Source organism: Schistocerca cancellata, chromosome 4, assembly GCF_023864275.1.
Source record: "Schistocerca cancellata isolate TAMUIC-IGC-003103 chromosome 4, iqSchCanc2.1, whole genome shotgun sequence".
NCBI classification, from domain to species: domain Eukaryota; kingdom Metazoa; phylum Arthropoda; class Insecta; order Orthoptera; family Acrididae; genus Schistocerca; species Schistocerca cancellata.
Window position 1 is genome coordinate 85,728,143 of NC_064629.1, and position 144,179 is coordinate 85,872,321.

The following is a 144,179-nucleotide window of genomic DNA, read 5'->3' on the forward strand; positions in this document are numbered from 1 at the left end:
TTCTGTGTTTCATCGTTGATTTGAAGGTCCAAGGGATACAGTAAACCTGCAATGGTGCATCGCAATCTAATACTGCTGTCCCAGGAAAAGCTCAAAACACGAAGTACTAGAAGAGTTACTCCTCTTGTATATAAGTCGACATTTTGCCTTTTGTATTCATGATCGCTGCAATTTCTGTGTTTCATCGTTGATTTGAAGGTCCAAGGGATACAGTAAACCTGCAATGGTGCATCGGAATCTAATACTGCTGTCCCAGGAACGGCTCAAAGCACGAACTATTAGAAGAGTTACATTTCTTGTAAATAAGTCGACATTTTGCCTTTTGTATTCAATATCGATGCAATTTCTGTGTTACATCGTTGATTTGAAGGTCCAAGGTATAAAGTAAACCTGCAATGGTGCATCGGAATCTAATACTGTTGTCCCAGGAAAGGCTCAATGCACGAACTATTAGAAGAGTTACTCCTCTTGTAAATAAGTCGACAATTTGCCTTTTTTATTCAATATCGATGCAATTTCTGTGTTTCATCGTTGATTTGACGGTCCAAGGGATACAGTAAACCTGCAGTGGTGCATCGGAATCTAATACTGCTGTCCCAGGAAAGGCTCAAAGCACGAACTATTAAAAGAGTTACGATTCTTGTAAATAAGTCGACATTTTGCCATTTGTATTCAATATCGATGCAATATCTGTGTTTCATCGTTGATTTGAAGGTCCAAGGGATACAGTAAACCTGCAATGGTGCATCGCAATCTAATACTGCTGTCCCAGGAAACGCTTAAAGCACGAACTATTAGAAGAGTTACTCCTCTTGTAAATAAGTCGACATTTAGCCTTTTGTATTCAATATCGATGCAATTACTGTGTTTCATCGTTGATTTGAAGGTCCAAGGGATACAGTAAACCTGCAATGGTGCATCGGAATCTAATACTGCTGTACCAGGAAAGGCTCAAAGCACGAACTATTAGAAGAGTTACTCCTCTTATAAATACGTCGACATTTTCCCTTTTGTATTCAATATTGATGCAATTTCTGTGTTTCATCGTTGATTGGAAGGTCCAAGGGATACAGTAAACCTGCAATGGTGCATCGGAATCTAATACTGCTGTCCCAGAAAGGCTCAAAGCACGAACTATTAGAAGAATTACTCCTCTTGTAAATAAATAGACATTTTGCCTTTTGTATTCAATATCGATGCAATTTCAGTGTTTCATAGTTGTTTTCAAGGTCCAAGGGATACAGTAAACGTGCAATGGTGCATCGGAATCTAATACTGCTGTCCCAGGAAAGGCTCAAAGCGCGAACTATTAGAAGAGTTACTCCTCTTATAAATAAGTCAACATTTTGCATTTTGTATTCAAGATCGATGCAATTTCTATGTTTCATCGTTGATTTGAAGGTACAAGGGATACAGTAAACCTGCAAAGGTGCATCGGAATCTAATACTACTGTCCCAGGAAAGGCTCAAAGCACGAACTATTAGAAGAGTTACTCCTCTTATAAATACGTCGACATTTTGCCTTTTGTATTCAATATCGATGCAATTTCTGTGTTTCATCGTTGATTTGATTGTCCAAGGGATACAGTAAACCTGCAATGGTGCATCGGAATCTAATACTGCTGTCCCAGAAAGGCTCAAAGCACGAACTATTAGAAGTGTTACTCCTCTTGTAAATAGGTCGACATTTTGCCTTTTGTATTCAATATCGATGCAATTTCTGTGTTTCATCGTTGATTTGAAGGTCCAAGGGATACAGTAAACCTGCAATGGTGCATCGCAATCTAATACTGCTGTCCCAGGAAAAGCTCAAACCACGAAGTACTAGAAGAGTTACTCCTCTTGTATATAAGTCGACATTTTGCCTTTTGTATTCAATGTCGATGCAATTTCTGTGTTTCATCGTTGATTTGAAGGTCCAAGGGATACAGTAAACCTGCAATGGTGCATCGGAATCTAATACTGCTGTCACAGAAAGGCTCAAAGCACGAATTATTAGAAGAGTTACTCCTCTTAGAAATAAGTCGACATTTTGCACTTTGTATTCAATATCGATGCAATTTCTGTGTTTCATCGTTGATTTGAAGGTCCAAGGGATACAGTAAACCTGCAATGGTGCATCGGAATCTAATACTGCTGTCCCAGGAAAGACTCAAAGCACGAACTATTAGAAGAGTTACATCTCTTGTAAATAAGTCGACATTTTGCCTTTTGTACTCAATATCGATGCAATTTCTGTGTTTCATCGTTGATTTGAAGGTCCAAGGGATACAGTAAACCTGCAATGGTGCATCGGAATCTAATACTGCTGTCACAGAAAGGCTCAAAGCACGAATTATTAGAAGAGTTACTCCTCTTAGAAATAAGTCGACATTTTGCACTTTGTATTCAATATCGATGCAATTTCTGTGTTTCATCGTTGATTTGAAGGTCCAAGGGATACAGTAAACCTGCAATGGTGCATCGGAATCTAATACTGCTGTCCCAGGAAAAGCTCAAAGCACGAAGTGCTAGAAGAGTTACTCCTCTAGTATATAAGTCGACACTTTGCCTTTTGTATTCAATATCGATGCAATTTCTGTGTTTCATCGTTGATTTGAAGGTCCAAGGGATACAGTAAACCTGCAATAGTGCATCGGAGTCTAATACTGCTGTCCCAGGATAGGCTAAAAACCCAAACTATTAGAAGAGTTACTTCTCTTGTAAATAAGTCGAAATTTTGCCTTTTGTATTCAATATCGATGCAATTTCTGTGTTTCATCGTTGATTTGAAGGTCCAAGGGATACAGTAAACCTGCAATGGTGCATCGGAATCTAATACTGCTGTCCCGGGAAAGGCTCATAGCACGAACTATTAGAAGAGTTAGTCCTCTTGTAAATAAGTCGACATTTTGCCTTTTGTATTCAATATCAATGCAATTTCTGTGTTTCATCGTTGATTTGAAGGTCCAAGGTATAAAGTAAACCTGCAATGGTGCATCGGAATCTAATACTGTTGTCCCAGGAAAGGCTCAATGCACGAACTATTAGAAGAGTTTCTCCTCTTGTAAATAAGTCGACAATTTGCCTTTTTTATTCAATATCGATGCAATTTCTGTGTTTCATCGTTGATTTGACGGTCCAAGGGATACAGTAAACCTGCAGTGGTGCATCGGAATCTAATACTGCTGTCCCAGGAAAGGCTCAAAGCACGAACTATTAAAAGAGTTACGATTCTTGTAAATAAGTCGACATTTTGCCTTTTGTATTCAATATCGATGCAATTTCTGTGTTTCATCGTTGATTTGAACGTCCAAGGGATACAGTAAACCTGCAATGGTGCATCGCAATCTAATACTGCTGTCCCAGGAAACGCTTAAAGCACGAACTATTAGAAGAGTTACTCCTCTTGTAAATAAGTCGACATTTAGCCTTTTGTATTCAATATCGATGCAATTTCTGTGTTTCATCGTTGATTTGAAGGTCCAAGGGATACAGTAAACCTGCAATGGTGCATCGGAATCTAATACTGCTGTCCCAGGAAACGCTTAAACACGAAAAATTAGAAGAGTTACTCCTCTTGTAAATAAGTCGACACTTAGCCTTTTGTATTCAATATCGATGCAATATCTGTGTTTCATCGTTGATTTGAAGGTCCAAGGGATACAGTAAACCTGCAATGGTGCATCACAATCTAATACTGCTGTCCCAGGAAAGGCTAAATCACGAACTATTAGAAGAATTACTCCTCTTGTAAATAAATCGACATTTTGCCTTTTGTATTCAATATCGATGCAATTTCAGTGTTAAATAGTTGTTTTAAAGGTCCAAGGGATACAGTAAACGTGCAATGGTGCATCGGAATCTAATACTGCTGTCCCAGGAAAGGCTCAAAGCACCAACTATTAGAAGAGTTACTCCTCTTATAAAGAAGTCAACATTTTGCATTTTGTATCCAAGATCGATGCAATTTCTATGTTTCATCGTTGATTTGAAGGTACAAGGGATACAGTAAACCTGCAATGGTGCATCGGAATCTAATACTGCTGTACCAGGAAAGGCGCAAAGCACGAACTATTAGAAGAGTTACTCCTCTTATAAATACGTCGACATTTTCCCTTTTGTATTCAATATTGATGCAATTTCTGTGTTTCATCGTTGATTGGAAGGTCCAAGGGATACAGTAAACCTGCAATGGTGCATCGGAATCTAATACTGCTGTCCCAGAAAGGCTCAAAGCACGAACTATTAGAAGAGTTACTCCTCTTGTAAATAGGTCGACATTTTGCCTTTTGTATTCAATATCGATGCAATTTCTGTGTTTCATCGTTGATTTGAAGGTCCAAGGGATACAGTAAACCTGCAATGGTGCATCGCAATCTAATACTGCTGTCCCAGGAAAAGCTCAAAACACGAAGTACTAGAAGAGTTACTCCTCTTGTATATAAGTCGACATTTTGCCTTTTGTATTCATGATCGCTGCAATTTCTGTGTTTCATCGTTGATTTGAAGGTCCAAGGGATACAGTAAACCTGCAATGGTGCATCGGAATCTAATACTGCTGTCCCAGGAACGGCTCAAAGCACGAACTATTAGAAGAGTTACATTTCTTGTAAATAAGTCGACATTTTGCCTTTTGTATTCAATATCGATGCAATTTCTGTGTTACATCGTTGATTTGAAGGTCCAAGGTATAAAGTAAACCTGCAATGGTGCATCGGAATCTAATACTGTTGTCCCAGGAAAGGCTCAATGCACGAACTATTAGAAGAGTTACTCCTCTTGTAAATAAGTCGACAATTTGCCTTTTTTATTCAATATCGATGCAATTTCTGTGTTTCATCGTTGATTTGACGGTCCAAGGGATACAGTAAACCTGCAGTGGTGCATCGGAATCTAATACTGCTGTCCCAGGAAAGGCTCAAAGCACGAACTATTAAAAGAGTTACGATTCTTGTAAATAAGCCGACATTTTGCCATTTGTATTCAATATCGATGCAATATCTGTGTTTCATCGTTGATTTGAAGGTCCAAGGGATACAGTAAACCTGCAATGGTGCATCGCAATCTAATACTGCTGTCCCAGGAAACGCTTAAAGCACGAACTATTAGAAGAGTTACTCCTCTTGTAAATAAGTCGACATTTAGCCTTTTGTATTCAATATCGATGCAATTTCTGTGTTTCATCGTTGATTTGAAGGTCCAAGGGATACAGTAAACCTGCAATGGTGCATCGGAATCTAATACTGCTGTCCCAGGAAACGCTTAAACACGAAAAATTAGAAGAGTTACTCCTCTTGTAAATAAGTCGACACTTAGCCTTTTGTATTCAATATCGATGCAATATCTGTGTTTCATCGTTGATTTGAAGGTCCAAGGGATACAGTAAACCTGCAATGGTGCATCGGAATCTAATACTGCTGTCCCAGAAAGGCTCAAAGCACGAACTATTAGAAGAATTACTCCTCTTGTAAATAAATAGACATTTTGCCTTTTGTATTCAATATCGATGCAATTTCAGTGTTTCATAGTTGTTTTCAAGGTCCAAGGGATACAGTAAACGTGCAATGGTGCATCGGAATCTAATACTGCTGTCCCAGGAAAGGCTCAAAGCGCGAACTATTAGAAGAGTTACTCCTCTTATAAATAAGTCAACATTTTGCATTTTGTATTCAAGATCGATGCAATTTCTATGTTTCATCGTTGATTTGAAGGTACAAGGGATACAGTAAACCTGCAAAGGTGCATCGGAATCTAATACTACTGTCCCAGGAAAGGCTCAAAGCACGAACTATTAGAAGAGTTACTCCTCTTATAAATACGTCGACATTTTGCCTTTTGTATTCAATATCGATGCAATTTCTGTGTTTCATCGTTGATTGGAAGGTCCAAGGGATATAGTAAACCTGCAATGGTGCATCGCAATCTAATACTGCTGTCCCAGGAAAAGCTCAAAGCACGAAGAGCTAGAAGAGTTACTCCTCTTGAATATAAGTCGACATTTTGCGTTTTGTATTCAATATCAATGCAATTTCTGTGTTTCATCGTTGATTTGAAGGGCCAAGGGATACAGTATACCTGCAATGGTGCATCGGAATCTAATACTGCTGTCCCAGAAAGGCTCAAAGCACGAACTATTAGAAGAGTTACTCCTCTTGTAAATAAATAGACATTTTGCCTTTTGTATTGAATATTGACGCAATTTCTGTGTTTCATCATTGATTGGAAGGTCCAAGGGATACAGTAAACCTGCAATAGTGCATCGGAGTCTAATACTGGTGTCCCAGGATAGGCTCAAAGCCCAAACTATTAGAAGAGTTACTCCTCTTGTAAATAAGTCGACATTTTGCCTTTTGTATTCATGATCGCTGCAATTTCTGTGTTTCATCGTTGATTTGAAGGTACAAGGGATACAGTAAACCTGCAATGGTGCATCGGAATCTAATACTGCTGTCCCAGGAAAGGCTCAAAGCACGAACTATTAGAAGTGTTACTCCTCTTGTAAATAAGTCGACATTTTGCGTTTTGTATTCAATATCGATGCAATTTCTATGTTTCATCGTTGATTTGAAGGTCCAAGGGATACAGTAAACCTGCAGTGGTGCATCGGAATCTAATACTGCTGTCCCAGGAAAGGCTCAAAGTAGGAACTGTTAGAAAAGTTACTCCTCTTATAAATACGACGACATTTTGCCTTTTGTATTCAATATCGATGCAATTTCCGTGTTTCATCGTTGATTTGAAGGTCCAAGGGATACAGGAAGCCTGCAAAGGTGCATCGGAATCTATTACTGCTGTCCCAGGAAAGGCTCAAAGCACGAACTATTAGAAGAGTTACTCCTCTTGTAAATAAGACGACATTTTGCCTTTTGTATTCAATATCGATGCAATTTCAGTGTTTCATAGTTGTTTTAAAGGTCCAAGGGATACAATAAACGTGCAATGGTGCATCGGAATCTAATACTGCTGTCCCAGGAAAGGCTCAAAGCACGAACTATTAGAAGAGTTACTCCTCTTATAAATTAGTCAACATTTTTCATTTTGTATTCAAGATCGATGCAATTTCTATGTATCATCGTTGATTTGAAGGTAGAAGGGATACAGTAAACCTGCAATGGTGCATCGGAATCTAATACTGCTGTACCAGGAAAGGCTCAAAGCACGAACTATTAGAAGAGTTACTCCTCTTATAAATACGTCGACATTTTCCCTTTTGTATTCAATATTGATGCAATTTCTGTGTTTCATCGTTGATTGGAAGGTCCAAGGGATACAGTAAACCTGCAATGGTGCATCGTAATCTAATACTGCTGTCCCAGAAAGGCTCAAAGCACGAACTATTAGAAGAGTTACTCCTCTTGTAAATAGGTCGACATTTTGCATTTTGTATTCAATATCGATGCAATTTCTGTGTTTCATCGTTGATTTGAAGGTCCAAGGGATACAGTAAACCTGCAATGGTGCATCGCAACCTAATACTGCTGTCCCAGGAAAAGCTCAAAGCACGAAGTACTAGAAGAGTTACTCCTCTTGTATATAAGTCGACATTTTGCCTTTTGTATTCAATATCGATGCAATTTCTGTGTTTCATCGTTGATTTGAAGGTCCAAGGGATACAGTAAACCTGCAATGGTGCATCGGAATCTAATACTGCTGTCCCAGGAACGGCTCAAAGCACGAACTATTAGAAGAGTTACATTTCTTGTAAATAAGTCGACATTTTGCCTTTGGTATTCAATATCGATGCAATTTCTGTGTTACATCGTTGATTTGAAGGTCCAAGGGATACAGTAAACCTGCAATGGTGCATCGGAATCTAATACTGCTGTCCCAGAAAGGTTCAAAGCACGAACTATTAGAAGAGTTACTCCTCTTAGTAATAAGTCGACATTATGCCTTTTGTATGCAATATCGATGCAATTTCTGTGTTTCATCGTTGATTTTAACGTCCAAGGGATACAGTAAACCTGCAATGGTGCAACGGAATCTAATACTGCTGTCCCAGGATAGGCTCAAAGCCCAAACTATTAGAAGAGTTATTCTTCTTGTAAATAAGATGACATTTTGCCTTTTGTATTAAATATCGATGCAATTTCTGTGTTTCATCGTTGATTTGAAGGTCCAAGGGATACAGTAAACCTGCAATGGTGCATCGGAATCTAATACTGCTGTCCCAGGAAAGGCTAAATCACGAACTATTAGAAGAATTACTCCTCTTGTAAATAAGTCGACATTTTGCCTTTTGTATTCAATATCGATGCAATTTCAGTGTTTCATAGTTGTTTTAAAGGTCCAAGGGATACAATTAACGTGCAATGGTGCATCGGAATCTAATACTGCTGTCCCAGGAAAGGCTCAAAGCACGAACTATTAGAAGAGTTACTCCTCTTATAAATAAGTCAACATTTTGCATTTTGTATTCAAGATCGATGCAATTTCTATGTTTCATCGTTGATTTGAAGGTACAAGGGATACAGTAAACCTGCAATGGTGCATCGGAATCTAATACTGCTGTACCAGGAAAGGCTCAAAGCACGAACTATTAGAAGAGTTACTCCTCTTATAAATACGTCGACATTTTGCCTTTTGTATTCAATATCGATGCAATTTCTGTGTTTCATCGTTGATTTGATTGTCCAAGGGATACAGTAAACCTGCAATGGTGCATCGGAATCTAATACTGCTGTCCCAGAAAGGCTCAAAGCACGAACTATTAGAAGTGTTACTCGTCTTGTAAATAGGTCGACATTTTGCCTTTTGTATTCAATATCGATGCAATTTCTGTGTTTCATCGTTGATTTGAAGGTCCAAGGGATACAGTAAACCTGCAATGGTGCATCGCAATCTAATACTGCTGTCCCAGGAAAAGCTCAAACCACGAAGTACTAGAAGAGTTACTCCTCTTGTATATAAGTCGACATTTTGCCTTTTGTATTCAATGTCGATGCAATTTCTGTGTTTCATCGTTGATTTGAAGGTCCAAGGGATACAGTAAACCTGCAATGGTGCATCGGAATCTAATACTGCTGTCCCAGGAAAGACTCAAAGCACGAACTATTAGAAGAGTTACATCTCTTGTAAATAAGTCGATATTTTGCCTTTTGTACTCAATATCGATGCAATTTCTGTGTTTCATCGTTGATTTGAAGGTCCAAGGGATACAGTAAACCTGCAATGGTGCATCGGAATCTAATACTGCTGTCACAGAAAGGCTCAAAGCACGAATTATTAGAAGAGTTACTCCTCTTAGAAATAAGTCGACATTTTGCATTTTGTATTCAATATCGATGCAATTTCTGTGTTTCATCGTTGATTTGAAGGTCCAAGGGATACAGTAAACCTGCAATGGTGCATCGGAATCTAATACTGCTGTCCCAGGAAAAGCTCAAAGCACGAAGTGCTAGAAGAGTTACTCCTCTTGTATATAAGTCGACACTTTGCCTTTTGTATTCAATATCGATGCAATTTCTGTGTTTCATCGTTGATTTGAAGGTCCAAGGGATACAGTAAACCTGCAATAGTGCATCGGAGTCTAATACTGCTGTCCCAGGATAGGCTAAAAACCCAAACTATTAGAAGAGTTACTTCTCTTGTAAATAAGTCGAAATTTTGCGTTTTGTATTCAATATCGATGCAATTTCTGTGTTTCATCGTTGATTTGAAGGTCCAAGGGATACAGTAAACCTGCAATGGTGCATCGGAATCTAATACTGCTGTCCCGGGAAAGGCTCATAGCACGAACTATTAGAAGAATTACTCCTCTTGTAAATAAGTCGACATTTTGCCTTTTGTATTCAATATCGATGCAATTTCAGTGTTTCATAGTTGTTTTAAAGGTCCAAGGGATACAATAAACGTGCAATGGTGCATCGGAATCTAATACTGCTGTCCCAGGAAAGGCTCAAAGCACGAACTATTAGAAGAGTTACTCCTCTTATAAATAAGTCAACATTTTGCATTTTGTATTCAAGATCGATGCAATTTCTATGTTTCATCGTTGATTTGAAGGTACAAGGGATACAGTAAACCTGCAATGGTGCATCGGAATCTAATACTGCTGTACCAGGAAAGGCTCAAAGCACGAACTATTAGAAGAGTTACTCCTCTTATAAATACGTCGACATTTTGCCTTTTGTATTCAATATCGATGCAATTTCTGTGTTTCATCGTTGATTTGAAGGTCCAAGGGATACAGTAAACCTGCAATGGTGCATCGGAATCTAATACTGCTGTCCCAGAAAGGCTCAAAGCACGAACTATTAGAAGTGTTACTCCTCTTGTAAATAGGTCGACATTTTGCCTTTTGTATTCAATATCGATGCAATTTCTGTGTTTCATCGTTGATTTGAAGGTCCAAGGGATACAGTAAACCTGCAATGGTGCATCGGAATCTAATACTGCTGTCCCAGAAAGGCTCAAAGCACGAACTATTAGAAGTGTTACTCCTCTTGTAAATAGGTCGACATTTTGCCTTTTGTATTCAATATCGATGCAATTTCTGTGTTTCATCGTTGATTTGAAGGTCCAAGGGATACAGTAAACCTGCAATGGTGCATCGGAATCTAATACTGCTGTCCCAGGAAAGACTCAAAGCACGAACTATTAGAAGAGTTACATCTCTTGTAAATAAGTCGACATTTTGCCTTTTGTACTCAATATCGATGCAATTTCTGTGTTTCATCGTTGATTTGAAGGTCCAAGGGATACAGTAAACCTGCAATGGTGCATCGGAATCTAATACTGCTGTCCCAGGAAAGACTCAAAGCACGAACTATTAGAAGAGTTACATCTCTTGTAAATAAGTCGACATTTTGCCTTTTGTACTCAATATCGATGCAATTTCTGTGTTTCATCGTTGATTTGAAGGTCCAAGGGATACAGTAAACCTGCAATGGTGCATCGGAATCTAATACTGCTGTCACAGAAAGGCTCAAAGCACGAATTATTAGAAGAGTTACTCCTCTTAGAAATAAGTCGACATTTTGCATTTTGTATTCAATATCGATGCAATTTCTGTGTTTCATCGTTGATTTGAAGGTCCAAGGGATATAGTAAACCTGCAATGGTGCATCGGAATCTAATACTGCTGTCCCAGGAAAAGCTCAAAGCACGAAGTGCTAGAAGAGTTACTCCTCTTGTATATAAGTCGACACCTTGCCTTTTGTATTCAATATCAATGCAATTTCTGTGTTTCATCGTTGATTTGAAGGTCCAAGGGATACAGTAAACCTGCAATAGTGCATCGGAGTCTAATACGGCTGTCCCAGGATAGGCTAAAAACCCAAACTATTAGAAGAGTTACTTCTCTTGTAAATAAGTCGAAATTTTGCGTTTTGTATTCAATATCGATGCAATTTCTGTGTTTCATCGTTGATTTGAAGGTCCAAGGGATACAGTAAACCTGCAATGGTGCATCGGAATCTAATACTGCTGTCCCGGGAAAGGCTCATAGCACGAACTATTAGAAGAGTTAGTCCTCTTGTAAATAAGTCGACATTTTGCCTTTTGTATTCAATATCAATGCAATTTCTGTGTTTCATCGTTGATTTGAAGGTCCAAGGTATAAAGTAAACCTGCAATGGTGCATCGGAATCTAATACTGTTGTCCCAGGAAAGGCTCAATGCACGAACTATTAGAAGAGTTACTCCTCTTGTAAATAAGTCGACAATTTGCCTTTTTTATTCAATATCGATGCAATGTCAGTGTTTCATCGTTGATTTGACGGTCCAAGGGATACAGTAAACCTGCAGTGGTGCATCGGAATCTAATACTGCTGTCCCAGGAAAGGCTCAAAGCACGAACTATTAAAAGAGTTACGATTCTTGTAAATAAGTCGACATTTTGCCTTTTGTATTCAATATCGATGCAATTTCTGTGTTCCATCGTTGATTTGAAGGTCCAAGGGATACAGTAAACCTGCAATGGTGCATCGCAATCTAATACTGCTGTCCCAGGAAACGCTTAAAGCACGAACTATTAGAAGAGTTACTCCTCTTGTAAATAAGTCGACATTTAGCCTTTTGTATTCAATATCGATGCAATTTCTGTGTTTCATCGTTGATTTGAAGGTCCAAGGGATACAGTAAACCTGCAATGGTGCATCGGAATCTAATACTGCTGTCCCAGGAAACGCTTAAACACGAAAAATTACAAGAGTTACTCCTCTTGTAAATAAGTCGACACTTAGCCCTTTGTATTCAATATCGATGCAATATCTGTGTTTCATCGTTGATTTGAAGGTCCAAGGGATACAGTAAACCTGCAATGGTGCATCACAATCTAATACTGCTGTCCCAGGAAAGGCTAAATCACGAACTATTAGAAGAATTACTCCTCTTGTAAATAAATCGACATTTTGCCTTTTGTATTCAATATCGATGCAATTTCAGTGTTAAATAGTTGTTTTAAAGGTCCAAGGGATACAGTAAACGTGCAATGGTGCATCGGAATCTAATACTGCTGTCCCAGGAAAGGCTCAAAGCACCAACTATTGGAAGAGTTACTCCTCTTGTAAATAGGTCGACATTTTGCCTTTTGTATTCAATATCGATGCAATTTCTGTGTTTCATCGTTGATTTGAAGGTCCAAGGGATACAGTAAACCTGCAATGGTGCATCGCAATCTAATACTGCTGTCCCAGGAAAAGCTCAAACCACGAAGTACTAGAAGAGTTACTCCTCTTGTATATAAGTCGACATTTTGCCTTTTGTATTCAATGTCGATGCAATTTCTGTGTTTCATCGTTGATTTGAAGGTCCAAGGGATACAGTAAACCTGCAATGGTGCATCGGAATCTAATACTGCTGTCCCAGGAAAGACTCAAAGCACGAACTATTAGAAGAGTTACATCTCTTGTAAATAAGTCGACATTTTGCCTTTTGTACTCAATATCGATGCAATTTCTGTGTTTCATCGTTGATTTGAAGGTCCAAGGGATACAGTAAACCTGCAATGGTGCATCGGAATCTAATACTGCTGTCACAGAAAGGCTCAAAGCACGAATTATTAGAAGAGTTACTCCTCTTAGAAATAAGTCGACATTTTGCATTTTGTATTCAATATCGATGCAATTTCTGTGTTTCATCGTTGATTTGAAGGTCCAAGGGATACAGTAAACCTGCAATGGTGCATCGGAATCTAATACTGCTGTCCCAGGAAAAGCTCAAAGCACGAAGTGCTAGAAGAGTTACTCCTCTTGTATATAAGTCGACACTTTGCCTTTTGTATTCAATATCGATGCAATTTCTGTGTTTCATTGTTGATTTGAAGGTCCAAGGGATACAGTAAACCTGCAATAGTGCATCGGAGTCTAATACGGCTGTCCCAGGATAGGCTAAAAACCCAAACTATTAGAAGAGTTACTTCTCTTGTAAATAAGTCGAAATTTTGAGTTTTGTATTCAATATCGATGCAATTTCTGTGTTTCATCGTTGATTTGAAGGTCCAAGGGATACAGTAAACCTGCAATGGTGCATCGGAATCTAATACTGCTGTCCCGGGAAAGGCTCATAGCACGAACTATTAGAAGAGTTAGTCCTCTTGTAAATAAGTCGACATTTTGCCTTTTGTATTCAATATCAATGCAATTTCTGTGTTTCATCGTTGATTTGAAGGTCCAAGGTATAAAGTAAACCTGCAATGGTGCATCGGAATCTAATACTGTTGTCCCAGGAAAGGCTCAATGCACGAACTATTAGAAGAGTTACTCCTCTTGTAAATAAGTCGACAATTTGCCTTTTTTATTCAATATCGATGCAATTTCAGTGTTTCATCGTTGATTTGACGGTCCAAGGGATACAGTAAACCTGCAGTGGTGCATCGGAATCTAATACTGCTGTCCCAGGATAGGCTCAAAGCACGAACTATTAAAAGAGTTACGATTCTTGTAAATAAGTCGACATTTTGCCTTTTGTATTCAATATCGATGCAATTTCTGTGTTCCATCGTTGATTTGAAGGTCCAAGGGATACAGTAAACCTGCAATGGTGCATCGCAATCTAATACTGCTGTCCCAGGAAACGCTTAAAGCACGAACTATTAGAAGAGTTACTCCTCTTGTAAATAAGTCGACATTTAGCCTTTTGTATTCAATATCGATGCAATTTCTGTGTTTCATCGTTGATTTGAAGGTCCAAGGGATACAGTAAACCTGCAATGGTGCATCGGAATCTAATACTGCTGTCCCAGGAAACGCTTAAACACGAAAAATTACAAGAGTTACTCCTCTTGTAAATAAGTCGACACTTAGCCTTTTGTATTCAATATCGATGCAATATCTGTGTTTCATCGTTGATTTGAAGGTCCAAGGGATACAGTAAACCTGCAATGGTGCATCACAATCTAATACTGCTGTCCCAGGAAAGGCTAAATCACGAACTATTAGAAGAATTACTCCTCTTGTAAATAAATCGACATTTTGCCTTTTGTATTCAATATCGATGCAATTTCAGTGTTAAATAGTTGTTTTAAAGGTCCAAGGGATACAGTAAACGTGCAATGGTGCATCGGAATCTAATACTGCTGTCCCAGGAAAGGCTCAAAGCACCAACTATTGGAAGAGTTACTCCTCTTGTAAATAGGTCGACATTTTGCCTTTTGTATTCAATATCGATGCAATTTCTGTGTTTCATCGTTGATTTGAAGGTCCAAGGGATACAGTAAACCTGCAATGGTGCATCGCAATCTAATACTGCTGTCCCAGGAAAAGCTCAAAACACGAAGTACTAGAAGAGTTACTCCTCTTGTATATAAGTCGACATTTTGCCTTTTGTATTCATGATCGCTGCAATTTCTGTGTTTCATCGTTGATTTGAAGGTCCAAGGGATACAGTAAACCTGCAATGGTGCATCGGAATCTAATACTGCTGTCCCAGGAACGGCTCAAACACGAACTATTAGGAGAGTTACATTTCTTGTAAATAAGTCGACATTTTGCCTTTTGTATTCAATATCGATGCAATTTCTGTGTTACATCGTTGATTTGAAGGTCCAAGGTATAAAGTAAACCTGCAATGGTGCATCGGAATCTAATACTGTTGTCCCAGGAAAGGCTCAATGCACGAACTATTAGAAGAGTAACTCCTCTTGTAAATAAGTCGACAATTTGCCTTTTTTATTCAATATCGATGCAATTTCTGTGTTTCATCGTTGATTTGACGGTCCAAGGGATACAGTAAACCTGCAGTGGTGCATCGGAATCTAATACTGCTGTCCCAGGAAAGGCTCAAAGCACGAACTATTAAAAGAGTTACGATTCTTGTAAATAAGTCGTCATTTTGCCATTTGTATTCAATATCGATGCAATTTCTGTGTTTCATCGTTGATTTGAAGGTCCAAGGGATACAGTAAACCTGCAATGGTGCATCGCAATCTAATACTGCTGTCCCAGGAAACGCTTAAAGCACGAACTATTAGAAGAGTTACTCCTCTTGTAAATAAGTCGACATTTAGCCTTTTGTATTCAATATCGATGCAATTTCTGTGTTTCATCGTTGATTGGAAGGTCCAAGGGATACAGTAAACCTGCAATGGTGCATCGGAATCTAATACTGCTGTCCCAGAAAGGCTCAAAGCACGAACTATTAGAAGAGTTACTCCTCTTGTAAATAGGTCGACATTTTGCCTTTTGTATTCAATATCGATGCAATTTCTGTGTTTCATCGTTGATTTGAAGGTCCAAGGGATACAGTAAACCTGCAATGGTGCATCGCAATCTAATACTGCTGTCCCAGGAAAAGCTCAAAACACGAAGTACTATAAGAGTTACTCCTCTTGTATATAAGTCGACATTTTGCCTTTTGTATTCAATATCGATGCAATTTCTGTGTTTCATCGTTGATTTGAAGGTCCAAGGGATACAGTAAACCTGCAATGGTGCATCGGAATCTAATACTGCTGTTCCAGGAACGGCTCAAAGCACGAACTATTAGAAGAGTTACATTTCTTGTAAATAAGTCGACATTTTGCCTTTTGTATTCAATATCGATGCAATTTCTGTGTTACATCGTTGATTTGAAGGTCCAAGGGATACAGTAAACCTGCAATGGTGCATCGGAATCTAATACTGCTGTCCCAGAAAGGTTCAAAGCACGAACTATTAGAAGAGTTACTCCTCTTAGAAATAAGTCGACATTTTGCCTTTTGTATTCAATATCGATGCAATTTCTGTGTTTCATCGTTGATTTGAAGGTCCAAGGGATACAGTAAACCTGCAATGGTGCAACGGAATCTAATACTGCTGTCCCAGGATAGGCTCAAAGCCCAAACTATTAGAAGAGTTACTCTTCTTGTAAATAAGATGACATTTTGCCTTTTGTATTAAATATCGATGCAATTTCTGTGTTTCATCGTTGATTTGAAGGTCCAAGGGATACAGTAAACCTGCAATGGTGCATCGGAATCTAATACTGCTGTCCCAGGAAAGGCTAAATCACGAACTATTAGAAGAATTACTCCTCTTGTAAATAAGTCGACATTTTGCCTTTTGTATTCAATATCGATGCAATTTCAGTGTTTCATAGTTGTTTTAAAGGTCCAAGGGATACAATAAACGTGCAATGGTGCATCGGAATCTAATACTGCTGTCCCAGGAAAGTCTCAAAGCACGAACAATTAGAAGAGTTACTCCTCTTATAAATAAGTCAACATTTTGCATTTTGTATTCAAGATCAATGCAATTTCTATGTTTCATCGTTGATTTGAAGGTACAAGGGATACAGTAAACCTGCAATGGTGCATCGGAATCTAATACTGCTGTACCAGGAAAGGCTCAAAGCACGAACTATTAGAAGAGTTACTCCTCTTATAAATACGTTGACATTTTGCCTTTTGTATTCAATATCGATGCAATTTCTGTGTTTCAACGTTGATTTGAAGGTCCAAGGGATACAGTAAACCTGCAATGGTGCATCGGAATCTAATACTGCTGTCCCAGAAAGGCTCAAAGCACGAACTATTAGAAGTGTTACTCCTCTTGCAAATAGGTCGACATTTTGCCTTTTGTATTCAATATCGATGCAATTTCTGTGATTCATCGTTGATTTGAAGGTCCAAGGGATACAGTAAACATGCAATGGTGCATCGGAATCTAATACTGCTGTCCCAGGAAAGGCTAAATCACGAACTATTAGAAGAATTACTCCTCTTGTAAATAAGTCGACATTTTGCCTTTTGTATTCAATATCGATGCAATTTCAGTGTTTCATAGTTGTTTTAAAGGTCCAAGGGATACAATAAACGTGCAATGGTGCATCGGAATCTAATACTGCTGTCCCAGGAAAGTCTCAAAGCACGAACTATTAGAAGAGTTACTCCTCTTATAAATAAGTCAACACTTTGCATTTTGTATTCAAGATCGATGCAATTTCTATGTTTCATCGTTGATTTGAAGGTACAAGGGATACAGTAAACCTGCAATGGTGCATCGGAATCTAATACTGCTGTACCAGGAAAGGCTCAAAGCACGAACTATTAGAAGAGTTACTCCTCTTATAAATACGTCGACATTTTGCCTTTTGTATTCAATATCGATGCAATTTCTGTGTTTCATCGTTGATTTGAAGGTCCAAGGGATACAGTAAACCTGCAATGGTGCATCGGAATCTAATACTGCTGTCCCAGAAAGGCTCAAAGCACGAACTATTAGAAGTGTTACTCCTCTTGTAAATAGGTCGACATTTTGCCTTTTGTATTCAATATCGATGCAATTTCTGTGTTTCATCGTTGATTTGAAGGTCCAAGGGATACAGTAAACCTGCAATGGTGCATCGCAATCTAATACTGCTGTCCCAGGAAAAGCTCAAAGCACGAAGTACTAGAAGAGTTACTCCTCTTGTATATAAGTCGACATTTTGCCTTTTGTATTCAATATCGATGCAATTTCTGTGTTTCATCGTTGATTTGAAGGTCCAAGGGATACAGTAAACCTGCAATGGTGCATCGGAATCTAATACTGCTGTCCCAGGAAAGACTCAAAGCACGAACTATTAGAAGAGTTACATCTCTTGTAAATAAGTCGACATTTTGCATTTTGTACTCAATATCGATGCAATTTATGTGTTTCATCGTTTATTTGAAGGTCCAAGGGATACAGTAAACCTGCAATGGTGCATCGGAATCTAATACTGCTGTCCCAGAAAGGCTCAAAGCACGAACTATTAGAAGAGTTACTCCTCTTAGAAATAAGTCGACATTTCGCATTTTGTATTCAATATCGATGCAATTTCTGTGTTTCATCGTTGATTTGAAGGTCCAAGGGATACAGTAAACCTGCAATGGTGCAACGGAACCTAATACTGCTGTCCCAGGATAGGCTCAAAGCCCAAACTATTAGAAGAGTTACTCCTCTTGTAAATAAGATGACATTTTGCCTTTTGTATTAAATATCGATGCAATTTCTGTGTTTCATCGTTGATTTGAAGGTCCAAGGGATACAGTAAACCTGCAATGGTGCAACGTAATCTAATACTGCTGTCCCAGGACACGCTAAAAGCAGGAACTATTAGAAGAGTTACTCCTCTTGTAAATAAGTTGACATTTTGCATTTTGTATTCAATATCGATGCAGTTTCAGTGTTTCATAGTTGTTTTGAAGGTCCAAGGGATACAGTAAACCTGCAATGGTGCATCGGAATCTAATAGTGCTGTCCCAGGAAAGGCTCAAAGCACGAACTATTAGAAGAGTTACTCCTCTTTTATATAAGTCGATATTTTGCCTTTTGTATTCAATATCGATGCAATTTCTGTGTTTCATCGTTGATATGAAGGTCCAAGGGATTCAGTAAACCTGCAATGGTGCATCGGAATCTAATACTGCTGTCCCAGGAAAGGCTCAAAGCACGAACTATTAGAACAGTTACTCCTCTTGTAAATAAGTCGACATTTTGCCTTTTGTATTCATTATCGATGCAATTTCTGTGTTTCATCGTCGATTTGAAGGTCCAAGGGATACAGTAAACCTGCAATGGTGCATCGGAATCTACTACTGCAGTCCCAGGAAAGGCCCAAAGCACGAACTATTAGAAGAGTTACTCCTCTTGTAAATAAGTCGACATTTTGCCTTTTGTATTCAATATCGATGCAATTTCTGTGCTTCATCGTTGATTTGAAGGTCCAAGGGATACAGTAAACCTGCAATGGTGCATCGGAATCTAAAACTGCTGTCCCAGGAAAAGCTCAAAGCACGAAGTGCTAGAAGAGTTACTCCTCTTGTATATAAGTCGACATTTTGCCTTTTGTATTCAATATCGATGCAATTTCTGTGTTTCATCGTTGATTTGAAGGTCCAAGGGATACAGTATACCTGCAATGGTGCATCGGAATCTAATACTGCTGTCCCAGAAAGGCTCAAAGCACGAACTATTAGAAGAGTTACTCCTCTTGTAAATAAATAGACATTTTGAATTTTGTATTCAATATCGACGCAATTTCTGTGTTTCATCGTTGATTTGAAGGTCCAAGGGATACAGTAAACCTGCAATAGTGCATCGGAGTCTAATACTGCTGTCCCAGGATAGGCTAAAAACCCAAACTATTAGAAGAGTTACTCCTCTTGTAAATAAGTCGAAATTTTGCCTTTTGTATTCAATATCGATGCAATTTCTGTGTTTCATCGTTGATTTGAAGGTCCAAGGGATACAGTAAGCCTGCAATGGTGCATCGGAATCTAATACTGCTGTCCCGGGAAAGGCTCAAAGCACGAACTATTAGAAGAGTTAGTCCTCTTGTAAATAAGTCGACATTTTGCCTTTTGTATTCAATATCAATGCAATTTCTGTGTTTCATCGTTGATTTGAAGGTCCAAGGTATAAAGTAAACCTGCAATGGTGCATCGGAATCTAATACTGTTGTCCCAGGAAAGGCTCAATGCACGAACTATTAGAAGAGTTACTCCTCTTGTAAATAAGTCGACAATTTGCGTTTTTTATTCATTATCGATGCAATTTCTGTGTTTCATCGTTGATTTGACGGTCCAAGGGATACAGTAAACCTGCAGTGGTGCATCGGAATCTAATACTGCTGTCCCAGGAAAGGCTCAAAGCACGAACTATTAAAAGAGTTACGCCTCTTGTAAATAAGTCGACATTTTGCCTTTTGTATTCAATATCGATGCAATTTCTGTGTTTCATCGTTGATTTGAAGGTCCAAGGGATACAGTAAACCTGCAATGGTGCATCGCAATCTAATACTGCTGTCCCAGGAAACGCTTAAAGCACGAACTATTAGAAGAGTTACTCCTCTTGTAAATAAGTCGACATTTAGCCTTTTGTATTCAATATCGATGCAATTTCTGTGTTTCATCGTTGATTTGAAGGTCCAAGGGATACAGTAAACCTGCAATGGTGCATCGGAATCTAATACTGCTGTCCCAGGAAACGCTTAAACACGAGAAATTAGAAGAGTTACTCCTCTTGTAAATAAGTCGACACTTAGCCTTTTGTATTCAATATCGATGCAATATCTGTGTTTCATCGTTGATTTGAAGGTCCAAGGGATACAGGAAACCTGCAATGGTGCATCGCAATCTAATACTGCTGTCCCAGGAAAGGCTAAATCACGAACTATTAGAAGAATTACTCCTCTTGGAAATAAATCGACATTTTGCCTTTTGTATTCAATATCGATGCAATTTCAGTGTTACATAGTTGTTTTATAGGTCCAAGGGATACAGTAAACGTGCAATGGTGCATCGGAATCTAATACTGCTGTCCCAGGAAAGGCTCAAAGCACCAACTATTAGAGGAGTTACTCCTCTTATAAAGAAGTCAACATTTTGCATTTTGTATCCAAGATCGATGCAATTTCTATGTTTCATCGCTGATTTGAAGGTACAAGGGATACAGTAAACCTGCAATGGTGCATCGGAATCTAATACTGCTGTCCCAGGAAAGGCTCAAAGCACGAACTATTAGAAGAATTACATCTCTTGTAAATAAGTCGACATTTTGCCTTTTGTATTCAATATCGATGCAATTTCTGTGTTTCATCGTTGATTTGAAGGTCCAAGGGATACAGTAAACCTGCAATGGTGCATCGGAATCTAATACTGCTGTCCCAGGAAAGGCTCAAAGTAGGAACTGTTAGAAAAGTTACTCCTCTTATAAATACGACGACATTTTGCCTTTTGTATTCAATATCGATGCAATTTCTGTGTTTCATCGTTGATTTGAAGGTCCAAGGGAAACAGGAAGCCTGCAATGGTGCATCGGAATCTATTACTGCTGTCCCAGGAAAGGCTCAAAGCACGAACTATTAGAAGAGTTACTGCTCTTGTAAATAAGTCGACATTTTGCCTTTTGTATTCAATATCGATGCAATTTCTGTGTTTCATCGTTGATTTGAAGGTCCAAGGGATACAGTAAACCTGCAATGGTGCATCGGAATCTAATACTGCTGTACCAGGAAAAGCTAAAAGCACGAAGTGCTAGAAGAGTTACTCCTCTTGTATATAAGTCGACATTTTGCCTTTTGTTTTCAATATCGATGCAATTTCTGTTTTTCATCGTTGATTTGAAGGTCCAAGGGATACAGTAAACCTGCAGTGGTGCATCGGAATCTAATACTGCTGTCCCAGGAAACGCTTAAAACACGAACTATCAGAAGAGTTACTGCTCTTGTAAATAAGTCGACATTTTGCCTTTTGTATTCAATATCGATGCAATTTCTATGTTTCATCGTTGATTTGAAGGTACAAGGGATACAGTAAACCTGCAATGGTGCATCGGAATCTAATACTACTGTCCCAGGAAAGGCTCAAAGCACGAACTATTAGAAGAGTTACTCCTCTTGTAAATAAATAGACATTTTGCCTTTTGTATTCAATATCGACGCAATTTCTGTGTTTCATCGTTGATTTGAAGGTCCAAGGGATACAGTAAACCTGCAATGGTGCATCGGAATCTAATACTGCTGTCCCGGGAAAGGCTCAAAGCACGAACTATTAGAACAGTTACTCCTCTTGTAAATAAGTCGACATTTTGGCTTTTGTTTTCAATATCGATGCAATTTCTGTGTTTCATCGTTGATATGAAGGTCCAAGGGATACAGTAAACCTGCAATGGTACATCGCAATCTAATACTGCTGTCCCAGGAAAGGCTAAATCACGAACTATTAGAAGAATTACTCCTCTTGTAAATAAGTCGACATTTTGCCTTTTGTATTCAATATCGATGCAATTTCAGTGTTTCATAGTTGTTTTAAAGGTCTAAGGGATACAGTAAACGTGCAATGGTGCATCGGAATCTAATACTGCTGTCCCAGGAACGGCTCAAAGCACGAACTATTAGAAGAGTTACTCCTCTTATAAATAAGTCAACATTTTGCATTTTGTATTCAAGATCGATGCAATTTCTATGTTTCATCTTTGATTTGAAGGTACAAGGGATACAGTAAACCTGCAATGGTGCATCGGAATCTAATACTACTGTCCCAGGAAAGGCTCAAAGCACGAACTATTAGAAGAGTTACTCTTCTTATAAATAAGTCGACATTTTGCCTTTTGTATTCATGATCGATGCAATTTCTGTGTTTCATCGTTGATTTGAAAATACAAGGGATACAGTAAACCTGCAATGGTGCATCGGAATCTAATACTGCTAACCCAGGAAAGGCTCAAAGCACGAACTATTAAAAGAGTTACGCCTCTTGTAAATAAGTCGACATTTTGCCTTTTGTATTCAATATCGATGCAATTTCTGTGTTTCATCGTTGATTTGAAGGTCCAAGGGATACAGTAAACCTGCAATGGTGCATCGGAATCTAATACTGCTGTCCCAGGAAACGCTTAAAACACGAACTATTAGAAGAGTTACTCCTCTTGTAAATAAGTCGACATTTAGCCTTTTGTATTCAATATCGATGCAATTTCTGTGTTTCATCGTTGATATGAAGGTCCAAGGGATACAGTAAACCTGCAATGGTGCATCGCAATCTAATACTGCTGTCCCAGGAAAGGCTAAATCACGAACTATTAGAAGAATTACTCCTCTTGTAAATAAGTCGACATTTTGCCTTTTGTATTCAATATCGATGCAATTTCAGTGTTTCATAGTTGTTTTAAAGGTCCAAGGGATACAGTAAACGTGCAATGGTGAATCGGAATCTAATACTGCTGTCCCAGGAACGGCTCAAAGCACGAACTATTAGAAGAGTTACTCCTCTTATAAATAAGTCAACATTTTGCATTTTGTATTCAAGATCGATGCATTTTCTATGTTTCATCGTTGATTTGAAGGTACAAGGGATACAGTAAACCTGCAATGGTGCATCGGAATCTAATACTACTGTCCCAGGAAAGGCTCAAAGCACGAACTATTAGAAGAGTTACTCCTCTTGTAAATAAATAGACATTTTGCCTTTTGTATTCAATGTCGATGCAATTTCTGTGTTTCAACGTTGATTTGAAGGTCCAAGGGATACAGTAAACCTGCAATGGTTCATCGCAATCTAATACTGCTGTCCCAGGAAAAGCTCAAAGCACGAAGTGCTAGAAGAGTTACTCCTCTTGTATATAAGTCGACATTTTGCCTTTTGTATTCAATATCGATGCAATTTCTGTGTTTCACCGTTGATTTGAAGGTCCAAGGGATACAGTATACCTGCAATGGTGCATCCGAATCTAATACTGCTGTCCCAGGAAAGGCTCAAAGCACGAAATATTAGAAGAGTTACTCCTCTTGTAAATAAGTTGGCATTTTGCCTTTTGAATTCAATATCGATGCAATTTCTACGTTTCATCGTTGATTTGAAGGTCCAAGGGATACAGTAAACCTGCAATGGTGCATCGTAATCTAATACTGCTGTCCCAGGACACGCTAAAACAGGAACTATTAGAAGAGTTACTCCTCTTGTAAATAAGTCGACATTTTGCCTTTTGTGTACAATATCGATGCAATTTCTGTGTTTCATCGTTGATTTGAAGGTCCAAGGGATACAGTAAACCTGCAATGGTGCATCGGAATCTAATACTGCTGTCCCGGGAAAGGCTCAAAGCACGAACTATTAGAAGAGTTACTCCTCTTGTAAATAAGTCAACATTATGCCTTTTGTTTGCAATATCGATGCAATTTCTGTGTTTCATCGTTGATTTGAAGGTCCAACGGATACAGTAAACCTGCAATGGAGCATCGGAATCTAATACTGCTGTCCCAGGAAAGGCTCAAAGCACGAACTATTAGAAGAGTTACTCCTCTTGTAAATAAGTCAATATTTTGCCTTTTCTATTCAATATCGATGCAATTTCTGTGTTTCATCGTTGATTTGACGGTCCAAGGGATACAGTAAACCTGCAATGGTGCATCGGAATCTAATACTGCTGTCCCAGGAAAGGCTCAAAGCACGAACTATTAGAAGAGTTACTCCTCTTATAAATAAGTCGACATTTTGCCTTTTGTATTCATGATCGATGCAATTTCTGTGTTTCATCGTTGATTTGAAGGTACAAGGGATACAGTAAACCTGCAATGGTGCATCGGAATCTAATACTGCTGTCCCAGGAAAGGCTCAAAGCACGAACTATTAGAAGAGTTACTCCTCTTGTAAATAAGTCGACATTTTGCCTTTTCTATTCAATATCGCTGCAATTTCTGTGTTACATCGTTAATTTGAAAGTCCAAGGGATACAGTAAACCTGCAATGGTGCATCGGAATCTAATTCTGCTGTCCCAGGAATGGCTCAAAGCACGAACTATTAGAAGAGTTACTCCTCTTGTAAATAAGTCGACATTTTGCCTGTTGTATTCAATATCGATGCAATTTCTATGTTTCAACGTTGATTTGAAGGTCCAAGCGATACAGTAAACCTGCAGTGGTGCATCGGAATCTAATACTGCTGTCCCAGGAAAGGCTCAAAGCACGAACTATTAAAAGAGTTACGCCTCTTGTAAATAAGTCGACATTTTGCCTTTTGTATTCATAATCGATGCAATTTCTGTGTTTCATCGTTGTTATGAAGGTCCAAGGGATACAGTAAACCTGCAATGGTGCATCGCAATCTAATACTGCTGTCCCAGGAAAGGCTAAATCACGAACTATTAGAAGAATGACTCCTCTTGTAAAAAAGTCGACATTTTGCCTTTTGTATTCAATATCGATGCAATTTCAGTGTTTCATAGTTGTTTTAAAGGTCCAAGGGATACAGTAAACGTGCAATGGTGCATCGGAATCTAATACTGCTGTCCCAGGAAAGGCTCAAAGCACGAACTATTAGAAGAGTTACCCCTCTTATAAATAAGTCAACATTTTGCATTTTGTATTCAAGATCGATGCAATTTCTATGTTTCATCGTTGATTTGAAGGTACAAGGGATACAGTAAACCTGCAATGGTGCATCTGAATCTAATACTGCTGTCCCAGGAAAGGCTCAAAGCACGAACTATTAGAAGAGTTACTCCTCTTATAAATACGTCGACATTTTGCCTTTTGTATTCAAAATCGATGCAATTTCTTTGTTTCATCGTTGATTTGAAGGTCCAAGGGATACAGTAATTCTGCAATGGTGCATCGGAATCTAATACTGCTGTCCCAGAAATGCTCAAAGCACGAACTATTAGAAGAGTTACTCCTCTTGTAAATAGGTCGACATTTTGCCTTTTGTATTCAATATCGATGCAATTTCTGTGTTTCATCGTTGATTTGAAGGTCCAAGGGATACAGTAAACCTGCAATGGTGCATCGCAATCTAATACTGCTGTCCCAGGAAAAGCTCAAAGCACGAAGTACTAGAAGAGTTACTCCTCTTGTATATAAGTCGACATTTTGCCTTTTGTATTCAATATCGATGCAATTTCTGTGTTTCATCGTTGATTTGAAGGTCCAAGGGATACAGTAAACCTGCAATGGTGCATCGGAATCTAATACTGCTGTCCCAGGAAAGGCTCAAAGCACGAACTATTAGAAGAGTTACATCTCTTGTAAATAAGTCGACATTTTGCCTTTTGTATTCAATATCGATGCAATTTCTGTGTTTCATCGTTGATTTGAAGGTCCAAGGGATACAGTAAACCTGCCATGGTGCATCGGAATCTAATACTGCTGTCCCAGTAAGGCTCAAAGCACGAACTATTAGAAGAGTTACTCCTCTTAGAAATAAGTCGACATTTTGCCTTTTGTATTCAATATCGATGCAATTTCTGTGTTTCATCGTTGATTTGAAGGTCCAAGGAATTTAGTAAACCTGCAATGGTGCAACGGAATCTAATACTGCTGTCCCAGGTTAGGCTCAAAGCCCAAACTATTAGAAGAGTTACTCCTCTTGTAAATAGGATGACATTTTGCATTTTGTATTCAATATCGATGCAATTTCTGTGTTTCATCGCTGATTTGAAGGTCCAAGGGATACAGTAAACCTGCAATGGTGCATCGGAATCTAATACTGCTGTCCCAGGATAGGCTCAAATCCCAAACTATTAGAAGAGTTACACCTCTTGTAAATAAGTCGACATTTTGCCTTTTGTATTCAATATCGATGCAATTTCTATTTTTCATCGTTGATTTGAAGGTCCAAGGGATACAGTAAACCTGCAATGGTGCATCGTAATCTAATACTGCTGTCCCAGGACACGCTAAAAGCAGGAACTATTAGAAGAGTTACTCCTCTTGTAAATAAGTCGACATTTTGCATTTTGTATTCAATATCTATGCAGTTTCAGTGTTTCATAGTTGTTTTGAAGGTCCAACGGATACAGTAAACCTGCAATGGTGCATCGGAATCTAATAGTGCTGTCCCAGGAAAGGCTCAAAGCACGAACTATTAGAAGAGTTACTCCTCTTATAAATAAGTCGACATTTTGCCTTTTGTACTCATGATCGATACAATTTCTGTGTTTCATCGTTGATTTGAAGGTACAAGGGATACAGTAAACCTGCAATGGTGCATCGGAAACTAATACTACTGTCCCAGGAAAGGCTCAATGCACGAACTATTAGAAGAGTTACTCCTCTTGTAAATAAGTCGACATTTTGCCTTTTCTATTCAATGTCGATGCAATTTCTGTGTTACACCGTTGATTTGAAGGTCCAAGGGATACAGTAAACCTGCAATGGTGCATCGGAAACTAATACTGCTGTCCCAGGAAAGGCTCAATGCACGAACTATTAGAAGAGTTACTCCTCTTGTAAATAAGTCGACATTTTGCCTTTTCTATTCAATATCGACGCAATTTCTGTGTTACATCGTTGATTTGAAGGTCCAAGGGATACAGTAAACCTGCAATAGTGCATCGGAGTCTAATACTGCTGTCCCAGGATAGGCTAAAAACCCAAACTATTAGAAGAGTTACTCCTCTTGTAAATAAGTCGAAATTTTGCCTTTTGTATTCAATATCGATGCAATTTCTGTGTTTCATCGTTGATTTGAAGGTCCAAGGGATACAGTAAACCTGCAATGGTGCATCGGAATCTAATACTGCTGTCCCGGGTAAGGCTCAAAGCACGAACTATTAGAAGAGTTAGTCCTCTTGTAAATAAGTCGACATTTTGCCTTTTGTATTCAATATCAATGCAATTTCTGTGTTTCATCGTTGATTTGAAGGTCCAAGGAATAAAGTAAACCTGCAATGGTGCATCGGAATCTAATACTGTTGTCCCAGGAAAGGCTCAATGCACGAACTATTAGAAGAGTTACTCCTCTTGTAAATAAGTCGACAATTTGCCTTTTTTATTCAATATCGATGCAATTTCTGTGTTTCATCGTTGATTTGACGGTCCAAGGGATACAGTAAACCTGCAGTGGTGCATCGGAATCTAATACTGCTGTCCCAGGAAAGGCTCAAAGCACGAACTATTAAAAGAGTTACGCCTCTTGTAAATAAGTCGACATTTTGCCTTTTGTATTCAATATCGATGCAATTTCTGTGTTTCATCGTTGATTTGAAGGTCCAAGGGATACAGTAAACCTGCAATGGTGCATCGCAATCTAATACTGCTGTCCCAGGAAACGCTTAAAGCACGAACTATTAGAAGAGTTACTCCTCTTCTAAATAAGTCGACATATTGCCTTTTGTATTCAATATCGATGCAATTTCTGTGTTTCATCGTTGATTTGAAGGTCCAAGGGATACAGTAAACCTGCAATGGTGCATCGGAATCTAATACTGCTGTCCCAGGAAACGCTTAAACACGAAAAATTAGAAGAGTTACTCCTCTTGTAAATAAGTCGACAATTAGCCTTTTGTATTCAATATCGATGCAATATCTGTGTTTCATCGTTGATTTGAAGGTCCAAGGGATACAGTAAACCTGCAATGGTGCATCGCAATCTAATACTGCTGTCCCAGGAAAGGCTAAATCACGAACTATTAGAAGAATTACTTCTCTTGTAAATAAGTCGACATTTTGCCTTTTGTATTCAATATCGATGCAATTTCTATGTTTCATCGTTGATTTGAAGGTCCAAGGGATACAGTAAACCTGCAATGGTGCATCGGAATTTAATACTGCTGTCCCAGGAAAGGCTCAAAGCACGAACTATTAGAAGAGTTACTCCCCTTGTAAATAAGTCGACATTTTGCCTTTTGTATTCAATATCGATGCAATTTCTGTGTTTCATCGTTGATTTGAAGGTCCAAGGGAAACAGGAAGCCTGCAATGGTGCATCGGAATCTATTACTGCTGTCCCAGGAAAGGCTCAAAGCACGAACTATTAGAAGAGTTACTGCTCTTGTAAATAAGTCGACATTTTGCCTTTTGTATTCAATATCGATGCAATTTCTGTGTTTCATCGTTGATTTGAAGGTCCAAGGGATACAGTAAACCTGCAATGGTGCATCGGAATCTAATACTGCTGTACCAGGAAAAGCTAAAAGCACGAAGTGCTAGAAGAGTTACTCCTCTTGTATATAAGTCGACATTTTGCCTTTTGTTTTCAATATCGATGCAATTTCTGTGTTTCATCGTTGATTTGAAGGTCCAAGGGATACAGTAAACCTGCAGTGGTGCATCGGAATCTAATACTGCTGTCCCAGGAAAGGCTAAAAGCACGAACTATTAGAAGAGTTACTCCTCTTGTAAATAAGTCGACATTTTGCCTTTTGTATTCAATATCGATGCAATTTCTGTGTTTCATCGTTGATTTGACGGTCCAAGGGATACAGTAAACCTGCAATGGTGCATCGGAATCTAATACTGCTGTCCCAGGAAACGCTTAAAACACGAACTATCAGAAGAGTTACTCCTCTTGTAAATAAGTCGACATTTAGCTTTTTGTATTCAATATCGATGCAATTTCTGTGTTTCATCGTTGATATGAAGGTCCAAGGGATACAGTAAACCTGCAATGGTGCATCGCAATCTAATACTGCTGTCCCAGGAAAGGCTAAATCACGAACTATTAGAAGAATTACTCCTCTTGTAAATAAGTCGACATTTTGCATTTTGTATTCAATATCGATGCAATTTCAGTGTTTCATCGTTGTTTTAAAGGTCCAAGGGATACAGTAAACGTGCAATGGTGCATCGGAATCTAATACTGCTGTCCCAGGAACGGCTCAAAGCACGAACTATTAGAAGAGTTACTCCTCTTATAAATAAGTCAACATTTTGCATTTTGTATTCAAGATCGATGCAATTTCTATGTTTCATCGTTGATTTGAAGGTACAAGGGATACAGTAAACCTGCAATGGTGCATCGGAATCTAATACTACTGTCCCAGGAAAGGATCAAAGCACGAACTATTAGAAGAGTTACTCCTCTTGTAAATAAATAGACATTTTGCCTTTTGTATTCAATGTCGATGCAATTTCTGTGTTTCAACGTTGATTTGAAGGTCCAAGGGATACAGTAAACCTGCAATGGTGCATCGCAATCTAATACTGCTGTCCCAGGAAAAGCTCAAAGCACGAAGTGCTAGAAGAGTTACTCCTCTTGTATATAAGTCGACATTTTGCCTTTTGTATTCAATATCGATGCAATTTCTGTGTTTCATCGTTGATTTGAACGTCCAAGGGATACAGTATACCTGCAATGGTGCATCCGAATCTAATACTGCTGTCCCAGAAAGGCTCAAAGCACGAACTATTAGAAGAGATACTCCTCTTGTAAATAAATAGACATTTTGCCTTTTGTATTCAATATCGACGCAATTTCTGTGTTTCATCGTTGATTTGAAGGTCCAAGGGATACAGTAAACCTGCAATAGTGCATCGTAGTCTAATACTGCTGTCCCAGGATAGGCTCAAAGCCCAAACTATTAGAAGAGTTACTCCTCTTGTAAATAAGTCGAAATTTTGCCTTTTGTATTCAATATCGATGCGATTTCTGAGTTTCATCGTTGATTTGAAGGTCCAAGGGATACAGTAAACCTGCAATGGTGCATCGGAATCTAATACTGCTGTCCCGGGAAAGGCTCAAAGCACGAACTATTAGAAGAGTTACTCCTCTTGTAAATAAGTCGACATTTTGCCTTTTGTTTTCAATATCGATGCAATTTCTGTGTTTCATCGTTGATTTGAAGGTCCAAGGGATACAGTAAACCTGCAATGGAGCATCGGAATCTAATACTGCTGTCCCAGGAAAGGCTCAAAGCACGAACTATTAGAAGAGTTACTCCTCTTGTAAATAAGTCGACATTTTGCCTTTTCTATTCAAAATCGATGCAATTTCTGTGTTTCATCGTTGATTTGACGGTCCAAGGGATACAGTAAACCTGCAATGGTGCATCGGAATCTAATACTGCTGTCCCAGGAAAGGCTCAAAGCACGAACTATTAGAAGAGTTACTCCTCTTATAAATAAGTCGACATTTTGCCTTTTGTATTCATGATCGATGCAATTTCTGTGTTTCATCGTTGATTTGAAGGTACAAGGGATACAGTAAACCTGCAATGGTGCATCGGAATCTAATACTGCTGTCCCAGGAAAGGCTCAAAGCACGAACTATTAGAAGAGTTACTCCTCTTGTAAATTAGTCGACATTTTGCCTTTTCTATTCAATATCGCTGCAATTTCTGTGTTACATCGTTGATTTGAAGGTCCAAGGGATACAGTAAACCTGCAATGGTGCATCGGAATCTAATTCTGCTGTCCCAGGAATGGCTCAAAGCACGAACTATTAGAAGAGTTACTCCTCTTGTAAATAAGTCGACATTTTGCCTGTTGTATTCAATATCGATGCAATTTCTATGTTTCATCGTTGATTTGAAGGTCCAAGCGATACAGTAAACCTGCAGTGGTGCATCGAAATCTAATACTGCTGTCCCAGGAAAGGCTCAAAGCACGAACTATTAAAAGAGTTACGCCTCTTGTAAATAAGTCGACATTTTGCCTTTTGTATTCAATATCGATGCAATTTCTGTGTTTCATCGTTGATTTGAAGGTCCAAGGGATACAGTAAACCTGCAATGGTGCATCGGCATCTAATACTGCTGTCCCAGGAAACGCTTAAAGCACGAACTATTAGAAGAGTTACTCCTCTTGTAAATAAGACGACGTTTTGCCCTTTGTATTCAATATCGATGCAATTTCTGTGTTTCATCGATGATATGAAGGTCCAAGGGATACAGTAAACCTGCAATGGTGCATCGCAATCTAATACTGCTGTCCCAGGAAAGGCTAAATCACGAACTATTATAAGAATTACTCCTCTTGTAAAAAAGTCGACATTTTGCCTTTTGTATTCAATATCGATGCAATTTCAGTGTTTCATAGTTGTTATAAAGGTCCAAGGGATACAGTAAACGTGCAATAGTGCATCGGAGTCTAATACTGCTGTCCCAGGATAGGCTAAAACCCAAACTAATAGAAGAGTTACTCCTCTTGTAAATAAGTCGAAATTTTGCCTTTTGTATTCAATATCGATGCAATTTCTGTGTTTCATCGTTGATTTGAAGGTCCAAGGGATACAGTATACCTGCAATGGTGCATCGGAATCTAATACTGCTGTCCCGGGAAAGGCTCAAAGCACGAACTATTAGAAGAGTTAGTCCTCTTGTAAATAAGTCGACATTTTGCCTTTTGTATTCAATATCAATGCAATTTCTGTGTTTCATCGTTGATTTGAAGGTCCAAGGTATAAAGTAAACCTGCAATGGTGCATCGGAATCTAATACTGTTGTCCCAGGAAAGGCTCAATGCACGAACTATTAGAAGAGTTACTCCTCTTGTAAATAAGTCGACAGTTTGCCTTTTTGATTCAATATCGATGCAATTTCTGTGTTTCATCGTTGATTTGAAGGTCCAAGGGATACAGTAAACCTTCAATGGTGCATCGGAATCTAATACTGCTGTCCCAGGAAAGGCTCAAAGCACGAACTATTAGAAGAGTTACTCCTCTTGTAAATAAGTCGACATTTTGCCTTTTGTATTCAATATCGACGCAATATCTGTGTTTCATCGTTGATTTGAAGGTCCAAGGGATACAGTAATCCTGCAATGGTGCATCGGAATCTAATACTGCTGTCCCAGGAAAGGCTCAAAGCACGAACTATTAGAAGAGTTACTCCTCTTGTAAATAAGTCGACATTTTGCCTTTTCTATTCAATATCGATGCAATTTCTGTGTTACATCGTTGATTTGAAGGTCCAAGGGATACAGTAAACCTGCAATGGTGCATCGGAATCTAAAACTGCTGTCCCAGGAAAGGCTCAAAGCACGAACTATTAGAAGAGTTACTCCTCTTGTAAATAAGTCGACATTTTGCCTTTTGTATTCAATATCGATGCAATTTCTATGTTTCATCGTTGATTTGAAGGTCCAAGGGATACAGTAAACCTGCAATGGTGCATCGGAATCTAATACTGCTGTCCCAGGAAAGACTCAAAGCACGAACTATTAGAAGAGTTACTCCTCTTGTAAATAAGTCAGCATTTTGCATTTTGTATTCAATATCGATGCAATTTCTACGTTTCATCGTTGATTTGAAGGTCCAAGGGATACAGTAAACCTGCAATGGTGCATCGTAATCTAATACTGCTGTCCCAGGACACGCTAAAAGCAGGAACTATTAGAAGAGTTACTCCTCTTGTAAATAAGTCGACATTTTGCCTTTTGTATTCAATATCGATGCAATTTCTGTGTTTCATCGTTGATTTGACGGTCCAAGGGATACAGTAAAGCTGCAATGGTGCATCGGAATCTAATACTGCTATCCCAGGAAAGGCTCAAAGCACGAACTATTAGAAGAGTTACTCTTCTTATAAATAAGTCGACATTTTGCCTTTTGTATTCATGATCGATGCAATTTCTGTGTTTCATCGTTGATTTGAAGATACAAGGGATACAGTAAACCTGCAATGGTGCATCGGAATCTAATACTGCTAACCCAGGAAAGGCTCAAAGCACGAACTATTAAAAGAGTTACGCCTCTTGTAAATAAGTCGACATTTTGCCTTTTGTATTCAATATCGATGCAATTTCTGTGTTTCATCGTTGATTTGAAGGTCCAAGGGATACAGTAAACCTGCAATGGTGCATCGGAATCTAATACTGCTGTCCCAGGAAACGCTTAAAACACGAACTATTAGAAGAGTTACTCCTCTTGTAAATAAGTCGACATTTAGCCTTTTGTATTCAATATCGATGCAATTTCTGTGTTTCATCGTTGATTTGAAGGTCCAAGGGATACAGTAAAGCTGCAATGGTGCATCCGAATCTAATACTGCTGTCCCAGGAAAGGCTCAAAGCACGAAATATTAGAAGAGTTACTCCTCTTGTAAATAAGTTGGCATTTTGCCTTTTGTATTCAATATCGATGCAATTTCTACGTTTCATCGTTGATTTGAAGGTCCAAGGGATACAGTAAACCTGCAATGGTGCATCGTAATCTAATACTGCTGTCCCAGGACACGCTAAAAGAGGAACTATTAGAAGAGTTACTCCTCTTGTAAATAAGTCGACATTTTGCCTTTTGTGTACAATATCGATGCAATTTCTGTGTTTCATCGTTGATTTGAAGGTCCAAGGGATACAGTAAACCTGCAATGGTGCATCGGAATCTAATACTGCTGTCCCGGGAAAGCCTCAAAGCACGAACTATTAGAAGAGTTACTCCTCTTGTAAATAAGTCGACATTATGCCTTTTGTTTGCAATATCGATGCAATTTCTGTGTTTCATCGTTGATTTGAAGGTCCAACGGATACAGTAAACCTGCAATGGAGCATCGGAATCTAATACTGCTGTCCCAGGAAAGGCTCTAAGCACGAACTATTAGAAGAGTTACTCCTCTTGTAAATAAGTCGACATTTTGCCTTTTCTATTCAATATCGATGCAATTTCTGTGTTTCATCGTTGATTTGACGGTCCAAGGGATACAGTAAACCTGCAATGGTGCATCGGAATCTAATACTGCTGTCCCAGGAAAGGCTCAAAGCACGAACTATTAGAAGAGTTACTCCTCTTATAAATAAGTCGACATTTTGCCTTTTGTATTCATGATCGATGCAATTTCTGTGTTTCATCGTTGATTTGAAGGTACAAGGGATACAGTAAACCTGCAATGGTGCATCGGAATCTAATACTGCTGTCCCAGGAAAGGCTCAAAGCACGAACTATTAGAAGAGTTACTCCTCTTGTAAATAAGTCGACATTTTGCCGTTTCTATTCAATATCGCTGCAATTTCTGTGTTACATCGTTAATTTGAAGGTCCAAGGGATACAGTAAACCTGCAATGGTGCATCGGAATCTAATTCTGCTGTCCCAGGAATGGCTCAAAGCACGAACTATTAGAAGAGTTACTCCTCTTGTAAATAAGTCGACATTTTGCCTGTTGTATTCAATATCGATGCAATTTCTATGTTTCAACGTTGATTTGAAGGTCCAAGCGATACAGTAAACCTGCAGTGGTGCATCGGAATCTAATACTGCTGTCCCAGGAAAGGCTCAAAGCACGAACTATTAAAAGAGTTACGCCTCTTGTAAATAAGTCGACATTTTGCCTTTTGTATTCAATATCGATGCAATTACTGTGTTTCATCGTTGTTATGAAGGTCCAAGGGATACAGTAAACCTGCAATGGTGCATCGCAATCTAATACTGCTGTCCCAGGAAAGGCTAAATCACGAACTATTAGAAGAATGACTCCTCTTGTAAAAAAAGTCGACATTTTGCCTTTTGTATTCAATATCGATGCAATTTCAGTGTTTCATAGTTGTTTTAAAGGTCCAAGGGATACAGTAAACGTGCAATGGTGCATCGGAATCTAATACTGCTGTCCCAGGAAAGGCTCAAAGCACGAACCATTAGAAGAGTTACCCCTCTTATAAATAAGTCAACATTTTGCATTTTGTATTCAAGATCGATGCAATTTCTATGTTTCATCGTTGATTTGAAGGTACAAGGGATACAGTAAACCTGCAATGGTGCATCTGAATCTAATACTGCTGTCCCAGGAAAGGCTCAAAGCAGGAACTATTAGAAGATTTACTCCTCTTATAAATACGTCGACATTTTGCCCTTTGTATTCAATATCGATGCAATTTCTTTGTTTCATCGTTGATTTGAAGGTCCAAGGGATACAGTAAACCTGCAATGGTGCATCGCAATCTAATACTGCTGTCCCAGGAAAGGCTCAAAGCACGAAGTACTAGAAGAGTTACTCCTCTTGTATATAAGTCGACATTTTGCCTTTTGTATTCAATATCGATGCAATTTCTGTGTTTCATCGTTGATTTGAAGGTCCAAGGGATACAGTAAACCTGCAATGGTGCATCGGAATCTAATACTGCTGTCCCAGGATAGGCTCAATCCCAAACTATTAGAAGAGTTACTCCTCTTGTAAATAAGTCGACATTTTGCCTTTTGTATTCAATATCGATGCAATTTCTATTTTTCATCGTTGATTTGAAGGTCCAAGGGATACAGTAAACCTGCAATGGTGCATCGTAATCTAATACTGCTGTCCCAGGACACGCTAAAAGCAGGAACTATTAGAAGAGTTACTCCTCTTGTAAATAAGTCGACATTTTGCATTTTGTATTCAATATCTATGCAGTTTCAGTGTTTCATAGTTGTTTTGAAGGTCCAACGGATACAGTAAACCTGCAATGGTGCATCGGAATCTAATAGTGCTGTCCCAGGAAAGGCTCAAAGCACGAACTATTAGAAGAGTTACTCCTCTTATAAATAAGTCGACATTTTGCCTTTTGTATTCATGATCGATACAATTTCTGTGTTTCATCGTTGATTTGAAGGTACAAGGGATACAGTAAACCTGCAATGGTGCATCGGAAACTAATACTGCTGTCCCAGGAAAGGCTCAATGCACGAACTATTAGAAGAGTTACTCCTCTTGTAAATAAGTCGACATTTTGCCTATTCTATTCAATGTCGATGCAATTTCTGTGTTACATCGTTGATTTGAAGGTCCAAGGGATACAGTAAACCTGCAATGGTGCATCGGAATCTAATACTGCTGTCCCAGGAAACGCTTAAACACGAAAAATTAGAAGAGTTACTCCTCTTGTAAATAAGTCGACAATTAGCCTTTTGTATTCAATATCGATGCAATATCTGTGTTTCATCGTTGATTTGAAGGTCCAAGGGATACAGTAAACCTGCAATGGTGCATCGCAATCTAATACTGCTGTCCCAGGAAAGGCTAAATCACGAACTATTAGAAGAATTACTTCTCTTGTAAATAAGTCGACATTTTGCCTTTTGTATTCAATATCGATGCAATTTCTATGTTTCATCGTTGATTTGAAGGTCCAAGGGATACAGTAAACCTGCAATGGTGCATCGGAATTTAATACTGCTGTCCCAGGAAAGGCTCAAAGCACGAACTATTAGAAGAGTTACTCCCCTTGTAAATAAGTCGACATTTTGCCTTTTGTATTCAATATCGATGCAATTTCTGTGTTTCATCGTTGATTTGAAGGTCCAAGGGAAACAGGAAGCCTGCAATGGTGCATCGGAATCTATTACTGCTGTCCCAGGAAAGGCTCAAAGCACGAACTATTAGAAGAGTTACTGCTCTTGTAAATAAGTCGACATTTTGCCTTTTGTATTCAATATCGATGCAATTTCTGTGTTTCATCGTTGATTTGAAGGTCCAAGGGATACAGTAAACCTGCAATGGTGCATCGGAATCTAATACTGCTGTACCAGGAAAAGCTAAAAGCACGAAGTGCTAGAAGAGTTACTCCTCTTGTATATAAGTCGACATTTTGCCTTTTGTTTTCAATATCGATGCAATTTCTGTGTTTCATCGTTGATTTGAAGGTCCAAGGGATACAGTAAACCTGCAGTGGTGCATCGGAATCTAATACTGCTGTCCCAGGAAAGGCTAAAAGCACGAACTATTAGAAGAGTTACTCCTCTTGTAAATAAGTCGACATTTTGCCTTTTGTATTCAATATCGATGCAATTTCTGTGTTTCATCGTTGATTTGACGGTCCAAGGGATACAGTAAACCTGCAATGGTGCATCGGAATCTAATACTGCTGTCCCAGGAAACGCTTAAAACACGAACTATCAGAAGAGTTACTCCTCTTGTAAATAAGTCGACATTTAGCTTTTTGTATTCAATATCGATGCAATTTCTGTGTTTCATCGTTGATATGAAGGTCCAAGGGATACAGTAAACCTGCAATGGTGCATCGCAATCTAATACTGCTGTCCCAGGAAAGGCTAAATCACGAACTATTAGAAGAATTACTCCTCTTGTAAATAAGTCGACATTTTGCCTTTTGTATTCAATATCGATGCAATTTCAGTGTTTCATAGTTGTTTTAAAGGTCCAAGGGATACAGTAAACGTGCAATGGTGCATCGGAATCTAATACTGCTGTCCCAGGAACGGCTCAAAGCACGAACTATTAGAAGAGTTACTCCTCTTATAAATAAGTCAACATTTTGCATTTTGTATTCAAGATCGATGCAATTTCTATGTTTCATCGTTGATTTGAAGGTACAAGGGATACAGTAAACCTGCAATGGTGCATCGGAATCTAATACTACTGTCCCAGGAAAGGATCAAAGCACGAACTATTAGAAGAGTTACTCCTCTTGTAAATAAATAGACATTTTGCCTTTTGTATTCAATGTCGATGCAATTTCTGTGTTTCAACGTTGATTTGAAGGTCCAAGGGATACAGTAAACCTGCAATGGTGCATCGCAATCTAATACTGCTGTCCCAGGAAAAGCTCAAAGCACGAAGTGCTAGAAGAGTTACTCCTCTTGTATATAAGTCGACATTTTGCCTTTTGTATTCAATATCGATGCAATTTCTGTGTTTCATCGTTGATTTGAACGTCCAAGGGATACAGTATACCTGCAATGGTGCATCCGAATCTAATACTGCTGTCCCAGAAAGGCTCAAAGCACGAACTATTAGAAGAGATACTCCTCTTGTAAATAAATAGACATTTTGCCTTTTGTATTCAATATCGACGCAATTTCTGTGTTTCATCGTTGATTTGAAGGTACAAGGGATACAGTAAACCTGCAATGGTGCATCGGAATCTAATACTGCTGTCCCAGGAAAGGCTCAAAGCACGAACTATTAGAAGAGTTACTCCTCTTGTAAATTAGTCGACATTTTGCCTTTTCTATTCAATATCGCTGCAATTTCTGTGTTACATCGTTGATTTGAAGGTCCAAGGGATACAGTAAACCTGCAATGGTGCATCGGAATCTAATTCTGCTGTCCCAGGAATGGCTCAAAGCACGAACTATTAGAAGAGTTACTCCTCTTGTAAATAAGTCGACATTTTGCCTGTTGTATTCAATATCGATGCAATTTCTATGTTTCATCGTTGATTTGAAGGTCCAAGCGATACAGTAAACCTGCAGTGGTGCATCGAAATCTAATACTGCTGTCCCAGGAAAGGCTCAAAGCACGAACTATTAAAAGAGTTACGCCTCTTGTAAATAAGTCGACATTTTGCCTTTTGTATTCAATATCGATGCAATTTCTGTGTTTCATCGTTGATTTGAAGGTCCAAGGGATACAGTAAACCTGCAATGGTGCATCGGAATCTAATACTGCTGTCCCAGGAAACGCTTAAAGCACGAACTATTAGAAGAGTTACTCCTCTTGTAAATAAGACGACGTTTTGCCTTTTGTATTCAATATCGATGCAATTTCTGTGTTTCATCGTTGATATGAAGGTCCAAGGGATACAGTAAACCTGCAATGGTGCATCGCAATCTAATACTGCTGTCCCAGGAAAGGCTAAATCACGAACTATTATAAGAATTACTCCTCTTGTAAAAAAGTCGACATTTTGCCTTTTGTATTCAATATCGATGCAATTTCAGTGTTTCATAGTTGTTATAAAGGTCCAAGGGATACAGTAAACGTGCAATAGTGCATCGGAGTCTAATACTGCTGTCCCAGGATAGGCTAAAACCCAAACTATTAGAAGAGTTACTCCTCTTGTAAATAAGTCGAAATTTTGCCTTTTGTATTCAATATCGATGCAATTTCTGTGTTTCATCGTTGATTTGAAGGTCCAAGGGATACAGTATACCTGCAATGGTGCATCGGAATCTAATACTGCTGTCCCGGGAAAGGCTCTAAGCACGAACTATTAGAAGAGTTAGTCCTCTTGTAAATAAGTCGACATTTTGCCTTTTGTATTCAATATCAATGCAATTTCTGTGTTTCATCGTTGATTTGAAGGTCCAAGGTATAAAGTAAACCTGCAATGGTGCATCGGAATCTAATACTGTTGTCCCAGGAAAGGCTCAATGCACGAACTATTAGAAGAGTTACTCCTCTTGTAAATAAGTCGACAATTTGCCTTTTTGATTCAATATCGATGCAATTTCTGTGTTTCATCGTTGATTTGAAGGTCCAAGGGATACAGTAAACCTTCAATGGTGCATCGGAATCTAATACTGCTGTCCCAGGAAAGGCTCAAAGCACGAACTATTAGAAGAGTTACTCCTCTTGTAAATAAGTCGACATTTTGCCTTTTGTATTCAATATCGACGCAATATCTGTGTTTCATCGTTGATTTGAAGGTCCAAGGGATACAGTAATCCTGCAATGGTGCATCGGAATCTAATACTGCTGTCCCAGGAAAGGCTCAAAGCACGAACTATTAGAAGAGTTACTCCTCTTGTAAATAAGTCGACATTTTGCCTTTTCTGTTCAATATCGATGCAATTTCTGTGTTACATCGTTGATTTGAAGGTCCAAGGGATACAGTAAACCTGCAATGGTGCATCGGAATCTAAAACTGCTGTCCCAGGAAAGGCTCAAAGCACGAACTATTAGAAGAGTTACTCCTCTTGTAAATAAGTCGACATTTTGCCTTTTGTATTCAATATCGATGCAATTTCTATGTTTCATCGTTGATTTGAAGGTCCAAGGGATACAGTAAACCTGCAATGGTGCATCGGAATCTAATACTGCTGTCCCAGGAAAGACTCAAAGCACGAACTATTAGAAGAGTTACTCCTCTTGTAAATAAGTCAGCATTTTGCCTTTTGTATTCAATATCGATGCAATTTCTACGTTTCATCGTTGATTTGAAGGTCCAAGGGATACAGTAAACCTGCAATGGTGCATCGTAATCTAATACTGCTGTCCCAGGACACGCTAAAAGCAGGAACTATTAGAAGAGTTACTCCTCTTGTAAATAAGTCGACATTTTGCCTTTTGTTTTCAATATCGATGCAATTTCTGTGTTTCATCGTTGATTTGAAGGTCCAAGGGATACAGTAAACCTGCAGTGGTGCATCGGAATCTAATACTGCTGTCCCAGGAAAGGCTAAAAGCACGAACTATTAGAAGAGTTACTCCTCTTGTAAATAAGTCGACATTTTGCCTTTTGTATTCAATATCGATGCAATTTCTGTGTTTCATCGTTGATTTGACGGTCCAAGGGATACAGTAAAGCTGCAATGGTGCATCGGAATCTAATACTGCTATCCCAGGAAAGGCTCAAAGCACGAACTATTAGAAGAGTTACTCTTCTTATAAATAAGTCGACATTTTGCCTTTTGTATTCATGATCGATGCAATTTCTGTGTTTCATCGTTGATTTGAAGATACAAGGGATACAGTAAACCTGCAATGGTGCATCGGAATCTAATACTGCTAACCCAGGAAAGGCTCAAAGCACGAACTATTAAAAGAGTTACGCCTCTTGTAAATAAGTCGACATTTTGCCTTTTGTATTCAATATCGATGCAATTTCTGTGTTTCATCGTTGATTTGAAGGTCCAAGGGATACAGTAAACCTGCAATGGTGCATCGGAATCTAATACTGCTGTCCCAGGAAACGCTTAAAACACGAACTATTAGAAGAGTTACTCCTCTTGTAAATAAGTCGACATTTAGCCTTTTGTATTCAATATCGATGCAATTTCTGTGTTTCATCGTTGATTTGAAGGTCCAAGGGATACAGTAAAGCTGCAATGGTGCATCCGAATCTAATACTGCTGTCCCAGGAAAGGCTCAAAGCACGAAATATTAGAAGAGTTACTCCTCTTGTAAATAAGTTGGCATTTTGCCTTTTGTATTCAATATCGATGCAATTTCTACGTTTCATCGTTGATTTGAAGGTCCAAGGGATACAGTAAACCTGCAATGGTGCATCGTAATCTAATACTGCTGTCCCAGGACACGCTAAAAGAGGAACTATTAGAAGAGTTACTCCTCTTGTAAATAAGTCGACATTTTGCCTTTTGTGTACAATATCGATGCAATTTCTGTGTTTCATCGTTGATTTGAAGGTCCAAGGGATACAGTAAACCTGCAATGGTGCATCGAAATCTAATACTGCTGTCCCGGGAAAGCCTCAAAGCACGAACTATTAGAAGAGTTACTCCTCTTGTAAATAAGTCGACATTATGCCTTTTGTTTGCAATATCGATGCAATTTCTGTGTTTCATCGTTGATTTGAAGGTCCAACGGATACAGTAAACTTGCAATGGAGCATCGGAATCTAATACTGCTGTTCCAGGAAAGGCTCTAAGCACGAACTATTAGAAGAGTTACTCCTCTTGTAAATAAGTCGACATTTTGCCTTTTCTATTCAATATCGATGCAATTTCTGTGTTTCATCGTTGATTTGACGGTCCAAGGGATACAGTAAACCTGCAATGGTGCATCGGAATCTAATACTGCTGTCCCAGGAAAGGCTCAAAGCACGAACTATTAGAAGAGTTACTCCTCTTATAAATAAGTCGACATTTTGCCTTTTGTATTCATGATCGATGCAATTTCTGTGTTTCATCGTTGATTTGAAGGTACAAGGGATACAGTAAACCTGCAATGGTGCATCGGAATCTAATACTGCTGTCCCAGGAAAGGCTCAAAGCACGAACTATTAGAAGAGTTACTCCTCTTGTAAATAAGTCGACATTTTGCCGTTTCTATTCAATATCGCTGCAATTTCTGTGTTACATCGTTAATTTGAAGGTCCAAGGGATACAGTAAACCTGCAATGGTGCATCGGAATCTAATTCTGCTGTCCCAGGAATGGCTCAAAGCACGAACTATTAGAAGAGTTACTCCTCTTGTAAATAAGTCGACATTTTGCCTGTTGTATTCAATATCGATGCAATTTCTATGTTTCAACGTTGATTTGAAGGTCCAAGCGATACAGTAAACCTGCAGTGGTGCATCGGAATCTAATACTGCTGTCCCAGGAAAGGCTCAAAGCACGAACTATTAAAAGAGTTACGCCTCTTGTAAATAAGTCGACATTTTGCCTTTTGTATTCAATATCGATGCAATTACTGTGTTTCATCGTTGTTATGAAGGTCCAAGGGATACAGTAAACCTGCAATGGTGCATCGCAATCTAATACTGCTGTCCCAGGAAAAGCTCAAAGCACGAAGTGCTAGAAGAGTTACTCCTCTTGTATATAAGTCGACATTTTGCCTTTTGTATTCAATATCGATGCAATTTCTGTGTTTCATCGTTGATTTGAACGTCCAAGGGATACAGTATACCTGCAATGGTGCATCCGAATCTAATACTGCTGTCCCAGAAAGGCTCAAAGCACGAACTATTAGAAGAGATACTCCTCTTGTAAATAAATAGACATTTTGCCTTTTGTATTCAATATCGACGCAATTTCTGTGTTTCATCGTTGATTTGAAGGTCCAAGGGATACAGTAAACCTGCAATAGTGCATCGTAGTCTAATACTGCTGTCCCAGGATAGGCTCAAAGCCCAAACTATTAGAAGAGTTACTCCTCTTGTAAATAAGTCGAAATTTTGCCTTTTGTATTCAATATCGATGCGATTTCTGAGTTTCATCGTTGATTTGAAGGTCCAAGGGATACAGTAAACCTGCAATGGTGCATCGGAATCTAATACTGCTGTCCCGGGAAAGGCTCAAAGCACGAACTATTAGAAGAGTTACTCCTCTTGTAAATAAGTCGACATTTTGCCTTTTGTTTTCAATATCGATGCAATTTCTGTGTTTCATCGTTGATTTGAAGGTCCAAGGGATACAGTAAACCTGCAATGGAGCATCGGAATCTAATACTGCTGTCCCAGGAAAGGCTCAAAGCACGAACTATTAGAAGAGTTACTCCTCTTGTAAATAAGTCGACATTTTGCCTTTTCTATTCAAAATCGATGCAATTTCTGTGTTTCATCGTTGATTTGACGGTCCAAGGGATACAGTAAACCTGCAATGGTGCATCGGAATCTAATACTGCTGTCCCAGGAAAGGCTCAAAGCACGAACTATTAGAAGAGTTACTCCTCTTATAAATAAGTCGACATTTTGCCTTTTGTATTCATGATCGATGCAATTTCTGTGTTTCATCGTTGATTTGAAGGTACAAGGGATACAGTAAACCTGCAATGGTGCATCGGAATCTAATACTGCTGTCCCAGGAAAGGCTCAAAGCACGAACTATTAGAAGAGTTACTCCTTTTGTAAATTAGTCGACATTTTGCCTTTTCTATTCAATATCGCTGCAATTTCTGTGTTACATCGTTGATTTGAAGGTCCAAGGGATACAGTAAACCTGCAATGGTGCATCGGAATCTAATTCTGCTGTCCCAGGAATGGCTCAAAGCACGAACTATTAGAAGAGTTACTCCTCTTGTAAATAAGTCGACATTTTGCCTGTTGTATTCAATATCGATGCAATTTCTATGTTTCATCGTTGATTTGAAGGTCCAAGCGATACAGTAAACCTGCAGTGGTGCATCGAAATCTAATACTGCTGTCCCAGGAAAGGCTCAAAGCACGAACTATTAAAAGAGTTACGCCTCTTGTAAATAAGTCGACATTTTGCCTTTTGTATTCAATATCGATGCAATTTCTGTGTTTCATCGTTGATTTGAAGGTCCAAGGGATACAGTAAACCTGCAATGGTGCATCGGAATCTAATACTGCTGTCCCAGGAAACGCTTAAAGCACGAACTATTAGAAGAGTTACTCCTCTTGTAAATAAGACGACGTTTTGCCTTTTGTATTCAATATCGATGCAATTTCTGTGTTTCATCGTTGATATGAAGGTCCAAGGGATACAGTAAACCTGCAATGGTGCATCGCAATCTAATACTGCTGTCCCAGGAAAGGCTAAATCACGAACTATTATAAGAATTACTCCTCTTGTAAAAAAGTCGACATTTTGCCTTTTGTATTCAATATCGATGCAATTTCAGTGTTTCATAGTTGTTATAAAGGTCCAAGGGATACAGTAAACGTGCAATAGTGCATCGGAGTCTAATACTGCTGTCCCAGGATAGGCTAAAACCCAAACTATTAGAAGAGTTACTCCTCTTGTAAATAAGTCGAAATTTTGCCTTTTTTATTCAATATCGATGCAATTTCTGTGTTTCATCGTTGATTTGAAGGTCCAAGGGATACAGTATACCTGCAATGGTGCATCGGAATCTAATACTGCTGTCCCGGGAAAGGCTCTAAGCACGAACTATTAGAAGAGTTAGTCCTCTTGTAAATAAGTCGACATTTTGCCTTTTGTATTCAATATCAATGCAATTTCTGTGTTTCATCGTTGATTTGAAGGTCCAAGGTATAAAGTAAACCTGCAATGGTGCATCGGAATCTAATACTGTTGTCCCAGGAAAGGCTCAATGCACGAACTATTAGAAGAGTTACTCCTCTTGTAAATAAGTCGACAATTTGCCTTTTTGATTCAATATCGATGCAATTTCTGTGTTTCATCGTTGATTTGAAGGTCCAAGGGATACAGTAAACCTTCAATGGTGCATCGGAATCTAATACTGCTGTCCCAGGAAAGGCTCAAAGCACGAACTATTAGAAGAGTTACTCCTCTTGTAAATAAGTCGACATTTTGCCTTTTGTATTCAATATCGACGCAATATCTGTGTTTCATCGTTGATTTGAAGGTCCAAGGGATACAGTAATCCTGCAATGGTGCATCGGAATCTAATACTGCTGTCCCAGGAAAGGCTCAAAGCACGAACTATTAGAAGAGTTACTCCTCTTGTAAATAAGTCGACATTTTGCCTTTTCTATTCAATATCGATGCAATTTCTGTGTTACATCGTTGATTTGAAGGTCCAAGGGATACAGTAAACCTGCAATGGTGCATCGGAATCTAAAACTGCTGTCCCAGGAAAGGCTCAAAGCACGAACTATTAGAAGAGTTACTCCTCTTGTAAATAAGTCGACATTTTGCCTTTTGTATTCAATATCGATGCAATTTCTATGTTTCATCGTTGATTTGAAGGTCCAAGGGATACAGTAAACCTGCAATGGTGCATCGGAATCTAATACTGCTGTCCCAGGAAAGACTCAAAGCACGAACTATTAGAAGAGTTACTCCTCTTGTAAATAAGTCAGCATTTTGCCTTTTGTATTCAATATCGATGCAATTTCTACGTTTCATCGTTGATTTGAAGGTCCAAGGGATACAGTAAACCTGCAATGGTGCATCGTAATCTAATACTGCTGTCCCAGGACACGCTAAAAGCAGGAACTATTAGAAGAGTTACTCCTCTTGTAAATAAGTCGACATTTTGCCTTTCGTTTTCAATATCGATGCAATTTCTGTGTTTCATCGTTGATTTGAAGGTCCAAGGGATACAGTAAACCTGCAGTGGTGCATCGGAATCTAATACTGCTGTCCCAGGAAAGGCTAAAAGCACGAACTATTAGAAGAGTTACTCCTCTTGTAAATAAGTCGACATTTTGCCTTTTGTATTCAATATCGATGCAATTTCTGTGTTTCATCGTTGATTTGACGGTCCAAGGGATACAGTAAAGCTGCAATGGTGCATCGGAATCTAATACTGCTATCCCAGGAAAGGCTCAAAGCACGAACTATTAGAAGAGTTACTCTTCTTATAAATAAGTCGACATTTTGCCTTTTGTATTCATGATCGATGCAATTTCTGTGTTTCATCGTTGATTTGAAGATACAAGGGATACAGTAAACCTGCAATGGTGCATCGGAATCTAATACTGCTAACCCAGGAAAGGCTCAAAGCACGAACTATTAAAAGAGTTACGCCTCTTGTAAATAAGTCGACATTTTGCCTTTTGTATTCAATATCGATGCAATTTCTGTGTTTCATCGTTGATTTGAAGGTCCAAGGGATACAGTAAACCTGCAATGGTGCATCGGAATCTAATACTGCTGTCCCAGGAAACGCTTAAAACACGAACTATTAGAAGAGTTACTCCTCTTGTAAATAAGTCGACATTTAGCCTTTTGTATTCAATATCGATGCAATTTCTGTGTTTCATCGTTGATTTGAAGGTCCAAGGGATACAGTAAAGCTGCAATGGTGCATCCGAATCTAATACTGCTGTCCCAGGAAAGGCTCAAAGCACGAAATATTAGAAGAGTTACTCCTCTTGTAAAAAAGTTGGCATTTTGCCTTTTGTATTCAATATCGATGCAATTTCTACGTTTCATCGTTGATTTGAAGGTCCAAGGGATACAGTAAACCTGCAATGGTGCATCGTAATCTAATACTGCTGTCCCAGGACACGCTAAAAGAGGAACTATTAGAAGAGTTACTCCTCTTGTAAATAAGTCGACATTTTGCCTTTTGTGTACAATATCGATGCAATTTCTGTGTTTCATCGTTGATTTGAAGGTCCAAGGGATACAGTAAACCTGCAATGGTGCATCGAAATCTAATACTGCTGTCCCGGGAAAGCCTCAAAGCACGAACTATTAGAAGAGTTACTCCTCTTGTAAATAAGTCGACATTATGCCTTTTGTTTGCAATATCGATGCAATTTCTGTGTTTCATCGTTGATTTGAAGGTCCAACGGATACAGTAAACTTGCAATGGAGCATCGGAATCTAATACTGCTGTTCCAGGAAAGGCTCTAAGCACGAACTATTAGAAGAGTTACTCCTCTTGTAAATAAGTCGACATTTTGCCTTTTCTATTCAATATCGATGCAATTTCTGTGTTTCATCGTTGATTTGACGGTCCAAGGGATACAGTAAACCTGCAATGGTGCATCGGAATCTAATACTGCTGTCCCAGGAAAGGCTCAAAGCACGAACTATTAGAAGAGTTACTCCTCTTATAAATAAGTCGACATTTTGCCTTTTGTATTCATGATCGATGCAATTTCTGTGTTTCATCGTTGATTTGAAGGTACAAGGGATACAGTAAACCTGCAATGGTGCATCGGAATCTAATACTGCTGTCCCAGGAAAGGCTCAAAGCACGAACTATTAGAAGAGTTACTCCTCTTGTAAATAAGTCGACATTTTGCCGTTTCTATTCAATATCGCTGCAATTTCTGTGTTACATCGTTAATTTGAAGGTCCAAGGGATACAGTAAACCTGCAATGGTGCATCGGAATCTAATTCTGCTGTCCCAGGAATGGCTCAAAGCACGAACTATTAGAAGAGTTACTCCTCTTGTAAATAAGTCGACATTTTGCCTGTTGTATTCAATATCGATGCAATTTCTATGTTTCAACGTTGATTTGAAGGTCCAAGCGATACAGTAAACCTGCAGTGGTGCATCGGAATCTAATACTGCTGTCCCAGGAAAGGCTCAAAGCACGAACTATTAAAAGAGTTACGCCTCTTGTAAATAAGTCGACATTTTGCCTTTTGTATTCAATATCGATGCAATTACTGTGTTTCATCGTTGTTATGAAGGTCCAAGGGATACAGTAAACCTGCAATGGTGCATCGCAATCTAATACTGCTGTCCCAGGAAAAGCTCAAAGCACGAAGTGCTAGAAGAGTTACTCCTCTTGTATATAAGTCGACATTTTGCCTTTTGTATTCAATATCGATGCAATTTCTGTGTTTCATCGTTGATTTGAACGTCCAAGGGATACAGTATACCTGCAATGGTGCATCCGAATCTAATACTGCTGTCCCAGAAAGGCTCAAAGCACGAACTATTAGAAGAGATACTCCTCTTGTAAATAAATAGACATTTTGCCTTTTGTATTCAATATCGACGCAATTTCTGTGTTTCATCGTTGATTTGAAGGTCCAAGGGATACAGTAAACCTGCAATAGTGCATCGTAGTCTAATACTGCTGTCCCAGGATAGGCTCAAAGCCCAAACTATTAGAAGAGTTACTCCTCTTGTAAATAAGTCGAAATTTTGCCTTTTGTATTCAATATCGATGCGATTTCTGAGTTTCATCGTTGATTTGAAGGTCCAAGGGATACAGTAAACCTGCAATGGTGCATCGGAATCTAATACTGCTGTCCCGGGAAAGGCTCAAAGCACGAACTATTAGAAGAGTTACTCCTCTTGTAAATAAGTCGACATTTTGCCTTTTGTTTTCAATATCGATGCAATTTCTGTGTTTCATCGTTGATTTGAAGGTCCAAGGGATACAGTAAACCTGCAATGGTGCATCGGAATCTAATACTGCTGTCCCAGGAAACGCTTAAAGCACGAACTATTAGAAGAGTTACTCCTCTTGTAAATAAGACGACGTTTTGCCTTTTGTATTCAATATCGATGCAATTTCTGTGTTTCATCGTTGATATGAAGGTCCAAGGGATACAGTAAACCTGCAATGGTGCATCGCAATCTAATACTGCTGTCCCAGGAAAGGCTAAATCACGAACTATTATAAGAATTACTCCTCTTGTAAAAAAGTCGACATTTTGCCTTTTGTATTCAATATCGATGCAATTTCAGTGTTTCATAGTTGTTATAAAGGTCCAAGGGATACAGTAAACGTGCAATAGTGCATCGGAGTCTAATACTGCTGTCCCAGGATAGGCTAAAACCCAAACTATTAGAAGAGTTACTCCTCTTGTAAATAAGTCGAAATTTTGCCTTTTTTATTCAATATCGATGCAATTTCTGTGTTTCATCGTTGATTTGAAGGTCCAAGGGATACAGTATACCTGCAATGGTGCATCGGAATCTAATACTGCTGTCCCGGGAAAGGCTCTAAGCACGAACTATTAGAAGAGTTAGTCCTCTTGTAAATAAGTCGACATTTTGCCTTTTGTATTCAATATCAATGCAATTTCTGTGTTTCATCGTTGATTTGAAGGTCCAAGGTATAAAGTAAACCTGCAATGGTGCATCGGAATCTAATACTGTTGTCCCAGGAAAGGCTCAATGCACGAACTATTAGAAGAGTTACTCCTCTTGTAAATAAGTCGACAATTTGCCTTTTTGATTCAATATCGATGCAATTTCTGTGTTTCATCGTTGATTTGAAGGTCCAAGGGATACAGTAAACCTTCAATGGTGCATCGGAATCTAATACTGCTGTCCCAGGAAAGGCTCAAAGCACGAACTATTAGAAGAGTTACTCCTCTTGTAAATAAGTCGACATTTTGCCTTTTGTATTCAATATCGACGCAATATCTGTGTTTCATCGTTGATTTGAAGGTCCAAGGGATACAGTAATCCTGCAATGGTGCATCGGAATCTAATACTGCTGTCCCAGGAAAGGCTCAAAGCACGAACTATTAGAAGAGTTACTCCTCTTGTAAATAAGTCGACATTTTGCCTTTTCTATTCAATATCGATGCAATTTCTGTGTTACATCGTTGATTTGAAGGTCCAAGGGATACAGTAAACCTGCAATGGTGCATCGGAATCTAAAACTGCTGTCCCAGGAAAGGCTCAAAGCACGAACTATTAGAAGAGTTACTCCTCTTGTAAATAAGTCGACATTTTGCCTTTTGTATTCAATATCGATGCAATTTCTATGTTTCATCGTTGATTTGAAGGTCCAAGGGATACAGTAAACCTGCAATGGTGCATCGGAATCTAATACTGCTGTCCCAGGAAAGACTCAAAGCACGAACTATTAGAAGAGTTACTCCTCTTGTAAATAAGTCAGCATTTTGCCTTTTGTATTCAATATCGATGCAATTTCTACGTTTCATCGTTGATTTGAAGGTCCAAGGGATACAGTAAACCTGCAATGGTGCATCGTAATCTAATACTGCTGTCCCAGGACACGCTAAAAGCAGGAACTATTAGAAGAGTTACTCCTCTTGTAAATAAGTCGACATTTTGCCTTTTGTTTTCAATATCGATGCAATTTCTGTGTTTCATCGTTGATTTGAAGGTCCAAGGGATACAGTAAACCTGCAGTGGTGCATCGGAATCTAATACTGCTGTCCCAGGAAAGGCTAAAAGCACGAACTATTAGAAGAGTTACTCCTCTTATAAATAAGTCGACATTTTGCCTTTTGTATTCAATATCGATGCAATTTCTGTGTTTCATCGTTGATTTGACGGTCCAAGGGATACAGTAAAGCTGCAATGGTGCATCGGAATCTAATACTGCTATCCCAGGAAAGGCTCAAAGCACGAACTATTAGAAGAGTTACTCTTCTTATAAATAAGTCGACATTTTGCCTTTTGTATTCATGATCGATGCAATTTCTGTGTTTCATCGTTGATTTGAAGATACAAGGGATACAGTAAACCTGCAATGGTGCATCGGAATCTAATACTGCTAACCCAGGAAAGGCTCAAAGCACGAACTATTAAAAGAGTTACGCCTCTTGTAAATAAGTCGACATTTTGCCTTTTGTATTCAATATCGATGCAATTTCTGTGTTTCATCGTTGATTTGAAGGTCCAAGGGATACAGTAAACCTGCAATGGTGCATCGGAATCTAATACTGCTGTCCCAGGAAACGCTTAAAACACGAACTATTAGAAGAGTTACTCCTCTTGTAAATAAGTCGACATTTAGCATTTTGTATTCAATATCGATGCAATTTCTGTGTTTCATCGTTGATTTGAAGGTCCAAGGGATACAGTAAAGCTGCAATGGTGCATCCGAATCTAATACTGCTGTCCCAGGAAAGGCTCAAAGCACGAAATATTAGAAGAGTTACTCCTCTTGTAAATAAGTTGGCATTTTGCCTTTTGTATTCAATATCGATGCAATTTCTACGTTTCATCGTTGATTTGAAGGTCCAAGGGATACAGTAAACCTGCAATGGTGCATCGTAATCTAATACTGCTGTCCCAGGACACGCTAAAAGAGGAACTATTAGAAGAGTTACTCCTCTTGTAAATAAGTCGACATTTTGCCTTTTGTGTACAATATCGATGCAATTTCTGTGTTTCATCGTTGATTTGAAGGTCCAAGGGATACAGTAAACCTGCAATGGTGCATCGGAATCTAATACTGCTGTCCCGGGAAAGCCTCAAAGCACGAACTATTAGAAGAGTTACTCCTCTTGTAAATAAGTCGACATTATGCCTTTTGTTTGCAATATCGATGCAATTTCTGTGTTTCATCGTTGATTTGAAGGTCCAACGGATACAGTAAACTTGCAATGGAGCATCGGAATCTAATACTGCTGTCCCAGGAAAGGCTCTAAGCACGAACTATTAGAAGAGTTACTCCTCTTGTAAATAAGTCGACATTTTGCCTTTTCTATTCAATATCGATGCAATTTCTGTGTTTCATCGTTGATTTGACGGTCCAAGGGATACAGTAAACCTGCAATGGTGCATCGGAATCTAATACTGCTGTCCCAGGAAAGGCTCAAAGCACGAACTATTAGAAGAGTTACTCCTCTTATAAATAAGTCGACATTTTGCCTTTTGTATTCATGATCGATGCAATTTCTGTGTTTCATCGTTGATTTGAAGGTACAAGGGATACAGTAAACCTGCAATGGTGCATCGGAATCTAATACTGCTGTCCCAGGAAAGGCTCAAAGCACGAACTATTAGAAGAGTTACTCCTCTTGTAAATAAGTCGACATTTTGCCGTTTCTATTCAATATCGCTGCAATTTCTGTGTTACATCGTTAATTTGAAGGTCCAAGGGATACAGTAAACCTGCAATGGTGCATCGGAATCTAATTCTGCTGTCCCAGGAATGGCTCAAAGCACGAACTATTAGAAGAGTTACTCCTCTTGTAAATAAGTCGACATTTTGCCTGTTGTATTCAATATCGATGCAATTTCTATGTTTCAACGTTGATTTGAAGGTCCAAGCGATACAGTAAACCTGCAGTGGTGCATCGGAATCTAATACTGCTGTCCCAGGAAAGGCTCAAAGCACGAACTATTAAAAGAGTTACGCCTCTTGTAAATAAGTCGACATTTTGCCTTTTGTATTCAATATCGATGCAATTACGGTGTTTCATCGTTGTTATGAAGGTCCAAGGGATACAGTAAACCTGCAATGGTGCATCGCAATCTAATACTGCTGTCCCAGGAAAGGCTAAATCACGAACTATTAGAAGAATGACTCCTCTTGTAAAAAAAGTCGACATTTTGCCTTTTGTATTCAATATCGATGCAATTTCAGTGTTTCATAGTTGTTTTAAAGGTCCAAGGGATACAGTAAACGTGCAATGGTGCATCGGAATCTAATACTGCTGTCCCAGGAAAGGCTCAAAGCACGAACTATTAGAGGAGTTACCCCTCTTATAAATAAGTCAACATTTTGCATTTTGTATTCAAGATCGATGCAATTTCTATGTTTCATCGTTGATTTGAAGGTACAAGGGATACAGTAAACCTGCAATGGTGCATCTGAATCTAATACTGCTGTCCCAGGAAAGGCTCAAAGCAGGAACTATTAGAAGAGTTACTCCTCTTATAAATACGTCGACATTTTGCCTTTTGTATTCAATATCGATGCAATTTCTTTGTTTCATCGTTGATTTGAAGGTCCAAGGGATACAGTAAACCTGCAATGGTGCATCGCAATCTAATACTGCTGTCCCAGGAAAGGCTCAAAGCACGAAGTACTAGAAGAGTTACTCCTCTTGTATATAAGTCGACATTTTGCCTTTTGTATTCAATATCGATGCAATTTCTGTGTTTCATCGTTGATTTGAAGGTCCAAGGGATACAGTAAACCTGCAATGGTGCATCGGAATCTAATACTGCTGTCCCAGGATAGGCTCAATCCCAAACTATTAGAAGAGTTACTCCTCTTGTAAATAAGTCGACATTTTGCCTTTTGTATTCAATATCGATGCAATTTCTATTTTTCATCGTTGATTTGAAGGTCCAAGGGATACAGTAAACCTGCAATGGTGCATCGTAATCTAATACTGCTGTCCCAGGACACGCTAAAAGCAGGAACTATTAGAAGAGTTACTCCTCTTGTAAATAAGTCGACATTTTGCATTTTGTATTCAATATCTATGCAGTTTCAGTGTTTCATAGTTGTTTTGAAGGTCCAACGGATACAGTAAACCTGCAATGGTGCATCGGAATCTAATAGTGCTGTCCCAGGAAAGGCTCAAAGCACGAACTATTAGAAGAGTTACTCCTCTTATAAATAAGTCGACATTTTGCCTTTTGTATTCATGATCGATACAATTTCTGTGTTTCATCGTTGATTTGAAGGTACAAGGGATACAGTAAACCTGCAATGGTGCATCGGAAACTAATACTGCTGTCCCAGGAAAGGCTCAATGCACGAACTATTAGAAGAGTTACTCCTCTTGTAAATAAGTCGACATTTTGCCTATTCTATTCAATGTCGATGCAATTTCTGTGTTACATCGTTGATTTGAAGGTCCAAGGGATACAGTAAACCTGCAATGGTGCATCGGAATCTAATACTGCTGTCCCAGGAAAGGCTCAAAGCACGAAATATTAGAAGAGTTACTCCTCTTAGAAATAAGTCGACATTTTGCCTTTTGTATTCAATATCGATGCAATTTCTGTGTTTCATCGTTGATTTGAAGGTCCAAGGAATACAGTAAACCTGCAATGGTGCAACGGAATCTAATACTGCTGTCCCAGGATAGGCTAAAAGCCCAAACTATTAGAAGAGTTACTCCTCTTGTAAATAGGATGACATTTTGCATTTTGTATTCAATATCGATGCAATTTCTGTGTTTCATCGTTGATTTGAAGGTCCAAGGGATACAGTAATCCTGCAATGGTGCATCGGAATCTAATACTGCTGTCCCAGGATAGGCTCAAATCCCAAACTATTAGAAGAGTTACTCCTCTTGTAAATAAGTCGACATTTTGCCTTTTGTATTCAATATCGATGCAATTTCTATTTTTCATCGTTGATTTGAAGGTCCAAGGGATACAGTAAACCTGCAATGGTGCATCGTAATCTAATACTGCTGTCCCAGGACACGCTAAAAGCAGGAACTATTAGAAGAGTTACTCCTCTTGTAAATAAGTCGACATTTTGCATTTTGTATTCAATATCTATGCAGTTTCAGTGTTTCATAGTTGTTTTGAAGGTCCAACGGATACAGTAAACCTGCAATGGTGCATCGGAATCTAATAGTGCTGTCCCAGGAAAGGCTCAAAGCACGAACTATTAGAAGAGTTACTCCTCTTATAAATAAGTCGACATTTTGCCTTTTGTATTCATGATCGATACAATTTCTGTGTTTCATCGTTGATTTGAAGGTACAAGGGATACAGTAAACCTGCAATGGTGCATCGGAAACTAATACTGCTGTCCCAGGAAAGGCTCAATGCACGAACTATTAGAAGAGTTACTCCTCTTGTAAATAAGTCGACATTTTGCCTTTTCTATTCAATGTCGATGCAATTTCTGTGTTACATCGTTGATTTGAAGGTCCAAGGGATACAGTAAACCTGCAATGGTGCATCGGAATCGAATACTGCTGTCCCAGGAAAGGCTCAAAGCACGAAATATTAGAAGAGTTACTCCTCTTGTAAATAAGTTGGCATTTTGCGTTTTGTATTCAATATCGATGCAATTTCTACGTTTCATCGTTGATTCGAAGGTCCAAGGGATACAGTAAACATGCAATGGTGCATCGTAATCTAATACTGCTGTCCCAGGACACGCTAAAACAGGAACTATTAGAAGAGTTACTCCTCTTGTAAATAAGTCGACATTTTGCCTTTTGTGTACAATATCGATGCAATTTCTGTGTTTCATCGTTGATTTGAAGGTCCAAGGAATACAGTAATCCTGCAATGGTGCATCGGAATCTAATACTGCTGTCCCAGGAAAGGCTCAAAGTACGAACTATTAGAAGAGTTACGCCTCTTGTAAATAAGTCGACATTTTGCCTTTTCTATTCAATATCGATGCAATTTCTGTGTTACATCGTTGATTTGAAGGTCCAAGGGATACAGTAAACCTGCAATGGTGCATCGGAATCTAATACTGCTGTCCCAGGAAAGGCTCAAAGTACGAACTATTAGAAGATTTACGCCTCTTATAAATAAGTCGACATTTTGCCTTTTGTATTCATGATCGATGCAATTTCTGTGTTTCATCGTTGATTTGAAGGTACAAGGGATACAGTAAACCTGCAATGGTGCATCGGAATCTAATACTGCTGTCCCAGGAAAGGCTCAAAGCACGAACTATTAGAAGAGTTACTCCTCTTGTAAATAAGTCGACATTTTGCCTTTTGTATTCAATATCGATGCAATTTCTGTGTTACATCGTTGATTTGAAGGTCCAAGGGATACAGTACACCTGCAATGGTGCATCGGAATGTAATACTGCTGTCCCAGGAAAGGCTCAAACACGAACTATTAGAAGAGTTACTCCTCTTGTAAATAAGTCGACATTATGCCTTTTGTTTGCAATATCGATGCAATTTCTGTGTTTCATCGTTGATTTGAAGGTCCAACGGATACAGTAAACCTGCAATGGAGCATCGGAATCTAATACTGCTGTCCCAGGAAAGGCTCAAAGCACGAACTATTAGAAGAGTTACTCCTCTTGTAAATAAGTCGACATTTTGCCTTTTCTATTCAATATCGATGCAATTTCTGTGTTTCATCGTTGATTTGACGGTCCAAGGGATACAGTAAACCTGCAATGGTGCATCGGAATCTAATACTGCTGTCCCAGGAAAGGCTCAAAGCACGAACTATTAGAAGAGTTACTCCTCATATAAATAAGTCGACATTTTGCCTTTTGTATTCATGATCGATGCAATTTCTGTGTTTCATCGTTGATTTGAAGGTACAAGGGATACAGTAAACCTGCAATGGTGCATCGGAATCTAATACTGCTGTCCCAGGAAAGGCTCAAAGCACGAACTATTAGAAGAGTTACTCCTCTTGTAAATAAGTCGACATTTTGCCGTTTCTATTCAATATCGCTGCAATTTCTGTGTTACATCGTTAATTTGAAGGTCCAAGGGATACAGTAAACCTGCAATGGTGCATCGGAATCTAATTCTGCTGTCCCAGGAATGGCTCAAAGCACGAACTATTAGAAGAGTTACTCCTCTTGTAAATAAGTCGACATTTTGCCTGTTGTATTCAATATCGATGCAATTTCTATGTTTCAACGTTGATTTGAAGGTCCAAGCGATACAGTAAACCTGCAGTGGTGCATCGGAATCTAATACTGCTGTCCCAGGAAAGGCTCAAAGCACGAACTATTAAAAGAGTTACGCCTCTTGTAAATAAGTCGACATTTTGCCTTTTGTATTCAATATCGATGCAATTTCTGTGTTTCATCGTTGTTATGAAGGTCCAAGGGATACAGTAAACCTGCAATGGTGCATCGCAATCTAATACTGCTGTCCCAGGAAAGGCTAAATCACGAACTATTAGAAGAATGACTCCTCTTGTAAAAAAAGTCGACATTTTGCCTTTTGCATTCAATATCAATGCAATTTCAGTGTTTCATAGTTGTTTTAAAGGTCCAAGGGATACAGTAAACGTGCAATGGTGCATCGGAATCTAATACTGCTGTCCCAGGAAAGGCTCAAAGCACGAACTATTAGATGAGTTACCCCTCTTATAAATAAGTCAACATTTTGCATTTTGTATTCAAGATCGATGCAATTTCTATGTTTCATCGTTGATTTGAAGGTACAAGGGATACAGTAAACCTGCAATGGTGCATCTGAATCTAATACTGCTGTCCCAGGAAAGGCTCAAAGCACGAACTATTAGAAGAGTTACTCCTCTTATAAATACGTCGACATTTTGCCTTTTGTATTCAATATCGATGCAATTTCTTTGTTTCATCGTTGATTTGAAGGTCCAAGGGATACAGTAATTCTGCAATGGTGCATCGGAATCTAATACTGCTGTCCCAGAAAGGCTCAAAGCACGAACTATTAGAAGAGTTACTCCTCTTGTAAATAGGTCGACATTTTGCCTTTTGTATTCAATATCGATGCAATTTCTGTGTTTCATCGTTGATTTGAAGGTCCAAGGGATACAGTAAACCTGCAATGGTGCATCGCAATCTAATACTGCTGTCCCAGGAAAAGCTCAAAGCACGAAGTACTAGAAGAGTTACTCCTCTTGTATATAAGTCGACATTTTGCCTTTTGTATTCAATATCGATGCAATTTCTGTGTTTCATCGTTGATTTGAAGGTCCAAGGGATACAGTAAACCTGCAATGGTGCATCGGAATCTAATACTGCTGTCCCAGGATAGGCTCAATCCCAAACTATTAGAAGAGTTACTCCTCTTGTAAATAAGTCGACATTTTGCCTTTTGTATTCAATATCGATGCAATTTCTATTTTTCATCGTTGATTTGAAGGTCCAAGGGATACAGTAAACCTGCAATGGTGCATCGTAATCTAATACTGCTGTCCCAGGACACGCTAAAAGGCGGAACTATTAGAAGAGTTACTCCTCTTGTAAATAAGTCGACATTTTGCATTTTGTATTCAATATCTATGCAGTTTCAGTGTTTCATAGTTGGTTTGAAGGTCCAACGGATACAGTAAACCTGCAATGGTGCATCGGAATCTAATAGTGCTGTCCCAGGAAAGGCTCAAAGCACGAACTATTAGAAGAGTTACTCCTCTTATAAATAAGTCGACATTTTGCCTTTTGTATTCATGATCGATACAATTTCTGTGTTTCATCGTTGATTTGAAGGTACAAGGGATACAGTAAACCTGCAATGGTGCTTCGGAAACTAATACTGCTGTCCCAGGAAAGGCTCAATGCACGAACTATTAGAAGAGTTACTCCTCTTGTAAATAAGTCGACATTTTGCCTATTCTATTCAATGTCGATGCAATTTCTGTGTTACATCGTTGATTTGAAGGTCCAAGGGATACAGTAAACTTGCAATGGTGCATCGGAATCTAATACTGCTGTCCCAGGAAAGGCTCAAAGCACGAAATATTAGAAGAGTTACTCCTCTTAGAAATAAGTCGACATTTTGCCTTTTGTATTCAATATCGATGCAATTTCTGTGTTTCATCGTTGATTTGAAGGTCCAAGGAATACAGTAAACCTGCAATGGTGCAACGGAATCTAATACTGCTGTCCCAGGATAGGCTAAAAGCCCAAACTATTAGAAGAGTTACTCCTCTTGTAAATAGGATGACATTTTGCATTTTGTATTCAATATCGATGCAATTTCTGTGTTTCATCGTTGATTTGAAGGTCCAAGGGATACAGTAAACCTGCAATGGTGCATCGTAATCTAATACTGCTGTCCCAGGACACGCTAAAAGCGGAACTATTAGAAGAGTTACTCCTCTTGTAAATAAGTCGACATTTTGCATTTTGTATTCAATATCTATGCAGTTTCAGTGTTTCATAGTTGTTTTGAAGGTCCAACGGATACAGTAAACCTGCAATGGTGCATCGGAATCTAATAGTGCTGTCCCAGGAAAGGCTCAAAGCACGAACTATTAGAAGAGTTACTCCTCTTATAAATAAGTCGACATTTTGCCTTTTGTATTCATGATCGATACAATTTCTGTGTTTCATCGTTGATTTGAAGGTACAAGGGATACAGTAAACCTGCAATGGTGCATCGGAAACTAATACTGCTGTCCCAGGAAAGGCTCAATGCACGAACTATTAGAAGAGTTACTCCTCTTGTAAATAAGTCGACATTTTGCCTTTTCTATTCAATGTCGATGCAATTTCTGTGTTACATCGTTGATTTGAAGGTCCAAGGGATACAGTAAACCTGCAATGGTGCATCGGAATCTAATACTGCTGTCCCAGGAAAGGCTCAAAGCACGAAATATTAGAAGAGTTACTCCTCTTGTAAATAAGTTGGCATTTTGCGTTTTGTATTCAATATCGATGCAATTTCTACGTTTCATCGTTGATTCGAAGGTCCAAGGGATACAGTAAACCTGCAATGGTGCATCGTAATCTAATACTGCTGTCCCAGGACACGCTAAAACAGGAACTATTAGAAGAGTTACTCCTCTCGTAAATAAGTCGACATTTTGCCTTTTGTGTACAATATCGATGCAATTTCTGTGTTTCATCGTTGATTTGAAGGTCCAAGGAATACAGTAATCCTGCAATGGTGCATCGGAATCTAATACTGCTGTCCCAGGAAAGGCTCAAAGTACGAACTATTAGAAGAGTTACGCCTCTTGTAAATAAGTCGACATTTTGCCTTTTCTATTCAATATCGATGCAATTTCTGTGTTACATCGTTGATTTGAAGGTCCAAGGGATACAGTAAACCTGCAATGGTGCATCGGAATCTAATACTGCTGTCCCAGGAAAGGCTCAAAGTACGAACTATTAGAAGATTTACGCCTCTTATAAATAAGTCGACATTTTGCATTTTGTATTCATGATCGATGCAATTTCTGTGTTTCATCGTTGATTTGAAGGTACAAGGGATACAGTAAACCTGCAATGGTGCATCGGAATCTAATACTGCTGTCCCAGGAAAGGCTCAAAGCACGAACTATTAGAAGAGTTACTCCTCTTGTAAATAAGTCGACATTTTGCCTTTTGTATTCAATATCGATGCAATTTCTGTGCTACATCGTTGATTTGAAGGTCCAAGGGATACAGTACACCTGCAATGGTGCATCGGAATGTAATACTGCTGTCCCAGGAAAGGCTCAAACACGAACTATTAGAAGAGTTACTCCTCTTGTAAATAAGTCGACATTTTGCCTGTTGTATTCAATATCGATGCAATTTCTGTGTTTCATCGTTGATTTGAAGGTCCAAGGCATACAGTAAACCTGCAATGGTGCATCGGAATCTAATACTGCTGTCCCAGGAAACGCTTAAATCACGAACTATTAGAAGAATTATTCCTCTTGTAAATAAGTCGACATTTAGCATTTTGTATTCAATATCGATGCAATTTCTGTGTTTCATCGTTGATTTGAAGGTACAAGGGATACAGTAAACCTGCAATGGTGCATCGGAATCTAATACTGCTGTCCCAGGAAACGCTTAAAGCACGAACTATTAGAAGAGTTACTCCTCTTGTAAAAAAGACGACATTTTGCCTTTTGTATTCAATATCGATGCAATTTCTGTGTTTCATCGTTGTTATGAAGGTCCAAGGGATACAGTAAACCTGCAATGGTGCATCGCAATCTAATCCTGCTGTCCCAGGAAAGGCTAAATCACGAACTATTAGAAGAATTACTCCTCTTGTAAAAAAGTCGACATTTTGCCTTTTGTATTCAATATCGATGCAATTTCAGTGTTTCATAGTTGTTTTAAAAGTCCAAGGGATACAGTAAACGTGCAATGGTGCATCGGAATCTAATACTGCTATCCCAGGAAAGGCTCAAAGCACGAACTATTAGAAGAGTTACCCCACTTATAAATAAGTCAACATTTTGCATTTTGTATTCAAGATCGATGCAGTTTCTATGTTTCATCGTTGATTTGAAGGTACAAGGGATACAGTAAACCTGCAATGGTGCATCGGAATCTAATACTGCTGTCCCAGGAAAGGCTCAAAGCACGAACTATTAGAAGAGTTACTCCTCTTATAAATACGTCGACATTTTGCCTTTTGTATTCAATATCGATGCAATTTCTTTGTTTCATCGTTGATTTGAAGGTCCAAGGGATACAGTAATTCTGCAATGGTGCATCGGAATCTAATACTGCTGTCCCAGAAAGGCTCAAAGCACGAACTATTAGAAGAGTTACTCCTCTTGTAAATAGGTCGACATTTTGCCTTTTGTATTCAATATCGATGCAATTTCTGTGTTTCATCGTTGATTTGAAGGTCCAAGGGATACAGTAAACCTGCAATGGTGCATCGCAATCTAATACTGCTGTCCCAGGAAAAGCTCAAAGCACGAAGTACTAGAAAAGTTACTCCTCTTGTATATAAGTCGACATTTTGCCTTTTGTATTCAATATCGATGCAATTTCTGTGTTTCATCGTTGATTTGAAGGTCCAAGGGATACAGTAAACTTGCAATGGTGCATCGGAATCTAATACTGCTGTCCCAGGAAAGGCTCAAAGCACGAACTATTAGAAGAGTTACATCTCTTGTAAATAAGTCGACATTTTGCCTTTTGTATTCAATATCGATGCAATTTCTGTGTTTCATCGTTGATTTGAAGGTCCAAGGGATACAGTAAACCTGCCATGGTGCATCGGAATCTAATACTGCTGTCCCAGAAAGGCTCAAAGCACGAACTATTAGAAGAGTTACTCCTCTTAGAAATAAGTCGACATTTTGCCTTTTGTATTCAATATCGATGCAATTTCTGTGTTTCATCGTTGATTTGAAGGTCCAAGGAATACAGTAAACCTGCAATGGTGCAACTGAATCTAATACTGCTGTCCCAGGATAGGCTCAAAGCCCAAACTATTAGAAGAGTTACTCCTCTTGTAAATAGGATGACATTTTGCATTTTGTATTCAATATCGATGCAAGTTCTGTGTTTCATCGTTGATTTGAAGGTCCAAGGGATACAGTAAACCTGCAATGGTGCATCGGAATCTAATACTGCTGTCCCAGGATAGGCTCAAATCCCAAACTATTAGAAGAGTTACTCCTCTTGTAAATAAGTCGACATTTTGCCTTTTGTATTCAATATCGATGCAATTTCTATTTTTCATCGTTGATTTGAAGGTCCAAGGGATACAGTAAACCTACAATGGTGCATCGTAATCTAATACTGCTGTCCCAGGACACGCTAAAAGCAGGACCTATTAGAAGAGTTACTCCTCTTGTAAATAAGTCGACATTTTGCATTTTGTATTAAATATCTATGCAGTTTCAATGTTTCATAGTTGTATTGAAGGTCCAACGGATACAGTAAACCTGCAATGGTGCATCGGAATCTGATAGTGCTGTCCCAGGAAAGGCTCAAAGCACGAACTATTAGAAGAGTTACTCCTCTTATAAATATGTCGACATTTTGCCTTTTGTATTCATGATCGACGCAATTTCTGTGCTTCATCGTTGATTTGAAGGTACAAGGGATACAGTAAACCTGCAATGGTGCATCGGAATCTAATACTGCTCTCCCAGGAAAGGCTCAAAGTACGAACTATTAGAAGATTTACGCCTCTTATAAATAAGTCGACATTTTGCCTTTTGTATTCATGATCGATGCAATTTCTGTGTTTCATCGTTGATTTGAAGGTACAAGGGATACAGTAAACCTGCAATGGTGCACCGGAATCTAATACTGCTGTCCCAGGAAAGGCTCAAAGCACGAACTATTAGAAGAGTTACTCCTGTTGTAAATAAGTCGACATTTTGCCTTTTGTATTCAATATGGATGCAATTTCTGTGTTACATCGTTGATTTGAAGGTCCAAGGGATACAGTAAACCTGCAATGGTGCATCGGAATCTAATACTGCTGTCCCTGGAAAGGCTCAAACACGAACTATTAGAAGAGTTACTCCTCTTGTAAAAAAGTCGACATTTTGCCTGTTGTATTCAATATCGATGCAATTTCTATGTTTCATCGTTGATTTGCAGGTCCAAGGGATACAGTAAACCTGCAGTGGTGCACCGGAATCTAATACTGCTGTCCCAGGAAAGGCTCAAAGCACGAACTATTAAAAGAGTTACGCCTCTTGTAAATAAGTCGACATTTTGCCTTTTGTATTCAATATCGATGCAATTTCTGTGTTTCATCGTTGATTTGAAGGTCCAAGGGATACAGTAAACCTGCAATGGTGCATCGGAATCTAATACTGCTGTCCCAGGAAACGCTTAAAGCACGAACTATTAGAAGAATTATTCCTCTTGTAAATAAGTCGACATTTAGCCTTTTGTATTCAATATCGATGCAATTTCTGTGTTTCATCGTTGATATGAAGGTCCAAGGGATACAGTAAACCTGCAATGGTGCATCGCAATGTAATACTGCTGTCTCAGGAAAGGCTAAATCACGAACTATTAGAAGAATTACTCCTCTTGTAAATAAATAGACATTTTGCGTTTTGTATTCAATATCGATGCAATTTCAGTGTTTCATAGTTGTTTTCAAGGTCCAAGGGATACAGTAAACGTGCAATGGTGCATCGGAATCTAATACTGCTGTCCCAGGAAAGGCTCAAAGCACGAACTATTAGAAGAGTTACTCCTCTTATAAATAAGTCAACATTTTGCATTTTGTATTCAAGATCGATGCAATTTCTATGTTTCATCGTTGATTTGAAGGTACAAGGGATACAGTAAACCTGCAATGGTGCATCGGAATCTAATACTACTGTCCCAGGAAAGGCTCAAAGCACGAATTATTAGAAGAGTTACTCCTCTTATAAATACGTCGATATTTTGCCTTTTGTATTCAATATCGATGCAATTTCTGTGTTTCATCGTTGATTTGAAGGTCCAAGGGATACAGTAAACCTGCAATGGTGCATCGGAATCTAATACTGCTGACCCAGAAAGGCTCAAAGCACGAACTATTAGAAGAGGTACTCCTCTTGTAAATAGGTCGACATTTTGCCTTTTGTATTCAATATCGATGCAATATCTGTGTTTCATCGTTGATTTGAAGGTCCAAGGGATACAGTAAACCTGCAATGGTGCATCGGAATCTAATACTGCTGTCCCAGGAAAGGCTCAAAGCACGAACTATTAGAAGAGTTACTCCTCTTGTAAATAAGTCGACATTTTGCCTTTTGTATTCAATATCGATGAAATATCTGTGTTACATCGTTGATTTGAAGGTCCAAGGGATACAGTACACCTGCAATGGTGCATCGGAATCTAATACTGCTGTCCCAGGAAAGGCTCAAACACGAACTATTAGAAGAGTTACTCCCCTTGTAAATAAGTCGACATTTTGCCTGTTGTATTCAATATCGATGCAATTTCTATGTTTCATCGTTGATTTGAAGGTCCAAGGGATACAGTAAACCTGCAGTGGTGCATCGGAATCTAATACTGCTGTCCCAGGAAAGGCTCAAAGCACGAACTATTAAAAGAGTTACGCCTCTTGTAAATAAGTCGACATTTTGCCTTTTGTATTCAATATCGATGCAATTTCTGTGTTTCATCGTTGATTTGAAGGTCCAAGGGATACAGTAAACCTGCAAATGTGCATCGGAATCTAATACTGCTGTCCCAGGAAACGCTTAAAGCACGAACTATTAGAAGAGTTATTCCTCTTGTAAATAAGTCGACATTTAGCCTTTTGTATTCAATATCGATGCAATTTCTGTGTTTCATCGTTGATATGAAGGTCCAAGGGATACAGTAAACCTGAAATGGTGCATCGCAATCTAATACTGCTGTCTCAGGAAAGGCTAAATCACGAACTATTAGAAGAATTACTCCTCTTGTAAATAAATAGACATTTTGCCTTTTGTATTCAATATCGATGCAATTTCAGTGTTTCATAGTTGTTTTCAAGGTCCAAGGGATACAGTAAACGTGCAATGGTGCATCGGAATCTAATACTGCTGTCCCAGGAAAGGCTCAAAGCACGAACTATTAGAAGAGTTACTCCTCTTATAAATAAGTCAACATTTTGCATTTTGTATTCAAGATCGATGCGATTTCTATGTTTCATCGTTGATTTGAAGGTACAAGGGATACAGTAAACCTGCAATGGTGCATCGGAATCTAATACTACTGTCCCAGGAAAGGCTCAAAGCACGAACTATTAGAAGAGTTACTCCTCTTATAAATACGTCGACATTTTGCCTTTTGTATTCAATATCGATGCAATTTCTGTGTTTCATCGTTGATTTGAAGGTCCAAGGGATACAGTAAACCTGCAATGGTGCATCGGAATCTAATACTGCTGTCCCAGAAAGGCTCAAAGCACGAACTATTAGAAGAGTTACTCCTCTTGTAAATAAGTCGACATTTTGCCTTTTGTATTCAATATCGATGCAATTTCTGTGTTTCATCGTTGATTTGAAGGTCCAAGGGATACAGTAAACCTGCAATGGTGCATCGCAATCTATTACTGCTGTCCCAGGAAAAGCTCAAAGCACGAAGAGCTAGAAGAGTTACTCCTCTTGAATATAAGTCGACATTTTGCCTTTTGTATTCAATATCGATGCAATTTCTGTGTTTCATCGTTGATTTGAAGGTCAAAGGGATACAGTATACCTGCAATGGTGCATCGGAATCTAATACTGCTGTCCCAGAAAGGCTCAAAGCACGAACTATTAGAAGAGTTACTCCTCTTGTAAATAAATAGACATTTTGCCTTTTGTATTGAATATCGACGCAATTTCTGTGTTTCATCGTTGATTTGAAGGTCCAAGGGATACAGTAAACCTGCAATAGTGCATCGGAGTCTAATACTGGTGTCCCAGGATAGGCTCAAAGCCCAAACTATTAGAAGAGTTACTCCTCTTGTAAATAAGTCGAAATTTTGCCTTTTGTATTCAATATCGATGCAATTTCTGTGTTTCATCGTTGATTTGAAGGTCAAAGGGATACAGTAAACCTGCAATGGTGCATCGGAATCTAATACTGCTGTCCCAGGAAAGGCTCAAAGCACGAAATATTAGAAGAGTTACTCCTCTTGTAAATAAGTTGGCATTTTGCGTTTTGTATTCAATATCGATGCAATTTCTACGTTTCATCGTTGATTCGAAGGTCCAAGGGATACAGTAAACCTGCAATGGTGCATCGTAATCTAATACTGCTGTCCCAGGACACGCTAAAACAGGAACTATTAGAAGAGTTACTCCTCTTGTAAATAAGTCGACATTTTGCCTTTTGTGTACAATATCGATGCAATTTCTGTGTTTCATCGTTGATTTGAAGGTCCAAGGAATACAGTAATCCTGCAATGGTGCATCGGAATCTAATACTGCTGTCCCAGGAAAGGCTCAAAGTACGAACTATTAGAAGAGTTACGCCTCTTGTAAATAAGTCGACATTTTGCCTTTTCTATTCAATATCGATGCAATTTCTGTGTTACATCGTTGATTTGAAGGTCCAAGGGATACAGTAAACCTGCAATGGTGCATCGGAATCTAATACTGCTGTCCCAGGAAAGGCTCAAAGTACGAACTATTAGAAGATTTACGCCTCTTATAAATAAGTCGACATTTTGCCTTTTGTATTCATGATCGATGCAATTTCTGTGTTTCATCGTTGATTTGAAGGTACAAGGGATACAGTAAACCTGCAATGGTGCATCGGAATCTAATACTGCTGTCCCAGGAAAGGCTCAAAGCACGAACTATTAGAAGAGTTACTCCTCTTGTAAATAAGTCGACATTTTGCCTTTTGTATTCAATATCGATGCAATTTCTGTGTTACATCGTTGATTTGAAGGTCCAAGGGATACAGTACACCTGCAATGGTGCATCGGAATGTAATACTGCTGTCCCAGGAAAGGCTCAAACACGAACTATTAGAAGAGTTACTCCTCTTGTAAATAAGTCGACATTATGCCTTTTGTTTGCAATATCGATGCAATTTCTGTGTTTCATCGTTGATTTGAAGGTCCAACGGATACAGTAAACCTGCAATGGAGCATCGGAATCTAATACTGCTGTCCCAGGAAAGGCTCAAAACACGAACTATTAGAAGAGTTACTCCTGTTGTAAATAAGTCGACATTTTGCCTTTTCTATTCAATATCGATGCAATTTCTGTGTTTCATCGTTGATTTGACGGTCCAAGGGATACAGTAAACCTGCAATGGTGCATCGGAATCTAATACTGCTGTCCCAGGAAAGGCTCAAAGCACGAACTATTAGAAGAGTTACTCCTCTTATAAATAAGTCGACATTTTGCCTTTTGTATTCATGATCGATGCAATTTCTGTGTTTCATCGTTGATTTGAAGGTACAAGGGATACAGTAAACCTGCAATGGTGCATCGGAATCTAATACTGCTGTCCCAGGAAAGGCTCAAAGCACGAACTATTAGAAGAGTTACTCCTCTTGTAAATAAGTCGACATTTTGCCGTTTCTATTCAATATCGCTGCAATTTCTGTGTTACATCGTTAATTTGAAGGTCCAAGGGATACAGTAAACCTGCAATGGTGCATCGGAATCTAATTCTGCTGTCCCAGGAATGGCTCAAAGCACGAACTATTAGAAGAGTTACTCCTCTTGTAAATAAGTCGACATTTTGCCTGTTGTATTCAATATCGATGCAATTTCTATGTTTCAACGTTGATTTGAAGGTCCAAGCGATACAGTAAACCTGCAGTGGTGCATCGGAATCTAATACTGCTGTCCCAGGAAAGGCTCAAAGCACGAACTATTAAAAGAGTTACGCCTCTTGTAAATAAGTCGACATTTTGCCTTTTGTATTCAATATCGATGCAATTTCTGTGTTTCATCGTTGTTATGAAGGTCCAAGGGATACAGTAAACCTGCAATGGTGCATCGCAATCTAATACTGCTGTCCCAGGAAAGGCTAAATCACGAACTATTAGAAGAATGACTCCTCTTGTAAAAAAAGTCGACATTTTGCCTTTTGTATTCAATATCGATGCAATTTCAGTGTTTCATAGTTGTTTTAAAGGTCCAAGGGATACAGTAAACGTGCAATGGTGCATCGGAATCTAATACTGCTGTCCCAGGAAAGGCTCAAAGCACGAACTATTAGAAGAGTTACCCCTCTTATAAATAAGTCAACATTTTGCATTTTGTATTCAAGATCGATGCAATTTCTATGTTTCATCGTTGATTTGAAGGTACAAGGGATACAGTAAACCTGCAATGGTGCATCTGAATCTAATACTGCTGTCCCAGGAAAGGCTCAAAGCACGAACTATTAGAAGAGTTACTCCTCTTATAAATACGTCGACATTTTGCCTTTTGTATTCAATATCGATGCAATTTCTTTGTTTCATCGTTGATTTGAAGGTCCAAGGGATACAGTAATTCTGCAATGGTGCATCGGAATCTAATACTGCTGTCCCAGAAAGGCTCAAAGCACGAACTATTAGAAGAGTTACTCCTCTTGTAAATAGGTCGACATTTTGCCTTTTGTATTCAATATCGATGCAATTTCTGTGTTTCATCGTTGATTTGAAGGTCCAAGGGATACAGTAAACCTGCAATGGTGCATCGCAATCTAATACTGCTGTCCCAGGAAAAGCTCAAAGCACGAAGTACTAGAAGAGTTACTCCTCTTGTATATAAGTCGACATTTTGCCTTTTGTATTCAATATCGATGCAATTTCTGTGTTTCATCGTTGATTTGAAGGTCCAAGGGATACAGTAAACCTGCAATGGTGCATCGGAATCTAATACTGCTGTCCCAGGATAGGCTCAATCCCAAACTATTAGAAGAGTTACTCCTCTTGTAAATAAGTCGACATTTTGCCTTTTGTATTCAATATCGATGCAATTTCTATTTTTCATCGTTGATTTGAAGGTCCAAGGGATACAGTAAACCTGCAATGGTGCATCGTAATCTAATACTGCTGTCCCTGGACACGCTAAAAGCAGGAACTATTAGAAGAGTTACTCCTCTTGTAAATAAGTCGACATTTTGCATTTTGTATTCAATATCTATGCAGTTTCAGTGTTTCATAGTTGTTTTGAAGGTCCAACGGATACAGTAAACCTGCAATGGTGCATCGGAATCTAATAGTGCTGTCCCAGGAAAGGCTCAAAGCACGAACTATTAGAAGAGTTACTCCTCTTATAAATAAGTCGACATTTTGCCTTTTGTATTCATGATCGACACAATTTCTGTGTTTCATCGTTGATTTGAAGGTACAAGGGATACAGTAAACCTGCAATGGTGCATCGGAAACTAATACTGCTGTCCCAGGAAAGGCTCAATGCACGAACTATTAGAAGAGTTACTCCTCTTGTAAATAAGTCGACATTTTGCCTATTCTATTCAATGTCGATGCAATTTCTGTGTTACATCGTTGATTTGAAGGTCCAAGGGATACAGTAAACTTGCAATGGTGCATCGGAATCTAATACTGCTGTCCCAGGAAAGGCTCAAAGCACGAAATATTAGAAGAGTTACTCCTCTTAGAAATAAGTCGACATTTTGCCTTTTGTATTCAATATCGATGCAATTTCTGTGTTTCATCGTTGATTTGAAGGTCCAAGGAATACAGTAAACCTGCAATGGTGCAACGGAATCTAATACTGCTGTCCCAGGATAGGCTAAAAGCCCAAACTATTAGAAGAGTTACTCCTCTTGTAAATAGGATGACATTTTGCATTTTGTATTCAATATCGATGCAATTTCTGTGTTTCATCGTTGATTTGAAGGTCCAAGGGATACAGTAATCCTGCAATGGTGCATCGGAATCTAATACTGCTGTCCCAGGATAGGCTCAAATCCCAAACTATTAGAAGAGTTACTCCTCTTGTAAATAAGTCGACATTTTGCCTTTTGTATTCAATATCGATGCAATTTCTATTTTTCATCGTTGATTTGAAGGTCCAAGGGATACAGTAAACCTGCAATGGTGCATCGTAATCTAATACTGCTGTCCCAGGACACGCTAAAAGCAGGAACTATTAGAAGAGTTACTCCTCTTGTAAATAAGTCGACATTTTGCATTTTGTATTCAATATCTATGCAGTTTCAGTGTTTCATAGTTGTTTTGAAGGTCCAACGGATACAGTAAACCTGCAATGGTGCATCGGAATCTAATAGTGCTGTCCCAGGAAAGGCTCAAAGCACGAACTATTAGAAGAGTTACTCCTCTTATAAATAAGTCGACATTTTGCCTTTTGTATTCATGATCGATACAATTTCTGTGTTTCATCGTTGATTTGAAGGTACAAGGGATACAGTAAACCTGCAATGGTGCATCGGAAACTAATACTGCTGTCCCAGGAAAGGCTCAATGCACGAACTATTAGAAGAGTTACTCCACTTGTAAATAAGTCGACATTTTGCCTTTTCTATTCAATGTCGATGCAATTTCTGTGTTACATCGTTGATTTGAAGGTCCAAGGGATACAGTAAACCTGCAATGGTGCATCGGAATCTAATACTGCTGTCCCAGGAAAGGCTCAAAGCACGAAATATTAGAAGAGTTACTCCTCTTGTAAATAAGTTGGCATTTTGCGTTTTGTATTCAATATCGATGCAATTTCTACGTTTCATCGTTGATTCGAAGGTCCAAGGGATACAGTAAACCTGCAATGGTGCATCGTAATCTAATACTGCTGTCCCAGGACACGCTAAAACAGGAACTATTAGAAGAGTTACTCCTCTTGTAAATAAGTCGACATTTTGCCTTTTGTGTACAATATCGATGCAATTTCTGTGTTTCATCGTTGATTTGAAGGTCCAAGGAATACAGTAATCCTGCAATGGTGCATCGGAATCTAATACTGCTGTCCCAGGAAAGGCTCAAAGTACGAACTATTAGAAGAGTTACGCCTCTTGTAAATAAGTCGACATTTTGCCTTTTCTATTCAATATCGATGCAATTTCTGTGTTACATCGTTGATTTGAAGGTCCAAGGGATACAGTAAACCTGCAATGGTGCATCGGAATCTAATACTGCTGTCCCAGGAAAGGCTCAAAGTACGAACTATTAGAAGATTTACGCCTCTTATAAATAAGTCGACATTTTGCCTTTTGTATTCATGATCGATGCAATTTCTGTGTTTCATCGTTGATTTGAAGGTACAAGGGATACAGTAAACCTGCAATGGTGCATCGGAATCTAATACTGCTGTCCCAGGAAAGGCTCAAAGCACGAACTATTAGAAGAGTTACTCCTCTTGTAAATAAGTCGACATTTTGCCTTTTGTATTCAATATCGATGCAATTTCTGTGTTACATCGTTGATTTGAAGGTCCAAGGGATACAGTACACCTGCAATGGTGCATCGGAATGTAATACTGCTGTCCCAGGAAAGGCTCAAACACGAACTATTAGAAGAGTTACTCCTCTTGTAAATAAGTCGACATTTTGCCTGTTGTATTCAATATCGATGCAATTTCTGTGTTTCATCGTTGATTTGAAGGTCCAAGGGATACAGTAAACCTGCAATGGTGCATCGGAATCTAATACTGCTGTCCCAGGAAACGCTTAAATCACGAACTATTAGAAGAATTATTCCTCTTGTAAATAAGTCGACATTTAGCATTTTGTATTCAATATCGATGCAATTTCTGTGTTTCATCGTTGATTTGAAGGTACAAGGGATACAGTAAACCTGCAATGGTGCATCGGAATCTAATACTGCCGTCCCAGGAAACGCTTAAAGCACGAACTATTAGAAGAGTTACTCCTCTTGTAAAAAAGACGACATTTTGCCTTTTGTATTCAATATCGATGCAATTTCTGTGTTTCATCGTTGTTATGAAGGTCCAAGGGATACAGTAAACCTGCAATGGTGCATCGCAATCTTATCCTGCTGTCCCAGGAAAGGCTAAATCACGAACTATTAGAAGAATTACTCCTCTTGTAAAAAAGTCGACATTTTGCCTTTTGTATTCAATATCGATGCAATTTCAGTGTTTCATAGTTGTTTTAAAAGTCCAAGGGATACAGTAAACGTGCAATGGTGCATCGGAATCTAATACTGCTGTCCCAGGAAAGGCTCAAAGCACGAACTATTAGAAGAGTTACCCCTCTTATAAATAAGTCAACATTTTGCATTTTGTATTCAAGATCGATGCAGTTTCTATGTTTCATCGTTGATTTGAAGGTACAAGGGATACAGTAAACCTGCAATGGTGCATCGGAATCTAATACTGCTGTCCCAGGAAAGGCTCAAAGCACGAACTATTAGAAGACTTACTCCTCTTATAAATACGTCGACATTTTGCCTTTTGTATTCAATATCGATGCAATTTCTTTGTTTCATCGTTGATTTGAAGGTCCAAGGGATACAGTAATTCTGCAATGGTGCATCGGAATCTAATACTGCTGTCCCAGAAAGGCTCAAAGCACGAACTATTAGAAGAGTTACTCCTCTTGTAAATAGGTCGACATTTTGCCTTTTGTATTCAATATCGATGCAATTTCTGTGTTTCATCGTTGATTTGAAGGTCCAAGGGATACAGTAAACCTGCAATGGTGCATCGCAATCTAATACTGCTGTCCCAGGAAAAGCTCAAAGCACGAAGTACTAGAAAAGTTACTCCTCTTGTATATAAGTCGACATTTTGCATTTTGTATTCAATATCGATGCAAATTCTGTGTTTCATCGTTGATTTGAAGGTCCAAGGGATACAGTAAACTTGCAATAGTGCATCGGAATCTAATACTGCTGTCCCAGGATAGGCTCAAAGCCCAAACTATTAGAAGAGTTACTCCTCTTGTAAATAGGATGACATTTTGCATTTTGTATTCAATATCGATGCAAGTTCTGTGTTTCATCGTTGATTTGAAGGTCCAAGGGATACAGTAAACCTGCAATGGTGCATCGGAATCTAATACTGCTGTCCCAGGATAGGCTCAAATCCCAAACTATTAGAAGAGTTACTCCTCTTGTAAATAAGTCGACATTTTGCCTTTTGTATTCAAATCGATGCAATTTCTATTTTTCATCGTTGATTTGAAGGTCCAAGGGATACAGTAAACCTGCAATGGTGCATCGTAATCTAATACTGCTGTCCCAGGACACGCTAAAAGCAGGACCTATTAGAAGAGTTACTCCTCTTGTAAATAAGTCGACATTTTGCATTTTGTATTAAATATCTATGCAGTTTCAGTGTTTCATAGTTGTTTTGAAGGTCCAACGGATACAGTAAACCTGCAATGGTGCATCGGAATCTGATAGTGCTGTCCCAGGAAAGGCTCAAAGCACGAACTATTAGAAGAGTTACTCCTCTTATAAATGAGTCGACATTTTGCCTTTTGTATTCATGATCGATGCAATTTCTGTGTTTCATCGTTGATTTGAAGGTACAAGGGATACAGTAAACCTGCAATGGTGCATCGGAATCTAATACTGCTGTCCCAGGAAAGGCTCAAAGTACGAACTATTAGAAGATTTACGCCTCTTATAAATAAGTCGACATTTTGCCTTTTGTATTCATGATCGATGCAATTTCTGTGTTTCATCGTTGATTTGAAGGTACAAGGGATACAGTAAACCTGCAATCGTGCACCGGAATCTAATACTGCTGTCCCAGGAAAGGCTCAAAGCACGAACTATTAGAAGAGTTACTCCTGTTGTAAATAAGTCGACATTTTGCCTTTTGTATTCAATATGGATGCAATTTCTGTGTTACATCGTTGATTTGAAGGTCCAAGGGATACAGTACACCTGCAATGGTGCATCGGAATCTAATACTGCTGTCCCAGGAAAGGCTCAAACACGAACTATTAGAAGAGTTACTCCTCTTGTAAATAAGTCGACATTTTGCCTGTTGTATTCAATATCGATGCAATTTCTATGTTTCATCGTTGATTTGCAGGTCCAAGGGATACAGTAAACCTGCAGTGGTGCACCGGAATCTAATACTGCTGTCCCAGGAAAGGCTCAAAGCACGAACTATTAAAAGAGTTACGCCTCTTGTAAATAAGTCGACATTTTGCCTTTTGTATTCAATATCGATGCAATTTCTGTGTTTCATCGTTGATTTGAAGGTCCAAGGGATACAGTAAACCTGCAATGGTGCATCGGAATCTAATACTGCTGTCCCAGGAAACGCTTAAAGCACGAACTATTAGAAGAATTATTCCTCTTGTAAATAAGTCGACATTTAGCCTTTTGTATTCAATATCGATGCAATTTCTGTGTTTCATCGTTGATATGAAGGTCCAAGGGATACAGTAAACCTGCAATGGTGCATCGCAATCTAATACTGCTGTCTCAGGAAAGGCTAAATCACGAACTATTAGAAGAATTACTCCTCTTGTAAATAAATAGACATTTTGCGTTTTGTATTCAATATCGATGCAATTTCAGTGTTTCATAGTTGTTTTCAAGGTCCAAGGGATACAGTAAACGTGCAATGGTGCATCGGAATCTAATACTGCTGTCCCAGGAAAGGCTCAAAGCACGAACCATTAGAAGAGTTACTCCTCTTATAAATAAGTCAACATTTTGCATTTTGTATTCAAGATCGATGCAATTTCTATGTTTCATCGTTGATTTGAAGGTACAAGGGATACAGTAAACCTGCAATGGTGCATCGGAATCTAATACTGCTGTCCCAGGAAAGGCTCAAAGCACGAACTATTAGAAGACTTACTCCTCTTATAAATACGTCGACATTTTGCCTTTTGTATTCAATATCGATGCAATTTCTTTGTTTCATCGTTGATTTGAAGGTCCAAGGGATACAGTAATTCTGCAATGGTGCATCGGAATCTAATACTGCTGTCCCAGAAAGGCTCAAAGCACGAACTATTAGAAGAGTTACTCCTCTTGTAAATAGGTCGACATTTTGCCTTTTGTATTCAATATCGATGCAATTTCTGTGTTTCATCGTTGATTTGAAGGTCCAAGGGATACAGTAAACCTGCAATGGTGCATCGCAATCTAATACTGCTGTCCCAGGAAAAGCTCAAAGCACGAAGTACTAGAAAAGTTACTCCTCTTGTATATAAGTCGACATTTTGCATTTTGTATTCAATATCGATGCAAATTCTGTGTTTCATCGTTGATTTGAAGGTCCAAGGGATACAGTAAACTTGCAATAGTGCATCGGAATCTAATACTGCTGTCCCAGGATAGGCTCAAAGCCCAAACTATTAGAAGAGTTACTCCTCTTGTAAATAGGATGACATTTTGCATTTTGTATTCAATATCGATGCAAGTTCTGTGTTTCATCGTTGATTTGAAGGTCCAAGGGATACAGTAAATCTGCAATGGTGCATCGGAATCTAATACTGCTGTCCCAGGATAGGCTCAAATCCCAAACTATTAGAAGAGTTACTCCTCTTGTAAATAAGTCGACATTTTGCCTTTTGTATTCAAATCGATGCAATTTCTATTTTTCATCGTTGATTTGAAGGTCCAAGGGATACAGTAAACCTGCAATGGTGCATCGTAATCTAATACTGCTGTCCCAGGACACGCTAAAAGCAGGACCTATTAGAAGAGTTACTCCTCTTGTAAATAAGTCGACATTTTGCATTTTGTATTAAATATCTATGCAGTTTCAGTGTTTCATAGTTGTTTTGAAGGTCCAACGGATACAGTAAACCTGCAATGGTGCATCGGAATCTGATAGTGCTGTCCCAGGAAAGGCTCAAAGCACGAACTATTAGAAGAGTTACTCCTCTTATAAATGAGTCGACATTTTGCCTTTTGTATTCATGATCGATGCAATTTCTGTGTTTCATCGTTGATTTGAAGGTACAAGGGATACAGTAAACCTGCAATGGTGCATCGGAATCTAATACTGCTGTCCCAGGAAAGGCTCAAAGTACGAACTATTAGAAGATTTACGCCTCTTATAAATAAGTCGACATTTTGCCTTTTGTATTCATGATCGATGCAATTTCTGTGTTTCATCGTTGATTTGAAGGTACAAGGGATACAGTAAACCTGCAATCGTGCACCGGAATCTAATACTGCTGTCCCAGGAAAGGCTCAAAGCACGAACTATTAGAAGAGTTACTCCTGTTGTAAATAAGTCGACATTTTGCCTTTTGTATTCAATATGGATGCAATTTCTGTGTTACATCGTTGATTTGAAGGTCCAAGGGATACAGTACACCTGCAATGGTGCATCGGAATCTAATACTGCTGTCCCAGGAAAGGCTCAAACACGAACTATTAGAAGAGTTACTCCTCTTGTAAATAAGTCGACATTTTGCCTGTTGTATTCAATATCGATGCAATTTCTATGTTTCATCGTTGATTTGCAGGTCCAAGGGATACAGTAAACCTGCAGTGGTGCACCGGAATCTAATACTGCTGTCCCAGGAAAGGCTCAAAGCACGAACTATTAAAAGAGTTACGCCTCTTGTAAATAAGTCGACATTTTGCCTTTTGTATTCAATATCGATGCAATTTCTGTGTTTCATCGTTGATTTGAAGGTCCAAGGGATACAGTAAACCTGCAATGGTGCATCGGAATCTAATACTGCTGTCCCAGGAAACGCTTAAAGCACGAACTATTAGAAGAATTATTCCTCTTGTAAATAAGTCGACATTTAGCCTTTTGTATTCAATATCGATGCAATTTCTGTGTTTCATCGTTGATATGAAGGTCCAAGGGATACAGTAAACCTGCAATGGTGCATCGCAATCTAATACTGCTGTCTCAGGAAAGGCTAAATCACGAACTATTATAAGAATTACTCCTCTTGTAAATAAATAGACATTTTGCGTTTTGTATTCAATATCGATGCAATTTCAGTGTTTCATAGTTGTTTTCAAGGTCCAAGGGATACAGTAAACGTGCAATGGTGCATCGGAATCTAATACTGCTGTCCCAGGAAAGGCTCAAAGCACGAACCATTAGAAGAGTTACTCCTCTTATAAATAAGTCAACATTTTGCATTTTGTATTCAAGATCGATGCAATTTCTATGTTTCATCGTTGATTTGAAGGTACAAGGGATACAGTAAACCTGCAATGGTGCATCGGAATCTAATACTACTGTCCCAGGAAAGGCTCAAAGGACGAATTATTAGAAGAGTTACTCCTCTTATAAATACGTCGACATTTTGCCTTTTGTATTCAATATCGATGCAATTTCTGTGTTTCATCGTTGATTTGAAGGTCCAAGGGATACAGTAAACCTGCAATGGTGCATCGGAATCTAATACTGCTGTCCCAGAAAGGCTCAAAGCACGAACTATTAGAAGAGTTACTCCTCTTGTAAATAGGTCGACATTTTGCCTTTTGTATTCAATATCGATGCAATTTCTGTGTTTCATCGTTGATTTGAAGGTCCAAGGGATACAGTAAACCTGCAATGGTGCATCGGAATCTAATACTGCTGTCCCAGGAAAGGCTCAAAGCACGAACAATTAGAAGAGTTACTCCTCTTGTAAATAAGTCGACATTTTGCCTTTTGTATTCAATATCGATGAAATATCTGTGTTACATCGTTGATTTGAAGGTCCAAGGGATACAGTACACCTGCAATGGTGCATCGGAATCTAATACTGCTGTCCCAGGAAAGGCTCAAACACGAACTATTAGAAGAGTTACTCCCCTTGTAAATAAGTCGACATTTTGCCTGTTGTATTCAATATCGATGCAATTTCTATGTTTCATCGTTGATTTGAAGGTCCAAGGGATACAGTAAACCTGCAGTGGTGCATCGGAATCTAATACTGCTGTCCCAGGAAAGGCTCAAAGCACGAACTATTAAAAGAGTTACGCCTCTTGTAAATAAGTCGACATTTTGCCTTTTGTATTCAATATCGATGCAATTTCTGTGTTTCATCGTTGATTTGAAGGTCCAAGGGATACAGTAAACCTGCAATGGTGCATCGGAAACTAATACTGCTGTCCCAGGAAACGCTTAAAGCACGAACTATTAGAAGAGTTATTCCTCTTGTAAATAAGTCGACATTTAGCCTTTTGTATTCAATATCGATGCAATTTCTGTGTTTCATCGTTGATATGAAGGTCCAAGGGATACAGTAAACCTGAAATGGTGCATCGCAATCTAATACTGCTGTCTCAGGAAAGGCTAAATCACGAACTATTAGAAGAATTACTCCTCTTGTAAATAAATAGACATTTTGCCTTTTGTATTCAATATCGATGCAATTTCAGTGTTTCATAGTTGTTTTCAAGGTCCAAGGGATACAGTAAACGTGCAATGGTGCATCGGAATCTAATACTGCTGTCCCAGGAAAGGCTCAAAGCACGAACTATTAGAAGAGTTACTCCTCTTATAAATAAGTCAACATTTTGCATTTTGTATTCAAGATCGATGCGATTTCTATGTTTCATCGTTGATTTGAAGGTACAAGGGATACAGTAAACCTGCAATGGTGCATCGGAATCTAATACTACTGTCCCAGGAAAGGCTCAAAGCACGAACTATTAGAAGAGTTACTCCTCTTATAAATACGTCGACATTTTGCCTTTTGTATTGAATATCGATGCAATTTCTGTGTTTCATCGTTGATTTGAAGGTCCAAGGGATACAGTAAACCTGCAATGGTGCATCGGAATCTAATACTGCTGTCCCAGAAAGGCTCAAAGCACGAACTATTAGAAGAGTTACTCCTCTTGTAAATAAGTCGACATTTTGCCTTTTGTATTCAATATCGATGCAATTTCTGTGTTTCATCGTTGATTTGAAGGTCCAAGGGATACAGTAAACCTGCAATGGTGCATCGCAATCTAATACTGCTGTCCCAGGAAAAGCTCAAAGCACGAAGAGCTAGAAGAGTTACTCCTCTTGAATATAAGTCGACGTTTTGCCTTTTGTATTCAATATCGATGCAATTTCTGTGTTTCATCGTTGATTTGAAGGTCAAAGGGATACAGTATACCTGCAATGGTGCATCGGAATCTAATACTGCTGTCCCAGAAAGGCTCAAAGCACGAACTATTAGAAGAGTTACTCCTCTTGTAAATAAATAGACATTTTGCCTTTTGTATTGAATATCGACGCAATTTCTGTGTTTCATCGTTGATTTGAAGGTCCAAGGGATACAGTAAACCTGCAATAGTGCATCGGAGTCTAATACTGGTGTCCCAGGATAGGCTCAAAGCCCAAACTATTAGAAGAGTTACTCCTCTTGTAAATAAGTCGAAATTTTGCCTTTTGTATTCAATATCGATGCAATTTCTGTGTTACATCGTTGATTTGAAGGTCCAAGGGATACAGTAAACCTGCAATGGTGTATCGGAATCTAATACTGCTGTCCCGGGAAAGGCTCAAAGCACGAACTATTAGAAGAGTTAGTCCTCTTGTAAATAAGTCGACATTTTGCCTTTTGTATTCAATATCGATGCAATTTCTGTGTTTCATGGTTGATTTGACGGTCCAAGGGATACAGTAAACCTGCAATGGTGCATCGGAATCTAATACTGCTGTCCCAGGAAAGGCTCAAAGCACGAACTATTAGAAGAGTTACTCCTCTTGTAAATAAGTTGGCATTTTGCATTTTGTATTCAATATCGATGCAATTTCTACGTTTCATCGTTGATTTGAAGGTCCAAGGGATACAGTAAACCTGCAATGGTGCATCGTAATCTAATACTGCTGTCCCAGGACACGCTAAAAGCAGGAACCATTAGAAGAGTTACTCCTCTTGTAAATAAGTCGACATTTTGCCTTTTGTTTTCAATATCGATGCAATTTCTGTGTTTCATCGTTGATTTGAAGGTCAAAGGGATACAGTAAACCTGCAATGGTGCATCGGAATCTAATACTGCTGTCCCAGGAAAGGCTAAAAGCGCGAACTATTAGAAGAGTTACTCCTCTTGTAAATAAGTCGACATTTTGCCTTTTGTATTCAATATCGATGCAATTTCTGTGTTTCATCGTTGATTTGACGGTCCAAGGGATACAGTAAACCTGCAATGGTGCATCGGAAACTAATACTGCTGTCCCAGGAAAGGCTCAAAGCACGAATTATTAGAAGAGTTACTCCTCTTGTAAATAGGTCGACATTTTGCCTTTTGTATTCAATATCGACGCAATTTCTGTGTTTCATCGTTGATTTGAAGGTCCAAGGGATACAGTAAACCTGCAATAGTGCATCGGAGTCTAATACTGGTGTCCCAGGATAGGCTCAAAACCCAAACTATTAGAAGAGTTACTCCTCTTGTAAATAAGTCGAAATTTTGCCTTTTGTATTCAATATCGATGCAATTTCTGTGTTACATCGTTGATTTGAAGGTCCAAGGGATACAGTAAACCTGCAATGGTGTATCGGAATCTAATACTGCTGTCCCGGGAAAGGCTCAAAGCACGAACTATTAGAAGAGTTAGTCCTCTTGTAAATAAGTCGACATTTTGCCTTTTGTATTCAATATCAATGCAATTTCTGTGTTTCATCGTTGATTTGAAGGTCCAAGGGATACAGTAAACCTGCAATGGTGCATCGGAATCTAATACTGTTGTCCCAGGAAAGGCTCAATGCACGAACTATTAGAAGAGTTACTCCTCTTGTAAATAAGTCGACAATATGCCTTTTGTATTCAATATCGATGCAATTTCTGTGTTTCATCGTTGATTTGACGGTCCAAGGGATACAGTAAACCTGCAATGGTGCATCGGAATCTAATACTGCTGTCCCAGGAAAGGCTCAAAGCACGAACTATTAGAAGAGTTACTCCTCTTGTAAATAAGTTGGCATTTTGCATTTTGTATTCAATATCGATGCAATTTCTACGTTTCATCGTTGATTTGAAGGTCCAAGGGATACAGTAAACCTGCAATGGTGCATCGTAATCTAATACTGCTGTCCCAGGACACGCTAAAAGCAGGAACCAGTAGAAGAGTTACTCCTCTTGTAAATAAGTCGACATTTTGCCTTTTGTTTTCAATATCGATGCAATTTCTGTGTTTCATCGTTGATTTGAAGGTCCAAGGGATACAGTAAACCTGCAATGGTGCATCGGAATCTAATACTGCTGTCCGAGGAAATACTCAAAGCACGAACTATTAGAAGAGGTACTCCTCTTATAAATAAGTCGACATTTTGCCTTTTGTATTCATGATCGCTGCAATTTCTGTGTTTCATCGTTGATTTGAAGGTACAAGGGATACAGTAAACCTGCAATGGTGCATCGGAAACTAATACTGCTGTCCCAGGAAAGGCTCAAAGCACGAATTATTAGAAGAGTTACTCCTCTTATAAATACGTCGACATTTTGCCTTTTGTATTCAATATCGATGCAATTTCTGTGTTTCATCGTTGATTTGAAGGTCCAAGGGATACAGTAAACCTGCAATGGTGCATCGGAATCTAATACTGCTGTCCCAGAAAGGCTCAAAGCACGAACTATTAGAAGAGTTACTCCTCTTGTAAATAGGTCGACATTTTGCCTTTTGTATTCAATATCGATGCAATTTCTGTGTTTCATCGTTGATTTGAAGGTCCAAGGGATACAGTAAACCTGCAATGGTGCATCGGAATCTAATACTGCTGTCCCAGGAAAGGCTCAAAGCACGAACTATTAGAAGAGTTACTCCTCTTGTAAATAAGTCGACATTTTGCCTTTTGTATTCAATATCGATGCAATATCTGTGTTACATCGTTGATTTGAAGGTCCAAGGGATACAGTACACCTGCAATGGTGCATCGGAATCTAATACTGCTGTCCCAGGAAAGGCTCAAACACGAACTATTAAAAGAGTTACTCCTCTTGTAAATAAGTCGACATTTTGTCTGTTGTATTCAATATCGATGCAATTTCTATGTTTCATCGTTGATTTGAAGGTCCAAGGGATACAGTAAACCTGCTGTGGTGCATCGGAATCTAATACTGCTGTCCCAGGAAAGGCTCAAAGCACGAACTATTAAAAGAGTTACGCCTCTTGTAAATAAGTCGACATTTTGCCTTTTGTATTCAATATCGATGCAATTTCTGTGTTTCATCGTTGATTTGAAGGTCCAAGGGATACAGTAAACCTGCAATGGTGCATCGGAATCTAATACTGCTGTCCCAGGAAACGCTTAAAGCACGAACTATTAGAAGAGTTATTCCTCTTGTAAATAAGTCGACATTTAGCCTTTTGTATTCAATATCGATGCAATTTCTGTGTTTCATCGTTGATATGAAGGTCCAAGGGATACAGTAAACTTGAAATGGTGCATCGCAATCTAATACTGCTGTCTCAGGAAAGGCTAAATCACGAACTATTAGAAGAATTACTCCTCTTGTAAATAAATAGACATTTTGCCTTTTGTATTCAATATCGATGCAATTTCAGTGTTTCATAGTTGTTTTCAAGGTCCAAGGGATACAGTAAAGGTGCAATGGTGCATCGGAATCTAAGACTGCTGTCCCAGGAAAGGCTCAAAGCACGAACTATTAGAAGAGTTACTCCTCTTATAAATAAGTCAACATTTTGCATTTTGTATTCAAGATCGATGCAATTTCTATGTTTCATCGTTGATTTGAAGGTACAAGGGATACAGTAAACCAGCAATGGTGCATCGGAATCTAATACTACTGTCCCAGGAAAGGCTCAATGCACGAACTATTAGAAGAGTTACTCCTCTTATAAATACGTCGACATTTTCCCTTTTGTATTCAATATCGATGCAATTTCTGTGTTTCATCGTTGATTTGAAGGTCCAAGGGATACAGTAAAACTGCAATGGTGCATCGGAATCTAATACTGCTGTCCCAGAGAGGCTCAAAGCACGAACTATTAGAAGAGTTACTCCTCTTGTAAATATGTCGACATTTTGCCTTTTGTATTCAATATCGATGCAATTTCTGTGTTTCATTGTTGATTTGAAGGTCCAAGGGATACAGTAAACCTGCAATGGTGCATCGCAATCTAATACTGCTGTCCCAGGAAAAGCTCAAAGCACGAAGAGCTAGAAGAGTTACTCCTCTTGAATATAAGTCGACATTTTGCCTTTTGTATTCAATATCGATGCAATTTCTGTGTTTCATCGTTGATTTGAAGGTCAAAGGGATACAGTATACCTGCAATGGTGCATCGGAATCTAATACTGCTGTCCCAGAAAGGTTCAAAGCACGAACTATTAGAAGAGTTACTCCTCTTGTAAATAAATAGACATTTTGCCTTTTGTATTGAACATCGACGCAATTTCTGTGTTTCATCGTTGATTTGAAGGTCCAAGGGATACAGTAAACCTGCAATAGTGCATCGGAGTCTAATACTGGTGTCCCAGGATAGGCTCAAAACCCAAACTATTAGAAGAGTTACTCCTCTTGTAAATAAGTCGAAATTTTGCCTTTTGTATTCAATATCGATGCAATTTCTGTGTTTCATCGTTGATTTGAAGGTCCAAGGGATACAGTAAACCTGCAATGGTGTATCGGAATCTAATACTGCTGTCCCGGGAAAGGCTCAAAGCACGGACTATTAGAAGAGTTAGTCCTCTTGTAAATAAGTCGACATTTTGCCTTTTGTATTCAATATCAATGCAATTTCTGTGTTTCATCGTTGATTTGAAGGTCCAAGGGATACAGTAAACCTGCAATGGTGCATCGGAATCTAATACTGTTGTCCCAGGAGAGGCTCAATGCACGAACTATTAGAAGAGTTACTCCTCTTGTAAATAAGTCGACAATTTGCATTTTGTATTCAATATCGATGCAATTTCTGTGTTTCATCGTTGATTTGACGGTCCAAGAGATACAGTAAACCTGCAATGGTGCATCGGAATCTAATACTGCTGTCCCAGGAAAGGCTCAAAGCACGAACTATTAGAAGAGTTACTCCTCTTGTAAATAAGTCGGCATTTTGCATTTTGTATTCAATATCGATGCAATTTCTACGTTTCATCGTTGATTTGAAGGTCCAAGGGATACAGTAAACCTGCAATGGTGCATCGTAATCTAATACTGCTGTCCCAGGACACGCTAAAAGCAGGAACCATTAGAAGAGTTACTCCTCTTGTAAATAAGTCGACATTTTGCCTTTTGTTTTCAATATCGATGCAATTTCTGTGTTTCATTGTTGATTTGAAGGTCAAAGGGATTCAGTAAACCTGCAATGGTGCATCGGAATCTAATACTGCAGTCCCAGGAAAGGCTAAAAGCGCGAACTATTAGAAGAGTTACTCCTCTTGTAAATAAGTCGACATTTTGCCTTTTGTATTCAATATCGATGCAATTTCTGTGTTTCATCGTTGATTTGACGGTCCAAGGGATACAGTAAACCTGCAATGGTGCATCGGAATCTAATACTGCTGTCCCAGGAAATACTCAAAGCACGAACTATTAGAAGAGTTACTCCTCTTATAAATAAGTCGACATTTTGCCTTTTGTATTCATGATCGCTGCAATTTCTGTGTTTTATCGTTGATTTGAAGGTACAAGGGATACAGTAAACCTGCAATGGTGCATCGGAAACTAATACTGCTGTCCCAGGAAAGGCTCAAAGCACGAACTATTAGAAGAGTTACTCCTCTTGTAAATAAGTCGACATTTTGCCTGTTGTATTCAATATCGATGCAATTTCTATGTTTCATCGTTGATTTGAAGGTCCAAGGGATACTGTAAACCTGCAGTGGTGCATCGGAATCTAATACTGCTGTCCCAGGAAAGGCTCAAAGCACGAACTATTAAAAGAGTTACGCCTCTTGTAAATAAGTCGACATTTTGCCTTTTGTATTCAATATCGATGCAATTTCTGTGTTTCATCGTTGATTTGAAGGTCCAAGGGATACAGTAAACCTGATATGGTGCAACGGAATCTAATACTGCTGTCCCAGGATAGGCTCAAAGCCCAAACTATTAGAAGAGTTACTCCTCTTGTAAATAAGATGACATTTTGCCTTTTGTATTAAATATCGATGCAATTTCTGTGTTTCATCGTTGATTTGAAGGTCCAAGGGATACAGTAAACCTGCAATGGTGCATCGGAATCTAATACTGCTGTCCCAGGAAAGGCTAAATCACGAACTATTAGTAGAATTACTCCTCTTGTAAATAAGTCGACATTTTGCCTTTTGTATTCAATATCGATGCAATTTCAGTGTTTCATAGTTGTTTTAAAGGTCCAAGGAATACAATAAACGTGCAATGGTGCATCGGAATCTAATACTGCTGTCCCAGGAAAGGCTCAAAGCACGAACTATTAGAAGTGTTACTCCTCTTATAAATAAGTCAACATTTTGCATTTTGTATTCAAGATCGATGCAATTTCTATGTTTCATCGTTAATTTGAAGGTACAAGGGATACAGTAAACCTGCAATGGTGCATCGGAATCTAATACTTCTGTACCAGGAAAGGCTCAAAGCACGAACTATTAGAAGAGTTACTCCTCTTATAAATACGTCGACATTTTGCCTTTTGTATTCAATATCGATGCAATTTCTGTGTTTCATCGTTGATTTGAAGGTCCAAGGGATACAGTAAACCTGCAATGGTGCATCGGAATCTAATACTGCTGTCCCAGAAGGTCTCAAAGCACGAACTATTAGAAGTGTTACACCTCTTGTAAATAGGTCGACATTTTGCCTTTTGTATTCAATATCGATGCAATTTCTGTGTTTCATCGTTGATTTGAAGGTCCAAGGGATACAGTAAACCTGCAATGGTGCATCGCAATCTAATACTGCTGTCCCAGGAAAAGCTCAAAGCACGAAGTACTAGAAGAGTTACTCCTCTTGTATATAAGTCGACATTTTGCCTTTTGTATTCAATATCGATGCAATTTCTGTGTTTCATCGTTGATTTGAAGGTCCAAGGGATACAGTAAACCTGCAATGGTGCATCGGAATCTAATACTGCTGTCCCAGGATAGGCTCAAAGCACGAACTATTAGAAGAGTTACATCTCTTGTAAATAAGTCGACATTTTGCATTTTGTACTCAATATCGATGCAATTTCTGTGTTTCATCGTTGATTTGAAGGTCCAAGGGATACAGTAAACCTGCAATGGTGCATCGGAATCTAATACTGCTGTCCCAGAAAGGCTCAAAGCACGAACAATTAGAAGAGTTACTCCTCTTAGAAATAAGTCGACATTTTGCATTTTGTATTCAATATCGATGCAATTTCTGTGTTTCATCGTTGATTTGAAGGTCCAAGGGATACAGTAAACCTGCAATGGTGCATCGGAATCTAATACTGCTGTCCCAGGAAAGGCCCAAACACGAACTATTAAAAGAGTTACTCCTCTTGTAAATAAGTCGACATTTTGTCTGTTGTATTCAATATCGATGCAATTTCTATGTTTCATCGTTGATTTGAAGGTCCAAGGGATACAGTAAACCTGCTGTGGTGCATCGGAATCTAATACTGCTGTCCCAGGAAAGGCTCAAAGCACGAACTATTAAAAGAGTTACGCCTCTTGTAAATAAGTCGACATTTTGCCTTTTGTATTCAATATCGATGCAATTTCTGTGTTTCATCGTTGATTTGAAGGTCCAAGGGATACAGTAAACCTGCAATGGTGCATCGGAATCTAATACTGCTGTCCCAGGAAACGCTTAAAAAACGAACTATTAGAAGAGTTATTCCTCTTGTAAATAAGTCGACATTTAGCCTTTTGTATTCAATATCGATGCAATTTCTGTGTTTCATCGTTGATATGAAGGTCCAAGGGATACAGTAAACTTGAAATGGTGCATCGCAATCTAATACTGCTGTCTCAGGAAAGGCTAAATCACGAACTATTAGAAGAATTACTCCTCTTGTAAATAAATAGACATTTTGCCTTTTGTATTCAATATCGATGCAATTTCAGTGTTTCATAGTTGTTTTCAAGGTCCAAGGGATACAGTAAAGGTGCAATGGTGCATCGGAATCTAAGACTGCTGTCCCAGGAAAGGCTCAAAGCACGAACTATTAGAAGAGTTACTCCTCTTATAAATAAGTCAACATTTTGCATTTTGTATTCAAGATCGATGCAATTTCTATGTTTCATCGTTGATTTGAAGGTACAAGGGATACAGTAAACCTGCAATGGTGCATCGGAATCTAATACTACTGTCCCAGGAAAGGCTCAAAGCACGAACTATTAGAAGAGTTACTCCTCTTATAAATACGTCGACATTTTGCCTTTTGTATTCAATATCGATGCCATTTCTGTGTTTCATCGTTGATTTGAAGGTCCAAGGGATACAGTAAACCTGCAATGGTGCATCGGAATCTAATACTGCTGTCCCAGAAAGGCTCAAAGCACGAACTATTAGAAGAGTTACTCCTCTTGTAAATATGTCGACATTTTGCCTTTTGTATTCAATATCGATGCAATTTCTGTGTTTCATCGTTGATTTGAAGGTCCAAGGGATACAGTAAACCTGCAATGGTGCATCGCAATCTAATACTGCTGTCCCAGGAAAAGCTCAAAGCACGATGAGCTAGAAGAGTTACTCCTCTTGAATATAAGTCGACATTTTGCCTTTTGTATTCAATATCGATGCAATTTCTGTGTTTCATCGTTGATTTGAAGGTCAAAGGGATACAGTATACCTGCAATGGTGCATCGGAATCTAATACTGCTGTCCCAGAAAGGCTCAAAGCACGAACTATTAGAAGAGTTACTCCTCTTGTAAATAAATAGACATTTTGCTTTTTGTATTCAATATCGACGCAATTTCTGTGTTTCATCGTTGATTTGAAGGTCCAAGGGATACAGTAAACCTGCAATAGTGCATCGGAGTCTAATACTGGTGTCCCAGGATAGGCTCAAAACCCAAACTATTAGAAGAGTTACTCCTCTTGTAAATAAGTCGAAATTTTGCCTTTTGTATTCAATATCGATGCAATTTCTGTGTTTCATCGTTGATTTGAAGGTCCAAGGGATACAGTAAACCTGCAATGGTGTATCGGAATCTAATACTGCTGTCCCGGGAAAGGCTCAAAGCACGGACTATTAGAAGAGTTAGTCCTCTTGTAAATAAGTCGACATTTTGCCTTTTGTATTCAATATCAATGCAATATCTGTGTTTCATCGTTGATTTGAAGGTCCAAGGGATACAGTAAACCTGCAATGGTGCATCGGAATCTAATACTGTTGTCCCAGGAAAGGCTCAATGCACGAACTATTAGAAGAGTTACTCCTCTTGTAAATAAGTCGACAATTTGCATTTTGTATTCAATATCGATGCAATTTCTGTGTTTCATCGTTGATTTGACGGTCCAAGGGATACAGTAAACCTGCAATGGTGCATCGGAATCTAATACTGCTGTCCCAGGAAAGGCTCAAAGCACGAACTATTAGAAGAGTTACTCCTCTTGTAAATAAGTCGGCATTTTGCATTTTGTATTCAATATAGATGCAATTTCTACGTTTCATCGTTGATTTGAAGGTCCAAGGGATACAGTAAACCTGCAATGGTGCATCGTAATCTAATACTGCTGTCCCAGGACACGCCAAAAGCAGGAACCATTAGAAGAGTTACTCCTCTTGTAAATAAGTCGACATTTTGCCTTTTGTTTTCAATATCGATGCAATTTCTGTGTTTCATCGTTGATTTAAAGGTCAAAGGGATTCAGTAAACCTGCAATGGTGCATCGGAATCTAATACTGCTGTCCCAGGAAAGGCTAAAAGCGCGAACTATTAGAAGAGTTACTCCTCTTGTAAATAAGTCGACATTTTGCCTTTTGTATTCAATATCGATGCAATTTCTGTGTTTCATCGTTGATTTGACGGTCCAAGGGATACAGTAAACCTGCAATGGTGCATCGGAATCTAATACTGCTGTCCCAGGAAATACTCAAAGCACGAACTATTAGAAGAGTTACTCCTCTTATAAATAAGTAGACATTTTGCCTTTTGTATTCATGATCGCTGCAATTTCTGTGTTTTATCGTTGATTTGAAGGTACAAGGGATACAGTAAACCTGCAATGGTGCATCGGAAACTAATACTGCTGTCCCAGGAAAGGCTCAAAGCACGAACTATTAGAAGAGTTACTCCACTTGTAAATAAGTCGACATTTTGCCTGTTGTATTCAATATCGATGCAATTTCTATGTTTCATCGTTGATTTTAGGTCCAAGGGATACAGTAAACCTGCAGTGGTGCATCGGAATCTAATACTGCTGTCCCAGGAAAGGCTCAAAGCACGAACTATTAAAAGAGTTACGCCTCTTGTAAATAAGTCGACATTCTGCCTTTTGTATTCGATATCGATGCAATTTCTGTGTTTCATCGTTGATTTGAAGGTCCAAGGGATACAGTAAACCTGAAATGGTGCAACGGAATCTAATACTGCTGTCCCAGGATAGGCTCAAAGCCCAAACTATTAGAAGAGTTACTCCTCTTGTAAATAAGATGACATTTTGCCTTTTGTATTAAATATCGATGGAATTTCTGTGTTTCATCGTTGATTTGAAGGTCCAAGGGATACAGTAAACCTGCAATGGTGCATCGGAATCTAATACTGCTGTCCCAGAAGGGCTCAAAGCACGAACTATTAGAAGTGATACTCCTCTTGTAAATAGGTCGACATTTTGCCTTTTGTATTCAATATCGATGCAATTTCTGTGTTTCATCGTTGATTGGAAGGTCCAAGGGATACAGTAAACCTGCAATGGTGCATCGGAATCTAATACTGCTGTCCCATGATAGGCTCAAAGCACGAACTATTAGAAGAGTTACATCTCTTGTAAATAAGTCGACATTTTGCCTTTTGTACTCAATATCGATGCAATTTCTGTGTTTCATCGTTGATTTGAAGGTCCAAGGGATACAGTAAACCTGCAATGGTGCATCGGAATCTAATACTGCTGTCCCAGAAAGGCTCAAAGCACGAACTATTAGAAGAGTTACTCCTCTTAGAAATAAGTCGACATTTTGCATTTTGTATTCAATATCGATGCAATTTCTGTGTTTCATCGTTGATTTGAAGGTCCAAGGGATACAGTAAACTTGCAATGGTGCAACGGAATCTAATACTGCTGTCCCAGGATAGGCTCAAAGCCCAAACTATTAGAAGAGTTACTCCTCTTGTAAATAAGATGACATTTTGCCTTTTGTATTAAATATCGATGCAATTTCTGTGTTTCATCGTTGATTTGAAGGTCCAAGGGATACAGTAAACCTGCAATGGTGCATCGTAATCTAATACTGCTGTCCCAGGACACGCTAAAAGCAGGAACTATTAGAAGAGTTACTCCTCTTGTAAATAAGTCGACATTTTGCATTTTGTATTCAATATCGATGCAGTTTCAGTGTTTCATAGTTGTTTTGAAGGTCCAAGGGATACAGTAAACCTGCAATGGTGCATCGGAATCTAATAGTGCTGTCCCAGGAAAGGCTCAAAGCACGATCTATTAGAAGAGTTACTCCTCTTTTATATAAGTCGATATTTTGCCTTTTGTATTTATTATCGATGCAATTTCTGTGTTTCATCGTTGATTTGAAGGTCCAAGGGATTCAGTAAACCTGCAATGGTGCATCGGAATCTAATACTGCTGTCCCAGGAAAGGCTCAAAGCACGAACTATTAGAAGAGTTACTCCTCTTGTAAATAAGTCGACATTTTGCCTTTTGTATTCATTATCGATGCAATTTCTGTGTTTCATCGTCGATTTGAAGGTCCAAGGGATACAGTAAACCTGCAATAGTGCATCGGAGTCTAATACTGCTGTCCCAGGATAGGCTCAAAACCCAAACTATTAGAAGAGTTACTCCTCTTGTAAATAAGTCGAAATTTTGCCTTTTGTATTCAATATCGATGCAATTTGTGTGTTTCATCGTTGATTTGAAGGTCCAAGGGATACAGTAATCCTGCAATGGTGCATCGCAATCTAATACTGCTGTCCCAGGAAAGGCTAAATCACGAACTATTAGAAGAATTACTCCTCTTGTAAATAAATCGAAATTTTGCCTTTTGTATTCAATATCGATGCAATTTCAGTGTTTCATAGTTGTTTTAAAGGTCCAAGGGATACAGTAAACGTGCAATGGTGCATCGGAATCTAATACTGCTGTCCCAGGAAAGGCTCAAAGCACGAACTATTAGAAGAGTTACTCCTCTTATAAAGAAGTCAACATTTTGCATTTTGTATCCAAGATCGATGCAATTTCTATGTTTCATCGCTGATTTGAAGGTACAAGGGATACAGTAAACCTGCAATGGTGCATCGGAATCTAATACTGCTGTCCCAAAAAAGGCTCAAAGCACGAACTATTAGAAGAGTTACATCTCTTGTAAATAAGTCGACAATTTGCGTTTTGTGTTCAATATCGATGCAGTTTCTGTGTTTCATCGTTGATTTGAAGGTCCAAGGGATACAGTAAACCTGCAATGGTGCATCGGAATCTAATACTGCTGTCCCAGGAAAGGCTCAAAGTAGGAACTGTTAGAAAAGTTACTCCTCTTATAAATACGTCGACATTTTGCCTTTTGTATTCAATATCGATGCAATTTCTGTGTTTCATCGTTGATTTGAAGGTCCAAGGGATACAGTAAACCTGCAATGGTGCATCGGACTCTAATACTGCTGTCCCAGAAAGGCTCAAAGCACGAACTATTAGAAGAGTTACTCCTCTTGTAAATAGGTCGACATATTGCCTTTTGTATTCAATATCGATGTAATTTCTGTGTTTCATCGTTGATTTGAAGGTCCAAGGGATACAGTAAACCTGCAATGGTGCATCGCAATCTAATTCTGCTGTCCCAGGAAAAGCTCAAAGCACGAAGTACTAGAAGAGTTACTCCTCTTATATATAAGTCAACATTTCGCCTTTTGTATTCAATATCGATGCAATTTCTGTGTTTCATCGTTGATTTGAAGGTCCAAGGGATACAGTAAACCTGCAATGATGCATCGGAATCTAATACTGCTGTCCCAGAAAGGCTCAAAGCACGAACTATTAGAAGAGTTACTCCTCTTAGAAATAAGTCGACATTTTGCCATTTGTATTCAATATCGATGCAATTTCTGTGTTTCATCGTTGATTTGAAGGTCCAAGGGATACAGGAAGCCGGCAATGGTGCATCGGAATCTATTACTGCTGTCCCAGGAAAGGCTCAAAGCACGAAATATTAGAAGAGTTACTACTCTTGTAAATAAATAGACATTTTGCCCTTTGTATTCAATATCGATGCAATTTCTGTGTTTCATCGTTGATTTGAAGGTCCAAGGGATACAGTAAACCTGCAATGGTGCATCGCAATCTAATACTGCTGTCCCAGGAAAAGCGAAAACCACGAAGTGCTAGAAGAGTTACTCCTCTTGTATATAAGTCGACATTTTGCGTTTTGTATTCAATGTCGATGCAATTTCTGTGTTTCATCGTTGATTTGAAGGTCCAAGGGATACAGTAAACCTTCAATGGTGCATCGGAATCTAATACTGCTGTCCCAGGAAAGGCTCAAAACACGAACTATTAGAAGAGTTACTCCTCTTGTAAATAAGTCGACATTTTGCCTTTTGTATTCAATATCGATGCAATTTCTGTGTTTCATCGTTGATTTGAAGGTCCAAGGGATACAGTAAACCTGCAATGGTGCATCGGAATCTAATACTGCTGTCCCAGGAAAGGCTCAAAGCACGAACTATTAGAAGAGTTACTACTCTCGTAAATAAGTCGACATTTTGCCTTTTGTATTCAATATCGACGCAATTTCTGTGTTTCATCGTTGATTTGAAGGTCCAAGGGATACAGTAATCCTGCAATGGTGCATCGGAATCTAATACTGCTGTCCCAGGAAAGGCTCAAAGCACGAACTATTAGAAGAGTTACTCCTCTTGTAAATAAGTCGACATTTTGCCTTTTCTATTCAATATCGATGCAATTTCTGTGTTACATCGTTGATTTGAAGGTCCAAGGGATACAGTAAACCTGCAATGGTGCATCGGAATCTAAAACTGCTGTCCCAGGAAAGGCTCAAAGCACGAACTATTAGAAGAGTTACTCCTCTTGTAAATAAGTCGACATTTTGCCTTTTGTATTCAATATCGATGCAATTTCTATGTTTCATCGTTGATTTGAAGGTCCAAGGGATACAGTAAACCTGCAATGGTGCATTGGAATCTAATACTGCTGTCCGAGGAAAGACTCAAAGCACGAACTATTAGAAGCGTTACTCCTCTTGTAAATAAGTCGGCATTTTGCCTTTTGTATTCAATATCGATGCAATTTCTACGTTTCATCGTTGATTTGAAGGTCCAAGGGATACAGTAAATCTGCAATGGTGCATCGTAATCTAATACTGCTGTCCCAGGACACGCTAAAAGCAGGAACTATTAGAAGAGTTACCCCTCTTGTAAATAAGTCGACATTTTGCCTTTTGTTTTCAATATCGATGCAATTTCTGTGTTTCATCGTTGATTTGAAGGTCCAAGGGATACAGTAAACCTGCAGTGGTGCATCGGAATCTAATACTGCTGTCCCAGGAAAGGCTAAATCACGAACTATTAGAAGAGTTACTCCTCTTGTAAATAAGTCGACATTTTGCCTTTTGTATTCAATATCGATGCAATTTCTGTGTTTCATCGTTGATTTGACGGTCCAAGGGATACAGTAAACCTGCAATGGTGCATCGGAATCTAATACTGCTGTCCCAGGAAAGGCTCAAAGCACGAACTATTAGAAGAGTTACTCTTCTTATAAATAAGTCGACATTTTGCCTTTTGTATTCATGATCGATGCAATTTCTATGTTTCATCGTTGATTCGAAGGTACAAGGGATACAGTAAACCTGCAATGGTGCATCGGAATCTAATACTGCTGTCCCAGGAAAGGCTCAAAGCACGAACTATTAGAAGAGTTACTCCTCTCGTAAATAAGTCAACATTTTGCATTTTGTATTCAAGATCGATGCAATTTCTATGTTTCATCGTTGATTTGAAGGTACAAGGGATACAGTAAACCTGCAATGTTGCATCGGAATCTAATACTGCTGTCCCAGAAAGGCTCAAAGCACGAACTATTAGAAGAGTTACTCCTCTTAGAAATAAGTCGACATTTTGCATTTTGTATTCAATATCGATGCAATTTCTGTGTTTCATCGTCGATTTGAAGGTCCAAGGGATACAGTAAACCTGCAATAGTGCATCGGAGTCTAATACTGCTGTCCCAGGATAGGCTCAAAACCCAAACTATTAGAAGAGTTACTCCTCTTGTAAATAAGTCGAAATTTTGCCTTTTGTATTCAATATCGATGCAATTTGTGTGTTTCATCGTTGATTTGAAGGTCCAAGGGATACAGTAATCCTGCAATGGTGCATCGCAATCTAATACTGCTGTCCCAGGAAAGGCTAAATCACGAACTATTAGAAGAATTACTCCTCTTGTAAATAAATCGAAATTTTGCCTTTTGTATTCAATATCGATGCAATTTCAGTGTTTCATAGTTGTTTTAAAGGTCCAAGGGATACAGTAAACGTGCAATGGTGCATCGGAATCTAATACTGCTGTCCCAGGAAAGGCTCAAAGCACGAACTATTAGAAGAGTTACTCCTCTTATAAAGAAATCAACATTTTGCATTTTGTATCCAAGATCGATGCAATTTCTATGTTTCATCGCTGATTTGAAGGTACAAGGGATACAGTAAACCTGCAATGGTGCATCGGAATCTAATACTGCTGTCCCAAAAAAGGCTCAAAGCACGAACTATTAGAAGAGTTACATCTCTTGTAAATAAGTCGACAATTTGCGTTTTGTGTTCAATATCGATGCAGTTTCTGTGTTTCATCGTTGATTTGAAGGTCCAAGGGATACAGTAAACCTGCAATGGTGCATCGGAATCTAATACTGCTGTCCCAGGAAAGGCTCAAAGTAGGAACTGTTAGAAAAGTTACTCCTCTTATAAATACGTCGACATTTTGCCTTTTGTATTCAATATCGATGCAATTTCTGTGTTTCATCGTTGATTTGAAGGTCCAAGGGATACAGTAAACCTGCAATGGTGCATCGCAATCTAATTCTGCTGTCCCAGGAAAAGCTCAAAGCACGAAGTACTAGAAGAGTTACTCCTCTTATATATAAGTCAACATTTCGCCTTTTGTATTCAATATCGATGCAATTTCTGTGTTTCATCGTTGATTTGAAGGTCCAAGGGATACAGTAAACCTGCAATGATGCATCGGAATCTAATACTGCTGTCCCAGAAAGGCTCAAAGCACGAACTATTAGAAGAGTTACTCCTCTTAGAAATAAGTCGACATTTTGCCATTTGTATTCAATATCGATGCAATTTCTGTGTTTCATCGTTGATTTGAAGGTCCAAGGGATACAGGAAGCCGGCAATGGTGCATCGGAATCTATTACTGCTGTCCCAGGAAAGGCTCAAAGCACGAAATATTAGAAGAGTTACTACTCTTGTAAATAAATAGACATTTTGCCCTTTGTATTCAATATCGATGCAATTTCTGTGTTTCATCGTTGATTTGAAGGTCCAAGGGATACAGTAAACCTGCAATGGTGCATCGCAATCTAATACTGCTGTCCCAGGAAAAGCGAAAACCACGAAGTGCTAGAAGAGTTACTCCTCTTGTATATAAGTCGACATTTTGCGTTTTGTATTCAATGTCGATGCAATTTCTGTGTTTCATCGTTGATTTGAAGGTCCAAGGGATACAGTAAACCTTCAATGGTGCATCGGAATCTAATACTGCTGTCCCAGGAAAGGCTGAAAACACGAACTATTAGAAGAGTTACTCCTCTTGTAAATAAGTCGACATTTTGCCTTTTGTATTCAATATCGATGCAATTTCTGTGTTTCATCGTTGATTTGAAGGTCCAAGGGATACAGTAAACCTGCAATGGTGCATCGGAATCTAATACTGCTGTCCCAGGAAAGGCTCAAAGCACGAACTATTAGAAGAGTTACTACTCTCGTAAATAAGTCGACATTTTGCCTTTTGTATTCAATATCGACGCAATTTCTGTGTTTCATCGTTGATTTGAAGGTCCAAGGGATACAGTAATCCTGCAATGGTGCATCGGAATCTAATACTGCTGTCCCAGGAAAGGCTCAAAGCACGAACTATTAGAAGAGTTACTCCTCTTGTAAATAAGTCGACATTTTGCCTTTTCTATTCAATATCGATGCAATTTCTGTGTTACATCGTTGATTTGAAGGTCCAAGGGATACAGTAAACCTGCAATGGTGCATCGGAATCTAAAACTGCTGTCCCAGGAAAGGCTCAAAGCACGAACTATTAGAAGAGTTACTCCTCTTGTAAATAAGTCGACATTTTGCCTTTTGTATTCAATATCGATGCAATTTCTATGTTTCATCGTTGATTTGAAGGTCCAAGGGATACAGTAAACCTGCAATGGTGCATTGGAATCTAATACTGCTGTCCGAGGAAAGACTCAAAGCACGAACTATTAGAAGCGTTACTCCTCTTGTAAATAAGTCGGCATTTTGCCTTTTGTATTCAATATCGATGCAATTTCTACGTTTCATCGTTGATTTGAAGGTCCAAGGGATACAGTAAATCTGCAATGGTGCATCGTAATCTAATACTGCTGTCCCAGGACACGCTAAAAGCAGGAACTATTAGAAGAGTTACCCCTCTTGTAAATAAGTCGACATTTTGCCTTTTGTTTTCAATATCGATGCAATTTCTGTGTTTCATCGTTGATTTGAAGGTCCAAGGGATACAGTAAACCTGCAGTGGTGCATCGGAATCTAATACTGCTGTCCCAGGAAAGGCTAAATCACGAACTATTAGAAGAGTTACTCCTCTTGTAAATAAGTCGACATTTTGCCTTTTGTATTCAATATCGATGCAATTTCTGTGTTTCATCGTTGATTTGACGGTCCAAGGGATACAGTAAACCTGCAATGGTGCATCGGAATCTAATACTGCTGTCCCAGGAAAGGCTCAAAGCACGATCTATTAGAAGAGTTACTCCTCTTTTATATAAGTCGATATTTTGCCTTTTGTATTTAATATCGATGCAATTTCTGTGTTTCATCGTTGATTTGAAGGTCCAAGGGATTCAGTAAACCTGCAATGGTGCATCGGAATCTAATACTGCTGTCCCAGGAAAGGCTCAAAGCACGAACTATTAGAAGAGTTACTCCTCTTGTAAATAAGTCGACATTTTGCCTTTTGTATTCATTATCGATGCAATTTCTGTGTTTCATCGTCGATTTGAAGGTCCAAGGGATACAGTAAACCTGCAATGGTGCATCGGAATCTACTACTGCAGTCCCAGGAAAGGCCCAAAGCACGAACTGGTAGAAGAGTTACTCCTCTTGTAAATAAGTCGACATTTTGCCTTTTGTATTCAATATCGATGCAATTTCTGTGTTTCATCGTTGATTTGAAGGTCCAAGGGATACAGTAAACCTGCAATGGTGCATCGGAATCTAATACTGCTGTCCCAGGAAAAGCTCAAAGCACGAAGTGCTAGAAGAGTTACTCCTCTTGTATATAAGTCGACATTTTGCCTTTTGTATTCAATATCGATGCAATTTCTGTGTTTCATCGTTGATTTGAAGGTCCAAGGGATACAGTATACCTGTAATGGTGCATCGGAATCTAATACTGCTGTCCCAGAAAGGCTCAAAGCACGAACTATTAGAAGAGTTACTCCTCTTGTAAATAAATAGACATTTTGCCTTTTGTATTCAATATCGACGCAATTTCTGTGTTTCATCGTTGATTTGAAGGTCCAAGGGATACAGTAAACCTGCAATAGTGCATCGGAGTCTAATACTGCTGTCCCAGGATAGGCTCAAAACCCAAACTATTAGAAGAGTTACTCCTCTTGTAAATAAGTCGAAAATTTGCCTTTTGTATTCAATATCGATGCAATTTGTGTGTTTCATCGTTGATTTGAAGGTCCAAGGGATACAGTAATCCTGCAATGGTGCATCGCAATCTAATACTGCTGTCCCAGGAAAGGCTAAATCACGAACTATTAGAAGAATTACTCCTCTTGTAAATAAATCGAAATTTTGCCTTTTGTATTCAATAACGATGCAATTTCAGTGTTTCATAGTTGTTTTAAAGGTCCAAGGGATACAGTAAACGTGCAATGGTGCATCGGAATCTAATACTGCTGTCCCAGGAAAGGCTCAAAGCACGAACTATTAGAAGAGTTACTCCTCTTATAAAGAAGTCAACATTTTGCATTTTGTATCCAAGATCGATGCAATTTCTATGTTTCATCGCTGATTTGAAGGTACAAGGGATACAGTAAACCTGCAATGGTGCATCGGAATCTAATACTGCTGTCCCAGGAAAGGCTCAAAGCACGAACTATTAGAAGAGTTACATCTCTTGTAAATAAGTCGACAATTTGCGTTTTGTGTTCAATATCGATGCAATTTCTGTGTTTCATCGTTGATTTGAAGGTCCAAGGGATACAGTAATCCTGCAATGGTGCATCGCAATCTAATACTGCTGTCCCAGGAAAGGCTAAATCACGAACTATTAGAAGAATTACTCCTCTTGTAAATAAATCGAAATTTTGCCTTTTGTATTCAATATCGATGCAATTTCAGTGTTTCATAGTTGTTTTAAAGGTCCAAGGGATACAGTAAACGTGCAATGGTGCATCGGAATCTAATACTGCTGTCCCAGGAAAGGCTCAAAGCACGAACTATTAGAAGAGTTACTCCTCTTATAAAGAAATCAACATTTTGCATTTTGTATCCAAGATCGATGCAATTTCTATGTTTCATCGCTGATTTGAAGGTACAAGGGATACAGTAAACCTGCAATGGTGCATCGGAATCTAATACTGCTGTCCCAAAAAAGGCTCAAAGCACGAACTATTAGAAGAGTTACATCTCTTGTAAATAAGTCGACAATTTGCGTTTTGTGTTCAATATCGATGCAGTTTCTGTGTTTCATCGTTGATTTGAAGGTCCAAGGGATACAGTAAACCTGCAATGGTGCATCGGAATCTAATACTGCTGTCCCAGGAAAGGCTCAAAGTAGGAACTGTTAGAAAAGTTACTCCTCTTATAAATACGTCGACATTTTGCCTTTTGTATTCAATATCGATGCAATTTCTGTGTTTCATCGTTGATTTGAAGGTCCAAGGGATACAGTAAACCTGCAATGGTGCATCGGACTCTAATACTGCTGTCCCAGAAAGGCTCAAAGCACGAACTATTAGAAGAGTTACTCCTCTTGTAAATAGGTCGACATATTGCCTTTTGTATTCAATATCGATGTAATTTCTGTGTTTCATCGTTGATTTGAAGGTCCAAGGGATACAGTAAACCTGCAATGGTGCATCGCAATCTAATTCTGCTGTCCCAGGAAAAGCTCAAAGCACGAAGTACTAGAAGAGTTACTCCTCTTATATATAAGTCAACATTTCGCCTTTTGTATTCAATATCGATGCAATTTCTGTGTTTCATCGTTGATTTGAAGGTCCAAGGGATACAGTAAACCTGCAATGATGCATCGGAATCTAATACTGCTGTCCCAGAAAGGCTCAAAGCACGAACTATTAGAAGAGTTACTCCTCTTAGAAATAAGTCGACATTTTGCCATTTGTATTCAATATCGATGCAATTTCTGTGTTTCATCGTTGATTTGAAGGTCCAAGGGATACAGGAAGCCGGCAATGGTGCATCGGAATCTATTACTGCTGTCCCAGGAAAGGCTCAAAGCACGAAATATTAGAAGAGTTACTACTCTTGTAAATAAATAGACATTTTGCCCTTTGTATTCAATATCGATGCAATTTCTGTGTTTCATCGTTGATTTGAAGGTCCAAGGGATACAGTAAACCTGCAATGGTGCATCGCAATCTAATACTGCTGTCCCAGGAAAAGCGAAAACCACGAAGTGCTAGAAGAGTTACTCCTCTTGTATATAAGTCGACATTTTGCGTTTTGTATTCAATGTCGATGCAATTTCTGTGTTTCATCGTTGATTTGAAGGTCCAAGGGATACAGTAAACCTTCAATGGTGCATCGGAATCTAATACTGCTGTCCCAGGAAAGGCTCAAAACACGAACTATTAGAAGAGTTACTCCTCTTGTAAATAAGTCGACATTTTGCCTTTTGTATTCAATATCGATGCAATTTCTGTGTTTCATCGTTGATTTGAAGGTCCAAGGGATACAGTAAACCTGCAATGGTGCATCGGAATCTAATACTGCTGTCCCAGGAAAGGCTCAAAGCACGAACTATTAGAAGAGTTACTACTCTCGTAAATAAGTCGACATTTTGCCTTTTGTATTCAATATCGACGCAATTTCTGTGTTTCATCGTTGATTTGAAGGTCCAAGGGATACAGTAATCCTGCAATGGTGCATCGGAATCTAATACTGCTGTCCCAGGAAAGGCTCAAAGCACGAACTATTAGAAGAGTTACTCCTCTTGTAAATAAGTCGACATTTTGCCTTTTCTATTCAATATCGATGCAATTTCTGTGTTACATCGTTGATTTGAAGGTCCAAGGGATACAGTAAACCTGCAATGGTGCATCGGAATCTAAAACTGCTGTCCCAGGAAAGGCTCAAAGCACGAACTATTAGAAGAGTTACTCCTCTTGTAAATAAGTCGACATTTTGCCTTTTGTATTCAATATCGATGCAATTTCTATGTTTCATCGTTGATTTGAAGGTCCAAGGGATACAGTAAACCTGCAATGGTGCATTGGAATCTAATACTGCTGTCCGAGGAAAGACTCAAAGCACGAACTATTAGAAGCGTTACTCCTCTTGTAAATAAGTCGGCATTTTGCCTTTTGTATTCAATATCGATGCAATTTCTACGTTTCATCGTTGATTTGAAGGTCCAAGGGATACAGTAAATCTGCAATGGTGCATCGTAATCTAATACTGCTGTCCCAGGACACGCTAAAAGCAGGAACTATTAGAAGAGTTACCCCTCTTGTAAATAAGTCGACATTTTGCCTTTTGTTTTCAATATCGATGCAATTTCTGTGTTTCATCGTTGATTTGAAGGTCCAAGGGATACAGTAAACCTGCAGTGGTGCATCGGAATCTAATACTGCTGTCCCAGGAAAGGCTAAATCACGAACTATTAGAAGAGTTACTCCTCTTGTAAATAAGTCGACATTTTGCCTTTTGTATTCAATATCGATGCAATTTCTGTGTTTCATCGTTGATTTGACGGTCCAAGGGATACAGTAAACCTGCAATGGTGCATCGGAATCTAATACTGCTGTCCCAGGAAAGGCTCAAAGCACGATCTATTAGAAGAGTTACTCCTCTTTTATATAAGTCGATATTTTGCCTTTTGTATTTAATATCGATGCAATTTCTGTGTTTCATCGTTGATTTGAAGGTCCAAGGGATTCAGTAAACCTGCAATGGTGCATCGGAATCTAATACTGCTGTCCCAGGAAAGGCTCAAAGCACGAACTATTAGAAGAGTTACTCCTCTTGTAAATAAGTCGACATTTTGCCTTTTGTATTCATTATCGATGCAATTTCTGTGTTTCATCGTCGATTTGAAGGTCCAAGGGATACAGTAAACCTGCAATGGTGCATCGGAATCTACTACTGCAGTCCCAGGAAAGGCCCAAAGCACGAACTGGTAGAAGAGTTACTCCTCTTGTAAATAAGTCGACATTTTGCCTTTTGTATTCAATATCGATGCAATTTCTGTGTTTCATCGTTGATTTGAAGGTCCAAGGGATACAGTAAACCTGCAATGGTGCATCGGAATCTAATACTGCTGTCCCAGGAAAAGCTCAAAGCACGAAGTGCTAGAAGAGTTACTCCTCTTGTATATAAGTCGACATTTTGCCTTTTGTATTCAATATCGATGCAATTTCTGTGTTTCATCGTTGATTTGAAGGTCCAAGGGATACAGTATACCTGTAATGGTGCATCGGAATCTAATACTGCTGTCCCAGAAAGGCTCAAAGCACGAACTATTAGAAGAGTTACTCCTCTTGTAAATAAATAGACATTTTGCCTTTTGTATTCAATATCGACGCAATTTCTGTGTTTCATCGTTGATTTGAAGGTCCAAGGGATACAGTAAACCTGCAATAGTGCATCGGAGTCTAATACTGCTGTCCCAGGATAGGCTCAAAACCCAAACTATTAGAAGAGTTACTCCTCTTGTAAATAAGTCGAAAATTTGCCTTTTGTATTCAATATCGATGCAATTTGTGTGTTTCATCGTTGATTTGAAGGTCCAAGGGATACAGTAATCCTGCAATGGTGCATCGCAATCTAATACTGCTGTCCCAGGAAAGGCTAAATCACGAACTATTAGAAGAATTACTCCTCTTGTAAATAAATCGAAATTTTGCCTTTTGTATTCAATATCGATGCAATTTCAGTGTTTCATAGTTGTTTTAAAGGTCCAAGGGATACAGTAAACGTGCAATGGTGCATCGGAATCTAATACTGCTGTCCCAGGAAAGGCTCAAAGCACGAACTATTAGAAGAGTTACTCCTCTTATAAAGAAGTCAACATTTTGCATTTTGTATCCAAGATCGATGCAATTTCTATGTTTCATCGCTGATTTGAAGGTACAAGGGATACAGTAAACCTGCAATGGTGCATCGGAATCTAATACTGCTGTCCCAGGAAAGGCTCAAAGCACGAACTATTAGAAGAGTTACATCTCTTGTAAATAAGTCGACAATTTGCGTTTTGTGTTCAATATCGATGCAATTTCTGTGTTTCATCGTTGATTTGAAGGTCCAAGGGATACAGTAAACCTGCAATGGTGTATCGGAATCTAATACTGCTGTCCCGGGAAAGGCTCAAAGCACGGACTATTAGAAGAGTTAGTCCTCTTGTAAATAAGTCGACATTTTGCCTTTTGTATTCAATATCAATGCAATTTCTGTGTTTCATCGTTGATTTGAAGGTCCAAGGGATACAGTAAACCTACAATGGTGCATCGGAATTTAATACTGTTGTCCCAGGAAAGGCTCAATGCACGAACTATTAGAAGTGTTACTCCTCTTGTAAATAAGTCGACAATTTGCATTTTGTATTCAATATCGATGCAATTTCTGTGTTTCATCGTTGATTTGACGGTCCAAGGGATACAGTAAACCTGCAATGGTGCATCGGAATCTAATACTGCTGTCCCAGGAAAGGCTCAAAGCACGAACTATTAGAAGAGTTACTCCTCTTGTAAATAAGTCGGCATTTTGCATTTTGTATTCAATATCGATGCAATTTCTACGTTTCATCGTTGATTTGAAGGTCCAAGGGATACAGTAAACCTGCAATGGTGCATCGTAATCTAATACTGCTGTCCCAGGACACGCTAAAAGCAGGAACCATTAGAAGAGTTACTCCTCTTGTAAATAAGTCGACATTTTGCCTTTTGTTTTCAATATCGATGCAATTTCTGTGCTTCATCGTTGATTTGAAGGTCAAAGGGATTCAGTAAACCTGCAATGGTGCATCGGAATCTAATACTGCTGTCCCAGGAAAGGCTAAAAGCGCGAACTATTAGAAGAGTTACTCCTCTTGTAAATAAGTCGACATTTTGCCTTTTGTATTAAATATCGATGCAATTTCTGTGTTTCATCGTTGATTTGACGGTCCAAGGGATACAGTAAACCTGCAATGGTGCATCGGATTCTAATACTGCTGTCCCAGGAAATACTCAAAGCACGAACTATTAGAAGAGTTACTCCTCTTATAAATAAGTCGACATTTTGCCTTTTGTATTCATGATCGCTGCAATTTCTGTGTTTCATCGTTGATTTGAAGGTACAAGGGATACAGTAAACCTGCAATGGTGCATCGGAAACTAATACTGCTGTCCCAGGAAAGGCTCAAAGCACGAACTATTAGAAGAGTTACTCCTCTTGTAAATAAGTCGACATTTTGCCTGTTGTATTCAATATCGATGCAATTTCTATGTTTCATCGTTGATTTGAAGGTCCAAGGGATACAGTAAACCTGCAGTGGTGCATCGGAATCTAATACTGCTGTCCCAGGAAAGGCTCAAAGCACGAACTATTAAAAGAGTTACGCCTCTTGTAAATAAGTCGACATTTTGCCTTTTGTATTCAATATCGATGCAATTTCTGTGTTTCATTGTTGATTTGAAGGTCCAAGGGATACAGTAAACCTGCAATGGTGCATCGGAATCTAATACTGCTGTCCCAGGAAACGCTTAAAGCACGAACTATTAGAAGAGATACTCCTCTTGTAAATAAGTCGACATTTAGCCTTTTGTATCAATAACGATGCAATTTCTGTGTTTCATCGTTGATATGAAGGTCCAAGGGATACAGTAAACCTGCAATGGTGGATCGCAATCTAATACTGCTGTCCCAGGAAAGGCTAAATCACGAACTATTAGAAGAATTACTCCTCTTGTAAATAAGTCGACATTTTGCCTTTTGTATTCAATATCGATGCAATTTCAGTGTTTCATAGTTGTTTTAAAGGTCCAAGGAATACAATAAACGTGCAATGGTGCATCGGAATCTAATACTGCTGTCCCAGGAAAGGCTCAAAGCACGAACTATTAGAAGAGTTACTCCTCTTATAAATAAGTCAACATTTTGCATTTTGTATTCAAGATCTATGCAATTTCTATGTTTCATCGTTAATTTGAAGGTACAAGGGATACAGTAAACCTGCAATGGTGCATCGGAATCTAATACTTCTGTACCAGGAAAGGCTCAAAGCACGAACTATTAGAAGAGTTACTCCTCTTATAAATACGTCGACATTTTGCCTTTTGTATTCAATATCGATGCAACTTCTGTGTTTCATCGTTTATTTGAAGGTCCAAGGGATACAGTAAACCTGCAATGGTGCATCGGAATCTAATACTGCTGTCCCAGAAGGGCTCAAAGCACGAACTATTAGAAGTGATACTCCTCTTGTAAATAGGTCGACATTTTGCCTTTTGTATTCAATATCGATGCAATTTCTGTGTTTCATCGTTGATTGGAAGGTCCAAGGGATACAGTAAACCTGCAATGGTGCATCGCAATCTAATACTGCTGTCCCAGGAAAAGCTCAAAGCACGAAGTACTAGAAGAGTTACTCCTCTTGTATATAAGTCGACATTTTGCCTTTTGTATTCAATATCGATGCAATTTCTGTGTTTCATCGTTGATTTGAAGGTCCAAGGGATACAGTAAACCTGCAATGGTGCATCGGAATCTAATACTGCTGTCCCAGGATAGGCTCAAAGCACGAACTATTAGAAGAGTTACATCTCTTGTAAATAAGTCGACATTTTGCCTTTTGTACTCAATATCGATGCAATTTCTGTGTTTCATCGTTGATTTGAAGGTCCAAGGGATACAGTAAACCTGCAATGGTGCATCGGAATCTAATACTGCTGTCCCAGAAAGGCTCAAAGCACGAACTATTAGAAGAGTTACTCCTCTTAGAAATAAGTCGACATTTTGCATTTTGTATTCAATATCGATGCAATTTCTGTGTTTCATCGTTGATTTGAAGGTCCAAGGGATACAGTAAACTTGCAATGGTGCAACGGAATCTAATACTGCTGTCCCAGGATAGGCTCAAAGCCCAAACTATTAGAAGAGTTACTCCTCTTGTAAATAAGATGACATTTTGCCTTTTGTATTAAATATCGATGCAATTTCTGTGTTTCATCGTTGATTTGAAGGTCCAAGGGATACAGTAAACCTGCAATGGTGCATCGTAATCTAATACTGCTGTCCCAGGACACGCTAAAAGCAGGAACTATTAGAAGAGTTACTCCTCTTGTAAATAAGTCGACATTTTGCATTTTGTATTCAATATCGATGCAGTTTCAGTGTTTCATAGTTGTTTTGAAGGTCCAAGGGATACAGTAAACCTGCAATGGTGCATCGGAATCTAATAGTGCTGTCCCAGGAAAGGCTCAAAGCACGATCTATTAGAAGAGTTACTCCTCTTTTATATAAGTCGATATTTTGCCTTTTGTATTTATTATCGATGCAATTTCTGTGTTTCATCGTTGATTTGAAGGTCCAAGGGATTCAGTAAACCTGCAATGGTGCATCGGAATCTAATACTGCTGTCCCAGGAAAGGCTCAAAGCACGAACTATTAGAAGAGTTACTCCTCTTGTAAATAAGTCGACATTTTGCCTTTTGTATTCATTATCGATGCAATTTCTGTGTTTCATCGTCGATTTGAAGGTCCAAGGGATACAGTAAACCTGCAATAGTGCATCGGAGTCTAATACTGCTGTCCCAGGATAGGCTCAAAACCCAAACTATTAGAAGAGTTACTCCTCTTGTAAATAAGTCGAAATTTTGCCTTTTGTATTCAATATCGATGCAATTTGTGTGTTTCATCGTTGATTTGAAGGTCCAAGGGATACAGTAATCCTGCAATGGTGCATCGCAATCTAATACTGCTGTCCCAGGAAAGGCTAAATCACGAACTATTAGAAGAATTACTCCTCTTGTAAATAAATCGAAATTTTGCCTTTTGTATTCAATATCGATGCAATTTCAGTGTTTCATAGTTGTTTTAAAGGTCCAAGGGATACAGTAAACGTGCAATGGTGCATCGGAATCTAATACTGCTGTCCCAGGAAAGGCTCAAAGCACGAACTATTAGAAGAGTTACTCCTCTTATAAAGAAGTCAACATTTTGCATTTTGTATCCAAGATCGATGCAATTTCTATGTTTCATCGCTGATTTGAAGGTACAAGGGATACAGTAAACCTGCAATGGTGCATCGGAATCTAATACTGCTGTCCCAGGAAAGGCTCAAAGCACGAACTATTAGAAGAGTTACATCTCTTGTAAATAAGTCGACAATTTGCGTTTTGTGTTCAATATCGATGCAGTTTCTGTGTTTCATCGTTGATTTGAAAGTCCAAGGGATAAAGTAAACCTGCAATGGTGCATCGGAATCTAATACTGCTGTCCCAGGAAAAGCTCAAAGTAGGAACTGTTAGAAAAGTTACTCCTCTTATAAATACGTCGACATTTTGCCTTTTGTATTCAATATCGATGCAATTTCTGTGTTTCATCGTTGATTTGAAGGTCCAAGGGATACAGTAAACCTGCAATGGTGCATCGGACTCTAATACTGCTGTCCCAGAAAGGCTCAAAGCACGAACTATTAGAAGAGATACTCCTCTTGTAAATAGGTCGACATATTGCCTTTTGTATTCAATATCGATGTAATTTCTGTGTTTCATCGTTGATTTGAAGGTCCAAGGGATACAGTAAACCTGCAATGGTGCATCGCAATCTAATTCTGCTGTCCCAGGAAAAGCTCAAAGCACGAAGTACTAGAAGAGTTACATCTCTTATATATAAGTCAACATTTCGCCTTTTGTATTCAATATCGATGCAATTTCTGTGTTTCATCGTTGATTTGAAGGTCCAAGGGATACAGTTAACCTGCAATGATGCATCGGAATCTAATACTGCTGTCCCAGAAAGGCTCAAAGCACGAACTATTAGAAGAGTTACTCCTCTTAGAAATAAGTCGACATTTTGCCATTTGTATTCAATATCGATGCAATTTCTGTGTTTCATCGTTGATTTGAAGGTCCAAGGGATACAGGAAGCCGGCAATGGTGCATCGGAATCTATTACTGCTGTCCCAGGAAAGGCTCAAAGCACGAAATATTAGAAGAGTTACTACTCTTGTAAATAAATAGACATTTTGCCTTTTGTATTCAATATCGATGCAATTTCTGTGTTTCATCGTTGATTTGAAGGTCCAAGGGATACAGTAAACCTGCAATGGTGCATCGCAATCTAATACTGCTGTCCCAGGAAAAGCGAAAACCACGAAGTGCTAGAAGAGTTACTCCTCTTGTATATAAGTCGACATTTTGCCTTTTGTATTCAATATCGATGCAATTTCTGTGTTTCATCGTTGATTTGAAGGTCCAAGGGATACAGTAAACCTTCAATGGTGCATCGGAATCTAATACTGCTGTCCCAGGAAAGGCTCAAAACACGAACTACTAGAAGAGTTACTCCTCTTGTAAATAAGTCGACATTTTGCCTTTTGTATTCAATATCGATGCAATTTCTGTGTTTCATCGTTGATTTGAAGGTCCAAGGGATACAGTAAACCTGCAATGGTGCATCGGAATCTAATACTGCTGTCCCAGGAAAGGCTCAAAGCACGAACTATTAGAAGAGTTACTACTCTCGTAAATAAGTCGACATTTTGCCTTTTGTATTCAATATCGACGCAATTTCTGTGTTTCATCGTTGATTTGAAGGTCCAAGGGATACAGTAATCCTGCAATGGTGCATCGGAATCTAATACTGCAGTCCCAGGAAAGGCTCAAAGCACGAACTATTAGAAGAGTTACTCCTCTTGTAAATAAGTCGACATTTTGCCTTTTCTATTCAATATCGATGCAATTTCTGTGTTACATCGTTGATTTGAAGGTCCAAGGGATACAGTAAACCTGCAATGGTGCATCGGAATCTAAAACTGCTGTCCCAGGAAAGGCTCAAAGCACGAACTATTAGAAGAGTTACTCCTCTTGTAAATAAGTCGACATTTTGCCTTTTGTATTCAATATCGATGCAATATCTATGTTTCATCGTTGATTTGAAGGTCCAAGGGATACAGTAAACCTGCAATGGTGCATTGGAATCTAATACTGCTGTCCGAGGAAAGACTCAAAGCACGAACTATTAGAAGCGTTACTCCTCTTGTAAATAAGTCGGCATTTTGCCTTTTGTATTCAATATCGATGCAATTTCTACGTTTCATCGTTGATTTGAAGGTCCAAGGGATACAGTAAATCTGCAATGGTGCATCGTAATCTAATACTGCTGTCCCAGGACACGCTAAAAGCAGGAACTATTAGAAGAGTTACCCCTCTTGTAAATAAGTCGACATTTTGCCTTTTGTTTTCAATATCGATGCAATTTCTGTGTTTCATCGTTGATTTGAAGGTCCAAGGGATACAGTAAACCTGCAGTGGTGCATCGGAATCTAATACTGCTGTCCCAGGAAAGGCTAAATCACGAACTATTAGAAGAGTTACTCCTCTTGTAAATAAGTCGACATTTTGCCTTTTGTATTCAATATCGATGCAATTTCTGTGTTTCATCGTTGATTTGACGGTCCAAGGGATACAGTAAACCTGCAATGGTGCATCGGAATCTAATACTGCTGTCCCAGGAAAGGCTCAAAGCACGAACTATTAGAAGAGTTACTCTTCTTATAAATAAGTCGACATTTTGCCTTTTGTATTCATGATCGATGCAATTTCTGTGTTTCATCGTTGATTCGAAGGTACAAGGGATACAGTAAACCTGCAATGGTGCATCGGAATCTAATACTGCTGTCCCAGGAAAGGCTCAAAGCACGAACTATTAGAAGAGTTACTCCTCTCGTAAATAAGTCAACATTTTGCATTTTGTATTCAAGATCGATGCAATTTCTATGTTTCATCGTTGATTTGAAGGTACAAGGGATACAGTAAACCTGCAATGGTGCATCGGAATCTAATACTGCTGTCCCAGAAAGGCTCAAAGCACGAACTATTAGAAGAGTTACTCCTCTTAGAAATAAGTCGACATTTTGCATTTTGTATTCAATATCGATGCAATTTCTGTGTTTCATCGTTGATTTGAAGGTCCAAGGGATACAGTAAACCTGCAATGGTGCAACGGAATCTAATACTGCTGTCCCAGGATAGGCTCAAAGCCCAAACTATTAGAAGAGTTACTCCTCTTGTAAATAAGATGACATTTTGCCTTTTGTATTAAATATCGATGCAATTTCTGTGTTTCATCGTTGATTTGAAGGTCCAAGGGATACAGTAAACCTGCAATGGTGCATCGTAATCTAATACTGCTGTCCCAGGACACGCTAAAAGCAGGAACTATTAGAAGAGTTACTCCTCTTGTAAATAAGTCGACATTTTGCATTTTGTATTCAATATCGATGCAGTTTCAGTGTTTCATAGTTGTTTTGAAGGTCCAAGGGATACAGTAAACCTGCAATGGTGCATCGGAATCTAATAGTGCTGTCCCAGGAAAGGCTCAAAGCACGATCTATTAGAAGAGTTACTCCTCTTGTAAATAGGTCGACATTTTGCCTTTTGTATTCAATATCGATGCAATTTCTGTGTTTCATCGTTGATTTGAAGGTCCAAGGGATACAGTAAACCTGCAATGGTGCATCGCAATCTAATACTGCTGTCCCAGGAAAAGCTCAAAGCACGAAGTACTAGAAGAGTTACTCCTCTTGTATATAAGTCGACATTTTGCCTTTTGTATTCAATATCGATGCAATTTCTGTGTTTCATCGTTGATTTGAAGGTCCAAGGGATACAGTAAACCTGCAATGGTGCATCGGAATCTAATACTGCTGTCCCAGGACACGCTAAAAGCAGGAACTATTAGAAGAGTTACCCCTCTTGTAAATAAGTCGACATTTTGCCTTTTGTTTTCAATATCGATGCAATTTCTGTGTTTCATCGTTGATTTGAAGGTCCAAGGGATACAGTAAACCTGCAGTGGTGCATCGGAATCTAATACTGCTGTCCCAGGAAAGGCTAAATCACGAACTATTAGAAGAGTTACTCCTCTTGTAAATAAGTCGACATTTTGCCTTTTGTATTCAATATCGATGCAATTTCTGTGTTTCATCGTTGATTTGACGGTCCAAGGGATACAGTAAACCTGCAATGGTGCATCGGAATCTAATACTGCTGTCCCAGGAAAGGCTCAAAGCACGAACTATTAGAAGAGTTACTCTTCTTATAAATAAGTCGACATTTTGCCTTTTGTATTCATGATCGATGCAATTTCTGTGTTTCATCGTTGATTCGAAGGTACAAGGGATACAGTAAACCTGCAATGGTGCATCGGAATCTAATACTGCTGTCCCAGGAAAGGCTCAAAGCACGAACTATTAGAAGAGTTACTCCTCTCGTAAATAAGTCAACATTTTGCATTTTGTATTCAAGATCGATGCAATTTCTATGTTTCATCGTTGATTTGAAGGTACAAGGGATACAGTAAACCTGCAATGGTGCATCGGAATCTAATACTGCTGTCCCAGAAAGGCTCAAAGCACGAACTATTAGAAGAGTTACTCCTCTTAGAAATAAGTCGACATTTTGCATTTTGTATTCAATATCGATGCAATTTCTGTGTTTCATCGTTGATTTGAAGGTCCAAGGGATACAGTAAACCTGCAATGGTGCAACGGAATCTAATACTGCTGTCCCAGGATAGGCTCAAAGCCCAAACTATTAGAAGAGTTACTCCTCTTGTAAATAAGATGACATTTTGCCTTTTGTATTAAATATCGATGCAATTTCTGTGTTTCATCGTTGATTTGAAGGTCCAAGGGATACAGTAAACCTGCAATGGTGCATCGTAATCTAATACTGCTGTCCCAGGACACGCTAAAAGCAGGAACTATTAGAAGAGTTACTCCTCTTGTAAATAAGTCGACATTTTGCATTTTGTATTCAATATCGATGCAGTTTCAGTGTTTCATAGTTGTTTTGAAGGTCCAAGGGATACAGTAAACCTGCAATGGTGCATCGGAATCTAATAGTGCTGTCCCAGGAAAGGCTCAAAGCACGATCTATTAGAAGAGTTACTCCTCTTGTAAATAGGTCGACATTTTGCCTTTTGTATTCAATATCGATGCAATTTCTGTGTTTCATCGTTGATTTGAAGGTCCAAGGGATACAGTAAACCTGCAATGGTGCATCGCAATCTAATACTGCTGTCCCAGGAAAAGCTCAAAGCACGAAGTACTAGAAGAGTTACTCCTCTTGTATATAAGTCGACATTTTGCCTTTTGTATTCAATATCGATGCAATTTCTGTGTTTCATCGTTGATTTGAAGGTCCAAGGGATACAGTAAACCTGCAATGGTGCATCGGAATCTAATACTGCTGTCCCAGGATAGGCTCAAAGCACGAACTATTAGAAGAGTTACATCTCTTGTAAATAAGTCGACATTTTGCATTTTGTACTCAATATCGATGCAATTTCTGTGTTTCATCGTTGATTTGAAGGTCCAAGGGATACAGTAAACCTGCAATGGTGCATCGGAATCTAATACTGCTGTCCCAGAAAGGCTCAAAGCACGAACAATTAGAAGAGTTACTCCTCTTAGAAATAAGTCGACATTTTGCATTTTGTATTCAATATCGATGCAATTTCTGTGTTTCATCGTTGATTTGAAGGTCCAAGGGATACAGTAAACCTGCAATGGTGCAACGGAATCTAATACTGCTGTCCCAGGATAGGCTCAAAGCCCAAACTATTAGAAGAGTTACTCCTCTTGTAAATAAGATGACATTTTGCCTTTTGTATTAAATATCGATGCAATTTCTGTGTTTCATCGTTGATTTGAAGGTCCAAGGGATACAGTAAACCTGCAATGGTGCATCGTAATCTAATACTGCTGTCCCAGGACACGCTAAAAGCAGGAACTATTAGAAGAGTTACTCCTCTTGTAAATAAGTCGACATTTTGCATTTTGTATTCAATATCGATGCAGTTTCAGTGTTTCATAGTTGTTTTGAAGGTCCAAGGGATACAGTAAACCTGCAATGGTGCATCGGAATCTAATAGTGCTGTCCCAGGAAAGGCTCAAAGCAGGATCTATTAGAAGAGTTACTCCTCTTTTATATAAGTCGATATTTTGCCTTTTGTATTTAATATCGATGCAATTTCTGTTTCATCGTTGATTTGAAGGTCCAAGGGATTCAGTAAACCTGCAATGGTGCATCGGAATCTAATACTGCTGTCCCAGGAAAGGCTCAAAGCACGAACTATTAGAAGAGTTACTCCTCTTGTAAATAAGTCGACATTTTGCCTTTTGTATTCATTATCGATGCAATTTCTGTGTTTCATCGTCGATTTGAAGGTCCAAGGGATACAGTAAACCTGCAATGGTGCATCGGAATCTACTACTGCAGTCCCAGGAAAGGCCCAAAGCACGAACTGGTAGAAGAGTTACTCCTCTTGTAAATAAGTCGACATTTTGCCTTTTGTATTCAATATCGATGCAATTTCTGTGTTTCATCGTTGATTTGAAGGTCCAAGGGATACAGTAAACCTGCAATGGTGCATCGGAATCTAATACTGCTGTCCCAGGAAAAGCTCAAAGCACGAAGTGCTAGAAGAGTTACTCCTCTTGTATATAAGTCGACATTTTGCCTTTTGTATTCAATATCGATGCAATTTCTGTGTTTCATCGTTGATTTGAAGGTCCAAGGGATACAGTATACCTGTAATGGTGCATCGGAATCTAATACTGCTGTTCCAGAAAGGCTCAAAGCACGAACTATTAGAAGAGTTACTCCTCTTGTAAATAAATAGACATTTTGCCTTTTGTATTCAATATCGACGCAATTTCTGTGTTTCATCGTTGATTTGAAGGTCCAAGGGATACAGTAAACCTGCAATAGTGCATCGGAGTCTAATACTGCTGTCCCAGGATAGGCTCAAAACCCAAACTATTAGAAGAGTTACTCCTCTTGTAAATAAGTCGAAAATTTGCCTTTTGTATTCAATATCGATGCAATTTGTGTGTTTCATCGTTGATTTGAAGGTCCAAGGGATACAGTAATCCTGCAATGGTGCATCGCAATCTAATACTGCTGTCCCAGGAAAGGCTAAATCACGAACTATTAGAAGAATTACTCCTCTTGTAAATAAATCGAAATTTTGCCTTTTGTATTCAATATCGATGCAATTTCAGTGTTTCATAGTTGTTTTAAAGGTCCAAGGGATACAGTAAACGTGCAATGGTGCATCGGAATCTAATACTGCTGTCCCAGGAAAGGCTCAAAGCACGAACTATTAGAAGAGTTACTCCTCTTATAAAGAAGTCAACATTTTGCATTTTGTATCCAAGATCGATGCAATTTCTATGTTTCATCGCTGATTTGAAGGTACAAGGGATGCAGTAAACCTGCAATGGTGCATCGGAATCTAATACTGCTGTCCCAGGAAAGGCTCAAAGCACGAACTATTAGAAGAGTTACATCTCTTGTAAATAAGTCGACAATTTGCGTTTTGTGTTCAATATCGATGCAATTTCTGTGTTTCATCGTTGATTTGAAGGTCCAAGGGATACAGTAAACCTGCAATGGTGCATCGGAATCTAATACTGCTGTCCCAGGAAAGGCTCAAAGTAGGAACTGTTAGAAAAGTTACTCCTCTTATAAATACGTCGATATTTGCCTTTTGTATTCAATATCGATGCAATTTCTGTGTTTCATCGTTGATTTGAAGGTCCAAGGGATACAGTAAACCTGCAATGGTGCATCGGACTCTAACACTGCTGTCCCAGAAAGGCTCAAAGCACGAACTATTAGAAGAGTTACTCCTCTTGTAAATAGGTCGACATATTGCCTTTTGTATTCAATATCGATGTAATTTCTGTGTTTCATCGTTGATTTGAAGGTCCAAGGGATACAGTAAACCTGCAATGGTGCATCGCAATCTAATTCTGCTGTCCCAGGAAAAGCTCAAAGCACGAAGTACTAGAAGAGTTACTCCTCTTATATATAAGTCAACATTTCGCCTTTTGTATTCAATATCGATGCAATTTCTGTGTTTCATCGTTGATTTGAAGGTCCAAGGGATACAGTAAACCTGCAATGATGCATCGGAATCTAATACTGCTGTCCCAGAAAGGCTCAAAGCACGAACTATTAGAAGAGTTACTCCTCTTAGAAATAAGTCGACATTTTGCCATTTGTATTCAATATCGATGCAATTTCTGTGTTTCATCGTTGATTTGAAGGTCCAAAGGATACAGGAAGCCAGCAATGGTGCATCGGAATCTATTACTGCTGTCCCAGGAAAGGCTCAAAGCACGAAATATTTGAAGAGTTACTACTCTTGTAAATAAATAGACATTTTGCCTTTTGTATTCAATATCGATGCAATTTCTGTGTTTCATCGTTGATTTGAAGGTCCAAGGGATACAGTAAACCTGCAATGGTGCATCGCAATCTAATACTGCTGTCCCAGGAAAAGCGAAAAGCACGAAGTGCTAGAAGAGTTACTCCTCTTGTATATAAGTCGACATTTTGCCTTTTGTATTCAATATCGATGCAATTTCTGTGTTTCATCGTTGATTTGAAGGTCCAAGGGATACAGTAAACCTTCAATGGTGCATCGGAATCTAATACTGCTGTCCCAGGAAAGGCTCAAAACACGAACTATTAGAAGAGTTACTCCTCTTGTAAATAAGTCGACATTTTGCCTTTTGTATTCAATATCGATGCAATTTCTGTGTTTCATCGTTGATTTGAAGGTCCAAGGGATACAGTAAACCTGCAATGGTGCATCGGAATCTAATACTGCTGTCCCAGGAAAGGCTCAAAGCACGAACTATTAGAAGAGTTACTACTCTCGTAAATAAGTCGACATTTTGATTTTTGTATTCAATATCGACGCAATTTCTATGTTTCATCGTTGATTTGAAGGTCCAAGGGATACAGTAATCCTGCAATGGTGCATCGGAATCTAATACTGCTGTCCCAGGAAAGGCTCAAAGCACGAACTATTAGAAGAGTTACTCCTCTTGTAAATAAGTCGACATTTTGCCTTTTCTATTCAATATCGATGCAATTTCTGTGTTACATCGTTGATTTGAAGGTCCAAGGGATACAGTAAACCTGCAATGGTGCATCGGAATCTAAAACTGCTGTCCCAGGAAAGGCTCAAAGCACGAACTATTAGAAGAGTTACTCCTCTTGTAAATAAGTCGACATTTTGCCTTTTGTATTCAATATCGATGCAATTTCTATGTTTCATCGTTGATTTGAAGGTCGAAGGGATACAGTAAACCTGCAATGGTGCTTCGGAATCTAATACTGCTGTCCGAGGAAAGACTCAAAGCACGAACTATTAGAAGAGTTACTCCTCTTGTAAATAAGTCGGCATTTTGCCTTTTGTATTCAATATCGATGCAATTTCTACGTTTCATCGTTGATTTGAAGGTCCAAGGGATACAGTAAACCTGCAATGGTGCATCGTAATCTAATACTGCTGTCCCAGGACACGCTAAAAGCAGGAACTATTAGAAGAGTTACCCCTCTTGTAAATAAGTCGACATTTTGCATTTTGTTTTCAATATCGATGCAATTTCTGTGTTTCATCGTTGATTTGAAGGTCCAAGGGATACAGTAAACCTGCAGTGGTGCATCGGAATCTACTACTGCAGTCCCAGGAAAGGCCCAAAGCACGAACTGGTAGAAGAGTTACTCCTCTTGTAAATAAGTCGACATTTTGCCTTTTGTATTCAATATCGATGCAATTTCTGTGTTTCATCGTTGATTTGAAGGTCCAAGGGATACAGTAAACCTGCAATGGTGCATCGTAATCTAATACTGCTGTCCCAGGACACGCTAAAAGCAGGAACTATTAGAAGAGTTACTCCTCTTGTATATAAGTCGACATTTTGCCTTTTGTATTCAATATCGATGCAATTTCTGTGTTTCATCGTTGATTTGAAGGTCTCAGGGATACAGTATACCTGTAATGGTGCATCGGAATCTAATACTGCTGTCCCAGAAAGGCTCAAAGCACGAACTATTAGAAGAGTTACTCCTCTTGTAAATAAATAGACATTTTGCCTTTTGTATTCAATATCGACGCAATTTCTGTGTTTCATCGTTGATTTGAAGGTCCAAGGGATACAGTAAACCTGCAATAGTGCATCGGAGTCTAATACTGCTGTCCCAGGATAGGCTCAAAACCCAAACTATTAGAAGAGTTACTCCTCTTGTAAATAAGTCGAAATTTTGCCTTTTGTATTCAATATCGATGCAATTTCAGTGTTTCATCGTTGATTTGAAGGTCCAAGGGATACAGTAATCCTGCAATGGTGCATCGCAATCTAATACTGCTGTCCCAGGAAAGGCTAAATCACGAACTATTAGAAGAATTACTCCTCTTGTAAATAAATCGAAATTTTGCCTTTTGTATTCAATATCGATGCAATTTCAGTGTTTCATAGTTGTTTTAAAGGTCCAAGGGATACAGTAAACGTGCAATGGTGCATCGGAATCTAATACTGCTGTCCCAGGAAAGGCTCAAAGCACGAACTATTAGAAGAGTTACTCCTCTTATAAAGAAGTCAACATTTTGCATTTTGTATCCAAGATCGATGCAATTTCTATGTTTCATCGCTGATTTGAAGGTACAAGGGATACAGTAAACCTGCAATGGTGCATCGGAATCTAATACTGCTGTCCCAGGAAAGGCTCAAAGCACGAACTATTAGAAGAGTTACATCTCTTGTAAATAAGTCGACATTTTGCGTTTTGTGTTCAATATCGATGCAATTTCTGTGTTTCATCGTTGATTTGAAGGTCCAAGGGATACAGTAAACCTGCAATGGTGCATCGGAATCTAATACTGCTGTCCCAGGAAAGGCTCAAAGTAGGAACTGTTAGAAAAGTTACTCCTCTTATAAATACATCGACATTTTGCCTTTTGTATTCAATATCGATGCAATTTCTGTGTTTCATCGTTGATTTGAAGGTCCAAGGGATACAGGAAGCCTGCAATGGTGCATCGGAATCTATTACTGCTGTCCCAGGAAAGGCTCAAAGCACGAAATATTAGAAGAGTTACTACTCTTGTAAATAAATAGACATATTGCCTTTTGTATTCAATATCGATGCAATTTCTGTGTTTCATCGTTGATTTGAAGGTCCAAGGGATACAGTAAACCTGCAATGGTGCATCGCAATCTAATACTGCTGTCCCAGGAAAAGCGAAAAGCACGAAGTGCTAGAAGAGTTACTCCTCTTGTATATAAGTCGACATTTTGCCTTTTGTATTCAATATCGATGCAATTTCTGTGTTTCATCGTTGATTTGAAGGTCCAAGGGATACAGTAAACCTTCAATGGTGCATCGGAATCTAATACTGCTGTCCCAGGAAAGGCTCAAAACACGAACTATTAGAAGAGTTACTCCTCTTGTAAATAAGTCGAAATTTTGCCTTTTGTATTCAATATCGATGCAATTTCTGTGTTTCATCGTTGATTTGAAGGTCCAAGGGATACAGTAAACCTGCAATGGTGCATCGGAATCTAATACTGCTGTCCCAGGAAAGGCTCAAAGCACGAACTATTAGAAGAGTTACTACTCTCGTAAATAAGTCGACATTTTGCCTTTTGTATTCAATATCGACGCAATTTCTGTGTTTCATCGTTGATTTGAAGGTCCAAGGGATACAGTAATCCTGCAATGGTGCATCGGAATCTAATACTGCTGTCCCAGGAAAGGCTCAAAGCACGAACTATTAGAAGAGTTACTCCTCTTGTAAATAAGTCGACATTTTGCCTTTTCTATTCAATATCGATGCAATTTCTGTGTTACATCGTTGATTTGAAGGTCCAAGGGATACAGTAAACCTGCAATGGTGCATCGGAATCTAAAACTGCTGTCCCAGGAAAGGCTCAAAGCACGAACTATTAGAAGAGTTACTCCTCTTGTAAATAAGTCGACATTTTGCCTTTTGTATTCAATATCGATGCAATTTCTATGTTTCATCGTTGATTTGAAGGTCCAAGGGATACAGTAAACCTGCAATGGTGCATCGGAATCTAATACTGCTGTCCGAGGAAAGACTCAAAGCACGAACTATTAGAAGAGTTACTCCTCTTGTAAATAAGTCGGCATTTTGCCTTTTGTATTCAATATCGATGCAATTTCTACGTTTCATCGTTGATTTGAAGGTCCAAGGGATACAGTAAACCTGCAATGGTGCATCGTAATCTAATACTGCTGTCACAGGACACGCTAAAAGCAGGAACTATTAGAAGAGTTACCCCTCTTGTAAATAAGTCGACATTTTGCCTTTTGTTTTCAATATCGATGCCATTTCTGTGTTTCATCGTTGATTTGAAGGTCCAAGGGATACAGTAAACCTGCAGTGGTGCATCGGAATCTAATACTGCTGTCCCAGGAAAGGCTAAAAGCACGAACTATTAGAAGAGTTACTCCTCTTGTAAATAAGTCGACATTTTGCCTTTTGTATTCAATATCGATGCAATTTCTGTGTTTCATCGTTGATTTGACGGTCCAAGTGATACAGTAAACCTGCAATGGTGCATCGGAATCTAATACTGCTGTCCCAGGAAAGGCTCAAAGCACGAACTATTAGAAGAGTTACTCTTCTTATAAATAAGTCGACATTTTGCTATTTGTATTCATGATCGATGAAATTTCTGTGTTTCATCGTTGATTCGAAGGTACAAGGGATACAGTAAACCTGCAATGGTGCATCGGAAACTAATACTGCTGTCCCAGGAAAGGCTCAAAGCACGAACTATTAGAAGAGTTACTCCTCTCGTAAATAAGTCAACATTTTGCATTTTGTATTCAAGATCGATGCAATTTCTATTTTTCATCGTTGATTTGAAGGTACAAGGGATACAGTAAACCTGCAATGGTGCATCGGAATCTAATACTGCTGTCCCAGAAAGGCTCAAAGCACGAACTATTAGAAGAGTTACTCCTCTTAGAAATAAGTCGACATTTTGCATTTTGTATTCAATATCGATGCAATTTCTGTGTTTCATCGTTGATTTGAAGGTCCAAGGGATACAGTAAACCTGCAATGGTGCAACGGAATCTAATACTGCTGTCCCAGGATAGGCTCAAAGCCCAAACTATTAGAAGAGTTACTCCTCTTGTAAATAAGATGACATTTTGCCTTTTGTATTAAATATCGATGCAATTTCTGTGTTTCATCGTTGATTTGAAGGTCCAAGGGATACAGTAAACCTGCAATGGTGCATCGTAATCTAATACTGCTGTCCCAGGACACGCTAAAAGCAGGAACTATTAGAAGAGTTACTCCTCTTGTAAATAAGTCGACATTTTGCATTTTGTATTCAATATCGATGCAGTTTCAGTGTTTCATAGTTGTTTTGAAGGTCCAAGGGATACAGTAAACCTGCAATGGTGCATCGGAATCTAATAGTGCTGTCCCAGGAAAGGCTCAAAGCACGATCTATTAGAAGAGTTACTCCTCTTTTATATAAGTCGATATTTTGCCTTTTGTATTTAATATCGATGCAATTTCTGTGTTTCATTGTTGATTTGAAGGTCCAAGGGATTCAGTAAACCTGCAATGGTGCATCGGAATCTAATACTGCTGTCCCAGGAAAGGCTCAAAGCACGAACTATTAGAAGAGTTACTCCTCTTGTAAATAAGTCGACATTTTGCCTTTTGTATTCATTATCGATGCAATTTCTGTGTTTCATCGTCGATTTGAAGGTCCTAGGGATACAGTAAACCTGCAATGGTGCATCGGAATCTACTACTACAGTCCCAGGAAAGGCCCAAAGCACGAACTGGTAGAAGAGTTACTCCTCTTGTAAATAAGTCGACATTTTGCCTTTTGTATTCAATATCGATGCAATTTCTGTGTTTCATCGTTGATTTGAAGGTCCAAGGGATACAGTAAACCTGCAATGGTGCATCGGAATCTAATACTGCTGTCCCAGGAAAAGCTCAAAGCACGAAGTGCTAGAAGAGTTACTCCTCTCGTATATAAGTCGACATTTTGCCTTTTGAATTCAATATCGATGCAATTTCTGTGTTTCATCGTTGATTTGAAGGTCCAAGGGATACAGTATACCTGTAATGGTGCATCGGAATCTAATACTGCTGTCCCAGAAAGGCTCAAAGCACGAACTATTAGAAGAGTTACTCCTCTTGTAAATAAATAGACATTTTGCCTTTTGTATTCAATATCGACGCAATTTCTGTGTTTCATCGTTGATTTGAAGGTCCAAAGGATACAGTAAACCTGCAATAGTGCATCGGAGTCTAATACTGTTGTCCCAGGATAGGCTCAAAACCCAAACTATTAGAAGAGTTACTCCTCTTGTAAATAAGTTGAAATTTTGCCTTTTGTATTCAATATCGATGCAATTTGTGTGTTTCATCGTTGATTTGAAGGTCCAAGGGATACAGTAATCCTGCAATGGTGCATCGCAATCTAATACTGCTGTCCCAGGAAAGGCTAAATCACGAACTATTAGAAGAATTACTCCTCTTGTAAATAAATCGAAATTTTGCCTTTTGTATTCAATATCGATGCAATTTCAGTGTTTCATAGTTGTTTTAAAGGTCCAAGGGATACAGTAAACGTTCAATGGTGCATCGGAATCTAATACTGCTGTCCCAGGAAAGGCTCAAAGCACGAACTATTAGAAGAGTTACTCCTCTTATAAAGAAGTCAACATTTTGCATTTTGTATCCAAGATCGATGCAATTTCTATGTTTCATCGCTGATTTGAAGGTACAAGGGATACAGTAAACCTGCAATGGTGCATCGGAATCTAATACTGCTGTCCCAGGAAAGGCTCAAAGCACGAACTATTAGAAGAGTTACATCTCTTGTAAATAAGTCGACAATTTGCGTTTTGTGTTCAATATCGATGCAATTTCTGTGTTTCATCGTTGATTTGAAGGTCCAAGGGATACAGTAAACCTGCAATGGTGCATCGGAATCTAATACTGCTGTCCCAGGAAAGGCTCAAAGTAGGAACTGTTAGAGAGGTTACTCCTCTTATAAATACGTCGACATTTTGCCTTTTGTATTCAATATCGATGCAATTTCTGAGTTTCATCGTTGATTTGAAGGTCCAAGGGATACAGTAAACCTGCAATGGTGCATCGGACTCTAATACTGCTGTCCCAGAAAGGCTCAAAGCACGAACTATTAGAAGAGTTACTCCTCTTGTAAATAGGTCGACATATTGCCTTTTGTATTCAATATCGATGTAATTTCTGTGTTTCATCGTTGATTTGAAGGTCCAAGGGATACAGTAAACCTGCAATGGTGCATCTCAATCTAATTCTGCTGTCCCAGGAAAAGCTCAAAGCACGAAGTACTAGAAGAGTTACTCCTCTTATATATAAGTCAACATTTCGCCTTTTGTATTCAATATCGATGCAATTTCTGTGTTTCATCGTTGATTTGAAGGTCCAAGGGATACAGTAAACCTGCAATGATGCATCGGAATCTAATACTGCTGTCCCAGAAAGGCTCAAAGCACGAACTATTAGAAGAGTTACTCCTCTTAGAAATAAGTCGACATTTTGCCATTTGTATTCAATATCGATGCAATTTCTGTGTTTCATCGTTGATTTGAAGGTCCAAGGGATACAGGAAGCCTGCAATGGTGCATCGGAATCTATTACTGCTGTCCCAGGAAAGGCTCAAAGCACGAAATATTAGAAGAGTTACTACTCTTGTAAATAAATAGACATTTTGCCTTTTGTATTCAATATCGATGCAATTTCTGTGTTTCATCGTTGATTTGAAGGTCCAAGGGATACAGTAAACCTGCAATGGTGCATCGCAATCTAATACTGCTGTCCCAGGAAAAGCGAAAAGCACGAAGTGCTAGAAGAGTTACTCCTTTTGTATATAAGTCGACATTTTGCCTTTTGTATTCAATATCGATGCAATTTCTGTGTTTCATCGTTGATTTGAAGGTCCAAGGGATACAGTAAACCTTCAATGGTGCATCGGAATCTAATACTGCTGTCCCAGGAAAGGCTCAAATCACGAACAATTAGAAGAGTTACTCCTCTTGTAAATAAGTCGACATTTTGCCTTTTGTATTCAATATCGATGCAATTTCTGTGTTTCATCGTTGATTTGAAGGTCCAAGGGATACAGTAAACCTGCAATGGTGCATCGGAATCTAATACTGCTGTCCCAGGAAAGGCTCAAAGCACGAACTATTAGAAGAGTTACTACTCTCGTAAATAAGTCGACATTTTGCCTTTTGTATTCAATATCGACGCAATTTCTGTAATTCATCGTTGATTTGAAGGTCCAAGGGATACAGTAATCCTGCAATGGTGCATCGGAATCAAATACTGCTGTCCCAGGAAAGGCTCAAAGCTCGAACTATTAGAAGAGTTACTCCTCTTGTAAATAAGTCGACATTTTGCCTTTTCTATTCAATATCGATGCAATTTCTGTGTTACATCGTTGATTTGAAGGTCCAAGGGATACAGTAAACTTGCAATGGTGCATCGGAATCTAAAACTGCTGTCCCAGGAAAGGCTCAAAGCACGAACTATTAGAAGAGATACTCCTCTTGTAAATAAGTCGACATTTTGCCTTTTGTATTCAATATCGATGCAATTTCTATGTTTCATCGTTGATTTGAAGGTCCAAGGGATACAGTAAACCTGCAATGGTGCATCGGAATCTAATACTGCTGTCCGAGGAAAGACTCAAACACGAACTATTAGAAGAGTTACTCCTCTTGTAAATAAGTCGGCATTTTGCCTTTTGTATTCAATATCGATGCAATTTCTACGTTTCATCGTTGATTTGAAGGTCCAAGGGATACAGTAAACCTGCAATGGTGCATCGTAATCTAATACTGCTGTCCCAGGACACGCTAAAAGCAGGAACTATTAGAAGAGTTACCCCTCTTGTAAATAAGTCGACATTTTGCCTTTTGTTTTCAATATCGATGCAATTTCTGTGTTTCATCGTTGATTTGAAGGTCCAAGGGATACAGTAAACCTGCAGTGGTGCATCGGAATCTAATACTGCTTTCCCAAGAAAGGCTAAAAGCACGAACTATTAGAAGAGTTACTCCTCTTGTAAATAAGTCGACATTTTGCATTTTTGTATTCAATATCGATGCAATTTCTGTGTTCATCGTTGATTTGACGGTCCAAGTGATACAGTAAACCTGCAATGGTGCGTCGGAATCTAATACTGCTGTCCCAGGAAAGGCTCAAAGCACGAACTATTAGAAGAGTTACTCTTCTTATAAATAAGTCGACATTTTGCCTTTTGTATTCATGATCGATGCAATTTCTGTGTTTCATCGTTGATTCGAAGGTACAAGGGATACAGTAAACCTGCAATGGTGCATCGGAATCTAATACTGCTAACCCAGGAAAGGCTCAAAGCACGAACTATTAAAAGAGTTACGCCTCTTGTAAATAAGTCGACATTTTGCCTTTTGTATTCAATATCGATGCAAGTTCTGTGTTTCATCGTTGATTTGAAGGTCCAAGGGATACAGTAAACCTGAAATGGTGCATCGGAATCTAATACTGCTGTCCCAGGAAACGCTTAAAACACGAACTATTAGAAGAGTTACTCCTCTTGTAAATAAGTCGACATTTGGCCTTTTGTATTCAATATCGATGCAATTTCTGTGTTTCATCGTTGATATGAAGGTCCAAGGGATACAGTAAACCTGCAATGGTGCATCGCAATCTAATACTGCTGTCCCAGGAAAGGCTCAATGCACGAACTATTAGAAGAGTTACTCCTCTTGTAAATAAGTCAACATTTTGCCTTTTGTATTCAATATCGATGCAATTTCTATGTTTCATCGTTGATTTGAAGGTCCAAGGGATACAGTAAACCTGCAATGGTGCATCGGAATCTAATAATGCTGTCCGAGGAAAGACTCAAAGCACGAACTATTAGAAGAGTTACTCCTCTTGTAAATAAGTCGGCATTTTGCCTTTTGTATTCAATATCGATGCAATTTCTACGTTTCATCGTTGATTTGAAGGTCCAAGAGATACAGTAAACCTGCAATGGTGCATCGTAATCTAATACTGCTGTCCCAGGACACGCTAAAAGCAGGAACTATTAGAAGAGTTACTCCTCTTGTAAATAAGTCGACATTTTGCCTTTTGTTTTCAATATCGATGCAATTTCTGTGTTTCATCGTTGATTTGAAGGTCCAAGGAATACAGTAAACCTGCAGTGGTGCATCGGAATCTAATACTGCTGTCCCAGGAAAGGCTAAAAGCACGAACTATTAGAAGAGTTACTCCTCTTGTAAATAAGTCGACATTTTGCCTTTTGTATTCAATATCGATGCAATTTCTGTGTTTCATCGTTGATTTGACGGTCCAAGGGATACAGTAAACCTGCAATGGTGCATCGGAATCTAATACTGCTGTCCCAGGAAAGGCTCAAAGCACGAACTATTAGAAGATTTACTCTTCTTATAAATAAGTCGACATTTTGCCTTTTGTATTCATGATCGATGCAATTTCTGTGTTTCATCGTTCATTTGAAGGTCCAAGGGATACAGTAAACCTGCAATGGTGCATCGGAATCTAATACTGCTGTCCCAGGAAACGCTTAAAACACGAACTATTAGAAGAGTTACTCCTCTTGTAAATAAGTCGACATTTAGCCTTTTGTATTCAATATCGATGCAATTTCTGTGTTTCATCGTTGATATGAAGGTCCAAGGGATACAGTAAACCTGCAATGGTACATCGCAATCTAATACTGCTATCCCAGGAAAGGCTCAAAGCACGAACTATTAGAAGAGTTACTCTTCTTATAAATAAGTCGACATTTTGCCTTTTGTATTCATGATCGATGCAATTTCTGTGTTTCATCGTTGATTCGAAGGTACAAGGGATACAGTAAACCTGCAATGGTGCATCGGAATCTAATACTGCTAACCCAGGAAAGGCTCAAAGCACGAACTATTAAAAGAGTTACGCCTCTTGTAAATAAGTCGACATTTTGCCTTTTGTATTCAATATCGATGCAATTTCTGTGTTTCATCGTTGATTTGAAGGTCCAAGGGATACAGTAAACCTGAAATGGTGCATCGGAATCTAATACTGCTGTCCCAGGAAACGCTTAAAACACGAACTATTAGAAGAGTTACTCCTCTTGTAAATAAGTCGACATTTAGCCTTTTGTATTCAATATCGATGCAATTTCTGTGTTTCATCGTTGATATGAAGGTCCAAGGGATACAGTAAACCTGCAATGGTGCATCGCAATCTAATACTGCTGTCCCAGGAAAGGCTCAAAGCACGAACTATTAGAAGAGTTACTCCTCTTGTAAATAAGTCGACATTTTGCCTTTTGTATTCAATATCGATGCAATTTCTATGTTTCATCGTTGATTTGAAGGTCCAAGGGATACAGTAAACCTGCAATGGTGCATCGGAATCTAATACTGCTGTCCGAGGAAAGACTCAAAGCACGAACTATTAGAAGAGTTACTCCTCTTGTAAATAAGTCGGCATTTTGCCTTTTGTATTCAATATCGATGCAATTTCTACGTTTCATCGTTGATTTGAAGGTCCAAGGGATACAGTAAACCTGCAATGGTGCATCGTAATCTAATACTGCTGTCCCAGGACACGCTAAAAGCAGGAACTATTAGAAGAGTTACTCCTCTTGTAAATAAGTCGACATTTTGCCTTTTGTTTTCAAAATCGATGCAATTTCTGTGTTTCATCGTTGATTTGAAGGTCCAAGGGATACAGTAAACCTGCAGTGGTGCATCGGAATCTAATACTGCTGTCCCAGGAAAGGCTAAAAGCACGAACTATTAGAAGAGTTACTCCTCTTGTAAATAAGTCGACATTTTGCCTTTTGTATTCAATATCGATGCAATTTCTGTGTTTCATCGTTGATTTGACGGTCCAAGGGATACAGTAAACCTGCAATGGTGCATCGGAATCTAATACTGCTGTCCCAGGAAAGGCTCAAAGCACGAACTATTAAAAGAGTTACTCTTCTTATAAATAAGTCGACATTTTGCCTTTTGTATTCATGATCGATGCAATTTCTGTGTTTCATCGTTGATTTGAAGGTCCAAGGGATACAGTTAACCTGCAATGGTGCATCGGAATCTAATACTGCTGTCCCAGGAAACGCTTAAAACACGAACTATTAGAAGAGTTACTCCTCTTGTAAATAAGTCGACATTTAGCCTTTTGTATTCAATATCGACGCAATTTCTGTGTTTCATCGTTGATATGAAGGTCCAAGGGATACAGTAAACCTGCAATGGTGCATCGCAATCTAATACTGCTGTCCCAGGAAAGGCTAAATCACGAACTATTAGAAGAATTACTCCTCTTGTAAATAAGTCGACATTTTGCCTTTTGTATTCAATATCGATGCAATTTCTATGTTTCATCGTTGATTTGAAGGTCCAAGGGATACAGTAAACCTGCTGTGGTGCATCGTAATCTAATACTGCTGTCCCAGGAAAGGCTCAATGCACGAACTATTAGAAGAGTTACGCCTCTTGTAAATAAGTCGACATTTTGCCTTTTGTATTCAATATAGATGCAATTTCTGTGTTTCATCGTTGATTTGAAGGTCCAAGGGATACAGTAAACCTGCAATGGTGCATCGGAATCTAATACTGCTGTCCCAGGAAACGCTTAAAGCACGAACTATTAGAAGAGTTACTCCTTTTGTAAATAAGTCGACATTTAGCCTTTTGTATTCAATATCGATGCAATTTCTGTGTTTCATCGTTGATTTGAAGGTCCAAGGGATACAGTATACCTGCAATGGTGCATCCGAATCTAATACTGCTGTCCCAGAAAGGCTCAAAGCACGAACTATTAGAAGAGATACTCCTCTTGTAAATAAATAGACATTTTACATTTTGTATTCAATATCGACGCAATTTCTGTGTTTCATCGTTGATTTGAAGGTCCAAGGGATACAGTAAACCTGCAATAGTGCATCGTAGTCTAATACTGCTGTCCCAGGAAAGGCTCAAAGCACGAACTATTAGAAGAGTTACTCCTCTTGTAAATAGGTCGACATTTTGCCTTTTGTTTTCAATATCGATGCAATTTCTGTGTTTCATCGTTGATTTGAAGGTCCAAGGGATACAGTAAACCTGCAATGGAGCATCGGAATCTAATACTGCTGTCCCAGGAAAGGCTCAAAGCACGAACTATTAGAAGAGTTACTCCTCTTGTAAATAAGTCGACATTTTGCCTTTTCTTATCAATATCGATGCAATTTCTGTGTTTCATCGTTGATTTGACGGACCAAGGGATACAGTAAACCTGCAATGGTGCATCGGAATCTAATACTGCTGTCCCAGGAAAGGCTCAAAACACGAACTATTAGAAGATTTACTCTTCTTATAAATAAGTCGACATTTTGCCTTTTGTATTCATGATCGATGCAATTTCTGTGTTTCATCGTTGATTCGAAGGTACAAGGGATACAGTAAACCTGCAATGGTGCATCGGAATCTAATACTGCTAACCCAGGAAAGGCTCAAAGCACGAACTATTAAAAGAGTTACGCCTCTTGAAAATAAGTCGACATTTTGCCTTTTGTATTCAATATCGATGCAATTTCTGTGTTTCATAGTTGATTTGAAGGTCCAAGGGATACAGTAAACCTGAAATGGTGCATCGGAATCTAATACTGCTGTCCCAGGAAACGCTTAAAACACGAACTAGTAGAAGAGTTACTCCTCTTGTAAATAAGTCGACATTTAGCCCTTTGTATTCAATATCGATGCAATTTCTGTGTTTCATCGTTGATATGAAGGTCCAAGGGATACAGTAAACCTGCAATGGTGCATCGCAATCTAATACTGCTGTCCCAGGAAAGGCTCAAAGCACGAACTATTAGAAGAGTTACTCCTCTTGTAAATAAGTCAACATTTTGCATTTTGTATTCAATATCAATGCAATTTCTATGTTTCATCGTTGATTTGAAGGTCCAAGGGATACAGTAAACCTGCAATGGTGCATCGGAATCTAATACTGCTGTCCGAGGAAAGACTCAAAGCACGAACTATTAGAAGAGTTACTCCTCTTGTAAATAATTCGGCATTTTGCCTTTTGTATTCAATATCGATGCAATTTCTACGTTTCATCGTTGATTTGAAGGTCCAAGGGATACAGTAAACCTGCAATGGTGCATCGTAATCTAATACCGCTGTCCCAGGACACGCTAAAAGCAGGAACTATTAGAAGAGTTACCCCTCTTGTAAATAAGTCGACATTTTGCCTTTTGTTTTCAATATCGATGCAATTTCTGTGTTTCATCGTTGATTTGAAGGTCCAAGGGATACAGTAAACCTGCAGTGGTGCATCGGAATCTAATACTGCTGTCCCAGGAAAGGCTAAAAGCACGAACTATTAGAAGAGTTACTCCTCTTGTAAATAAGTCGACATTTTGCCTTTTGTATTCAATATCGATGCAATTTCTGTGTTTCATAGTTGATTTGACGGTCCAAGGGATACAGTAAACCTGCAATGGTGCGTCGGAATCTAATACTGCTGTCCCAGGAAAGGCTCAAAGCACGAACTATTAGAAGCGTTACTCTTCTTATAAATAAGTCGACATTTTGCCTTTTGTATTCATGATCGATGCAATTTCTGTGTTTCATCGTTGATTCGAAGGTACAAGGGATACAGTAAACCTGCAATGGTGCATCGGAATCTAATACTGCTAACCCAGGAAAGGCTCAAAGCACGAACTATTAAAAGAGTTACGCCTCTTGTAAATAAGTCGACATTTTGCCTTTTGTATTCAATATCGATGCAATTTCTGTGTTTCATCGTTGATTTGAAGGTCCAAGGGATACAGTAAACCTGAAATGGTGCATCGGAATCTAATACTGCTGTCCCAGGAAACGCTTAAAACACGAACTAGTAGAAGAGTTACTCCTCTTGTAAATAAGTCGACATTTAGCCTTTTGTATTCAATATCGATGCAATTTCTGTGTTTCATCGTTGATTTGAAGGTCCAAGGGATACAGTAAACCTGCAGTGGTGCATCGGAATCTAATACTGCTGTCCCAGGAAAGGCTAAAAGCACGAACTATTAGAAGAGTTACTCCTCTTGTAAATAAGTCGACATTTTGCCTTTTGTATTCAATATCGATGCAATTTCTGTGTTTCATCGTTGATTTGACGGTCCAAGGGATACAGTAAACCTGCAATGGTGCATCGGAATCTAATACTGCTGTCCCAGGAAAGGCTCAAAGCACGAACTATTAGAAGATTTACTCTTCTTATAAATAAGTCGACATTTTGCCTTTTGTATTCATGATCGATGCAATTTCTGTGTTTCATCGTTGATTTGAAGGTCCAAGGGATACAGTAAACCTGCAATGGTGCATCGGAATCTAATACTGCTGTCCCAGGAAACGCTTAAAACACGAACTATTAGAAGAGTTACTCCTCTTGTAAATAAGTCGACATTTAGCCTTTTGTATTCAATATCGATGCAATTTCTGTGTTTCATCGTTGATATGAAGGTCCAAGGGATACAGTAAACCTGCAATGGTGCATCGCAATCTAATACTGCTGTCCCAGGAAAGGCTCAAAGCACGAACTATTAGAAGAGTTACTCTTCTTATAAATAAGTCGACATTTTGCCTTTTGTATTCATGATCGATGCAATTTCTGTGTTTCATCGTTGATTCGAAGGTCCAAGGGATACAGTAAACCTGCAATGGTGCATCGGAATCTAATACTGCTAACCCAGGAAAGGCTCAAAGCACGAACTATTAAAAGAGTTACGCCTCTTGTAAATAAGTCGACATTTTGCCTTTTGTATTCAATATCGATGCAATTTCTGTGTTTCATCGTTGATTTGAAGATCCAAGGGATACAGTAAACCTGAAATGGTGCATCGGAATCTAATACTGCTGTCCCAGGAAACGCTTAAAACACGAACTATTAGAAGAGTTACTCCTCTTGTAAATAAGTCGACATTTTGCCTTTTGTATTCAATATCGATGCAATTTCTGTGTTTCATCGTTGATATGAAGGTCCAAGGGATACAGTAAACCTGCAATGGTGCATCGCAATCTAATACTGCTGTCCCAGGAAAGGCTCAAAGCACGAACTATTAGAAGAGTTACTCCTCTTGTAAATAAGTCGACATTTTGCCTTTTGTATTCAATATCGATGCAATTTCTATGTTTCATCGTTGATTTGAAGGTCCAAGGGATACAGTAAACCTGCAATGGTGCATCGGAATCTAATACTGCTGTCCGAGGAAAGACTCAAAGCACGAACTATTAGAAGAATTACTCCTCTTGTAAATAAGTCGGCATTTTGCCTTTTGTATTCAATATCGATGCAATTTCTACGTTTCATCGTTGATTTGAAGGTCCAAGGGATACAGTAAACCTGCAATGGTGCATCGTAATCTAATACTGCTGTCCCAGGACACGCTAAAAGCAGGAACTATTAGAAGAGTTACTCCTCTTGTAAATAAGTCGACATTTTGCCTTTTGTTTTCAATATCGATGCAATTTCTGTGTTTCATCGTTGATTTGAAGGTCCTAGGGATACAGTAAACCTGCAGTGGTGCATCGGAATCTAATACTGCTGTCCCAGGAAAGGCTAAAAGCACGAACTATTAGAAGAGTTACTCCTCTTGTAAATAAGTCGACATTTTGCCTTTTGTATTCAATATCGATGCAATTTCTGTGTTTCATCGTTGATTTGACGGTCCAAGGGATACAGTAAACCTGCAATGGTGCATCGGAATCTAATACTGCTGTCCCAGGAAAGGCTCAAGCACGAACTATTAGAAGAGTTACTCTTCTTATAAATAAGTCGACATTTTGCCTTTTGTATTCATGATCGATGCAATTTCTGTGTTTCATCGTTGATTTGAATGTCCAAGGGATACAGTAAACCTGCAATGGTGCATCGGAATCTAATACTGCTGTCCCAGGAAACGCTTAAAACACGAACTATTAGAAGAGTTACTCCTCTTGTAAATAAGTCGACATTTAGCCTTTTGTATTCAATATCGACGCAATTTCTGTGTTTCATCGTTGATATGAAGGTCCAAGGGATACAGTAAACCTGCAATGGTGCATCGCAATCTAATACTGCTGTCCCAGGAAAGGCTAAATCACGAACTATTAGAAGAATTACTCCTCTTGTAAATAAGTCGACATTTTGCCTTTTGTATTCAATATCGATGCAATTTCAGTGTTTCATAGTTGTTTTAAAGGTCCAAGGGATACAGTAAACGTGCAATGGTGCATCGGAATGTAATACTGCTGTCCCAGGAACGGCTCAAAGCACGAACTATTAGAAGAGTTACTCCTCTTATAAATAAGTCAACATTTTGCCTTTTGTATTCAAGATCGATGCAATTTCTATGTTTCATCGTTGATTTGAAGGTACAAGGGATAGAGTAAACTTGCAATGGTGCATCGCAATCTAATACTGCTGTCCCAGGAATAGCTCAAAGCACGAAGTGCTAGAAGAGTTACTCCTCTTGTATATAAGTCGACATTTTGCCTTTTGTATTCAATATCGATGCAATTTCTGTGTTTCATCGTTGATTTGAAGGTCCAAGGGATACAGTATACCTGCAATGGTGCATCCGAATCTAATACTGCTGTCCCAGAAAGGCTCAAAGCACGAACTATTAGAAGAGATACTCCTCTTGTAAATAAATAGACATTTTGCCTTTTGTATTCAATATCGACGCAATTTCTGTGTTTCATCGTTGATTTGAAGGTCCAAGGGATACAGTAAACCTGCAATAGTGCATCGTAGTCTAATACTGCTGTCCCAGGAAAGGCTCAAAGCACGAACTATTAGAAGAGTTACTCCTCTTGTAAATAGGTCGACATTTTGCCTTTTGTTTTCAATATCGATGCAATTTCTGTGTTTCATCGTTGATTTGAAGGTCCAAGGGATACAGTAAACCTGCAATGGAGCATCGGAATCTAATACTGCTGTCCCAGGAAAGGCTCAAAGCACGAACTATTAGAAGAGTTACTCCTCTTGTAAATAAGTCGACATTTTGCCTTTTCTTATCAATATCGATGCAATTTCTGTGTTTCATCGTTGATTTGACGGACCAAGGGATACAGTAAACCTGCAATGGTGCATCGGAATCTAATACTGCTGTCCCAGGAAAGGCTCAAAACACGAACTATTAGAAGATTTACTCTTCTTATAAATAAGTCGACATTTTGCCTTTTGTATTCATGATCGATGCAATTTCTGTGTTTCATCGTTGATTCGAAGGTACAAGGGATACAGTAAACCTGCAATGGTGCATCGGAATCTAATACTGCTAACCCAGGAAAGGCTCAAAGCACGAACTATTAAAAGAGTTACGCCTCTTGTAAATAAGTCGACATTTTGCCTTTTGTATTCAATATCGATGCAATTTCTGTGTTTCATAGTTGATTTGAAGGTCCAAGGGATACAGTAAACCTGAAATGGTGCATCGGAATCTAATACTGCTGTCCCAGGAAACGCTTAAAACACGAACTAGTAGAAGAGTTACTCCTCTTGTAAATAAGTCGACATTTTGCCTTTTGTATTCAATATCGATGCAATTTCTGTGTTTCATCGTTGATATGAAGGTCCAAGGGATACAGTAAACCTGCAATGGTGCATCGCAATCTAATACTGCTGTCCCAGGAAAGGCTCAAAGCACGAACTATTAGAAGAGTTACTCCTCTTGTAAATAAGTCAACATTTTGCCTTTTGTATTCAATATCGATGCAATTTCTATGTTTCATCGTTGATTTGAATGTCCAAGGGATACAGTAAACCTGCAATGGTGCATCGGAATCTAATACTGCTGTCCGAGGAAAGACTCAAAGCACGAACTATTAGAAGAGTTACTCCTCTTGTAAATAAGTCGGCATTTTGCCTTTTGTATTGAATATCGACGCAATTTCTGTGTTTCATCGTTGATTTGAAGGTCCAAGGGATACAGTAAACCTGCAATAGTGCATCGTAGTCTAATACTGCTGTCCCAGGATAGGCTCAAAGCACGAACTATTAGAAGAGTTACTCCTCTTGTAAATAGGTCGACATTTTGCCTTTTGTTTTCAATATCGATGCAATTTCTGTGTTTCATCGTTGATTTGAAGGTCCAAGGGATACAGTAAACCTGCAGTGGTGCATCGGAATCTAATACTGCTGTCCCAGGAAAGGCTAAAAGCACGAACTATTAGAAGAGTTACTCCTCTTGTAAATAAGTCGACATTTTGCCTTTTGTATTCAATATCGATGCAATTTCTGTGTTTCATCGTTGATTTGACGGTCCAAGGGATACAGTAAACCTGCAATGGTGCTTCGGAATCTAATACTGCTGTCCCAGGAAAGGCTCAAAGCACGAACTATTAGAAGAGTTACTCTTCTTATAAATAAGTCGACATTTTGCCTTTTGTATTCATGATCGATGCAATTTCTGTGTTTCATCGTTGATTTGAAGGTCCAAGGGATACAGTAAACCTGCAATGGTGCATCGGAATCTAATACTGCTGTCCCAGGAAACGCTTAAAACACGAACTATTAGAAGAGTTACTCCTCTTGTAAATAAGTCGACATTTAGCCTTTTGTATTCAATATCGATGCAATTTCTGTGTTTCATCGTTGATATGAAGGTCCAAGGGATACAGTAAACCTGCAATGGTGCATCGCAATCTAATACTGCTGTCCCAGGAAAGGCTAAATCACGAACTATTAGAAGAATTACTCCTCTTGTAAATAAGTCGACATTTTGCCTTTTGTATTCAATATCGATGCAATTTCAGTGTTTCATAGTTGTTTTAAAGGTCCAAGGGATACAGTAAACGTGCAATGGTGCATCGGAATCTAATACTGCTGTCCCAGGAACGGCTCAAAGCACGAACTATTAGAAGAGTTACTCCTCTTATAAATAAGTCAACATTTTGCCTTTTGTATTCAAGATCGATGCAATTTCTATGTTTCATCGTTGATTTGAAGGTACAAGGGATACAGTAAACCTGCAATGGTGCATCGCAATCTAATACTGCTGTCCCAGGAATAGCTCAAAGCACGAAGTGTTAGAAGAGTTACTCCTCTTGTATATAAGTCGACATTTTGCCTTTTGTATTCAATATCGATGCAATTTCTGTGTTTCATCGTTGATTTGAAGGGCCAAGGGATACAGTATACCTGCAATGGTGCATTCGAATCTAATACTGCTGTCCCAGAAAGGCTCAAAGCACGAACTATTAGAAGAGATACTCCTCTTGTAAATAAATAGACATTTTGCCTTTTGTATTCAATATCGACGCAATTTCTGTGTTTCATCGTTGATTTGAAGGTCCAAGGGATACAGTAAACCTGCAATAGTGCATCGTAGTCTAATACTGCTGTCCCAGGATAGGCTCAAAGCACGAACTATTAGAAGAGTTACTCCTCTTGTAAATAGGTCGACATTTTGCCTTTTGTTTTCAATATCGATGCAATTTCTGTGTTTCATCGTTGATTTGAAGGTCCAAGGGATACAGTAAACCTGCAATGGAGCATCGGAATCTAATACTGCTGTCCCAGGAAAGGCTCAAAACACGAACTATTAGAAGAGTTACTCCTCTTGTAAATAAGTCGACATTTTGCCTTTTCTATTCAATATCGATGCAATTTCTGTGTTTCATCGTTGATTTGACGGACCAAGGGATACAGTAAACCTGCAATGGTGCATCGGAATCTAATACTGCTGTCCCAGGAAAGGCTCAAAGCACGAACTATTAGAAGAGTTACTCCTCTTATAAATAAGTCGACATTTTGCCTTTTGTATTCATGATCGATGCAATTTCTGTGTTTCATCGTTGATTTGAAGGTACAAGGGATACAGTAAACCTGCAATGGTGCATCGGAATCTAATACTGCTGTCCCAGGAAACGCTTAAAACACGAACTATTAGAAGAGTTACTCCTCTTGTAAATAAGTCGACATTTAGCCTTTTGTATTCAATATCGACGCAATTTCTGTGTTTCATCGTTGATTTGAAGGTCCAAGGGATACAGTAAACCTGCAATGGTGCATCGCAATCTAATACTGCTGTCCCAGGAAAGGCTAAATCACGAACTATTAGAAGAATTACTCCTCTTGTAAATAAGTCGACATTTTGCCTTTTGTATTCAATATCGATGCAATTTCAGTGTTTCATAGTTGTTTTAAAGGTCCAAGGGATACAGTAAACGTGCAATGGTGCATCGGAATGTAATACTGCTGTCCCAGGAACGGCTCAAAGCACGAACTATTAGAAGAGTTACTCCTCTTATAAATAAGTCAACATTTTGCCTTTTGTATTCAAGATCGATGCAATTTCTATGTTTCATCGTTGATTTGAAGGTACAAGGGATAGAGTAAACCTGCAATGGTGCATCGCAATCTAATACTGCTGTCCCAGGAATAGCTCAAAGCACGAAGTGCTAGAAGAGTTACTCCTCTTGTATATAAGTCGACATTTTGCCTTTTGTATTCAATATCGATGCAATTTCTGTGTTTCATCGTTGATTTGAAGGTCCAAGGGATACAGTATACCTGCAATGGTGCATCCGAATCTAATACTGCTGTCCCAGAAAGGCTCAAAGCACGAACTATTAGAAGAGATACTCCTCTTGTAAATAAATAGACATTTTGCCTTTTGTATTCAATATCGACGCAATTTCTGTGTTTCATCGTTGATTTGAAGGTCCAAGGGATACAGTAAACCTGCAATAGTGCATCGTAGTCTAATACTGCTGTCCCAGGAAAGGCTCAAAGCACGAACTATTAGAAGAGTTACTCCTCTTGTAAATAGGTCGACATTTTGCCTTTTGTTTTCAATATCGATGCAATTTCTGTGTTTCATCGTTGATTTGAAGGTGCAAGGGATACAGTAAACCTGCAATGGAGCATCGGAATCTAATACTGCTGTCCCAGGAAAGGCTCAAAGCACGAACTATTAGAAGAGTTACTCCTCCTGTAAATAAGTCGACATTTTGCCTTTTCTTATCAATATCGATGCAATTTCTGTGTTTCATCGTTGATTTGACGGACCAAGGGATACAGTAAACCTGCAATGGTGCATCGGAATCTAATACTGCTGTCCCAGGAAAGGCTCAAAACACGAACTATTAGAAGATTTACTCTTCTTATAAATAAGTCGACATTTTGCCTTTTGTATTCATGATCGATGCAATATCTGTGTTTCATCGTTGATTCGAAGGTACAAGGGATACAGTAAACCTGCAATGGTGCATCGGAATCTAATACTGCTAACCCAGGAATGGCTCAAAGCACGAACTATTAAAAGAGTTACGCCTCTTGTAAATAAGTCGACATTTTGCCTTTTGTATTCAATATCGATGCAATTTCTGTGTTTCATAGTTGATTTGAAGGTCCAAGGGATACAGTAAACCTGAAATGGTGCATCGGAATCTAATACTGCTGTCCCAGGAAACGCTTAAAACACGAACTAGTAGAAGAGTTACTCCTCTTGTAAATAAGTCGACATTTTGCCTTTTGTATTCAATATCGATGCAATTTCTATGTTTCATCGTTGATTTGAAGGTCCAAGGGATACAGTAAACCTGCAATGGTGCATCGGAATCTAATACTGCTGTCCGAGGAAAGACTCAAAGCACGAACTATTAGAAGAGTTACTCCTCTTGTAAATAAGTCGGCATTTTGCCTTTTGTATTCAATATCGATGCAATTTCTACGTTTCATCGTTGATTTGAAGGTCCAAGGGATACAGTAAACCTGCAATGGTGCATCGTAATCTAATACTGCTGTCCCGGGACACGCTAAAAGCAGGAACTATTAGAAGAGTTACTCCTCTTGTAAATAAGTCGACATTTTGCCTTTTGTTTTCAATATCGATGCAATTTCTGTGTTTCATCGTTGATTTGAAGGTCCAAGGGATACAGTAAACCTGCAGTGGTGCATCGGAATCTAATACTGCTGTCCCAGGAAAGGCTAAAAGCACGAACTATTAGAAGAGTTACTCCTCTTGTAAATAAGTCGACATTTTGCCTTTTGTATTCAATATCGATGCAATTTCTGTGTTTCATCGTTGATTTGACGGTCCAAGGGATACAGTAAACCTGCAATGGTGCTTCGGAATCTAATACTGCTGTCCCAGGAAAGGCTCAAAGCACGAACTATTAGAAGAGTTACTCTTCTTATAAATAAGTCGACATTTTGCCTTTTGTATTCATGATCGATGCAATTTCTGTGTTTCATCGTTGATTTGAAGGTCCAAGGGATACAGTAAACCTGCAATGGTGCATCGGAATCTAATACTGCTGTCCCAGGAAACGCTTAAACACGAACTATTAGAAGAGTTACTCCTCTTGTAAATAAGTCGACATTTAGCCTTTTGTATTCAATATCGATGCAATTTCTGTGTTTCATCGTTGATATGAAGGACCAAGGGATACAGTAAACCTGCAATGGTGCATCGCAATCTAATACTGCTGTCCCAGGAAAGGCTAAATCACGAACTATTAGAAGAATTACTCCTCTTGTAAATAAGTCGACATTTTGCCTTTTGTATTCAATATCGATGCAATTTCAGTGTTTCATAGTTGTTTTAAAGGTCCAAGGGATACAGTAAACGTGCAATGGTGCATCGGAATGTAATACTGCTGTCCCAGGAACGGCTCAAAGCACGAACTATTAGAAGAGTTACTCCTCTTATAAATAAGTCAACATTTTGCCTTTTGTATTCAAGATCGATGCAATTTCTATGTTTCATCGTTGATTTGAAGGTACAAGGGATAGAGTAAACCTGCAATGGTGCATCGCAATCTAATACTGCTGTCCCAGGAATAGCTCAAAGCACGAAGTGCTAGAAGAGTTACTCCTCTTGTATATAAGTCGACATTTTGCCTTTTGTATTCAATATCGATGCAATTTCTGTGTTTCATCGTTGATTTGAAGGTCCAAGGAATACAGTATACCTGCAATGGTAAATTCGAATCTAATACTGCTGTCCCAGAAAGGCTCAAAGCACGAACTATTAGAAGAGATACTCCTCTTGTAAATAAATAGACATTTTGCCTTTTGTATTCAATATCGACGCAATTTCTGTGTTTCATCGTTGATTTGAAGGTCCAAGGGATACAGTAAACCTGCAATAGTGCATCGTAGTCTAATACTGCTGTCCCAGGATAGGCTCAAAGCACGAACTATTAGAAGAGTTACTCCTCTTGTAAATAGGTCGACATTTTGCCTTTTGTTTTCAATATCGATGCAATTTCTGTGTTTCATCGTTGATTTGAAGGTCCAAGGGATACAGTAAACCTGCAATGGAGCATCGGAATCTAATACTGCTGTCCCAGGAAAGGCTCAAAACACGAACTATTAGAAGAGTTACTCCTCTTGTAAATAAGTCGACATTTTGCCTTTTCTATTCAATATCGATGCAATTTCTGTGTTTCATCGTTGATTTGACGGACCAAGGGATACAGTAAACCTGCAATGGTGCATCGGAATCTAATACTGCTGTCCCAGGAAAGGCTCAAAGCACGAACTATTAGAAGAGTTACTCCTCTTATAAATAAGTCGACATTTTGTCTTTTGTATTCATGATCGATGCAATTTCTGTGTTTCATCGTTGATTTGAAGGTACAAGGGATACAGTAAACCTGCAATGGTGCATCGGAATCTAAATCTGCTGTCCCAGGAATGGCTCAAAGCACGAACTATTAGAAGAGTTACTCCTCTTGTAAATAAGTCGACATTTTGCATTTTGTATTCAATATCGATGCAATTTCTATGTTTCATCGTTGATTTGAAGGTCCAAGGGATACAGTAAACCTGGAGTGGTGCATCGGAATCTAATACTGCTGTCCCAGGAAAGGCTCAAAGCACGAACTATTAAAAGAGTTACGCCTCTTGTAAATAAGTCGACATTTTGCCTTTTGTATTCAATATCGATGCAATTTCTGTGTTTCATCGTTGATTTGAAGGTCCAAGGGATACAGTAAACCTGCAATGGTGCATCGGAATCTAATACTGCTGTCCCAGGAAACGCTTAAAGCACGAACTATTAGAAGAGTTACTCCTCTTGTAAATAAGACGACATTTTGCCTTTTGTATTCAATATCGATGCAATTTCTGTGTTTCATCGTTGATATGAAGGTCCAAGGGATACAGTAAACCTGGAGTGGTGCATCGGAATCTAATACTGCTGTCCCAGGAAAGGCTCAAAGCACGAACTATTAGAAGAGTTACCCCTCTTATAAATAAGTCAACATTTTGCATTTTGTATTCAAGATCGATGCAATTTCTATGTTTCATCGTTGATTTGAAGGTCCAAGGGATACAGTAAACCTGCAATGGTGCATCGGAATCTAATACTGCTGTCCCAGGAAAGGCTCAAAGCACGAACTATTAGAAGAGTTACTCCTCTTATAAATACGTCGTCATTTTGCCTTTTGTATTCAATATCGATGCAATTTCTGTGTTTCATCGTTGATTTGAAGGTCCAAGGGATACAGTAAACCTGCAATGGTGCATCGGAATCTAATTCTGCTGTCCCAGAAAGGCTCAAAGCACGAACAATTAGAAGAGTTACTCCTCTTGTAAATAGGTCGACATTTTGCCTTTTGTATGCAATATCGATGCAATTTCTGTGTTTCATCGTTGATTTGAAGGTCAAAGGGATACAGTAAACCTGCAATGGTGCATCGCAATCTAATACTGCTGTCCCAGGAAAAGTTCAAAGCACGAAGTACTAGAAGAGTTACTCCTCTTGTATATAAGTCGACATTTTGCCTTTTGTATTCAATATCGATGCAATTTCTGTGTTTCATCGTTGATTTGAAGGTCCAAGGGATACAGTAAACCTGCAATGGTGCATCGGAATCTAATACTGCTGTCCCAGGAAAGGCTCAAAGCACGAACTATTAGAAGAGTTACATCTCTTGTAAATAAGTTGACATTTTGCCTTTTGTATTCAATATCGATGCAATTTCTGTGTTTCATCGTTGATTTGAAGGTCCAAGGGATACAGTAAACCTGCCATGGTGCATCGGAATCTAATACTGCTGTCCCAGGACACGCTAAAAGCAGGAACCATTAGAAGAGTTACTCCTCTTGTAAATAAGTCGACATTTTGCATTTTGTATTCAATATCTATGCGGTTTCAGTGTTTCATAGTTGTTTTGAAGGTCCAACGGATACAGTAAACCTGCAATGGTACATCGGAAATTAATAGTGCTGTCCCAAGAAAGGCTCAAAGCACGAACTATTAGAAGAGTTACTCCTCTTATAAATAAGTCGACATTTTGCCCTTTGTAATCATGATCGATGCAATTTCTGTGTATCATCGTTGATTTGAAGGTACAAGGGATACAGTAAACCGGCAATGGTGCATCGGAAACTAATACTGCTGTCCCAGGAAAGGCTCAAAGCACGAACTATTAGAAGAGTTACTCCTCTTGTAAATAAGTCGACATTTTGCCTTTTCAATTCAATATCGATGCAATTTCTGTGTTACATCGTTGATTTGAAGGTCCAAGGGATACAGTATACCTGCAATGGTGCATCGGAATCTAATACTGCTGTCCCAGGAAAGGCTCAAAGCACGAAATATTAGAAGAGTTACTCCTCTTGTAAATAAGTTGGCATTTTGCCTTTTGTATTCAATATCGATGATATTTCTACGTTTCATCGTTGATTTGAAGGTCCAAGGGATACAGTAAACCTGCAATGGTGCATCGGAATCTAATACTTTTGTCCCAGGAAAGGCTCAAAGCACGAACTATTAAAAGAGTTACGCCTCTTGTAAATAAGTCGACATTTTGCCTTTTGAATTCAATATCGATGCAATTTCTGTGTTTCATCGTTGATTTGAAGGTCCAAGGGATACAGTAAACCTGCAATGGAGCATCGGAATCTAATACTGCTGTCCCAGGAAACGCTTAAAGCACGAACCATTAGAAGAGTTACTCCTCTTGTAAATAAGTCGACATTTAGCCTTTTGTATTCAATATCGATGCAATTTCTGTGTTTCATTGTTGATTTGAAGGTCCAAGGGATACAGTAAACCTGCAATGGTGCATCGCAATCTAATACTGCTGTCCCAGGAAAGGCTAAATCACGAACTATTAGAAGAATTACTCCTCTTGTAAGTAAGTCGACATTTTGCCTTTTGTATTCAATATCTATGCAATTTCAGTGTTTCATAGTTGTTTTAAAGGTCCAAGGGATACAGTAAACCTGCAATGGTGCATCGAAATCTAATACTGCTGTCCCAGGAAACGCTAAAAGCACGAACTAGTAGAAGAGTTATTCCTCTTGTAAATAAGTCGACATTTTGCGTTTTGTATTCAATATCGATGCAATTTCTGTGTTTCATCGTTGATTTGAAGGTCCAAGGGATACAGTAAACCTGCAATGGTGCATCGTAATCTAATACTGCTGTCCCAGGAAAGGCTCAAAGCACGAACTATTAGAAGAGTTACATCTCTTGTAAATAAGTCGACATTTTGCCTTTTGTATTCAATATCGATGCAATTTCTGTGTTTCATCGTTGATTTGAAGGTCCAAGGGATACAATAAACCTGCAATCGTGCATCAGAATCTAATACTGCTGTCCCAGGAAAGGATCAAATTAGGAACTGTTAGAAGAGTTACTCCTCTTATAAATACGTCGACATTTTGCCTTTTGTATTCAATATCGATGCAATTTCTGTGTTTCATCGTTGATTTGAAGGTCCAAGGGATACAGTTTACCTGCAATGGTGCATCGGAATCTAATACTGCTGTCCCAGGAAAGGCTCAAAGCACGAACTATTAGAAGATTTACTCCTCTTAGAAATAAGTCGACATTTTGCCTTTTGTATTCAATATCGATGCAATTTCTGTGTTTCATCGTTGATTTGAAGGTCCAAGGGATACAGTTTACCTGCAATGGTGCATCGGAATCTAATACTGCTGTCCCAGGAAAGGCTCAAAGCACGAACTATTAGAAGATTTACTCCTCTTAGAAATAAGTCGACATTTTGCCTTTTGTATTCAATATCGATGCAATTTCTGTGTTTCATCGTTGATTTGAAGGTCCAAGGGATACAGTAAACCTGCAATGGTGCATCGGAATCTAATACTGCTGTCCCAGGAAAGGCTCAAAGCACGAACTATTAGAAGAGTTACTCCTCTTGTAAATAAGTCGACTTTTTGCCTTTTGTATTTAATATCGATGCAATTTCTGTGTTTCATCGTTGATTTGAAGGTCCAAGGGATACAGTAAATCTGCAACGGTGCATCGGAATCTAATACTGCTGTCCCAGGAAACGCTAAAAGCACGAACTAGTAGAAGAGTTACTCCTCTTGTAAATAAGTCGACATTTTGCCTTTTGTATTCAATATCGATTCAATTTCTGTGTTTCATCGTTGATTTGAAGGTCCAAGGGATACAGTTAACCTGCAATGGTGCATCGAAATCTAATACTGCTGTCCCAGGAAAGGCTTAAAGCACGAACTATTAGAAGAGTTACTCCTCTTGTAAATAAGTCGACATTTTGCCTTTTGTTTTCAATATCGATGCAATTTCTGTGTTTCATCGTTGATTTGAAGGTCCAAGGGATACAGTAAACCTGCAATGGTGCATCGGAATCTAATACTGCTGTCCCAGGAAACGCTAAAAGCACGAACTAGTAGAAGAGTTATTCCTCTTGTAAATAAGTCGACATTTTGCGTTTTGTATTCAATATCGATGCAATTTCTGTGTTTCATCGTTGATTTGAAGGTCCAAGGGATACAGTAAACCTGCAATGGTGCATCGCAATCTAATACTGCTGTCCCAGGAAAGGCTAAATCACGAACTATTAGAAGAGTTAGTCCTCTTGTAAATAAGTCGACATTTTGCCTTTTGTTTTCAATATCGATGCAATTTCTGTGTTTCATCGTTGATTTGAAGGTCCAAGGGATACAGTAAACCTGCAATGGTGCATCGGAATCTAATACTGCTGTCCCAGGAAAGGCTCAAAGCACGAACTATTAGAAGAGTTACTCCTCTTGTAAATAAGTTGACATTTTGCCTTTTCTATTCAATATCGATGCAATTTCTGTGTTACATCGTTGATTTGAAGGTCCAAGGTTTACAGTAAACCTGCAATGGTGCATCGGAATCTAATACTGCTGTCCCAGGAAAGGGTCAAAGCACGAACTATTAGAAGAGTTACTCCCCTTGTAAATAAGTCGACATTTTGCCTTTTGTATTCAATATCGATGCAATTTCTGTGTTTCATCGTTGATTTGAAGGTCCAAGGGATACAGTAAGCCTCCAATGGTGCATCGGAATCTAATACTGCTGTCCCAGGAAAGGCTCAAAGCACGAACTAATAGAAGAGTTACTCCTCTTGTAAATAAGTCGACATTTTGCCTTTTGTATTCAATATCGATGCAATTTCAATGTTTCATCGTTGATTTGAAGGTCCAAGGGATACAGTAAACCTGCTGTGGTGCATCGGAATCTAATACTGCTGTCCCAAGAAAGGCTCAAAGCACGAACTATTAAAAGAGTTACGCCACTTGTAAATAAGTCGACATTTTGCCTTTTGTATTCAATATCGAAGCAATTTCTGTGTTTCATCGTTGATTTGAAGGTCCAAGGGATACAGTAAACCTGCAATGGTGCATCGGAATCTAATACTGCTGTCCCAGGAAACACTTAAAGCACGAACTATTAGAAGAGTTACTCCTCTTGTAAATAAGTCGACATTTAGCCTTTTGTATTCAATATCGATGCAATTTCTGTGTTTCATCGTTGATTTGAAGGTCCAAGGGATACAGTTAACCTGCAATGGTGCATCGAAATCTAATACTGCTGTCCCAGGAATGGCTAAATCACGAACTATTAGAAGAGTTACTCCTCTTGTAAATAAGTCGACATTTTGCCTTTTGTATTCAATATCGACGCAATTTCAGTGTTTCATAGTTGTTTTGAAGTTCCAAGGGATACAGTAAAC